The sequence below is a fragment of the Stenella coeruleoalba genome (assembly GCF_951394435.1).
Source record: "Stenella coeruleoalba genome assembly, chromosome: 7".
NCBI lineage: Eukaryota > Metazoa > Chordata > Mammalia > Artiodactyla > Delphinidae > Stenella > Stenella coeruleoalba.
Genome location: NC_137153.1, coordinates 87706253 through 87827441, shown reverse-complemented (window position 1 = coordinate 87827441; position 121189 = coordinate 87706253). Strand labels below are relative to the sequence as shown.

At 43.3% G+C, this 121189-nt stretch overlaps 2 protein-coding genes across 4 annotated transcripts; one reads left to right on the top strand and one right to left on the bottom strand.

Moving 5' to 3' along the window:
- The first annotated feature begins 1781 nt into the window (after positions 1-1781).
- Positions 1782-70985, top strand: FBXO10 (F-box protein 10). Of its 3 annotated transcripts, none has more exons than XM_079926202.1 (12): positions 1782-2249; positions 5317-5409; positions 43847-44016; positions 47084-47905; positions 52384-52533; positions 55031-55167; positions 59823-59893; positions 61560-61712; positions 62904-63173; positions 64910-65220; positions 66346-66527; positions 68716-70985. In XM_079926202.1, the coding sequence occupies exons 3-12, from the start codon at positions 43984-43986 to the stop codon at positions 68888-68890; spliced, it is 2304 nt and encodes a 767-aa protein (XP_079782328.1). In that variant the 5' UTR covers positions 1782-2249; positions 5317-5409; positions 43847-43983; the 3' UTR covers positions 68891-70985. The 3 variants fall into 3 exon arrangements, with proteins under 3 accessions (XP_079782328.1, XP_079782327.1, XP_079782326.1); XM_079926201.1 differs by having other exon boundaries at positions 43426-44016; positions 47084-47881; XM_079926200.1 differs by having other exon boundaries at positions 43426-44016.
- Positions 70986-86749: 15764 nt separating this feature from the next.
- Positions 86750-111641, bottom strand: POLR1E (RNA polymerase I subunit E). The gene is made up of 12 exons (XM_079926616.1): positions 111402-111641; positions 110726-110829; positions 109452-109528; positions 107664-107749; positions 103830-103888; positions 102905-103049; positions 100856-100963; positions 100129-100225; positions 98483-98625; positions 89374-89455; positions 88261-88392; positions 86750-87128 (listed from the first exon to the last, which is right to left on the bottom strand). Exons 1-12 carry the CDS (start codon positions 111475-111477, stop codon positions 86969-86971), a joined length of 1269 nt encoding a protein of 422 aa, XP_079782742.1. The 5' UTR covers positions 111478-111641; the 3' UTR covers positions 86750-86968.
- Positions 111642-121189: the final 9548 nt, after the last annotated feature.

The window sequence follows — 121189 nt, the reverse complement described above, 5'->3', positions numbered from 1 at the left end:
GCAGAAAGAAGAGGGGACTCAACTGTGGTTTACAAATGACGTTCTTATAGTTAAGTACTTATATTTAAAAACAAATTTTCTATGTGACAAGTGATGTTTGCACCACTAATGAGAAAGACAGACAGCATGCTCTTATAGAAAGCGGCTGTTGTACTCCCTTGAAAGGCTTAGCTGTTTTATACAAATGCCAAAACAATAATGTTGGCTGACACAAATCCGGAAACTCGGGCTTTTGATTGCTTTTTGACAGACATCTAGACTACCAGTTTCATACAATGGGACACTCTTCAAAGGATTAAACATGTTATAGCTTTGCCAGTCATACATAATGAGATAAATCATCATGCTCATTGTAGCGTGAACCTCCCCTGTTCTCATCTGATCTGACCTAAGTCAGAGTGGTCTACTATTTGTATCTAGCTACTGTGTGTACAGCTTTGTCTTTGCTTAAAATAAATTGTTGGCCTTAGGGTGTGTGTTTGTGTTTTTTTCCATTTATAAAAGAGAAGCTGCATAGTAACTTGGGCCTCACCTGAGTTTACTAATAATACTAAATTCATCATATGGTAATAATAGATGTAATATATTTTTATAGAATACATTCTGTAGAACTAAGGACTGAGATAGGTCAATGGGATCATATAGATCAGCTATTACAAACCTCAATCTGGTGCAATGATTTCTTTTTCACAGCAGTCTTAAGTTAAATTTCTGAGGCTTACATTCTCTTCTAAAATCCAGAGGTCTGTATCCAAATGCGTTTTAATCTCATTTGGATGGCACACAGGCATTTAAAATTTAACAAGTCAAACACTGAGTTCTTGATCTTCCACCATCCTCCCCAATATATTCCCCTTACAATAGTTCACTAAATAGCACTTTCATGGGCCCAGTCAGGAGGTTAAGCTATAACACTGGGGAATCCCCCTAATTTCCCACATCAAGCCAGGTTGACTACCTCAAAAAAGTATCTCAAATCTATTTCTCCATCTTCACTACCATCACTACCATTACTCCAGTCCAAGTCTTAACCAATCCACTTGCTTCCACTCTTTCTTCTGTCTATTCTCCACATAGTAGCTGGCATACTTTTTTTTTCCAATTTTTATTTTCAAAATATCATACTTTAAAAAGAAAAAAAAAGGTGTCAAATCACTTACACCCTCCATCCTTTCAATGCCTTCCTTTTATATAAAATTTTAAAATCCTTATTGTGACCTAAATGTTGCATGATCTGGTCCCTACCTGCCTTTAATTTCACTTACACTGTTCTCTGGCAACACAATAAGCTTCAGACAAACTGGACATCTTCCATTTACCCAAAGAGCAATCTTCTCTCCTCTGCCCCACCCCGCCCAAGAGCTTTCACACAGGCTTTCCCTGCCTCTCTTCCAGCTGGCTAACTCCTTACCTTTCTCTGAAAAGTCTTCCTTGACCACCCTCCCTTGCCCCCTAGTTTTAAATCTGGGTTCCTTCAATGCACTTACCACAAATTAAAATACATATTTATTTAAGTGCTATCTGATTAATGTCTACCTTCTCCAATCAAAAATTGAGGACAGAAACCATATCATCTTTGTTCACCTCTGTGCCCATAATAATAACAGCAGCAACAACACTTAGATAACATTTACTATGTGGCAGGTATTGTGCTATACATAAAATTATTTAATATATACTCCCAGAATATTGTTTGGACCATAGCCAGCGGTCAGTTTGTTGAATGTGTGAACCCAGCCCCTATGTGCACACCTACAAAGCTGCTCACTACCTCCTGGAACATCCCATTACACTGATAGATAACTGGTGATTGGAAGAATCTTCTTTATATCGACCCCAGCTGCCTCCCTGCAATTTCCACCCAGTGATTCTATTTCTGCCCCTGTGGGGCCACGCAGTACAAGCCTTAATTGCCCCTTCGCAAACTCGACTTCGCAGCATCTGAAGACTCATCCGCCGCCGCTGCGCAGACTCCGCAGAGTTCGTTTCCGCGGCGGTGGTCCGGAAGCCCAGCCCTGCCGCGCGACCGCCGCTCCCGGCATCCCCCGCCCTGCGCGTCACGTGACAGCGCCGCCTCTCAACGGCCCAGCAAATACCTGCCCAGCAAATACCGCCCCCGGGCGGGGCTCAAGGCGTGACCGGCAGCCCGTGACCGGCAGTCCGTGGCCGCGCGCCGCCGTCTTCGCTGCGGCCCCGGCGCCCGCGGCTGGCACGTTTGTGGGCGAGTGTCCCGGATAGCTCCCGGCAAGGTAAGGGGAGACAGCGCGCGGAGGCTGCGGGCAAAGTCGTTCTGCCCGCGTCCCCGGGATGCCCCGGCCCCGGAGCGGGGAGCGGCCCGGGGGAGGGGGCGCGGGCGGCCGGGGGCTGCCTCCCGGGGACCTAGGGCGCTTTGCGAGGCGCCCAGTCGAGGAGGTCCGGTTCGGTCCTGCCGGAGGCTGAGCACCTGGCCCCGGCGGGACCAGGAATGGTGCTCTCAGGCCGCCCTGGGCCCCGCGCTCCCGCTCTCTGCTGGCACCTGGAGGCTCAGCTGCGCCGGAGAACAGCTGTGCCTTGGTTTCTCCTCCTGTGAAACGACCGGGCCGGGAAGGTGGGTCTCTGCGGTTGCCTTCAGCCTTGAGGTTTCGCGAGTGTGTTAGTGAAAGTGGAAGAGGAAGAAGCAGACTGGAGATGGGAAGAACCCTCACCTAGGAACGCAGGAGCGAGTGTCTGAGGCCGGGCACCTTTTAAGTGTCTTCTGTATTTTGTGCAAGTCGCAGACCTCTCCCGAGACTCGGTTTCTCCATTTTTAAAGTAAAGGTGATAACCCCTGACCTCCCTTGCTCACAGGACTACAGTGAAGAACAGATGGAAAAGCCATTTGAAGAGCCAGAACTCAGGAGTCAGTTACACCTGGGTTCAGATCCTAGTTTTGCCACTTACTGTGCGTTCTCGAGCCAGATAGAACCCTCATCTGTTAAAAGAAAATAATAACCTTAACAGCTCATGAGATTGTTGTGAGGATTGAGTGTAATAGGACTTAGCACAGTGTCCGGCAGAGAAATGCTCAGTAATTAGTGCTGTTAGTACAAGTATTAATAAGCTAGAGAGACATTCACGTGAGGGATGTTTAGAATAATCACACATCCGTTTCTGTGTATTTAGTCCTAAAAAGAGTGCTGTTTTGATTTCCTAAGAAAGGGACCAAGTGGAACCCTTTCCCCTTTTTTCTGTCTGGGTCCCCTTTGCCTTCTCATTTACAATTGGCATGTGAACCCGTTGTTTCTACCAAATGAGTCAGGCAGGATGGGAACATTACTGGAGCAGACGGGTATCAGATTCCCACTGAGGGGAAAGAAAAGTGCCAGGCATGTGCTGCCACCAAAAAAAGCACAATACAGTGATTGACTGTCAGAGCTGGAAGATGCCTGAGAAACCATCTAATCCAGCTGTCTCCTTAGGCAAATGGAGAAACTGGACCCAGAATTGAGGACAGGACTTTGATTTTCTCAGGACCCAACAGAATGTTGGCACTGGGTGGTGGAAAGAACACACACTGTTTACCAGACGCTTTGCTTTCCGTGAGTTCTAGCCTGTTTCTTCATTTATTCAACAGGTATTTATGGAGCACTTCGTGCTTGTATACCTGCTAGGAGCTGGAGAGGAAATACGCACACACATTCCTCTGCTGGTTTTTGGTACAATTTGAAATAATAAGTTCCAGCTCCCAGTGAGCCTTCTTCATAGCAGCTGGCCCCAAGGGACAGAGAAGCACACAGAGAGGCCTGAATTGTTTCATGATCAGTCACAGCAGTCCCAGAGCCCTTGTTGAAGCCTGGTGAGATTTTAGAGACTGGAGAAAATGCTGCTTTGTCAGGGCTTTTAGTAAAGGATTTCCTCTGGCCTGCAGTGCTTGGATTTCTTTTTCTGATTTCAGGCCTCTTACTGTTTTTAGATTCCTGAAAAGAGCCACCCTCACCACAGTGCCTTCATTTTGGTTTCCATGGTTATCAGATGAATTGTATTTTTATGATAGCACAAGTAGCTGTTAAGTAATACATGGTCAAGAAGTCCCCGTTCCCTATGGGTTTGTTTTCTGGTGGTGGTTCTCTTTTTTTTTCAGTTACAGTGCAGTCATACTATTCTTTCCTACCTCCCCACCTGTTTCCTTTAACAATAGTGCATCAGTGGCAGGGCCAAGAGGAGTGGGAATAAGTAGAAACAGAGATAAAAACACGTATAGACCCTGGTTTAGGTATCTCAGAACCTTTGGAGGAATAATCCAAAGGCATTACCACATGCAAGGGGCAAATCAGTGGGACTCTGATAAAGATGTAGATTGCAAGCCAGCGAGAGCTTTCAGAGGTGGGAAGGATCCTGTCTTGGGCAACCAAGAAGACATCACATATTGAGAAGCTTTTCAGGGAAGATTTAAAAGAAACAAGTTCCTTTTACGTATGTCAGTCACATAGTAATAAATAGACAGTACAAGAAGCATTTTGTTCTTTCAGTTTGCCTTAATGAATGAACCTTCTCTTAAGTCACCTATCATGGGCTTTGTCTGAGATGTTTCCTTATTTCTCTCTTTACTCTTTCTGTTAGCTTAGTGATGTATTAGTTTCCTACTCATACGCATGATATTGTGTACATGAAGGTAGATAAGCAGAGACATTTGGTTAAGATTTTGTCTGTTTCATTTTGGATGTTTAACCTGTGTGCCTCATTTCACCAGTTGGGTTCTAAGCAGTCACATGTTTCTTTATTTTTCCAAATAACCTCCCAAGTCCCCTTAATACACTTTTTAGTGAGAATTCTGATGTCTCCCACTTCCAAGCCCCACGGGGGCTCAAACACTCCAAAGAAGTCAGTCTTTCACTCTCCAGAGGGGAGAGAACTGCAGAGTCTGAGCCGTCCACCCACATTGTTATTTCTGACACAGCTGTATCATATCACAGTTGAAGAGCTGCCCTGCACGGTCTAAGGATGTGTGGTCACTGCTGCTCAGTGCTTTTATTGGACCATGTTCCTGCCAGCTTGATGCCATGCTTGGCTTCCAAGTTTAGAGCTTTTTCAGTTTGTGCTGACGTGATTAGCCATTCTCCCAAAGCACCGCACTCTGGGCCACGTGTGGAGCTTGTCACCAGGCTGGGTTCCTCCAGTCTCCCCTGTTTGGGCGGCCCATAGGGCCCTTTCTTACTAGCAGCCTTGGTCAGGGTCACTCCAGATCACCCAATAGATATCCCTATTTTCAAACCTTTTATCAGGGTTTGGAGGCTGAATCCCTTCTCTGCCTGACCCTAACCCAAAGCTTTTTGGCACATTGCTTCTACTCCTCTCCAGGATTCTGCCTACTGAGGATACTCAGGAATGCTAACCTTTAACCAAGATATCTACTCCAGGACTTTGGACGCCTACTCATCTCACTTTTCATAGGTAAGAGGAATCCTCTGGTGACTCTTGGGAAAGCGTATATCTGTTCCTGAGAGACTCTGTCCACCTATAGTCCTAAGAGAAGTAGGCATTATTGAAAATTTACTTGACACGTATCCTGTTAGGGATTTGGGGGTGCCAGGTTTTAATTTAAAAATGAAGGATTTTCAGTTCCCTCAACTTGCCTAAGAACCAGAAAATAATCAGTATGTCTATTTCATTGTCTTTGTTTTAAACTTTTAAAAATATGAGATACAACAAGAATGCAAGTGAGTAAAGCCCATAAATGTATAGTTTAACAATTCTAAGGAAAATACACATGTAACCACCACCTATGTCAAGAAATAGAACATTGCCAGTACTCAGTACCCTTTCCAAATCATAAGCGCCTCCCCAGAAGAAACCACTATTTTGACTTTTATGATAATCATTTCTTTGCTTTTCTTTGTAGTTTTGTCACCTATGTTTGCCTTCCCAAACAATACAGTTCATTTTTACTAGTTTTTTAACTTCATACATATAGAATCATACTGTGTGCGTTTTGTGTTTGCTTCTTTTGCTCAACTTATTTGTGAGCTGAATCCATGTGTTGACCACACTTATTTTTATCGCTAACAGTGTTTTATGTTATGAATGTCACAATGTAGTTATTCATCCTATAGGTGACAGATACTTGGTATTCAGAAACTATAAGCAACACAAGAGCAGTGCAGCCAAGAACAACATCCTTAGACATTTTCTATTGTGTATGTGAATGAGTTTATATATGTTGAAGTGGAATTGCTTTGCTAGATAATGCCAAATAGTTTTCTAAGTGATTGTACCAATTTACTTTCCTACCAGCAATATATGAGAGTTCTAGTTGTTTCTTATCCTTGCAAATGACTCGGTATTGTTGGTTTAAATTTTTTAAACTATTCTCATGGGTGTATAATGATATCTCTGTGGTTTTAATTTTCTTTCCTTGGTTACTACTGATGAGCACTTTTTTGTTGGTTAATCAGATGGCCTGTTTTGTAAACTGCCTATTAAGTCTTTTCCCTGTTTTTCAGTTTTCTTATTGATTTATCGGAGTTCTTTATAAATTTTGGTTAGTGGTTCCTTGCCAGTTATATGTTTTAAAAGTATCTGTTACTCTGTGACTTTTTTTTTTTTTTCCGGTATGCGGGCCTCTCACTGTTGCGGCCTCTCGCGTTGTGGAGCACAGGCTCTGGACGCGCAGGCTCAGCGGCCATGGCTCACGGGCCCAGCCGCTCTGCGGCATGTGAGATCTTCCCAGACCGGGGCACAAACCCATGTCCCCTGCATTGTCAGGCGGACTCTGAACCACTGCGCCACCAGGGAAGCCCGCTGTGCGTCTCTTTTCATCCTCTTAAATGTTGATATCTTAGACCCTATTCTGTAGAAGCAGGACCTGAAGTGGGGATTCATGCTCAAATGGTATACTGAGAGAAGTGCTCAGGAAGAGAATAAGGGAAGCAGGATGGGAAGAGGAGAGGAAGAGAACTAGTTGAGGTGGCAGTTTTCTGGAGAAGGGACCTCTGTGTGTTGTTATCAGCTGACACTTCTATCTGGGGAATGGATGTGCTAGCCAGTAAAGAGGATCTGTGTGGGACACCGATGGTTTTCTCTATAGTCCATCTGATACATTGCCTTCTATGTTAAATTCACTCCATCCAGATACAACTTCTCCAGGATTCTGGTTGGTCACAATTTCTGGGGAAACTTACAAGAGGAAGGTTAGTGGGACAAACTACAATCCCTGCTGCTGCGGTTAGTCCAGAGATCAAACTAATGCCCATCTTCTTCCACCTCCACCATCCATATTAGTTTCCCCTCCTTTGTCCCTTGAATATTGGAGAGAACTCAGTGATGAAGCCACCTGGGTCTGGAAGTTTATTTTCTTATGTTATTTTTAACCATAGATTCAACCTTTTTAATGGTGCTAGGGCAATTTTTTCAATTTCTTCTTAAGTTAGTTTAGTAAGTAATATTTTTCTAGGAATTTGTCTCTTTTAAGGTTTAAAATTTATATAAAGTTTATAATATTTCCTTATTATTCTTTTAATGTCTGCAACATCTGTAGCAATATCCCCTTTTCATTCTGATTTCATTTTTATGCTTTCTCTCTTTTTTTCTTCTTGAGCTTCAGTAGAGGTTCCTTTCAAAGAACCAACTTCTGTCTTCATAGGTTTTTTTCTGTAGTAAGTTTGTTTTCTGTCTTCATAGGTTTTCTTCTGTAGTAAGTTTGTTTTCTATTTCTTTAAGTTCTGCTCTTTTAAAAAAAAAATTCACTCTCCTTGTATATATTTTGGTTTTTCTTCTAACTTTTTGAAATGGATGCTTAGTTCATTAATTTTTATACTTTTTATTTTTATTCTTTCCATTTAAGGTTAAACATTTTTCTACAAATACCGTTTAGCAAGAGCTCACACGTTTTGATATGTAGTATTTTAATCATTTATTTCTAAATATTTTCTAGTTCCCATTGTGATTTCCCCTTTGACTCATAGGTATCTTAGAAATGTGTTTCTTAATTTCCAAACATGAGTATTTTCTAGTTATCTTTTATTAATTGATTGTAGTCAGTGAGCTTATTCTGTATAATCTTAATCTTTTAAATTTGTTGATATTTCTGTTAGGGTTCTGTTTATGGTGAGTTTTTATAAGTGTTACATGTGTGCTTGAAAATAATATGAATTCTAAAGTTATTGGATTTTATGTAATGGTTCTATGTAATGCCACTAGATCAGGTTTATTAATTATATTCAAATCTTCATCCTTACTGATTTTTTGCCTATTCTAGCTATTATAGAGAGAAATGTGTTAAAGTACACAACTGTGATTATGAATTTGTCTATTTCCCCTTTTTAATTTTTTGCTTTATATGTTTGAGCCCAATTATCAAGTGCATACAAGTACAAAGTTGTTGTACTTCCTAGTGTGCTAACCTTTTATCATTATGAAGTTGCCCTTTTTATTTCTAGTAAAAGAATTTTTTTAGCCTTTTATCTGATATCAGTATAGCTACGCCATCTTTTTTGGTTAATCTATGCAGGGTATATCTTTTTCCATCCTTTTAGTTTCATCCTTTCTGTATATATGTGTTTTGGATATGTCTCTTATAAATAGCATATAATTGGGTTTTGGTTTTTTATAGCCTTTGTCTCTTAACTGGAACATTTAGTCCATATTCATTTAATATAACCACAGATGTATTTAGGTTTAAGTTTGTCTTCATATTTTATGCTTTCAGTGTGTTTGTCCTGCTAGAACTCCATTTCATTTTAGCTCTTTTTTCCCTTTTTTTTGAGGTGGGTGGGGCACTATTTTTAATCATTTGCTTTTTTCCTTCTAGTTTGGACATTATGCACTAGCTCTTCTTTAATGGTTACCCTTGAAATTTTAACTTAACCAAAGCTGATAAATTATGGAAGTGATAAATAGCACTACTCTTCTTTTGGACAGTACCAGGACATTAGACCATCTGAACTGTCTTTTCCCCTTGACGCTTAGTGGTAGACTTGTTGTAATACAACGTGTCAGCTTTGATTAGAGTCATTTAAGCACCCACAAATGGAACAAATGAGATGAGGGAGGAAAAAAGTGAGAGAGCAGAGAATTTCCTTGAGAAAACTATGTGTATATTTGTCAGGACTCTTGGTTGCAAGTGACCAGCTTAGGCACTCTTAACTTTAAAAAGAAAATCTATTGGCTTATAAAACTGCATAGCTGGAAATAGGGGCTCAAAAAATATTTTTAGGGTTCTCTCTCTGTCTCTCTCAGTCACTCAACCTTGCTTGTCTTAATTTGGCTTCGTTCCTCAGATGGACTCTTCTGAGTTGTCCCTATCTCTGGCAAGGGGGAGGGGATATTCTGATCACCTACTTTGGGTCAAGTATCCATCCTTGGTGGATGGAGGACTGAGGCACTCTGAATGACAGCCCCACCAGGACTAAATGAAGTGGGAGTGGGGTTCTTCTAAGAAACCAAAAGAGGGAAGGTGTGCCAGGCAGACAAAAGTTACAGCTACCAACCATCCCTACACTGAGTAATGGCTGAAGGAGAGTTACAAAGAAAGAAGAGGTTTAGAGAGGTTGCAGTTGGAATTAACTCAGTTAATCTGTACAAGAAGAAAAAGGGGAGGACATTACCTGTTCATGAGCCCACTGACAGGGAAGGAGGAGGCCGGTCAAACAACCACCTCCTTCACCCACCAGCCACTGGGCACTTCAGCATTGTTGGCTGAGGACATCTTGGTGGTCCACAGCAGCAGAGGTGTGGGGCTCTCTAGTATGTGGAGATGTTTTCAACATGTCAGCCGTGGTGCTTGCTATTCCCCCAGCCTTTTCTAAGAGAAATTTCTACATCCACAACTCCTGTTCATGGAGGGGCAGCCCGAGACATCCATGTTTCTACCATAAAATCTTGCTCTATCCCTGCCCCCTGGTCAGAACTTACGGAACCAGGGATGGACGTCAGACCCAAGAACAGCCAATTCATAGTCTCACCGGGGACCTCTGATGTGACCTAGTGGAAAGAAAGATGCATGTTCTCTTAGAAATTTGAACTGGGGACTACAGTTGGACATAGCTATAGAAATCGAAGCTGAAATGGTATATAGAAAGAAGCCATGAGGTAGAGTCAAGCCTTTGAGGAGTCTTGGCTAGTGATCTTAGGAGGAAGCAGAAGCAATGAGGTAGAGAAAATTTTGTGTAGCCTCCAGGCAAAAAGAGAATGGAGCAGACCCTTGGAGAGTGACTGAATCATGCGATGAGTGAAGACCCAGACTCCAGCTGCTGAGGGCCTTGGGGCTGCCATTGATCCAGACCTTTCTAGACTCTGGGAAGCCCAGACCTACTATGGTTCTATTCTTTTTTTTTTTTTAATTTATTTTATTTATTTATTTATTTTTGGCTTCGTTGGGTCTTCGATGCTGCGCTCGGGCTCTCTCCAGTTGCGTCGAGCGGGGGCTACCCTTCATGGCGGTGCGCAGGCTTCTCACTGCGTTGACCTCCCCCGTTGCGGAGCACGGGCTCCAGGCACGCGGGCCCCAGCAGTTGTGGCCTGCGGGCTCCAGAGTGCAGGCCTAGCAGCCGTGGCGCACGGGCCCAGCTGCTCCGCGGCATGTGGGATCCTCCCGGACCAGGGCCCGAACCCCTGTCCCCCGCATCGGCAGGCGGACTCCCAACCACTGCGCCACCAGGGAAGCCCTATTCTTGTATTTCCATAAAATCCTGTACCCTTAATACCACATATACTCTTATGATAAGCTCTCCCTTATTTGTACTTGTAGTCAGAAGACTCAGTAGAACAGACATTCAGAACTTAGGGGCAGTGCCTACATGGGTGGATTGCTATTGCTGCCAGTGCTCTTCCAGTACTACAGTTCTGAAAAGAAAACTCACACTCTTTGCCATCAGATGGTCGGCAGCTACAAACGTTGTTAGCTCAGTTACAATAAAGAATCCTGTACACCCAGCGCTTGGCCTGGTGGGACTATCTGGGGTAGTTGGTTCGGGTTGGTTGGGGCCGGCTTAAGGTCTGTATTCGTTCCTCATTGCTGCTGCACAGCTCCCTGCTGGGCGCAGGTCTGCTGCTGGGCACAGGTGCCTTGATTTTCCCAGAATCTGGCTTGAGGTCCTAAATCTTTGGGCCAGGCTTCCTAACAGAGTACTGCTGTGTCACATCCAACTCAGACACTGTGTGATACTCTACTGCGTAACAGTTGCAGGAGTAAACTCATCCTTATTTCATGATCTGTGAGTTTATGTGTAATGGTGAGGATAGAAGGTCCTTGACTATCATGTCACAAGTTAGGAACCCCAGAACCTCAGAAAGGAAACTAGGAAGCAGGAAACTAGGAGGCAGGCTATTGTAGTGGAAAGAGCAGGGGCTTTGGATTCAGTCCAGGCTGGGAACAGAAGCTGTGCTGCTTACTAACTAAATAAAAAACGGTTTATCCATTTATTCCTGGAATTGGGCATAAGAAGACTACCACCTCTCTGGTTGTTAGAAGTGCTTATTGAGATGACATACAAAAAACACCTGGTATTTAATAAGCTCTCAACACATCTTTCCCTGCCCCCTCAAGGTCACCCAGTGAATCAGAATCAGGACTAAAACCCAGGTTTTGGGTTTCCTGACCCAGGGCACTCTCCTAGGTGAGAATGAATGGGCAGTGCATTGAAGGAGGGAGAAAGGGTCCTTACAGCTCCCAGCCATAATCAGAAAGCACTATACGTGCATCAGAACACAGCATTCTGGTCTGTGTCATCAGATTTCAGAGCGGAAAATAAGAAAGTGTTTATCTCTCATGCTGAAGAGAACTGAGATTTGAAGAAATGATAGAAAGCCTGGATGAGATTTTTGTCATCTTCAAAATTTTAAGTTTTGTTTCATTTTCCAATAGTGTGTGTAGGTGTAGGTATATGTATGGGGCTCTTTCATGGTTCACCGTATTTTAATCTCTGTACTTTCAAACTAAAATCCACAAAACTTTAGGAAATGTACTTTGATTTGAAGAAAAATCTAAAATCCTTAACCCATTACAGTTCCTCAATGAATGCAGTTTGTATAATAGTTATTTGCACTGGTGTTTAGTATGTCTCATAATGTGGGAGGAAAATATATTTTTTTCCCTTGAAAATATTAAATAGAGTTCTGAACTGTCCTGGTTTTCCCCCCGCCCCTTTTTTATTAAAAGCAAAATTCCCACCACTTTGATACTGATGTGGCCTCCCCTAGGTAGGAAGTAAGTGCATTCTTTTTTATTATACAAAGGTGGGACTTGAATGCAGAGTTAAGTCCCTGCCTTCAAGATTACCCAGTGAGAGAGAGGCAGAGCCCCAACTAGAAGCCATTTGTGTCCCTTTTGTCTGACTCATCTCAGTATGGGGTAGGGCCATCTGCGCTGGGTCTCGAGGCAGCTTGTCACTGCCCCCCAGGTTAACAAAAACTGTGTGAACTGATCCAGCTGATCTCTCTCCCTGACCCCTTCAGGCTCTCAGAGCTTCGGCCAGACGGAGCTTCTCCTTACTGTGTCCTCAGCCCAGCTGGAAGTTTCCTGCTTGGAGGCTTGGCTGACACTGTTTCCTCTGCCCACAGTCCCCCTTCCTGCATTCTCTGGATGCACCAATTTTACCCATATCTCAGAGTCCAGCTCAGATGCCAGCTCTCCCATGAAGCTTGGCTTAATGGTTAAAAACCCAGACTTTGGGGTCAGGTCTGGCTTCAAAAGGGGGCTCTGCTACAGTCTAACAGAGTGATTTGGGGTAAGCCGTTTGTCACCTAAGTTCTCTCACTTAGTTTTTTTATCTGTAAAATGAAGACACATACTTTAAATCAGTGCTTCTTAAACATATGGTACATATGGATTCTCTGGTGAAATTGTTAAAGTGTCAGTTCTGATCCAGTAGGTATGGAATGATGCCCAGGAGTTGGCGTTTCTAACCAGTTCTTAGGTCCTGGAAACAACATTCTGAGTTGTAAGGCTTTGAAGAGATGTTGAGAGAATGAAAGGAAATAACGCATGAAAAGTGCTTAATGCTGTTCCCTTCAGACAGTCGTGCTAAGTAAACAGTAGCTCCTGATGTTTTTGTTGCCTTCTATTATAACTGGCTGATTCCACTAGCTAAGGGTCACATTTTTATTCACACACATTTTTATTTACAAACGGGCTTTCCCTCTTTTATGGCACTGAGCACTTTTCCCCTGTATTGTGGGGTGTTCTGCAGGGGTGGGGGTGGCGCGTTGGGAGTGATATCTTTGTCTCCTACCAGACTTGACGGTGGGGTCTTTATCTGATTACTGACTCCTCGCAGTGCCTACCACGCAGTCCTATACATAGCAAGTGTTGACTACATACTTGGGTTTTATTTACTTTTTTTTTTATTCCACAAGGATCTATCTCGCAGTATGGATTCTATAGCTGAGGCTATTCAATAGTCTCAGCTGTTCTAATATACCAGATAATGATGATGGTGATCATTCATTCATTGTTTATTGAGCACCTACTGTGGGTCAGGCATAGTTCTAGGCATAATACAAAGCAGTGATACAGAGTTCCTGCCCTCAAGGAGCTTATATTTTACTCAGGGGAGACAGACAATAAATAAAAGTATTATATAAAATGTAAGCTCCTTGAGGGCAGAGAATGTCTAGTTTGTCACGGTGAATTTCTTCACAGCAGGTGTTCACCTGGCTGCCCTACGTCTGCATGTGCTGTCTCACTTCTCACAGGGGTGGTCCCTGTGCTGTAAACTCGGTCCTTCCTCACGTCCCCTTCACCCACACCACACATCCACTCACACAAAAGCGTTAGTGAGCTGCAGAGATGTCACTAGAGGTTTTATTCCTGACCCTAACTTGCCGACCCATCATAATGCTCAGTGACCTAAATGGGCACAGCAGCCACCCTCTCAGAAGCAGTGGCAGCCTAGACAGCAGGACAAAGCACAGCAATGCTTTGGTTCCGGTGCCTCACGTTGACCAGAGTTCTGTACAGTTTTCTCAGGGTTCAATCCCAATCTCTCCTTTATCAAGTCCTTTTCTATTTCATGCCCTTTAGATGTTAGGGCGGCAAGGCCTTGGTCATCTTCACTCTCTCTAGTGATCTTACGCCATGGCTTTAAATGTCATTCAGGTCTCTCTTCAAATGTCACTTCCTCAAAGACCTTCCTTGCCAACCCTATCTAAAATAGCACATGTGGGGGGCTTCCCTGGTGGTCCAGTGGCTAAGACTCCGTGCTCCCAATGCAGGGGGCCTGGGTTCCATCCCTGGTTGGGTTGCTAGATCCCATATGCATGCCATAACTAAGAAGTCTGCATGCTGCAACTAAGAGTCCAGATGCCACAAGGAAGATCCTATGTGCTGCAACTAAGACTCGGTGCAGCCAAAATAAATAAATAAAATAAATATTAAAAAAATAAAATAGCATATGTGTGCATGCCCACATACACGCCTTAGCCTGCTTTATTTCTCTTCTTAGCACTTATGTTATTATTTTTTAAATGTATTGCCTGTCCCTGAGGGTCTTGTCTTATTTACTGCTTGTCAGAACTTGGAACAGTGCCTAGCACAGTAGTAGACAGTAGACGAATATTTGTTGAATAAATGATTTTTTTCCTTTGGAAATTCTCAAAATTCTCATGAGGGGTAGCAAGATAGCCATCATTAGCCTCTTTACAGATGAGGAAATAGGCTAACTTTAACCTCACTTGAGGTTAAAGGATTTGCCTCAAGTCACGGGGAAACAGTAGAGCCTGCTTGTCGAGAGCCAAGTTTCATGGGACTCACCTCCCAAGAGAGTGGCCTCTGCCTTCCCCACTGAGGCTGGGGACACCAAGTGGCCCAGAGGCATGCGGATCCCTCCACTGTGCGGTTAGGTAGAGGCCACACAGAAGCCCTGAGTTCTCACTCTTGGGAACACATTAAAAAAGGAACAGCTTGAGGTCTACCTCAGAACCTGCTCCCTCCCATCCAAACAAGTTCCCACTGTTGTTTCTTTACAGGCACAGGCCGTAGGGGGTATTTGTTACTTTTAATTCCATAGCTCAGAGGCCCCAGTGGCAAAAAGAAGGGCAAAACTTGAATACATTTTTTAAAATTGAAGTAGATTTACAATATTGTGTTAGTTTCAGGTATACAGAGTGATTTAGTTATATATATTTATTTTTTAGATTTTCCATTATGTTATTGCAAGATACTGAATATAGTTCTCTGTGTTATACAGTAAATTCCTGTTGCTTATCTACTTTATGTATAGTGTAATAGTTTGTGCCTGTTAACCCCATATGCCTAATTTACTCCCCCCTGCCCTTTGGTGACCATGAATTTGTTTTCTGTGTGAGTCTATTTCTATTTTGTGTGTAGATTCATTTGTACTATTTTTTTAGATTCCACATATAAGTGGTATCATATATTTGTCTTTGTCTGACTTACTTCACTAAGTATTGTATAATATTCTCTAGGTCCATCCGTGTTGCTGCAATTGGCTGAATAATATTCCATTGTGTATATATACTGCATCTTCTTAAACCATTCGTCTGTTGATGGGCACTTGGGTAGCTTCCTTATCTTGGCAATTGTAAATAGTGCTGCTTTGAACATTGGGGTGCATGTATCTTTTCGAATTAGAGTTTTCTCTGGATATATACCAAGGAGTGGGATTGCTGGATCATATGGTAGTTCTATTTTTAGTCTTTTAAGGAACCTCCATACTGTTCTCCATAGTGATTGTACCAATTTATATTCCCACCGACAGTGTAGGAGGGTTCCCTTTTCTCCACACCCTCTCCAGCACTTTTTATTTGTAGACTTTTTGATGATAGCCATTCTGACTGTGTGAGGTGATACATCATTGTGGTGGTTTTGATTGCATTTCTCTAATAATTAGCAATGTGTGGCATCTTTTCATGTGCCTGTTGGCACATGTCTTCTTTGGAGAAATGTCTATTTAGGTCTTTTGCCCTTTTTTTTTTTTTTTTTTTTTGTGATACGTGGGCCTCTCACTGTTATGGCCTCTCCCGTTGCGGAGCACAGGCTCCAGACACGCAGGCTCAGCAGCCATGGCTCACGGGCCTAGCCGCTCCACAGCATGTGGGATCTTCCCGGACCGGGGCATGAACCCATGTCCCCTGCATCGGCAGGTGGACTCCCAACCACTGCGCCACAAGGGAAGCCCTTGCCCATTTTTTGATTGGGTTATTTTTTTGATATTTAGTTGTACGAGCTGTTTATGTATTTTGGATATTAACCCCTTGTTGGTCGCATTGTTTGCAAATATTTCTCTGATTCTGTAGATTGTCATTTCATTTTGTTGATGGTTTTTTTTCGCTGTGCAAAAGCTAAATTTTGCTTTTGTTTCTTTTGCCTTGCGAGACCTAAGAAAACATTGCTATGATTTATGTCAGACAATGTTTTGCCTATGTTCTCTTCTGGGAGTTTTGTGGTGTCATGTCTTACCTATAGGCCTTTAAACCATTTTGAGTTTATTTTTGTATATGGTGTGAGAGAGTGTTCTAATTTCATTGAGTTTACGTATAGCTCTCCAGCTTTCCCAACACCACTTGTTGAAGAGACTATCTTTTCTCCATTGTATATTCTTGCCTTCTTTGTTGTAAATTAACTGACTGTAGGTGTGTGGGTTTATTTCTGGGTGGTGTAATTTCTGGGCTCTCTAGTCTGTTCCATTGGTCTATATGTTTTTGTGCCAGTACCACACTGTTTTGACTACTGTAGCTTTGTAGTATAGTCTGAAGTCTGGACGGGTTATACTTTCAGCTTTGTTCTTTTTTCTCAGGATTGCTTTGACAATTCTGGGTCTTTTGTGGTTCCATATAAATTTTAGGATTATTTGTTCTAGTTCTGTGAAAAATGTCATGGGTATTTTGATAGGGATTGCATTAAATCTGTAGATTGCTTTGGGTAGTATGGCCATTTTAACAATATTCATTCTTTCAATCCAAGAGCATTGGATATCTTTCCATTTCTTTGAATCATCTTCAGTTTCCTTTATCAGTGTTTTATAGGTTTCAGCATATAGGTCTTTCACCTCCTTGGTTAAATTTATTCCTAAGTTCTGTTTTTGGTTTTTTGGTTTTGTTTGTTTTTTTGACATGATTTTAGACGGGGTCACTTTTTAACTTTCTCTTTCTGATATTTCATTGTTAGTGTAAAGAAATACAATAGATTTCTGTATATTAATCTTATATCCTGCTACCTTGCTGAATTCATTTATTCTAATAGTTTTTGTGTGGAGACTTTGTGTAGAGAGAGTATCATGTCATCTGCAAATAGTGACAGTTTCACCTCTTCTTTTCTAATTTGGATACCTTTTATTTCTTTTTCTTGCCTGATTTCTGTGGCTAGGACTTCCAGTACTATGTTGAATAGAAGTGGTGAGAGTGGGTATTCTTGTCTTGTTCCTGAATTTAGCAGGAAGGCTTTCAGCTTTTCACTGTTGAGTATTACATTGGCTGTGGGTTTATCATAAATAGCTTTTATTATGTTGAGATATATTCCCTCTATACTCACTTTGGTGAGAGTTTTTATCATGAATGGATGTTGCATTTTGTCAGATGCTTTTTCTGTGTCTATTGAGATGATCATGTGGGAATACATTTTTTTAAAGTGTTAGCTGGTTATAGAAATCCCTGTTGCTCTGTGGATCCCCATGGATTAGTGTTGTAAAGATATGGTAAATAATGCCAAATGGAACAACAGAGAATAGGACGTTTTCATGAAAGGAAATCCTCTCTAAGTTCAGAGGGCTCTTGAGGGGAGAACTGTCAGCCCCAGTCTCGATCTAGCCTTGGGGTGTTGCCTAGAGTTGGGGACATGGGAAATTTTGGAGGAAGACAACTGCTGAAGGATGGAAAAATCCCCTGCTGGGAAATCCTTCTTCCTGCAAGAGGCCAGATCCACTACCCTTTGCTTCCCACTGTGGGGTGAGCTTCTCGGAATCCCAAGAAAACTGAAGCCCTAGTAGTTTCTGTGTCAGGGACATTTGCCCCAAATCCTCCAGAGACCCTCACATCATCCTGAGGGAAAGAAGCTATCATTTAATATTTGCAAAGTTGTGAGTTTCTTCCCTCAGTGTTCCACCCAACGTTACTCTCCTGGATGATCTCCTTAAAATGCAGCTCTAATCAGGCCACTCCCTCCTGAGGAACCTACAGTAGAGTACAAGCTTCTGAGTTTGTCATCTAATGCTTATATCAAATATGCAACATATATAAGAGAGCAGAACTCCAGTGACCCCAGCGGGATAGAACAGGGACCAACTGAGGAAGTAACTAGGATCTAGATTTCAGCTCAGTATTGGGAAATATGATATTGAATCACTGCAGACAAGCCATGGAATGGGTGGTCTCCAGGAGCTTCATAATAGCACTCTTTAGAGTTTCACATGCTCTTATCAGTCAGGAAGGGCTAGGTTATGCTGTAGTAATAAACAGTCCCCAAATTCTATTAACCCAACACACAGGATTATGTTTCATGCATGGTATCCATTTTGGGTTGGCAGGGGGACTCTGCTTTTCCTAATCACTCAAGGACCCAGGCTACCAGAGTAGCCATCATCTCAAATGTTGCCAGTTGCTGTGCTGGAAAGAAGAGAGCTCTGGATGATCTTGCACAGGCAGTGAAGTGCTCCAGTTAAGAAGTGACACACATCCCTTCTCAAAACTCATTAATTAGTACTGGTCACGTGACCCTACCCAACCAACCACAGGAGGGACTGAGAGTGCAATCCTGTCATGTGCCAAAAGGAGGGGAAACTGGAAATAGTTGGTAAAGAGAACTAATTATCAACACAATATGCATTAGATCTTTTAATCCACACAGCAATCCTTTGGGGTGGTATCAAGCTCCCCAATTTACATATGAAGAAACCAGGCCCAGGGAGGTTAAGTGACTTGCTCAGGCTTTCATACCACTTAATCCTAGGTCTTCTGACTTTGCAGGATACTGGGAGAGCCACTCACGGAAAGGGTTGAAGCTCCCAATAAAGGGTTGAGAGCCCTTTATTGGGAGTGCTGCATCAAAGTGGGGAAAGGGGGCGCTTTTCATTACAGTCACCAGGCATCTTGGTAAAGTTGCAGGTAATTGGTTCCATTCCAAAGATTCTTTTTTTTTCTTATATTTAATTTAATTTTTTTTTTTTATTGAAGTGTAGTTAAGTTACAGTGTTGTATGATTATTAGTTCGGGGTGTACAGCAAAGTGATTCAGGTATATATATATATACACACTTCTTCAGATATATGTACTTCAGATTCTTTTCCATTATAGGTTATTACAAGATACTGAGGATAGTTCCCAGTGCTATACAGTAGGTCCTTGTTGTTTACCTATTTTATATATAGTAATGTGTATATGTTAATCCCAAACTCCTAGTTTATCTCCGCATCCCCCCACTGTCCCCTTTGGTAACCAAAGGTTTGTTTTCTTTGAGTCTATTTCTGTTTTGTAACTAAGTTCATTTGTATCATTTTTTTAGATTCCACATATAAGTGATATCATATGATATTTATCTTTCTCTGACTTCACTTAATATGATAATCTCTAGGTTTTTTTTCTTTTTTTTTTGCGGTACGTGGGCCTCTCACTGTTGTGGCCTCTCCCGTTGCGGAGCACAGGCTCCGGACGCGCAGGCTCAGCGGCCATGGCTCACGGGCCCAGCCGCTCCGCGGCATGTGGGATCTTCCCGGACCGGGGCATGAACCCGTGTCCCCTGCATTGGCAGGCGGACTCTCAACCACTGCGCCACCAGGGAAGCCCTACCACATCTTCTTTATCCATTCATCTGTCAGTGGACATTTAGGTTACTTCCATGTCTTGGCTGTTGTAAATAGTGCTGCTGTCAACATAGGGGTGCATGTATCTTTTCACATTAGGGTTTTGTCCAGATATATGCCCAGGAATGGGATTGCAGGATCATATGGTGGTACTGTTTTTAGTTTTTGAAGGAACCCCCATGCTCTTCTCCATAGTGGCTGCACCAATTTACATTCCCACCCCAGAGATTCTGATTCTGGAGATCTGAAGTGGGGCTAGGAACAGGCCCTGGGTGATTCTGAGGGGGAATGGTCAAGAGCCATGTTTTAAGAACCTCTGGGGTGATTCTGAGGGGGAATGGTCAAGAGCCATGTTTTAAGAACCTCTGGGAAGTCCCACCAAGTCTGGTTTAAAGATTTTCTTTCCTCTTGAGCTCTGTAAGCTGCAATTATGCTTAATACTTTGTCTCTCAGGTTGTTATTAGCTGTGTCCATTTCCTGTCAACTTCTTTCTCATCCTAGAATCCCTCACACTCTGTAAGGGCTATGTTTGCAAAACAAAGGAACGAGAAATAAAAGGGATTTTTAATTCTCTAATTTTTTTAATTCACAGTGAAACTTTAAGCATTTCTATGTAAGAATTTCTGTGTAGATGCAGGAATTTTGTGGGGGGGGAGGGCCCTTGAAGCTGTGTTTATATAGTAAATTTATATAAGTTTGCAAGAACTAATTATTCACCAAAAAATTGGGGTAGAGGCATGATGGCATTTCACTTCTGTTTATTCATTTACTTAAAGTCATGCTTTGTGCTAGGTATTAGATGGTGTGTTTGGTTCTTGCTGTATTCTCTATAGCTCAATTTTGGTGGCCCAGTGTATTCCTTATTGATGGGCTACTGTGGCGACTCATCTGGGACAGGAGTTGGCAGTGCTGGGTACTGTGGGATGTCACATGGAGCATTCAGCGGGTTGACTGGGTTGAACGCTAATAGTGAAATAGGTTCAAGTCAGCAATGAGGTTGGATGCAGTAATCAGGCTTGGTGGTTGTAGTTTGAGTAACTGTGATTTGGGTCTCTACATCCTCCTGAGGATTGGAGTAGTGACCGTTAGCATTGGGTCCCAGAGAGGGCCCTCCTGGGCAGACTTGTATGACGCCATAGGGAAGCCTGTCACCTGGAAGGCTGTCGAGATTGGGTTTCGAGATTGCGTTTCTTTAGGATTCTCTGATTCACTCTTGAACACCTGTCAGAGTTGTCCCTTGTAGAAGGAAAGAACATTGTGGATAAGGCACGTTGGAAAGTACACATTAGATGGTGCCCCTGGAAGAACAGCATACAGTTATAATCAAAGATGCTAATAAATTGGAAAGTGAGAGGTAGGGATGAGGAGAGCAAGGAGTCTGAGAAGTAGGTCAGAGTTCTTAATAATGACTGAAAGATACTCCTTCCACATGCAGCAAGTGGTCCTTCCTGGTATGGGATCACCGTCTGGGTAGAAATGTTTGGGTGGTTGACAGTTTGTATTCTTTTCTATAGGAACTTGTTAAAATGGTGATAACAGTGTTCTTCTGGTGGTTTTAAATTGAAGTAGCAATATAATAAGGAAAAAAGAAGTGAAGCAAGGACAGAGAAGACTATTGTAAATGAGCTCCTCTTAATAGGGATATAAAAAATTTACAAAGATAAATGTGAACTGTGTGGGACACAGGGTAGTCAGAGGAGGCATCTGTTATGTGGAAGAAGGAGGCTAAATCTGAGGTTTCAGGAAGGGACTGTGTGAAGGGTCAGCGTTAGAAGAAATGTGACGTATGAAGTCACTGAACTCAGAGAATCATGTACAGGTCACCAAGACCTGATGGACAGGCAAAATAGCATTTTAAATTAAATTACCTCATAAGTGAGCCAAGAACCTAGTTGGAGGAGAGGCCCACCTGAAACTGAACTGCATTCAACCCACTCAGAGTCCTGGCATCAGAGCTCCTCCCTCCTGCAAATGACACTGTAATGAGAAGAGCAGCAGTCAAATTAGGAAAGGGGCAGAGCTGCAGAAGGTCTGGGAGATGTTTGGGAGGAATGTGGAGTGCAAACATAAGTTGTGAGGGAAAGAATGAGTTATGTGAGAGTTGAATATGAAAGAGTTAACTTAATCTTACTAGAGGTACTGCTGACCTGTTTTTTTCCCAGTGACTCTGGTCAAGTCACCTGTAGGTAATAATAAATCATGTACTTGTCTCCCTTGGTTTATTTATTGGCAGCATTTCCTGAAAGAACTTAGAGCCTCAGAAAAGGCAGAATCCCACTCTCATAATACCTGAGACATGTGGACCTGGTGTTGGAATAATCTGGGCACTCTGTTGCTTAGAGTGATTTTCTTTTCTGTTGCTCTGAATAATTGGAGTAGAGAAAGGGGGTCAACACCAGGTATTGGGTCTTCAGAGAGCAAGGTATCCAGTCCTTGCCAAAGAAACCCACATTCTGGTGGAGGAGACAGAAGTCTGCTGAAAAGGCTTAGAAACCATGACCAAACCTAGTAGAAATAAGCATCTCTAATACCCAAATTGTGGTCTTGAAATATTGCTTCCACTAAAAGAAACCAGAAGAATAAGCTCAACTGATTTTTGACAAAAGTAAAAAAGCAATGCAGTGGAGAAAGGATAGCGCTTTCAACAAATGGTGCTGGAACAGCTGGACGACCATAGGTCCAAAAAAAATGAACTTCAAACTAAATCTTATACCTAAATCAAAAATTAACTCAAAATGGATCATAGACTTAAACGTGAAGGGTAAAACTATAAAACTTTTAGGAAATAAAAAACAGGAGAAAATATTTAGGATCTAGAGCTAGAGCTAGGTAAAGGGTTCTTGGACTTGACACTAAAAGCCCAATTTATCAAAGGAAAAGTGTAAAATTGTACTGTGGTGCTGGCATAAGGATTGACAAATAGTTCAATGAAACAGAATAAATCACCCAGAAATAGATCCACGCTACTGTCATTTGATTTTTGACAAAGGCACCAAAGCTTTAAGCCAATAGGGAAAGGAGATTCGTTTTAACAAATGGTGCTGGAATAACTGGATATTCACATAAAAAAATTAACTTCAACCTCCACCTCATACCATAACAAAAATTAATTCATGATTGTATCATAGGTCAAAATACAAAAGTTAAAACCACAAAGCTTTTAGAAGAAAATACAGGAGAATATCTTCATTGTGTGGGGATTAACAAAGGTTTCTCAGGTAAAAGAAACCAGTAATCATTTTTTAAAAAAAAAGTATGTTCAGCTTCATCAAAATTAAAAACTTCTCATCAAAAGATACTATTAAGAAAGTGAAAAGACAAGCTACAGAGTAGAAGAAAATATTCACAGAACATTTATCTGGCAAAGGATGTATAAAGAAGTCCTATAATTCAATAATAAAAAAGACAACCCCATTTTTAAAAAAATAGACAAAAGATTTGAACACTTCAAAAGAGATATATGAAAGGCCAATAAGCACATGAAAGTGTTCAACATCATTGGTCATGAGGGAAATGCAAATTAAAACCAAAATGAGATACCGATTTCGAAAAAGATCCACGCACCCCTGTGTTCATAGCAGCATTATTCACAATAGCCAAGACATGGAAGCAACCTAAGTGTCCATCAGCAGATGAATGGATAAAGAAGATGTGGTATATATATATACAATGGAATATTTCTCAGCCAGAAAAGAGAATGAAATATTGTCATTTGCAGCAACATGGATGGACCTAGAGATTATCATACTGAGTGAAATAAGTCAGAGAAAGACAAATATTACATGATATCACTTATATGTGAAATCTAAAAATAATACAAATCAACTTATTGATAAAACAGAATCAGACTCACAGACATAGAAAACAAACTTACAGTTACCAAAGGGGAAAGGGGAAGGGGAGGGATAAATTTAGGAGCATGGGATTAGCAGATGCATGCCATTATATATAATATAGATAAACAACAAGGACCTACTGTATAGCACAGGGAACTATATTCAGTACTGTATCTTGTAATAACCTGTAATGGAAAAGAATCTGAATCTGTAACACTATATTGTAAATCAACTATAGTTCAATAAAAAAATGTTTTTAATGAGGTACCATTACATATCCACCAGAATGATACAAGACCGACAACAATAAATGTTAGTGAAGTTGTGGAGCAGTGGTGTTGCTTATACATTCGTGGTGAGAGTGTAAAATGTTCTTTGGAAAAAGAACCCAGCAATTTCCCTTCTAAGCATTTTTTTAAATATTTTTTTTACATCTTTATTGAAGTATAATTGCTTTACAATGGTGTGTTAGTTTCTGCTTTATAACAAAGTGAATCAATTATACATATACATATGTTCCCATATCTCTTCCCTCGTGCGTCTCCCTCCCTCCCACCCTCCCTATCCCGCCCCTCCAGGCGGTCACAAAGCACTGAGCTGATCTCCCTGTGCTATGTGGCTGCTTCCCACTAGCTATCTACCTTACGTTTGGTAGTGTATATATGTCCATGCCTCTCTCGCGCTTTGTCACAGCTTACCCTTCCCCCTCCCCATATCCTCAAGTCCATTCTCTAGTAGGTCTGTGTCTTTATTCCTGTCTTACCCCTAGGTTCTTCATGACATTTTTTTCCTTAAATTCCATATATATGTGTTAGCATACAGTATTTGTCTTTCTCTTTTCTGACTTACTTCACTCTGTGTGACAGACTCTAGGTCTATCCACCTCATTACAAATAGCTCAATTTCGTTTCTTTTTATGGCTGAGTAATATTCCATTGTATATATGTGCCACATCTTTATCCATTCATCTGATGATGGACACTTAGGTTGTTTCCATCTCTGGGCTATTGTAAATAGAGCTGCAATGAACATTTTAGTACATGGCTCTTTTTGAATTACGGTTTTCTCAGGGTATATGCCCAGTAGTGGGATTGCTGGGTCATATGGTAGTTCTATTTGTAGTTCTTTAAGGAACCTCCATTACTGTTCTCCATAGTGGCTGTATCAATTTACATTCCCACCAACAGTGTAAGAGGGTTCCCTTTTCTCCACACCCTCTCCAGCATTTATTGTTTGTAGATTTTTTTGATGACTGCTGTGAGATGATATCTCATTGTAGTTTTGATTTGCATTTCTCTAATGATTAATGATGTTGAGCATTCTTTCATGTGTTTGTTGGCAGTCTGTATATCTTCTCTGGAGAAATGTCTATTTAGGTCTTCTGCCCGTTTTTGGATTGGGTTGTTTGGTTTTTTGTTATTGAGCTGCATGAGCTGCTTATAAATTTTGGAGATTAATCCTTTGTCAGTTGCTTCACTTGCAAATATTTTCTCCCATTCTGAGGGTTGTCTTTTGGTCTTGTTTATGATTTCCTTTGCTGTGCAAAAGCTTTGAAGTTTCATTAGGTCCCATTTGTTTATTTTTATTTCCATTTCTGTAGGATGTGGGTCAAAAAGGATCTTGCTGTGATTTATGTCATGGAGTGATCTGCCTATGTTTTCCTCTAAGAGTTTTATAGTGTCTGGCCTTACATTTAGGTCTTTACTCCATTTTGAGCTTATTTTTGTGTATGGTGTTAGGGAGTGATCTAATCTCATACTTTTACATGTACCTGTCCAGTTTTCCTAGCACCACTTATTGAAGAGGCTGTCCTTTCTCCACTGTACATTCCTGCCTCCTTTATCAAAGATAAGGTGACCATATGTGCGTGGGTTTACCTCTGGGCTTTCTATCCTGTTCCATTGATCTATCTTTCTGTTTTTATGCCAGTACCATACTGTCTTGATTACTGTAGCTTTGTAGTGTAGTCTGAAGTCAGGGAGCCTGATTCCTCCAGCTCCGTTTTTTGTTCTCAAGATTGCTTTGGCTGTCCGGGGTCTTTTGTGTTCCCATACAAATTGTGAAACTTTTTGTTCTAGTTCTGTGAAAAATACCAGTGGTAGTTTGATAGGGATTGCATTGAATCTGTAGATTGCTTTGGGTAGTAGAGTCATTTTCACAGTGTTGATTCTTCCAGTCCAAGAACATGGTATATCTCTCCATCTATTTGTATCGTCTTTAATTTCTTTCATCAGTGTCTTATAATTTTCTGCATACATGTCTTTTGTCTCCTTAGGTGGGTTTATTCCTAGCTATTTTATTCTTTTTGTTGCAATGGTAAATGGGAGTGTTTTCTTCATTTCACTTTCAGATTTTTCATCATTAGTGTATAGGAATGCCAGAGATTTCTGTGCATTAATTTTGTATCCTGCTACTTTACCAAATTCATTGATTAGCTCTAGTAGTTTTCTGGTAGCATCTTTAGGATTCTCTATGTATAGTATCATGTCATCTGCGAACAGTGACAGCTTTACTTCTTCTTTTCCGATTTGGATTCCTTTTATTTCCTTTTCTTCTCTGATTGCTGTGGCTAAACTTCCAAAACTATGTTAAATAAAAGTGGTGAGAGTGGGCAACCTTGTCTTGTTCCTGATCTTAGTGGAAATGCTTTCAGTTTTTCACCATTGAGGATGATGTTGGCTGTGGGTTTGTCATATATGGCCTTTATTATGTTGAGGAAAGTTCCCTCTAGGCCTACTTTCTGCAGGGTTTTTATCATAAATAGGTGTTGAATTTTGTTGAAAGCTTTCTTCGCATCTATTGAGATGATCATATGGTTTTTCTCCTTCAATTTGTTAACATGGTGTATCACGTTGAATGATTTGCGTATATTGAAGAATCCTTGCATTCCTGGAATAAACCCCACTTGATCATGGTGTATGATCCTTTTATTGTGCTGTTGGATTCTGTTTGCTAGTATTTTGTTGAGGATTTTTGCATCTATGTTCATCAGTGATATTGGCCTGTAGTTTTCTTTCTTTGTGACATCCTTGTCTGGTTTTGGTATCAGGGTGATGGTGGCCTCGTAGAATGAGTTTGGGAGTGTTCCTCCCTCTGCTATATTTTGGAAGAGTTTGAGAAGGATAGGTGTTAGCTTTTCTCTAAATGTTTGATAGAATTCACCTGTGAAGCCATCTGGTCCTGGACTTCTGTTTGTTGGAAGACTTTTAGTCACAGTTTGAATTTCAGTGCTTGTGATTGGTCTGTTCATATTTTCTATTTCTTCCTGATTCAGTCTTGGCAGGTTGTGCATTTCTAAGAATTTGTCCATTTCTTCCACGTTGTCCATTTTATTGGCATAGAGTTGCTTGTAGTAATCTCTCATGATCTTTTGTATTTCTGCAGTGTCAGTTGTTACTTCTCCTTTTTCATTTCTAATTCTATTGATTTGAGTCTTCTCCCTTTTTTTCTTGATGAGTCTGGCTAATGGTTTATCAATTTTGTTTAGCTTCTCAAAGAGCCAGCTTTTAGTTTTATTGATCTTTGCTATCATTTCCTTCATTTCTTTTTCATTTATTTCTGAACTGATTTTTATGATTTCTTTCCTTCTGCTAACTTTGGGGATTTTTTGTTCTTCTTTCTCTTATTGCTTTAGGTGCAAGGTTATGTTGCTTATTCGAGATGTTTCCTGTTTCTTAAGGTGGGCTTGTATTGCTATAAACTTCCCTCTTAGAACTGCTTTTGCTGCATCCCATAGGTTTTGGGTCGTCGTGTCTCCATTGTCATTTGTTTCTAGGTATTTTTTGATTTCCTCTTTGATTTCTTCAGTGATCACTTCGTTATTAAGTAGTGTGTTGTTTAGCCTCCATGTGTTTGTATTCTTTACAGATCTTTTCCTGTAATTGATATCTAGTCTCATAGCATTGTGGTCAGAAAAGATACTTGATACAATTTCAATTTTCTTAAATTTCCCAAGGCTTGATTTGTGACCCAAGATATGGTCTATCCTGGAGAATGTTCCATTAGCACTGGAGAAAAATGTGTATTCTGTTGTTTTTGGATGGAATGTCCTATAAATATCAATTAAGTCCATCTTGTTTAATGTATCATTTAAAGCTTGTGTTTCCTTATTTATTTTCATTTTGGATGATCTGTCCATTGGGGAAAGTGGGGTGTTAAAGTCCCCTACTACGAATGTGTTACTGTCGATTTCCCCTTTTATGGCTGTTAGTATTTGCCTTATGTATTGAGGTGCTCCTATGTTGGGTGCATAAATATTTACAATTGTTATATCTTCTTCTTGGATCGATCCCTTGATCATTATGTAGTGTCCTTCTTTGTCTCTTCTAATAGTCTTTATTTTAAAGTCTATTTTGTCTGATACGAGAATTGCTACTCCAGCTTTCTTTTGGTTTCCATTTGCATGGAATATCTTTTTCCATCCCCTTACTTTCAGTCTGTATGTGTCTCTAGGTCTGAAGTGGGTCTCTTGTAGACAGCAAATCTATGGGTCTTGTTTTTGTATCCATTCAGCCAATCTGTGTCTTTTGGTGGGAGCATTTAGTCCATTTACATTTAAGGTAATTATCCATATGTATGTTCCTATTCCCATTTTCTTAATTGTTTTGGGTTCGTTATTGTAGATCTTTTCCTTCTCTTGTGTTTCTTGCCTAGAGAAGTTCCTTTAGCAGTTGTTGTAGAGCTGGTTTGGTGGTGCTGAACTCTCTCAGCTTTTGCTTGTCTGTAAAGGTTTTAGTTTCTCCATCAAATCTGAATGAGATCCTTGCTGGGTAGAGTAATCTTGGTTGTAGGTTTTTCTCCTTCATCACTTTAAATATGTCCTGCCAGTCCCTTCTGGCTTGCAGAGTTTCTGCTGAAAGATCAAGCTGTTAACCTTATGGGGATTCCCTTGTGTATTATTTGTTGTTTTTCCCTTGCTGCTTTTAATATGTTTTCTTTGTATTTAATTTTTGACAGTTTGATTAATATGTGTCTTGGCGTATTTCTCCTTGGATTTATCCTGTATGGGACTCTCTGTGCTTCCTGGACTTGATTAACTGTTTCCTTTCCCGTATTAGGGAAGTTTTCAACTATAATCTCTTCAAATATTTTCTCAGTCCCTTTCTTTTTCTCTTCTTCTTCTGAAACCCCTATAATTTGAATGTTGCATTTGATGTTGTCCCAGAGGTCTCTGAGACTGTCCTTAGCTCTTTTCATTCTTCTTTCTTTATTCTGCTCTGTGGTAGTTATTTCCACTATTTTATCTTCCAGGTCACATATCCATTCTTCTGCCTCAGTTAGTCTGCTATTGATCCCATCTAGAGTATTTTAATTTTATTTATTGTGTTGTTCATTGTTGTTTGTTTCATCTTTAGGTCTTCTAGGTCCTTGTTAAATGTTTCTTGCATTTTGTCTATTCTATTTCCAAGATTTTGGATCATTTTTACTGTCATTATTCTGAATTCTTTTTCAGGTAGACTGCCTATTTCCTCTTCATTTGTTAGTTCTGGTGGGCTTTTATCTTGCTCTTTCATCTGCGGTGTGTTTTTCTGTCTTCCCATTTTGCTTATCTTACTGTGTTTGGGGTCTCCTTTTTGCAGGCTGCAGGTTCGTAGTTCCCATTATTTTTGGTGTCTGTCCTGAGTTGCTAAGGTTGGTTCAGTGGGTTGTGTAGGCTTCCTGGTGGAGGGGACTAGTGCCTGTGTTCTGGTGGTTGAGGCTGGATCTTGTCTTTCTGGTGGGCAGGTCCACGTCTGGTGGTGTGTTTTGTGGTGTCTGTGGACTTATTATTATTTTAGGCAGCCTCTCTGCTAATGGGTGGGGTTGTGTTCCTGTCTTGCTAGTTGTTTGGCATAGGATGTCCAGCACTGTAGCTTGCTGGTCGTTGAGTGAAGCTGGGTGCTGGTGTTGAGATGGAGATCTCTGGGAGATTTTCACCATTTGATATTATGTGGAGCTGGGAGGTCTCTTGTGGACCAGTGTCCTGAAGTTGGCTCTCCCACCTCAGAGGCACAGCACTGACTCCTGGCTGCAGCATCAAGAGCCTTTCATCCACACAGCTCAGAATAAAAGGGAGAGAAAGAAGAAAGAAATGGAGGGAGGGAGGGAAGGAAGGAAGGAAGGAAGGGGACAATAGAAAATAAAGTAAGGTAAAATAAAATAAAGTTATTAAAATAAAAAATAATTATTAAGAAAAAATGTTTTAAAAAGTAGAAAATACAAACAAACAAAAAGGGATGGATAGGACCATAGGACAAATGGTGGAAGCAAAGCTATACAGACAAAATCTCACACAGAAACATACACACTCACAAAAAGAGGAAACGGGGAATAAATCATAAATCTTGCTCTCAAAGTCCACCTCCTTAATTTGGGATGATTGGTTGTCTCTTCATGTATTCCACAGATGAAGGGTACATCAAGTTGATTGTGGAGCTTTAATCTGCTGCTTCTGAGGCTGCTGGGAGAGCTTTCCCTTTCTCTTCCTTGTTCGCACAGCTCCCGGGGTTCAGCTTTGGATTTGGCCCCGCCTCTGAGTGTAGGTTACCAGAGGGCGTCTGTTCTTCGCTCAGACGAACGGGGTTAAAGGAGCCGTTGATTCGGGGGCTCTGGCTCACTCAGGCCGAGGGGAGGGAGGGGCACGGAGTGCGGGGCGAGCCTGCGGCGGCAGAGGCCGGCATGACATTGCACATGCCTGAGGCGCGCTGTGCATTCTCCCGGAGGAGCTGACCCTGGATCTCGGGACCCTGGCAGTGGCGGGCTGCACAGGCTCCCCGGAAGCGGGGTGTGGAGAGTGACCTGTGCTCGCACACAGGCTTCTTGGTGGCGGCAGCAGCAGGCTTAGCGTCTCATGCCCATCTCTGGGGTCCGCGCTTTTAGCCGCAGCTTGCGCCTGTCTCTGGAGCTCCTTTAAGCAGCGCTCTTAATCCCCTCTCCTTGCGCACCAGGAAACAGAGGTAAGAAAAGGTCTCTTGCCTCTTCGGCAGGTCCAGACTTTTCCCCGGACTCCCTCCCGGCTAGCCGTCGTGCACTAACCCCCTGCAGGCTGTGTTCACCCTACCAACCCCAGTCCTCTCCCAGTGCTCCGACCGAAGCCCGAGCCTCAGCTCGCAGCCCCGCCCGCCCCGGTGGGTGAGCAGACAAGCCTCTCGGGCTGGTGAGTGCGGGTCGGCCCTGATCCTCTGTGCGGGAATCTCCCCGCTTTGCCCTCCACACCCCTGTGGCTACGCTCTCCTCCGCGGCTCCGAAGCTTCCCCCTCCGCCACCCACAGTCTCTGCCCGTGAAGGGGCTTCCTAGTGTGTGGAAACCTTTCCTCCTTCACAGCTCCCTCCCACTGGTGCAGGTCCCATCCCTATTCTTTTGTCTCTGTTTATTATTTTTTCTTTTGCCCTACCCAGGTACGTGGGGGGGTTTCTTGCCTTTTGGGAGGTCTGAGGTCTGCTGCCAGCGTTCAGTAGGTGTTCTGTAGGAGCTGTTCCACGTGTAGATGTATTTCTGGTGTATCTGAGGGGAGGAAGGTGATCTCCGCGTCTTACTCTTCCGCCATCTTCCCAGAAGCCCCCTTCTAAGCATTTACTCAAAAAAAAATTAAAACATATGTCCACAAAGCACTTGTATAAGAATATTCACAGCAGCATTATTCATAATAGCACCAAACTGGAAACAGTTTTGCTTTCTACCAATAGGAGGATTGATTTTTTTTAAAACTGTGATATTTTAATATATAATGAACTACTACTCAACAATAAAAAGGGGTGAGCTACTGATACATGCAGCAAAATGGATGAGTCTCCAAAATGTTCTTCTGCGTGAAAGAAGCCTTACCCAAAAGAATACTTACTGCATGATTCCATTTATATGAAATTCTAGAACAGACAAAACTAATCTATGGTAGAAAAATCACAACAGTGGTTGCCTCTTGGGATTGGGGTTAGGGATTGACTAAGAAAAATCATGAGTGAACTTTCTGGGGTGACGGTAATATTCTGTATTGGTGGGGTTTGGATTAGATGTATGAATGCATTTGTCAAAATTCTGCAAATGTACACTGGTGCATCAACACTGTGGAATGCTACTCAGCATTCTAAAGGAACAAACTAGTGATACAGAGACTTGACTGCATCTCCAAGGAATAATGCTGAGAGAAAAAAGCCAGTCCCATCCTTACACACTGTAAAATTCCATTTACATGACATTTTTAAGTGACACAATTTTAGAATGAAGGACAGATTAATGGTTGTCAGGGATTAGGGATGGGAAGAAGAGTCAGGAGGGTGGTAGGTGTGATTATAAAAGGGTAGTATGGGGGGTCCTTGTGGTGTTGGAACTGTTAGTGTCTTGACTATTGATAGTGGATACAGGAACCTACACAGGTGATAAAAATTGTACAGAATGTAATATAGACACACAAAAACGAGTATAAGTAAAACAGGAAATCTGAATAAGGTGGTGGATTGTATCAGTGTCACTATGCTGGTTGTGTTATTATGCTGTAGTTGTGCAAACTGTTACCACTGCGGGTAACTGGGCAAAGAATACAAGAGATCTCTATTATTTCTTACAATTTCATACAGACCTACAATTATCTCAGTAAAAATTTCAATTTAAAATAAACACAAATTCTTTCTTAGAGAATCTGATACTATGTCTGGGCAAGAAATGTAAAAAGTGAGCTAGGAACATCTTGAAGTACCACATAGCAAGGAAACGATCAAAGATTACTGAGGTTGTGCCAGAAGCACTGAGGAACTAAATCGAGGCCAATGCTGGCTCAATTTGAGCTTCAGGAAGAATAGCAAATTCAAAGACTTGAAAGCCATACAATATGTTTAAATCCATGTGTTTATAATAATAGTTTAAACACATGCACACACAAACCCAAATTGGTTACCTTCAAAGTATAACGGGACAAATTCATCATCTTGAAACCTGGGAAATGAAAGAGTCAAGTTGGCCTTTCCTAAGTGGACTGTACCTCTGAGTAACCAAATGATGGATGAAGAGAAGACTCTCCTATTTGCTGAAAGTTATTTCAGCAAATAAATCAAAACAAGATGATCCAGTTGGAGTTTCACCGTTTTTTTACCTTCAGGGAAATGAATGGGTCTAGGCATTGGGTGTCAGTGGGCACTGACATCAAAAAAGTGACAGCCAGACTTGTGGACATCTCCTGATAAGAAGATACACCACCACTTGTAGACTTGCTAAAGGGATGGAACCTGAGTCTAGTCTAGCCCCTGATCCAGCTGCCAATATGCAGGAAATCAGCTGACAGGGCGAAAAAGTGAACTCTCCCACGAGAACATACATGGTCGGCAAAGTCCAGACTGAGAAACTTCGGTCAAATTGTTCAAGTTCTTCAACAGATATGTAGTAAAGAAAAGAAAAGGATGGAAGGGGAACCTGTAGGTGGAATGAGACTCAAACACTTATCAAGCTCAAAACCTAAGGACAAAACTAAAACTATACTAACGATGCATGCTTAGGTGATAAAACCACAAAGAAACCTAAGGAAGGGATTACTACAGAGTCAGGAGGAAAATGTTTACTCTGGGGGGGCGGGATTGGGATGGGCACATGGAGAGGCTTCTGGCTGGCAAAATTGTTTTTTGACCTAGGAGGTGATTAACAGGATGTTTGCCTTATAAATCAATTCGCTAACCTACACATTTGCTTTGTGTCCTCTGTCCTGTTTTACATTTTAAACAGGCTGTGTGATAGAGCTGTTCTCAGGTTGCCATTGGAAGCCAGCGAGGCACTTCATATCTAAGGAGAGAGGATGAGGAAAGGCCATCTGTAGAGATATTACTGGGATTGTGAGAGTAGGGTGGGAAGAATGTCAGGGATGAGACCAGAGAAATAAGCAAGCTCATGACCTGTCTTCTGTACTAGACTTTATCCTAGAAGCCATGGGGGGCCACTGAGGAATTTCACACTAAGCGACCAGACCAGATTCATATTTTAGAAAGATTCCTCTGGCAGCTGAATGTCAGATGGATTGGATGGAGGCAGGAGTGGTTCCAGGGAGACCGGTTAAGACTCTACTGTAGTAATCCAGACTAAAGATGGTGAAGCCAGAAATAACACAGTGACAGAGAGGGTAGAGAGCAAAGACTAATTTGAGAGTACTTAAGGAGGCAGAAACGTAAGGCTTGAGAGGCTATCCGGGAGAGAGAGGGAGGGAAGGAGACAGAAGAGAAATTAAGGAGGTTTCCCTAAATTCGAGACAAAGTTTACACACAATAAAATGCACAGAACGGAAGCATACAGTCCAGTGAGGTTTTTTTACATGTATGTACCTATATAACTTACATACCAGTGAAGCTGTAAAGCTTTTCCTTTACTCCCAAAGTTTCCTCTTGACCCCCGCAAGTCAATCCCTACCCCATTGGCAGGCACTGTTCTGATTTTTGTCACCATAGATGATTTTATCTGTTTTTGAACTTCACCTAAATGGAATCATACAATATGTAGTCTTTTGTGACTAATTTCTTTTGCCTAGCACATTCTTTTTGCAATTCATCCATGTTGTGTGTTATCAGCAGTTCATCCCTTTTTGTTGCTGAATAGTATTCCATTGTACGAATACACCATTATTTGTTTATCCACTCTTCTGTTGATGGACATTTGGGTTGTTTCTAGTTTTCTGTCTGTTTGTTTTACTATTAGGAATAAAGCGGCTGTAAACATTCTAAAATCAGTCCTTTTGTAGATGTACATTTTCACTTATCTTGGGTAAATATCTAGGAGTGGAATTTCTAGGTCACAGGATAGGTATGTGGTTTTTTTGATTTGTTTGTTTTTTTAATATTTATTTATTTATTTATTGGTTGTGTTGGGTCTTAGTTGCGGCACACAGGATCTTCCATTGTGGTGCATGGGCTTCTCTCTAGTTGTGGCTTGCAGGCTCCAGAGCGCATGGGCCCTGTAGTTGTGGTGCGCGGGGTTAGTTGCCCCACGGCATGTGGGATCTTAGTTCCCCGACCAAGGATCGAACCTGTGTCCCCTGCATTGCAAGAAGCATTCTTAACCACTGGACCACCAGGGAAGTCCCGGGATAGGTGTATGTTTTAACTGCAGAAGAAATCGCCAGTTTCCTGAAGTGCTTCTAGTATTTAATACTCCTACCAACAATGTATGAGAATTCTGGTTACTTCACATCCTTGATGCTTTCAGTGTTCTTAATTTTAGCCATTTTAGTGTGTGTGAAACACACATTTATCTCATCATGGTTTTAATACAAATTGAGTAATAATGAATACTAATGATGTTGAGTATCTCTTCATGAGTTTATCGGCTGTTCATTTTTCTTTTTGAAGTTTCTGTTCAAATCTTTGCCTATTTTTTATTGGGTTTTGTTATTACTGAGTTGTAGGATTTCTTAATATATCCTGGATTCAAGCACTTTGTCCTGTGTATGTTGTATTGCAAATATTTTTCCCTGTTCTATCATTCTTTTCCTAATGATGTCTTTTGATAAACAGAAAATTTTAATTTTGATAGACCAATTTACTAGGTTTTTTTTAACGATTAATGCCTTTTGTGTTCTCAGAAATCTTTGCCTACCCCAAGGTTGCAAATGTATTTTCCTATATTTTCTTCTAGGAGCATTATAGATTTAGTTTTTATGTGTATGTCTATAATCAATCTTGAGTTACTTTTTTTCATGTATGGTATAAGGTATGAGGCAAAAGTTCTTTTTTTTTCCATACGGATATCATTTTTCCAGCACCATTTGATGAAAAGACTTTTCTCCATCCACTGAATTGCATTGATGTTTTGTCAGAAATCAGTTGACCAGTATACATACAAATCTATTTCTGGACTCTCTAGTTTTCTTTTTTTTTTTAGTTTCATTTTTATTTTGTATTGGAGTATAGTTGATTTACAATGTTGTATTAGTTTCAGGTGTACAGCAAAGTGATTCAGTTATACATATGCATATGTCCATTCTTTGGCAGATTCTTTTCCCATATAGGTTATTACAGGATATTGAGTCAAGTTCCCAGTGCTGTTCAGCAGGTCCTTGCTGATTATCTATTTTGTATATAGTAATGTATACATACAGACTGTATATATGCATTTATCCCTCCCCACTGCCACCTTTCCCCTTTGATAACCATAAGTTTGTTTCTGAAGTCTGTGAGTCTTTCTGTTTTGTAAATAAGTTCATTTGTATCATTTTTTTAGATTCCACATATAAGTGATATATGATATTTGTCTTTCTCTGTCTGACTTACTTCATTTAGTATGATAATCTCAGGTCCATCCATGTTGCTGCAAATGGCATTATTTCATTCTTTTTTATGGCCGAGTAATGTTCCTTTGTATATATGTACCACATCTTCTTTATCTGTTCCTCTGTCGATGGACATTTAGGTTGCTTCCATGTCTTGGCTATTGTAAATAGTGCTGCAGTGAACATTGGGGTGCATGTATCTTTTTGAATTATGGTTTTCTCTAGATATATGCCCAGGAGTGGGCTTGCTGGATTATATGGTAGTTCTATTTTTAGTTTTTTAAGGAACCCCCATACTCTTCTTCATAGCGGTTGTACCAACTTACATTCCTACCAACAGTGTAAGAGGGTTTGCTTTTCTCCACACTCTTTCCAACATTTATCGTTTGTAGACTTTTCAGTGATGGTCAGTGATGGCCATTCTGACCAGTGTGAGGTGCTACCTCATTGTAGTTTTGATTTGTATTTCTCTAATAATTAGCAGTGTTGAACATCTTTTCATGTGCTTTTTGGCCATCTGTATGTCCTCTTTGGAGAAATGTCCATTAAGATCTTCTGCCCAGTTTTTGATTTGTTTGTTTGTTTTTGATATTGAGCTGCCTGAGCTGTTTGTGTATTTTGGAGATTAATCCCTTGTTGGTTGCATCATTTGCAAATATTTTCTCCCATTCTGTGGATTGTCTTTTCATTTTGTTTATGGTTTCCTTTGCTGTGCAAAGCTTTAAAGTTTAATTAGGTCCCATTTGTTTATTTTTATATTCATTACTCTAGAAGGTGGGTCCAAAAAGATATTGCTGCAATTTACATCAAAGAGTGTTCTGCCTATGTTTTCCTCTAAGAGTTTCGTAGTATCTAGTCTTACATTTAGGTCTTTAATCCATTTTGAGTTTGTTTTTCTGTATGGTGTTAGAGAATGTTCTAATTTCATTCTTTTACATGTAGCTGTCCAGTTTTCCCAGCACCATTTATTGAAGAGACTGTCTTTTCTCCATTGTCGTAGATTAATTGACCATAGGTGCATGAGTTTATTTCTGGGCTTTTTATACTGTTCCATTGATCTATATTTCTGTTTTTGTGCCAGTACTATATTGTCTTGATTACTGTAGCTTTGTAGTATAGTCTGAAGTCAGGGAACCTGATTCCTCCAGCTCCATTTTTCTTTCTTAGGATTGCTTTGGCTATTCGGGATCTTTTGTGTTTCCATACAAATTAAAAAATTTTTTGTTCTAGTTCTGTGAAAAATGCCATTGGTAATTTGATAGAGATTGCATTGAATCTGTAGATTGCCTTGGGTAGTAGAGTTGTTTTGACAATATTGATTCTTCCAAACCAAGAACATGGTATATCTTTCCAACTGTTTGTGTCATCTTTGAATTCTTTCATCAGCATCTTACAGTATTCAGAGTACAGGTCTTTTGCCTCCTTAGGTAGGTTTATTCCTAGGTATTTCATTCTTTTTGATGCAATGGTAAATAGGATTGTTTCCTTAATTTCTCTTTCTGATCTTTTGTTGTCAGTTTATAGAAATGCAAGAGATTTCTGTGCATTAGTTTTGTATCCTGCAACTTTACTGAATTTATTGATGAGCTCTAGTAGTTTTCTGGTAACATATTTAGGACTTTCTATGTATAGTATCATGTCATCTGCAAACAGTGACCATTTTACTTCTTCTTTTCCAATTTGGATTCCTTTTATTTCTTTTTCTTCTCTGATTGCCATGGCTAGGATTTCCAGAACTATCTTGAATGAAATTGGCAAGAGTGTACATCCGTACCTTGTTCCTGATCTTAGAGGAAATGCTTTCAGCTTTTCACTGTTGAGTACCATGTTAGCTGTGGGTTTGTCATAGATGGCCTTTGTCATGTTGAGGTAGGTTCCCTCTATACCCACTTTCTGGAGAGATTTTATCATAAATCAGTGTTGAATTTTATCGAAAGCTTTTTCTGCATCTATTGAGATGATCATATGGTTTTTATTCTTCAATTTGTTAATGTGGTGTATCACACTGATTGATTTGCAGATATTGAAAAATCCTTGCACCCCTGGGATAAATCCCACTTGATCATGGTGTATGATCCTTTTAATGTATTGTTGAATTTGGTTTGCTAGTATTTTGTTAAAGATTTTTGCATCTATGTTCATCAGTGATATTGGCCTGTAATTTTCTTTTTTTGTGCTATCTTTGTCTGGTTTTGGTACCTGAGTGATGGTGGCCTCATAGAATGAGTTTGGGAGTGTTCCTTCCTCTGCAGTTTTTTGGAATAGTTCCAGAAGGATAGCTGTTAACTCTTCTCTAAATGTTTAGTAGACTTCACCTGTGAAGCCATCTGGTCCTGGACTTTTGTTTGTTGGAAGTTTTTAAATCACAGTTTCAATATCAGTACTTGTGATTGGTCTGTTCATATTTTCTATTTCTTCCTGGTTCATTCTTGGAAGATTGTACCTTTCTAAGAATTTGTCCATTTCTTCCAGGTTGTCCATTTTATTGGCATATAGTTGCTTGTAGTAGTCTCTCATGATCCTTTGTATTTCTGTGGTGTCGGTTGTAACTTCTCCTTTTTCATTCTAATGTTGTTGATTTGAGCTCTCTACCTTTTTTTCTTGTTGGGTCTAGCTAAAGGTTTATTAGTTTTTCTTATCTTTTCAAAGAACCAGCTTGATCTTTTCTGTTGTTTTCTTCACCTCTATTTCATTTATTTCTGTTCTGATCTTTATGGTTTCTTTCCTTCTACTAACTTTGGGTTTTGTTTGTTATTCTTTCTCTAGTTACTTTAGGTGTAAGGTTAGGTTGTTTGAGATTTTTCTTGTTTCCTGAGGAAGATTGTATTGCTTTTACCTTCCCTAATTGAACAGCTTTTGCTGCGTCCCATAGGTTTTGGATTGTTGTGTTTTTGTTTTCATATGTCTCTAGGTATTTTTTTATTTCCTCTTTGGTATCATCAGTGATCCATTGGTCGTTTAGTAACATATTGTTTAGCCTCCACGTGTTTGCTTTTTTTTACTGTTTTTTTCTTGTAGTTGATTTCTTATCTCATAGCATTGTGATCAGAAAAGATGTTTGATATGATTTCAATTTTCTTAAATTTACTAAGGCTTGCTTTATGGCCCAGCGTGTGATCTATCCTGGAGAATGTTCTGTGTGCACTTAAGTAGAATGTGTATCCTGCTGCTTTTGGGTGGAATGTTCTGTAAATATCAGTTAAGTCCATGTGATCTAATGTGTCATTTAAGGCCTGTCTTTCCTTATTGATTTTCTTTCTGGATCATCTGTCCATTGATGTAAGTGGGGTGTTAAAGTCCCCTACTATTATTGTGTTACTGTCAGTTTCTCCTTTTATGGCTGTTAGCATTTGCCTTATATGTTGAGGCCCCCCTATGTTGGGTGCATATATATTTACAGTTATATCTTCTTGGATTGATCCCTTGATCATTATGTAACCTCCTTCTTTGTCTGTTATAACAGCCTTTATTTTAAAGTCTATTTTGTCTGACATGAGTATTGCTACTCCAGCTTTCTTTTGATTTCCATTTGCATGGAATACCATTTTCCATCCCCTCACTTTGTCTGTTTGTGTCCCTATATCTGAAGTGAGTCTCTTGTAGACAGCATATATACAGGTCTTGTTTTTGTATCCATTCAGCCAGTCTGTGTCTTTTGGTTAGAGCATTTAATCCATTTACATTTAAGGTAATCATCAATATGTATGTTCTTATTGCCATTTTGATAATTGTTTGGGATTTGTTTTTGTGGGTCTTTTTTCTTCCCTTCCTCTTTTGTTCTCTTCTCTTGTGATTTGATGACTGTCTTCAGTGTTGTGTTTGGATTGCTTTATTTTGTGTGTGTATATATTGTAGATTTTTGGTTTGCGGTTACCATGGTTTTGGTATAGCAGTCTATATATATGCATGATTGTTTTAGGTTGCTGATCTCTTAATTTCAAATGTGTTTCAAATATCCTGCATTTGTATTCTCCTCCTCTCACAATTACTGGTTTAAGTATCATATTTGTGTGTGAATGATTTCCTACCTTAACTGTATGTTTCCCTTTACTGGTGAGCTTTTCCATTCGTAATTTTCTTGTTTCTAGTTGTGGCCTTTTCTTTTCCATCTAGAGAAGTTCCTTTAGCATTTGTTGTAAAGCTGGTCTGGTGGTGCTGAATTCCCTTAGCTTTTGCTTGTCTGTAAAGCTTTTGATTTCTCCCTGGAATCTGAATGGGAGCCTTGCTGGGTAGAGTATTCTTGGTTGTAGGGTTTCCCCTTTCATCACTTTCAATATATCATGCCACTCCCTTCTGGCCTGCAGAGTTTTTGCTGAAAAATCAGCTGATAACCTTATGGGGATTCCCTTGTATGTTATTTGTTGCTTTTTCTCTTGTTGCTTTTAATATTTTCTCTTTGTCTTTAATTTTTGTCAATTGGAATAGTATGTATCTTGGCGTGTTCCTCCTTGGGTTTATCCCCTGTGGGATTCTCTGCGCATCCTGGACTTGAGTGTTTCCTTTCCCATGTTAAGGAAGTTTTCAACTATTATGTTTTCAAATATTTTCTCAGGCCCTTTCTCTCTCTCTTCTCCTTCAGGGATCCCTATAATGTGAATGTTGGTGCATTTAATGTTGTCCCAGAGGTCTCTCAGACTGTCCTCATTTCTTTTCATTCTTTTTTCTTTATTCTGTTCAGCAGTGATTTCCACCATCTGTCTTCCAGCTCACTTATTTGTTCTTCTGCCTCATTTATTCTGCTATTGATTCCCTCTACTGTATTTTTCATTTCAGTTCTTATATTGTTCATCTCTGTTCTTTAAATCTTCTAACTCTTTGTCAAACATTTCATGTATCTTCCCAATCTGTGCCTCCATTCTTTTTCCGAGATCTTGGATCACTTCTACTATCATTACTCTGAATTATTTTTCAGGCAGATTGCCTATCTCCACTTCACTTAGTTGTCCTTCTGGAGTTTTATCTTGTTCCTTTGTCTGGGTTATATTCCTCTGCCATCTTGTTCTGTCTAACTTTCTGTGTTTGTGGCCTCCATTCCTCAGGCTGCAGAATTGTAGCTCCTCTTGCTTCTGGTGTCTGCCCGCTGGTGGATGAGGGTCCAAGGGCTTGTGCTGGCTTCCTGGTGGGAGGGACTGGTGCCTGCCCACAGGTGGGAGGGACTGGTGCCTGCCCACAGGTGGGTGGAACTGGGTCTTAGGACTCTCTAGTTTTCTTATGCCAACATCACAATATCTTGTAGCTGACATGTTGAGGGAGTCTAGATTATGTTGTCCTTTTTTTTTTTTAGGACTGTTAAATTTCATTCTAGCAGGCATAAGTTACTGGAAGAACCCTTTGATCCTATGAAGCTTGACTTTATTCTTCCGATTTGAATTTATTCCCATGGCACATCCTTTCTGAGTCTCAGTATGAATGCTCCATATTCTGGGTGGAATTCCATGATCTCCCAGCTCTGCCTGATCTCTAGTATCACCACTTACCCCAGAGAAGGCAATTTCTACTAGGTCTTTGGAAGTCCCACCCTGTACGCGTGTGGTCCAGCTTTCAGCCAAGAAACTGCCCGCCAAACCCACCCCCACGCTGTGTCGCTCACGCCCTCTGGATACCCTGCCTGGCAGATTTCAGCCGCTTCAGCCCAGAACTCAAATCTGCCTGCTCAGTAGACTATCACTCTGCCTGGGCTCCATCTCCCTACCCCACAATGAGAAGGTGCCCCAAGATGACAGCTGGAGCAGTCATGCACTTTCCTCCTGTTTCCTTGCTCTCTAAGATCCCAGTCCTTTGTGGCTTGCTATTCAGTGCCTGAGAGCATGGATTCTGTTGCCTTGTTTGTGGCAGGCAGGAGAATCCAGTTCTAGGAATTCTGTCATGGCCTAAATTGGAAGGTGAGGTTCCATTTTGGATATGATGCTGAGTTTTTAGTGTCTGTGGAACCTTCAGGTAGAAACGTCTGGCCAGCAATTGGGTATTCATGTACGGAGCTTGAAAGAGACAGCAGGGGCTGGAAATTCAGATTCTGAGATCCTGAATTTACACTGGTAATTGAAATCAAGGGAACGAATGTGATCACTTAGCTAGAGAATGGTTAGAGAAGGGATAGAAAAACATTCTTCTCCTTAAAAGGCTGGGAAGGTGTAGCTAAAGAAGGGATGAGGAACAGGAGACACGGGTGTCACAGAAACCACCATGAGTAAAATTGCATTTGCCTGGGGCAGTTGCAGTATCAGGAGCCCAGCCTTTCTTTCCTCTCTACATCATGCTTACCAGTCCAGAGCCAGTTCTTCTCCAGTGCTACTGAGAACTTCATAAAGCCTCACTGGGTGATCATGATGGAAGAACCTGCATATCTGGGCTCTGATACTAATCTGTAGAGTTAAAGCCATACCTGTCTGGAGGAGGCTTAGAATTTCTATCAGATGTAATCACACATCTGTGTTTTTAGCCTTCTTGGGGCTAATGGCTGACAAGTTTGATCATCATTTTTATAAAATTGAGGGGAAAACTAAGGCCCTGGAGAGGTGGACAACTTGATTATTAAAGTCAGTGATGGAGTCGGCCCTGTTTCCAGTTTTAGTTTCTAGTTGTCTAGAGACCTTACAGGGTTCAGACTTGGAAGTTGCTCTAGGTCATCTAATTCAGCTGCCTTGTTTTTTAGGTGGGGAAACTGACACTGATAGAGCTTAAACTAGGTGTAAACAACAGAAATGCAGTGAAGCCAGCTTAGGCAAAAAGGAGAATTTGCTAGAAGAGTACAGAGGTAGCTGAAGGGATTCAAAAGGCAAGGATGGAGCTGAGCTTTGAGAGTAGACTGGAACTGTGACCTGCAGTGCTGGAGAAACACTGGGATGCCCCTTGTTTCTGCCCTTTTCTCTGCTTTTTTCTGTGCCTCTCATTCATCCTCCTCTCAATGCAGACCAGCTTCTTCTGCTTCCACCCTCCCCTGCCCCCAGAGAAAATGGTCACCAACAACTGTTCCTGAGTTTATAGCTTAGGAAACAAGCCACTCATTCCCCTCCATTCAGGAAAGAAGTCAATCTGATTCTAGAATTGCAACTCACATTCCCCTAAAGATCTCAGTGGCCCAGTGGAACCATCCAGAGTCCAGTCATTTGCAGCCAGGGGTCTGGGTAGTGTTATTCCACACACAGGGCTGCGGAAAGCCCTACCTCTATAAGCAAGTGGTGTAAACTGTTGGTGGGGGGAGGGATATTTTCCCCAAAAAAATCATGGGAGCAGATGGTTGGGCAGCTAGCCCAGTAGATGCTTGGGACACTAGGGTTACATGAGTAACCAGTGGCAGAGCCAGGACCAGAAACCTCAGCAGCAGTTTTCCTGAGGTTGCCTCCCATGAGGATTTGATCCGTGATGAGTAGAGAGAGCTCTAGGACAGTAACAGCCAAAGGTGGGTTCCCTCTGTATTAGTCCAAACTAAACCTAGTCTAAACTAGGTCATATCTTTATAGTGTCTTTAAGAGAAAAGAAAGTTTTCCCTGCTGATTGCAGGTAGAAAAATCCCAGGGAACGATTCTGACTCAGTGGGTGGAGTCCTGTGATTGGCTGGGCCTAGGTGCCTGTTCACCCCTGGGGTCAGAAGGCAGGGGATATTTTAAGAAGGGGGACTGTAAGCAGCGTAGACAAAAACTCTTTTGTTCTGTGTCTGTCTCCCAGGTGACGATGGAGGCTGGCAGCCTCCCCCTGGAGCTGTGGCGCATGATCTTAGCCTACTTGCCCCTTCCCGACTTGGGCCGTTGCAGCCTAGTGTGCAGGGCCTGGTATGAACTGATCCTCAGTCTTGATAGGACTCGCTGGCGGCAGCTGTATCTGGGCTACACTGAGTGCCGCCACCCCAACTGGCCCAACCAGCCTGATGTGGAACCTGAGTCTTGGAGGGAGGCCTTCAAGCAGCATTACCTTGCCTCCAAGATGTGGACCAAGAATGCTGCGATCTTGGAGACCTCTGTCTGCTTTTCTCTGTTTCGCCGGAGGAGGACACGTCGTACCCTGAGTGTCGGGCCAGGCCATGAGTTTCACAGCCTAGGCAGTGCCCTGGCCATGTCCAGCCTATTTGACCGAATCCTGCTGTTCCCAGGTCTGCACGAAGAGCAAGGTGAAATTATCCTGAAGGTGCCTGTGGAGATCGTAGGCCACGGGAAGTTGGGCGAAGTGGCCCTGCTAGCCAGCATTGACCAGCAGTGCTCAACCACACGCCTGTGCAACCTCGTCTTCATGCCAGCCTGGTTCTCACCCTTCATGTTTAAGGTGGGTGTCTACCTCAGATGGATAGCCTCTCCCGGCCTGACCCTGGGCCTTGCCCTCTTCTCAGTGGGTTTGTAACCCTTTTTTTGTTGGAATTAGAAAAAGAGAGAGAGTTCAGTCATTAGTCCTATAACACACTCCTGTGAGTTCTGCACCAGTTGAGAAAGAGGCACAGGGATCAGTAGAGATCAATATTCTGCTTTATTCCTGAAAAAGCTGTACTTAAAAAAATGAGCCTTGCACTGGAGGCCAAAATTGCTTTGTACTTCTTCCTTTCCAACCTGGACCAACTGGGACCACAGGTAGAGCAGCCAGGTTCCGGGAGCATGCCACATGCCACATGGTGACAGGAAGCAGAGAACAGACAGCGTTCCCAGAGAGATGGCCAAAGAGGGGGGCTCTGCAGGCCAGTGACCTTCAGCACATTAGCCCCACTCTGCAGAGGGTCAAGGAAGGTCAGGCTTTTGCCAAGGCTGACTGGAGAGAGGGTCAGGAAATATCAGGAGAACACATTCCTTCTAGGAACAGAGCAGTTGTTTCCAAAGAAAAGCATGTGTTGGGATGTTGGTAGCTTCTGGCAGAACAGTCTAGAGCTAATAGCTATAGACCGCCAGGAGCTGCATTACCTAGAAACTGATTGTGATACATGGATTTTGTACCTAGTCAACAAAAATTATATTGCCACTGTTCTACCAATAACAACCAAATTGTCTCTCACGTTCGTAATGATCATTATGCCACCAGTCACTTATGATGCACTTACTCTTTGCCAGCCACGTGCTTTACAGCCATGATTAAGATGGGCAGTGTCAGCTGGCTTTATTGATGAGCAGATGGAGCCTCAGCAAGGGTCTCAGACTTTGTAAGGGACAGAGGTAGGGTCCAAAGCCTGTAATGATAAGATAGGTGACTTTCCATCTGTGGCCTCATTTGATCCCCACAACAAACAGTTGTGGTAGACAGAGTAGGTGTGTCCCCATTTTGCAGATGAGGGACACTGAGGCTCAGAGATGCTGAGTAACTTTCTCAAGTGGATAATTAGTGAGGTTAGAACTCAAATCCAGGCCTTTGAGTCTAACCCCTTTTGAAATTACATTGTTCTGCATTCCCTGGAAGCTTAAAAGGCTGTTCGCTACTTAGAACATTTCAGAAGAACCGATGGAGTCCTTCTGTGCTCATCTGCAGATCTGGAAGAACGGTTCGTTTCCATACCTTCCACATTTCATAGTCATTTATTCTTCAGCCTCCACTTCCCCCTCACAAGTGCAGCTGCAGATCCTCAAGGGGTGGGTCCTGGCCGTAGACCTTGTAGCCCAGCCCACCATCTGGCTTTGTGCTTGGCATATATTAGTGCTCAGTCCATGCTTGTCTTTTAAGTAAAAGCAGGACAGGGGGCTAGGATGACCTTGCCTGAAAAATGCAAAGGCCAGGGTGACTTCACAGCCGTTTTTTATGACTTCTGAGGAGAACTCTAGCAATGACTCTGCGTCTCTAGAGAGCCAGGGTTTTTCTACAGAGAGGACCAAGTAAGAGAAAATAGACTTAAACTGCAGCAAGAAAAAGTTAGGTTAGCCATAGGGAAGAACTAGAGAGGTTAAGGGGAGTTAAGTTCTGGGACAAGCTCTCAAGGGAGGTCACTGCTAGAGAATGTAAAATTGTCCAGGGATTACTAAGTGGGATCATGAGACACTACTACCTCATTTTATGGTTCAAGTACATCTCATGGAGCTTGGTGTGGAATCCAGAAGCAGCTCTTTTTCAGGAATGCAGAGTGGCTGGTCTTCTCCGTCAGGCCTGGAAGGCTGAGGGTCTCAGGTGGGCTGTTCCGTAGGGCTGAGTAGTACCCCCACCCCAGAGAACTCTCTGCTCTCCACGTCCCTTGACCCCAGATGATAACAGCTGGCTTTTCTCACGTGCCAGCTTTGTGCATGGCTCTGTGCCTGGTGCTTTGTTAGTTCGTGAGCCCCGTGTTGCAGACAGAGAAACTGAGGCTTAGAGAAGTGATGTGTTTATCCAAGATAACACACCTGGAAGAGGCAGAGCTGGGAGCTGGGCCCTGCAGCTGGACCCCCAGAGCCCGCACTCTTAGCCACTGCTCAGGGCACTCACCCGGTCACGGCAGTACACCTTGTCCCCCTCTTTAGGGACGTGGCCTGCTGTCTCCTGCCGTAGTTCTGCACCAGCACCAGTTCCCACGCAGACTTTCCCAGCACCTGTGTCTGGGCCTCCCACTGCTGGTCCAGCCCCAGCAGAGCTCAGCCCCTCCTGGCCCACCCTGGCCTCTGTCAGCCCTCTGGCTTTGCCCAGCTCTGTCCTGACTCCGCACTCCAGACTGGCCTATGTGGTGAACCTCAGGGCTGCAGGCTCAGGTGGAGGCAGGCTCGCAGGGCCAAGGGAGGATTCGAATGAAGGGATAGTGCTTTGGAAGGAGAGACCCGGAGGAACACCACCTGGTGGGACACAGTCTCCGTGTAACCGAGACACCACGTGGGACCCTCACCCATCAGAGGGCTTGGTAAAGTTGGGCTCACATCCCAGCCAGTTCCTGTGTTTGTGAGAATCCAAAGCTCTCCCTCATCATTTCTCCCTTGAGCGACCGTCTCCTGGTTCATCTCCAGTATTGAGTCAATTCCATTTCACGTAGCATCCCTCTGAGCATTCAGCATCTTCCGCCTTCTCCATGTTACCTCCCACCCCCCACACCAAACTCTTTATTCTCATTAAGCGCTTCATGAGCACTGGTGGAATTTACTTGAGATTTGAGGGTTTGGGGAAGGGCCCTGCTCCAGAAAGTGAACTTTTCTGCCATTATCCGTTTCCACTCTTGTCTCCTGCCCTTTGGGATTGGAAGGAGGGGAGGGAAGGCAGCTCCGAATGATCCTCCTTCTGATGCACAGCAGCTCCTGGTTCCTCCTGGGGCTGGCAGGACCCTTGCCCTGTGGGGAAGGGAACATGACCAGCAGGACAGATGGCCTTTCCAGGTGCCATCCCCTTACGGAACAGTTAGAGCTCTGACTAGCAAAACAGATCTTACCCCTGTTACACCCACTTTCTCTCTTTCGTTCCCCAGACAACTTCAGGTCACGTCCAGTTTGACAACTGCAACTTTGAGAATGGACACATCCAGGTCCATGGCCCGGGCACCTGCCAAGTGAAGTTTTGCACCTTCAAAAACACCCATGTCTTTCTGCACAATGTGCCCCTGTGTGTCCTGGAAAACTGTGAATTTGTGGGCAGTGAAAACAACTCTGTGACTGTTGAGGGCCACCCATCCTCAGAGAACAACTGGGCCTACACGCATCTCTTAGGGCTTATCAGGTCCTCTCCCAGCGTGCTCCCAACAGAGGACTCTGACTCTTTAATGTCCTTGGACCTGGAAAGCAGGGACCAGGCCTGGAGCCCAAGAACCTGTGGCATTGTCATTGAGGGTAGCCAGAGCCCTACCAGCCCAGCAACTGGCTCCCCCAAGGCTGGCTCACAGGAGGCAGAGGTGGGCAGCGATGGGGAAAGGGTGGCCCGGACCCCAGACAGCAGCGACGGAGGCCTGAGTCCCAGCGGTGAGGATGAGGATGAGGACCAGCTCACGTACAGACTGTCCTACCAAGTGCAGGGACCGCGGCCGGTTCTAGGGGGCTCCTTTTTGGGCCCACCACTGCCGGGAGCATCCATCCAGCTGCCCAGCTGCCTGGTGCTGAACTCACTACACCAGGAGCTGCAGAAGGACAGGGAGGCCATGGCGCTGGCCAGCTCTGTGCAGGGCTGCCTCATCCGCAAGTGCCTGTTCCGGGACGGGAAGGGAGGCGTCTTCGTTTGCTCTTATGGCCGAGCCAAGATGGAAGGAAACATCTTCCGGAACCTGACTTATGCGGTGCGATGTATACATAATAGCAAGGTGCGATGTATACATAATAACAAGGTGCTGTCATAAGGCTTACTGTACAGACCCATGAGGCCTCGCTGGGTCACAAGGAACATGATTTTGGAGTGGTGAGAGGGCTTCAGGGGCTGTACGCAGGAGGGCTTGGATGGTGCTAGTATGCATTTTTTAAAAAAATCATCTTTTAATCTTACAACACACACTTGCCTCATGTCCGTCATCTGATTTGGATGAGGCAGAAACTATTCTTCCCATTTTACAGAAGAGGAAATAGGCCTAGGGAGGAAGGTGACTCACTCAGGATCACACAGCAGGTTAGAGGCCAAACAGAATGGGGACTAGAACCCAGGTCTTCCACCTCCTTTCTCTATGTTATGCTGCTTCTCAAATATGTCACCCAACTCCCAGTAGAAGGAACAAGGGCTCTTTAGCCTGGATGCAGGATAATTTTGGGAGACGTGATCGCTGCCTGTGATCCAAACTGTGTGGGTAGTTGAGAAGGCTTCCCAGACGAGGAGATGTCTAAGTTGAGTAGGATGAGGCGAGGAGAACCAAGGAAAATGGGCTGCGTGTGGTGAAAAGGAGGTGCACAGTGAGGGTTCAGGCAGCAGACATCCTGTGCTGGGGCCTGGATGTGAGGCCAAGTTCAGCAGTGTGGTGGGGACCGCTGGAAAATGAGCAGGGGAGGTAAGCAGAATCCACGTTGCCCAGGGCCTAGAAAGCCCCGTTGAGATGTATGGACTTCATACTAAGAATGGATCATCCTGCTCTGCATGCCATCAGCGCCTTGTACCTGCAACCCCCTCAGGCACCACAGGACAGTAACAGCTCAGGATGGGAGAGGCTTCTAAAAGGAAAGACATGGCCTTTTAGACGGAAGCATGACATAGCTCCTAGGTTTGAGTCTCACTTCTCCTCTAATTCACTGTGAACGTTACCTTCCTCTCATGTGAAATGGAAATACTGCCCCACTTCTTCGACTGGGGGTTTGTGAGGATCCAGTGCCATAATATTGGCAAAGCACTTAGAAAACTGAAGGGCACTGTACAGATGTCACATGTGAGTCTTGCAGGTCTCTGAAGGCTTCTAGAATGATTAATAGCAATTGCATCTTAATTGTATTTTACCCATTTCCAAAGAGGATTTCAGGTGGTGTTACCCTGGAAACACAATATAAAACTGTGCTATGAACAGAGAATAAAAGATAAAGGTCAAATAAAAGGGGTGGGTGACAGCTTTGCTCTCAGGGGGACCACAATGAAAGGATCTGGAGTGAGCCCTCAAGGAGGGCTTTCCTCCTTGCATGGTTAGTAAGAGTGTGGCTTCTGAGTCAAATTCAGGCTCTGCCCCTTATTAGCTATATGCCCTTTGGACTAATGATACTATCTACTCCAAGGTGTGGTGAGGATTGACTGAGGTCATATATATGCATATATATATATATAAAGTGCTTAGCAGTGTGTCTGGTGCATAGCAAGTACTCCATAAATGTGTTTGGTGTTTTTTAAGACTTAAAAAAAAATCTTTCCCGGAGGACTGGTGCCTGGCCAAGCTGTCTAGGAAGACTAGGAGTTGGCAGGGTGAAGCTGTGAGGCAAAGGAGGCATGCGGGAAGGCCCAGACATAGGACGCAGGACACTCAGGGAGTCGCAAGTAACCTCAACAGCCAGAGCGTGAGGTGAGGGCTAGTCAGCAAGAGTCAGTCAGCTCAGGGGCAGGTGTCTCGTCAGAGAGATGGGAATTGTCTTGAGGGCAGTGGGAACACACTGAAAGATTTGAAGCAGAGAATTGTGGTCAGATCCACATTTGGAAAGCTCCTTCTGTCAGCTTTGTGTGGAATGGAGTGGAGGGGAACAAGACTGGAGACACAGTCAGTGCGGGGCAGTGGATAATTAGGGTCCGTACATGGAGAGGAGGAACAGGGCAGTCTGGAGAGGTGGCGAGGAGAACCTCGGGAGGGGAGTGGTCGAGGTTATGTGGCCTAGATTTCTGGTGTGAGTGGCTGAGGCAAAGGCAGGAACTGAGAAGCCGAGAAGGCTAGGATGTGGAGAGAAAGATGCTGAGTGCAGTTGTGGGCACGTTGAGTTTGGAGCATCAGTGACATCAGGCAGAGGTGCCATCTGGTTACGGGGGGCTGGAGCTTTGAAGAGAGATGTGCCCTGACATGCAGACTTGGGAGCAGGTGGTAATTGGAGTCATGGACAAGGAGAGACAAAAAGTTAAACAGCTTTCGTTGTAGCCCTCTGGAACTGTTGTCCCCAGGGAACTTGTGGCAGGAATTGTGCAGCCAGCTGTTCCTAGTGAGTCTCCAAAAAGGAACCTGAAAAGCTGATTTTGGCTGGCTTTTGACTAAAACAACCCATGGTGTCTCATGAGTACGCAGCTTCTGGGAACACATATATCAAATGGCATTAATACAAGTGGGGAGCTGTGGGCGGGAGTGCTGGCTTACTGAGCTGGTCCCTGTGGCCAGGAGCAAGCCCTTGATCCAGTGGCCAGAGGGCAACCGCCCTACCTCTGCCCTCCAGAACATTCCCGAGAGGGTAGAGGCTGGCAGAGGGAATGAAGAAAAGTATCACTGACCATGATTTTTTTTTCTTGCTTCTTTGGGTATCTGGTAATTTTTAGTTGGAAGTGAGGTATCTTGTATAGACGGTGGAGACAGAGGTAAATGGTGTTTATGTGTGGGAATGGGCATGCCTCTTTTGTGACGCTTGGATTTTGTTGTTACAATTACCTTCAGTGAACCACAGGCTCCTGATTCCTCCTGCATTACTTTGGCTGGTTTGCCAGTGGACTTTTCTGTTTTAGTTCTTCCCTTTGCATCTGCTCCTCCGTGCTCTTGCCCCTCCCAGCAGCAGGCCACTGCCATGGCTCTGGCTGGCCAGCCTTGTGGCACAGTGGGTGATAGGGAGCCTCTCGTGTCTGCATTTATCCTTAGTCTTAGGAAAGTGCTGTGTCGGTGGATTTAGGACCTTGGCACTAGGCCCTTTTCAGTGGTCCTGCCTCACCCCTCAGCACTAGGGGGGCTCTAATGATCGAGGCCCAAGATATTTTCCTCCCACCTCCCTGAGGGGTAAAGGGTTTATTGATTTTCTGTTCCCTCCCTTGAGAGCCACATGGTTTGCTGCCCTTCCCCCAGCTGCTTAAGGCTTGTTCTTTGGGACAGGAGGGGCTTAGTGCTTTTCCCACAGTGGCTGTACTTTCCCCCAAGCGCCCACCAGGAGGTAGGCTGTCTCCTGTCTCTCGTCCTGCCCTCGGTCTTTCTCCATGAGCACCTGGCGAGGTCCATGGAGAAGTGAATAGATGCAGCTGCTCCCGGGGCTTCTGTGCTCTCACTAGTTAACAGCTGGCCTTTAACAGTTCATGGAAACGGTTAGCTGAACTCTTCTTACTGGCCAGTATGGCATCTGTGTCTTTTCAGACAAACAAGTACTCACATCTCGTGTCCTTGAAGGTGCCTATTTCCCTTAGATTCCAGGCTAGTTGGTTGTCCTGCAACCTCAGCTCGCTGATGGATTCAAAAAAGGTTACGTTTTTGTATCTTCTTGTTGTAAGTGTGGGAGCAATGCTCTTTCCAACTTTCCCCATTCTAAGCAGAAAGCTTCTCCTTGAAATTGTACTTCCATTATACTTTACCCCTCCCAGAGTTTTATCCTAATGTAGTACAGTGTTTATTGTTAGTACACAATTTACCTTAACGTAGTACATTTCATTGTTAATACATAGTTGTTTAAAACAATATGTATTCTAGATTTTTAGTATTGCTAAAAAGAGAATGTAAGTGGCAGTGCATCCCCTTAATAAGCTGTTTACTGAGTTATGGTACCTTGTTTTAAAGAGGCTTCTTTATCTTATACCAACACTTGCAATTGTCTCTTAGCTTGGAGTTCCATTGGTTTTTCCACCCCAGGATAATAATACAGCAAAAGAGATGCAAAGTGGGCAAGAATGGATATTTGTCTTAAAAGTGGAAAGCAAAAGGGAAGGTGGGAGAGGACAGCCTACGAGGTACTTTACCCTCAGGTGCTTCCTCAGGCAGGTGAAGTTCAGCAAAGGTGTGTGCGGAAGTGGTGGATCTGGCACTCGATTCCATTCAAAGTAGCTGTGCCCTTGGACCACTGGAAATCTTCATGTAACTGCACTGCATGTAGAGTTTGCAGATCACTAAATCCCACCTTCTCCAAGCGTCCTTTCCATGCCGTCATCCAGTTATTTATCCTGCTCAGAGGCTGTGAATGTGGAGCTCAGAGCCAGGCTTCCATCCAGGTTTTAGTAAAGAACTGGCGTGAGGTTGGTGCAGTGCCTGTAGGGCAAAGCCAGGAAGGACACGGAAATGGCTCAGTCCTTGTGAGCACACGGCGGAGAGTGGCTGGTCTGGCATCAGGTAGAACTGCACAGACCAGACGGGAAGGAAGACTCAGGTATTCCCCAAGCAGTTTTTTAAAATACCTTTGTGACAGGAAAATGAATGGCTCTCTCTCCTCTGCCTAGATCATCATGCTCAGGAACCACATTCACCACTGCAGAGCATCAGGCATCTTTCTTCGCTTGGAGGGCGGAGGCCTGATCGCCGGCAACAACATTTATGACAACGCGGAGGCCGGCGTAGACATCCGGAAAAAGTCCAACCCTCTCATTCTGGTACTTCCTCCATCTTCTTGCCCTTTCAGGGTGGCTCTTGGTACTCAGAAACCTTTTCTGAGGATGTTTAAGCAAATGTTGCCATCTTGAATTTCTGTTGCTTCCTGTTTGCAGGTAGTTCCTGCCCTTTTCTCTGTGTGTCCTTGTGACTCTGGGTCTCTTTCTCCATGTATTGAGAGTGACTTTGCATAAGTCACGTACGTCCCTGCAGTCTCCCCTAGCAAGGAGGAGGACTGGATAGACAGGGAAATTCACAGGGCCTTCCCTCCCTCAGCCCTGATATGCTCTTGTGGGCTTTGAGTTCGGTAAGAATAAAGATATGTCTGCCGTGAAAGACACTTGGATCAAAAGTAAAACACCAAATTAGTTCATTCTTTACTATTAAAAGGACACGTAGGATATTTATTCTGAAGATAACTTGTTTCGTGGCTATCGTGAGGCCATAGTGAGTTTGATCTTAGCCAGTGTGAAAACCACTTAAAATCCTAGAATGTGAGACCAGTGACATGAAAGACCTGCCCCATAGTTTTGCTCCAGCCTTCTCTGAGAGACAGGTTTCCCAGAAATTGAGAAACATAGTGGACTTTTTATGGGCTTGGAAAAATAATATCCATCCTATACATAGTGCTTATTATATGCCAGATACTGTTGTAAGCACTTGGTATATATTTATTTAATCATGGTTTAACTCTTACACAACCCTGTGAGATAGAATTATTATTATTCCCATTTCATAGGTGAAGACATGGAGGCACAAAGACGCTAGGGACCTTGCCCTAAATCACACATGTAGTGCTAGCGCTGGCCTTTGAATCCAGGCAGTCTGACTCAGGGTGGATGTTCTTAACCCAGTATATCTAGACTGCCCTTGCAAATGCAGAGAAAGGCAAGTTCTTAACTATATTTCAAGAGACGTGCCTGGCCAGTGTCCTCTGCCAGCCCCTTCCTCTCACTCTTTCTGCCATGCAACTGATATTTGATGCATGGCCTTGACAGGAAATTATTGCCACTGTTGCCAGAGAGATGAGAGGAGTTTGCCGTCCCAGGGATGGGGGGGCAGGACAGTTTAGCAGGTGGAGGGGGAAGGGAGTATTATCTGCCTTTGTGAAACAGTGCAGGATAGAAATACCATTGCTTACACCTCTCTCCCTGTGCTTTTCAACCCTGTGAGGGACTTCTGTAGGCAGCGGTTGCTCTGGTGAGTCTGCCAAATCCTTCAGGGGAAAATCTGAAAAGTGAGTAAGAATAGGAGAGCTTGCAGCATGAAACACTTTAAAGCAAACTAGAACTGTGTTTCCATTAAATAATTTTGGAAGAGAAACAGCTAGCTTTTTGGTTTAAATATAGGATTGTATTTAGGCTATAAATTAGCAATCAGAGTGAAACAATTTTATTATAATTTATTATAACCTAAAATTTTCATCACTGTTCAAAAGCAACTAACTGACTGGGAAACAGAAAAACTAGGTTTCAGATCCGGCCCTGCCACAAACATACTATATGACCCTGGGCCTGTTTCCCATTTGCACGGTATGAAAATCTCCAAGGGTCATTATAGCTCGTACACCTGGTGACCTCATGCCTCATGGGACACCTAAGCTCCCTGGGGCTGTACCTTCCACAGGTCCCCCCCAAATGAGAAGGGGAGACTAGAAGCCAGTGACCCACTCCTTCCCTGGGTGGCCCCTTGGGACTGCGCTTAGCCAAAGTTCCCATGTACTGGGGCACTGCCCCCTTCTGAGAGGTGGGCGCCCTGGGATGACATGGCCTAGCCAATGATCGTGTGTTTTGGGGACTCTTTAGAGGCTCAGAAATTTTCAGTAGTGTGCATTGCAGATGAAGGGCAGGAGCCCTCAGCAGTAAGTGCCAGCGTAACTACATCCCAAGAGTCTGGGTGGGGAAGACTCCTCTCTTGGGAGTCTCCCTCATAGGTGTCAACGTGTGCACCTGTGCAGAGAGGGCAGGGCCGCGTCCATTCACTTTGTTTTTTGTTGTTTCTTTTTTTAAAATTTTATTTATTTTTTTACTTTATGGCTACGTTGGGTCTTTGTTGCTGCGCACGGGCTTTCTCTAGTTGCGGCAAGCGGGGGCTACTCTTCATTGCAGTGTGCAGGCTTCTCACTGTGGTGGCCTCTCTTGTGGAGCACAGGCTCTAGGTGCAGAGACTTCAGTAGTTGTGGCACGCAGGCTCAGTAGTTGTGGCTCACGGGCTCTAGAGCACAGGCCCAGTAGTTGTGGTGCATGGGCTTAGTTACTCCACGGCATGTGGGATCTTCCCTGACCAGGGCTCGAACCCATGTCCCCTGCATTGGCAGGTAGATTCTTAACGACCATGCCACCAGGGAAGCCCATTCACTTTGTTTTGTGCTAGGGATCTTCCAGCAACGTAGTTTTCTCTGCTGGTTCATCCTGGCCCTGCGGTGGGGCAGCAATGAGCACTCTGCTTCTCAGTGGCGTGTCTGAGCTGCCTTCTGTGGTGTCTCGTGTTCACTTGCAGTGTAACCAGATCCACCACGGCCTTCGCTCTGGCATTGTTGTCCTTGGCAATGGGAAAGGCATCATCCGGAATAATCAAATCTTTTCAAACAAGGAGGCTGGCATTTACATCCTGTACCACGGAAATCCAGTCGTGAGGTATGTGCCACTGTACCCAGACCATCCTGTTCACCCATGGTCCCTCTTTCCTCTCTGATCTCTGTGTTTCCCTACTCTCTGTCTTTGCTTCATTTGAAACCATTTTTGTTTATGAAAACAACTGTACAGATGCAAGCAGGAAAGAGACAGACTTCACCCATAATCCCACCTCAGTCACACAACCTTTTGTGGTATTGCATCTGTGTTCTGTGCTTTTGTGTCTGTGTTTCCTTCCAGTTAACTAGGTGGACTTCTAATAATGATAACAAAGGTAAACAAGGGCAGACTCCGCTCCCTAGGAGCTTACTTTAGTCTGGAGGACATGTGTGCTCAGAAATAATGCTAAGATGGGAATGACATAGAGATTTCAACTCACCTGACAACTCTGGTCAGTTGATTTTGGCTACCTGGGATGCTATATTAAGATCTGGAGGCTACATCTGACCTCAGCATGAAAGCATGCTGTGATCAATCAGTGGTGTAAGCTGTAGGTGGGAGGGGCCGTGGATTTGCCTTCCCATCTGTCATATGGCGCAGACTGTGATAAATACTATCAAAGTGGTACCAAGAGAGGGGGAATCATTCTGACTAGGGGGCTGTGGGAGGCCTCATTTGGGAGGTGGCATTGGAGTTAGACTTTGAAATACAGGTAGAGCTTTTGGACTCTCATGGAGATGGGGAGTGGACATTCCTAGTAAAGGAAGCAGCTTGAGTAAAGCAGCAGAGCGCAGCAGATTCAGGGGTAGCACACGGCCCACTGGCGCTTGAGAAAAGGTCTGACACAAGTTGTGACGTTAGTATAAAACATCTTAAATTGGGACTGTCCCTGATAATCTTGGATCCTTTGGTCACTGCAGCTTGAACGTTAAGATTTGGAGTAGAAGACCCACACAGTTACGTCTGCAGTTTCCAAAAATCACTGGCATTAATGTTCAGCAAATGTATTCTGAGAGTTTTTCCCTGCATTATTCCATGTGTACTTTTCCATGCTGTTGCAGAACCTTTGTATTTATCACTTTGGACAGTTTCAGAACTGTTCCATTGTTTTGATATTCCCTCATTTTTGAACTAGTCCTATTACTGTTCCTCTGGATTTTTTTTTTTTTTTTTTGGCCACGCCGCATGGCTTGCGGGACCTATTACTGCTAGGCCTCTATTTTTTCGCTATTATAGACAGCTTACTAAAAACAATTAGTGATCACAGAGCTCTTTTTCCATCTTTTGCATTATTGCCTTAAGATAAGAGTATGGGTTTGCATGTATGCATGTCATTCATTTAACACACATTTGAGGGTTTATTCCATGTAAAGGGACGGCAGTATAAAAAGTGTGTACAAATAGTCTCTCCTCCATGGAGCATGCAGTCTCATTCTGGGGACGGGAGCCGTGAGGGAAGACTCACCAAAGCATATGCTTTATAGGTCTTCATGCAGGTGCAGAAGGAGCTTAGCCACAATTTCAGCTGAGCAAGTCAGGGCAGGGCACGTGGGGCACTGACATTTGAGTTGTGCTTGAAGGATGAGGTGGATTTTATGGCCATAGAAAAGGCATTCTGGGCCTGGGGCAGTGAAATTTGGGGTATGTCCAGGGAAAATGGTGTAAAAAATGTGGTGGTATGTCTGGGCATGTGATGCCCGGGGGGCTGAGTAGATGATCAGCCTACAAAGTGGGGTTGATGCTGGAGCACGGAGGACCTCGAATACCAAGTGTGGTGGGTAGAATAATGGCGCTCCAGATGTATCCATTTCCTAATGCTTGGAACCTGTGCATATGCTGTCTTACGAGGCAGGAGAGACTTTGCAGATGTGACTAAGTACGTTAAGATGGGGAGAATATCCTGGGTTATGCAGGTGGGCCCAGTGTCATCACAAGGGTCCTTAGAAGAGGGAAGCAGGAGAGTCAGAGTCAGAGAGAAGGAAATGCATCAACAGAAGCAGAGGTCAGAGTGATGAGGCCACAGGCCAGGAAATATGGGCAGCCTCTAGAAGCTGGTAAAGACAATAAATGGATTCTTCCCTAGAGCCTCCAGAAGGAATACAGGTCTGCTGGCACCTTGATTTAGCCCCATCAGATCCAGTTTGGACTTCTGGCCTCCTAAACTGGAAGATAATGAATTTGTGTTGTTCTAAGCCACTCAGTTTGTGGTAATTTGTTATATCAGCCATACACCCAGAACTTGCGGGTGCTGGTGAACTGTTGAAGGGTTTTGAGCAAGGAATATTACAACGAGATCAGTGTCTTGGGTTTTTAAAACAGTCGCTTTGAGAGAATAGGTTGTGCTTTTTTCCTTTATATTTCTCTGTGATGGCGGATAGGGATCTGTGGGAGGATACAGAATGAATTTCGAGATCCCTGAAGTGGCCTAGATAAGGCAAACCACAGCGTATTTTTTTGCCGGTGAGTTATATAACCTATGGTGTTTCTCTTTTTTTGCCTTGGCTGCAAGGAAGCACAGGACTCAGACTGGCTCATCTGTCGTTAATATCCCATCCTTGGTTCTTGGAACAGTGATCTGTCCCCTTTTCCTACTGTTTTCTGATACCTCTTTTATCTTTGTTCTGCCCACCCTGTGTACACACACATACATGTTTCTCCAAGTGGCCATGGATCCTTTCTGAAGGTGAGTGAGATTTGTATTAAAAGTAAACCACTCATGCATTTGCTGCTATGGCACAGCTCTCAGAAATATGGATGAGGCGTGCCTTGCCCAGGGACTACATCTGACCCTGAATTCTAGAAGCCCACAGTAACCATCAGCTGATTAAATTGTAATCACATCAAAGCAGATACTTCAGATCTGTCTGAATAAAAACATAAGGATGTTTTTAACCTTGTTCTGCTCCAAACACATAATGTAGATGCAGTTGGCATTTGACTTCCCCCGAAGGAAGTAAACCATTTGGACCCTGCCCTGGGAGATGGGAAGATTTATCAGCCAACTGCTAATCACTGGGGTTCTGTGAGGAGCCAGGCCCTATGTTGGGCTCTGAAGAGCCAGGTGAATATTTGGATCTAAATCCTTCCGCTGCATGCATGGTAGGAAGTAGGAGGGCACCTCCTAAGAGAGGGGGCCGGTGCCCCTCCAGTAGGGAAGGAGAACACAGCATTCCTGGTAGTAAAAGTAACAAACAGCAAATGTGTATGCTCCAGGAATAACCCAGTTCTGCTAGGGTCTGGGTGTGACTGGCTCTGTATTTACAGGCAAGAAACCAAGATAGAGAGACTGGAGAGAAATGCATGTCCTTTAACATGCTCGGGTGTCTGGTTCTAAGGAACATATTCACGAGGCCTTGCCATGGTAGTAGGGCTGTGTGTAGCCCAGCCCATGGCGTTTCACATATGTGTTGTCTGATGTTCTTAAAACCCTCTTTTTAAAATCTGGTTTTCTTCTTATAAGGCATGTCATTATTTTATGTTTTCATTCAGTGGATAGGTGACTGAGTTAACAGAAAATAAGCTAAAGAGTAGCTGCTGGATACAAACAGAAGACAGTAGGCTTGTTACAGGCAGAATCTGATTCAGGGACATAAATCACTCCCAGACAAGCTTAACACAGCCTCCTAGGAATTCTTGACACTACCAAGACTTTACCTGTGATCATGCACCATGATGACATTTGTTTAAAATAGTGTTTATACGAATAACAAGTATTGGCAAGAATGTGGAAAAAAGGGAACCCTTGTACACTGTTGGTGGAATGTAAATTGGGGCAGCCACTGTGGAAAACAGTATGGAGGTTTCTCCAAAAACTAAAGCTAGAACTACCATATGACTCAGCAATTCCATTCCTAGGTATATATCCGAAAACAAAAACACTAATTCAAAAAGATACATGCACTCCAGTGTTCATAGTAGCATCATTCACAATAGCCAAGACATGGAAGCAGCCTAAGTGTCCATCAACAGAGGAGTGGATAAAGAAGATGTGGCACATATATACAATGGAATATTACTTGGCCATAAAAAAGAATGAAATAATGCCATTTGCAGCAACATGGATGGACCTGAGATTATCATACTAAATGAAGTAAGTCAGACAGAGAAAGACAAATATCATATATCACTTATATGTGGAATCTAAAAAAATGCAACAAACTAGTGACTATAACAAAAAAGAGGCAGACTCACAGACGCAGAGAACAAGCTACTGGTTACCAGTGGGGAGCGGGGAGGGGCAATATAGAGGTGGGGGAGTAAGAGGTACAAACTATTAGGTATAAAATAAGCTACAAGGGTATGTTGTGTAACACAGGGAATATAGCCAATATTTTATAATATCTATAAATGGAGTATAACCTTTAAAAATCATGAATCACTATATTGTACACCTGCAACTTAGATAATATGGTACAGCAACTGTACGTCAATAAAAAATAAAATAATGGTGTTTATATGTGGATAACAGTCCAGAGAGGCTTCAGAGACATGGATATAATGATATGTGCTTCTGTGGCATAGTTGTAGGTTATTTGGCGTCAGTGGTAACTGAAGGTTGCTAACTGCCTGGCTTCTGGGGCTTGAGGAGGTGCTTCATGCCCCTGTGGACCTGAGCCATCTGGGAAGCCCACAAAAGAAGGCAGGCACCTTGGATGGACTTTGTCTTTGATACATGACATTGGTCTGGTCTCACCTTTTGTCTTCTCCTTCCATTCTAGCCGGAACCACATTTTCAAGGGCAGTGCAGCCGGCATAGCTGTGAATGAGAATGGCAGAGGCCTCATCACAGGTAGGGGTGGGACTGCCTAGAGCTGAAGCCCCCAGTGACTACAGCCAAGCCAAGGTCCCAGGCTTCCCACCCACCCAGTCCTTCACCTCGACACACTGGCCTCCTTGATAGTGGGTAGCACTTGGGGATGCCGGCTCCATGCACTGGCCATGTTTATCAGGCAGGGAGAGAGCGTCTGCTCTTTGCCAGGCCTGGTGCTTACAGGATCTGAATGGATGGCCGTTTCTGACATAACACTGTCAGAAACATTCATGCCACACAAACTGTCTGAATCCCTCCTCTTGGCTTTTATGGGCTTGTGCCTGCTCTGGCAGTCCATCCCCATTTCCCCTCTGCCTGGCCAATTCCTGCTCATTCTTTGAGTCTCAGCCTAAGTGTCACTTCCTGGGGGAAGTCTGCCCTGACCTCCCATTATACATCTACACTCACTCTACCCAGTAGGCCTGCTCTGCAGGACATTTTACTTAATTTCTTGTGATCTGTTTAATGTCAGTCTCTTTTGTTGTATCCTATAAGGCAAGGATCAAGTCTGTCTGGTACGTCAGTGTAGCCTCAGCACAGAGCGTGGCCATACCTAGGACATTAAGGAGATTCAGTAAATATTGGGCCAGTGAATCCCCCTGACTGGATCCAGCCTTCCTTCATTTATCGGACGTTTTTTGAGTACACGCTGTATGCGGGAGCTGGGGATACAGCAGTGAACAAAACATGATTTCTGCTGTCAAGAACTGACGTTTTAGGAGGGGAAAAAAACAAAAGCATTTTTTTCCCCAGGGAAAGTCATATCTGAGGGTGATAAGTGCTTTACAGATAATTAAAATAAGGTGATAGAGGAACTGTGTGGGTATTTAGTATTGTATGGTCAGGGCAGGCCTTTCTGAGAAGGTGACATGTAAGCCAGAAGCTGGATGATGGGAAGGAGCCCAGGAAAAGAATGAGGATTCCACACGGGGCTACCTGTGGGGATAGACTTTGCATGCCTGAGGAGCACAGAGGTTGCTCAGTTGACTGCAGTGTGGTGAGCAAGGGGCAAGGAGTATGAGATGGGGTCCCAGAGGCAGGCAGGGAGGGGCCAGCCACACAAGGTCTCATGAGCCATTGCAGTCCTGTTGCAGGAGGCTGAGAGTCTGCCCTGCCACCATGCTGGGGCAGCAGTGTCCCAGGACACCCCTTCTAACTTGTGGCTCTTCAGCCTGCTCACTCCCAGAGACATGGTGGAGGGGAGAGGAGAGGAGAGGAAGGCTGTGGTCAGTCCAGAGCTGAGGCTGAGAAGGACAGGCTAGCGCCTTCCCAGGCATGTGGGGGAATGGCTGGATTCTGCTTCAGCCCTCCCAAGGACAGCCCCCCAGGACAGAACAGTCCTGCCTGGCCTTGGTCCAGGGACTCTAAAGCCAGTCTGTTCTTAGTCATCAATCGTCCAGGCCGCTGGGTACAGTGGATGCTGGGGATGTAGGAGACCACAAGACAGACATGAACGTTGCCCTTGAGGAAAGCAGACAGTAGACAAGTCCCTAGAAAGTCAAACACCAGACAAGATTCGGGGTGCTGACTGCTGACGGGAAGGCCTAGGCGTCTTTGTCCAGACTTGCCTTTCTATCAGCTGTCCAAGTCCTCGTTGCCAGCACTGTAGGTGACTCTTGACCCTCTTTTCTGCCTCTTCCCATAGAAAATGTCATCCGAGAGAATCAGTGGGGAGGTGTGGACATCCGCCGAGGAGGGGTCCCCATCCTCAGGAGCAACCTCATCTGCTTTGGCTATTCCGATGGTGTTGTTGTCGGGGATGAAGGCAAAGGCCTGCTAGAAGGAAACACCATCTACGGTGAGGGCACATTCCTGGGCGAGGGGTTTGGGACCCAGCCCAGCCTGGAGACAGGCAGCCCAGGTTCCATCTCCAGCCTGTGGGTCCTGAGAAAGTTGCTGCCTTTCCCTGGGCCTCAGAGATCTCATCTTAAAGAATAGCATCCATCTCAGGTCACAGCCACATAGACCCTACACTTACCACATAGAAGGCACGAGGCTCTCATAAATCACCTTCTAATCCAGATTGACCCCATGGTCACTTGACCCCAAAGCGGAGAGCTTTATCCCCCACTTAAAACAGCAAAAGGCAGGAGTGGATCTTGCATAAGGCCAGGGCCATTTAATTTCTCACACGTGGATGTCTAATTTCTCTTATCCTTTCTTTTGATCCAGAGAACTAAAAATATAATGGGAGAAATAGGGTAATCGTAGAAGGAAAAGTGTTCTCACTCATTCTGTGATTTTGGGCAAAGCTTCCATCTTTCTGGACTGCATCTCTAATAATAATAATAATTATACTAACCTACATTCAGGCTCTGGACTCTTGCTAAGCCCTTTATATGCATTAGCACATTTAATCCTCATGACTACCTTCTGAGGTAGGTACAGTTATTAAACCCATTTTATTTTATTTTATAATTAATTTTTTGGCCACACTGTGTGGCTTACGTGATCTTAGTTCCCCAACCAGGAATTGAACCCATGCCCCCCTGCAATGGAAGTGTGGAGTCCTAACCACTGGACCTCCAGGGAATTCCTGTAACCCCATTTTAAAGGTGAGGAAGCTGAGGCACAGAGACGTTCAATAACCTGCTCAGTGTCACACAGCTAGGAAGTGGTAGGGCTGGAACTCAAACTGAGGCCACCTCCATCTCTGTGCAGGGAGGAGTTGGGCTGGATGAGCTCTGAGGGCCCCTTTGGCACTGTCACCATGGGCTTGTGTGCTTCTCATCTGGAAGTGGGGCCTTGACAGTTCCCAGAGCACTTCTATACCCCATGGAATGATTGCCGTTGTGAGATTGACCTGTTACTACCCCTCTTGTATGAAGAAGCCTGCAGCCAGGCCGTAAAGTGACTTGTCCGAGGCCATTTGCAAATCAGGGACTCTGTCTCCAGGCCAGCACCTTTCCTGCTTCCCCTCTCGGGGAGGCACTGGGTGCTGCCTCGCCTGTCACTCAGCCTCAGTGACCAGCTCCTTTCACTGTCCCAGCTAATAAGGGCTGTGGTGTGTGGATGATGTCGTCTAGCCTACCCCACATCACCAGCAACCACGTCAGCTACAATGGCGTGTATGGAGTGGCAGTGTTCAGCCAGAAGGATGGCTCCGGGGAGTCCCCTGGAGGCCATGTGGCCCAGGAGAACTTCGGCGAGGACGGGGACGCCACCCTCTGGGAGACGGAGCTGGAGAAGGATGACGACCTGTTGCGCCGGCCCATCGCCACAGCTCTGGTCGAGTCTAACACTGTTAATCACAACGGAGGTGAGTGCCCCTCCCTACAGCCCCTGCTCCAGGGCCTCCCGTGCTCTGCCTGCCCTAAGGCCCTTATAGCCTCATCAGCCACTTCCTTCAGCCACTTACCCGGTACCCCAGCCCCCTGGACTTCACTGCCCTTGACTTGAATCCATTCTTTTCTGTTCCCACCCACCCCACCCTGCCTTTCTCTTGCTGTTTCTCTTGCCTGAAATTCCCTTTCTCCCATCCACACGTCCCAAATAACTCGGACCTCAGAGCGCACTGCAAATTCGCCCTCGCCCTCTGTCCTTCTCTCCTTGACCTGTGCTCTCCCCCAGCCCCAGTGGCACTTGTTAGGGGGCCTGGGATTGTATTTGTTTCTGTGGCTGTTTCATCCACTCTGACAGGCTGTGAACTTGAGGCAAGGAACTGAATCCCACTCCTTTTGGTGCCCGCTCCTCTCAGTACCAATCCCACACCTGGCAGACACGTTTCCAATCAATTCTGAGACACAGTTTTCACATTTTAACATCTCTGATGAGATGCACCTTACAGTTGATGGCATATCATGGTTTAATTGGCAGTGGTTTTTCTTTCTTAGAGAACACAGAAAATAAGAGTATTTAAAATCCATGTTATCTTAAACGTGATTAAAAAAATGACAGTAGGTGTTTGATGTTTATTGAGTTGGAAAAAAAATTATCGTGAATTTCATCCAACTCCACAGCTCCCAAACCTGGCTGATTATCAATTACTCTGGGGGGGCTGATGGAGGAAAGCTTGTTAAAAAGAGTTCCCTGGGCCCTAGTAAGCTCATCCCCCTGGGAGTGGCAGAGGCAGGGAGATGGGTAGCCAATGGCCCCAGCCCACTTATCCGGAAAATGAGTTCTGTCCCCTCCCAGTTCAGGGTTTCCTCTACATGGCCATGCTGTCCAGTAGGACAAGCAAAGCCACATAAATCCACAAATACTTGATTTAATTTTGCTGTTCTCAGCCAAGCCAGGAGAAGCAACAGGCAGTTGGCACCAAAAGGTTCGGGGTTGCAAGCTCACAGCTCAGAATGCTCCCATGTGACCCCGCAGCCGGCATCCTCCCACAGCCTCCTCCTGGTGCTGCCGGTGCCTCTTACCACTGGGGAGAACTCCTGCTCACCCCGGGTCCACATGCCATGCTGCCTCTCCCCATGCGGCTCTAAGCCTGCTGATTTTGTGCTTTTTTCTACAAACACATAGTGTCGCTAAGAAATTTCTTATTTCTTAAGAAATAAGAAAATTTCCCAGAATAGTAGGGAGGCAGATTCTAGCTCCGAATGGAAAGCAAAACAAACAACAACTTTCTAGCAGGTGGATCTGTCTAGAGGTGGAATGGGCAGCCTTGAGCAGGTAGTGAGCCTCCTGTCACAGGTGGTGCAGATGGGGGTAGGATGAGGCTGCTGGAGGAGGCATGCCAGCACAGGACGAGAGCCTGGGCCAGATAACCAGCTGAGCCTAAGGAATCTCGTCACATCATATTTCCCTGGCCACTTCAATGAGGACTTGGTGCAGATGGAACAGAGTTTCCTTGCTGGTCCTGGGTTTCCTCCTGCTCTGTCATCCGGCTTGGAAGATGCAACCGCCAAAGGCTGGTTCTACATGTTGCTACCTCTCCTCCCCCTCCCCCTCTCCTGGGTGCACAGTTCTGGGAAGGCTTTTCCTAGTGGTATTGTCAGCAGTGACCCTGGGACCACCCTGTGTTTTCTCTGCTCCCAACCCCTCTACCCACAGCTTCAGGACTCTATGTCCAGAGTAGTGAGTTGCTGCATGTCATCACCAACGTGATCCATGCTAATGGGGACAGAGGCATCACTGTGGCCCAGAGCAGCCAGCTCACCCGTGTGGCCAACAACAGCATCTCCTGCAATCACCAGAGTGGGGTCAAGGTGGAGGCCCAGTGCAAAGTGGAGTTCCGAGGCAATGGTATCTATGACAACAGAGGCCATGGCATCATCACCAAGGGTGACAGCACTGTCATTGAAAACGACATCATTGGCAACCGGGGTAGCGGGCTGCAGCTGCTGCCCACGTCCGACACGAAGGTATGTATGTGTGTGTGTGTGAGATGTGTGTGCCTATGCAGGGCATGGCCCTAGGAGAGCCCTCGTGCCCTCTCTGCTGAGAAGCAGAACCTTAAACCCTCAGCACTCTGCAAGGGTGCTGCCAAAACCCAGCCTGGGAGATGCAGGGAGACTTCACGCAAGAGGGGACGCGGGAACTGGGCCCTGAAGGATGAACAGGGGGCACTGGCAGGAAGCTGGGGCAGGGGTGCCACCCGAGGTATCTTTGTGGTCTTCAGTTCAAGATCAGGGCTATTTTAGCTCTCTTCTCCTAACAGAATAATCTCGCACAGGACCCGGTATGCAGTATGTGCTTAATGGAGAGAAGTCTTGCCTCGGGGCCTTGGCACCCACTGTTCCCTGTATACCCGGAGTAGCCTTCTTTCCCCTTTTCCTACCTACCAAGTCCTACATCTTGGCTCTCCCTTTCTTCTGGAAGCCCTTTCTGACCCCCGAGGCTGTTTGAGGTGCCCTTTTTTTGTACTTCTAAGGTGCTTATGCCCACCCTTCACAGGGCACTTCCCACAGTGCTCTGTGTCTGTTCCTTCGCCTGTGTTTCTTCCCCACAGTACCTTGAGCCCCGAGCTCCGTTTTTACGCAAAGCACTGAGCTGGGTGCTAGGGTTTCAGTGTTGAGCCAGACAAACCCAATCCCTGCCCTTGTGAAGTTACAGTCGCAAAGCCTCTCTTCGGCTTTGTGACTTCATGAGTCAGTGACTTCAGCAAGGAGTAAGGAATCCCTTGGCTTTGCATCCGAGCACTGTGGGAGCAGAGGAGGGGAGGAGGGCTCGCTGTTACCTCAGTTGGGTCGCCAGTGGCTCACACCCCATCTGCTGGGTCTTTGCACATTGTTCCTTCTTCCTGGAACAACTCTCCTCTGCTCTGTACCTGATAAACTCCTACCGCTTACCCATCACCTCCTCCAGAAAGCCTTTCCTGGTTCTCTCTGGGCTGGTCTCGATAACCTTTCCCTGAGCTCGCATGGCTCAATGCTGACCTACCTAGCATGCTCTTACCCCTCAGTTTTATAACTGGTGATTCACTTACCTGGCTCCCCTACCAGTCTAGGAGTCCCTGAGGTGTGACAAGCTCTGGCTGCCTCTCCCAGGTAATAAAGAACCGGATCCATTCATTCCGGGCCTACGGCATTGCCGTGCAGGGCCGTGCCAAGGCTCTGCTGCAGGAGAACACCGTCTTCCAGGGCAAGACCAACAAGACCATCTTTCAGCAGATCTCAAACAACCAAGAATGCATCATGCAGAACAACAAGTTCTTGGTCTTCAAGAAAAAGTAAGTGCATGGGGTTGCCTAAACCAATCTTCTAGAACCACAGTGAGGTCACTGGGGAAGCCAGGCTCAGAGACTGCAGCTGCCCTTGCTCCCTAGTCCTGCTAGCTTTCGGCTGTGGTCAGGTAAAGGCCTGTGCTTGGGTTTTGTGTCAGGCCTGGGCTGAGGACCTGAGCCTGACTCCCTAGGAGGGAATAAGCTTTAAAACACTCAGGGGTATGTGGTTTCAAATCTCACCTCTGCCAGTTACTGGCTGTGTGACCTTGGGTAAGTTACTCAACATCTCTGAGCCTTAGTAAAATCCAGTTAATAATGTCTGCTTTGTAGCACCAGTTTAAATAGCATCATGTGACCTAGCAGCATATCTGAGGTATCACACAAGTGTTCATTGCTGTGGCTGCTGTTGCCCCTTGTTTCTGGTATTTCTGCCTCAGTGTACAGTTGCTTCACACTCACCTTCCCCAAACCCTTGTCCTTCCCTGTTCCTCATTTTGATGACACCACCATCCATTCTGTTCCAGCAGCAAAACCTCTGCCTCTCCTTCTCCCTGACACTGAAGTTCAGTCAGCTACCAGGTTCTCTTGATTCTGTTTCTAAAATGTTCTTGTACCTGGCACCTCCTCTTCCCAACTGCTGCCATCCTTGTTCGGGTCAGCACCCCTCATCCTGACCCATGGCCCCTGTTCCCATTACCGCTGTTTCAGTTGTTTATGGATGGACTCCGTTCTGGTTGGTTGATACTTTGCCATACTGGTTGCAAAAATAATAATTAGTAATTATTATTGATACCATTGTTGTTGGTATCAGTCCTGCACTGTTAATCCTTCTGTCTTGTTGCAGCAGCTTCCTGCCTGGTCCCCCTGCGCTTGGGCTACCCCCGACCTGCAGGCTGTCCTTTGCATCTTGCCAGAGTAATCTTTCTAAATCAGCTCTGGCCACGTCACATGCATGGTCAGAAACCCTGGATGGAGCCTCTTTTTCTATAGTAATGATCTCTACTCTGTTTTTTTATTATACACTTTCTCAGTAACAAATATTTTTTGAGGAAACCCCCTCAGTATGTATATTTATACAGTCATAACTTATAAAGTATGATATAGTAGAAATTCTAATATTGTCTTCCCAAATCCCAGCAGATCATATTGTAGACTCCCTGGGGTCCACTTCCTCCTCCAGCTTTGGAGACCCCAGGGTACAGGGTACAGCCCAGACCTGTAGGCCTGGCATTGTCTCCTGTGCACTGTCCGCTCCTAATTTCCTCTCTTTTCATCACTTCTTCTCAGGAGCTCACTCTGCTGCCAAATGCAAATGCTTGCAGATCTTTGAACATAGCCCCAGGCTTTTACTCACCCCACAGTAGCCAGCCTCTGACTCTACCCATACCTTTAATTACAGTCCCACTCGTAACATTATTATCATAAAAATACGTAAAAGCCAATGTTGTTGGCTTAAGCAATTTAGGATTTAATGTGTGTAAGAGGCGATCCCTTGTAACTCAGGACAGGTTCCTTGTAACTTAGGACAGAAAGCCCTAATCAAAACATCACTACAATTTGATTTTCCCCAACCCTTCGTAATCTCCACAAGAGCTCGAGGGACTGGAAATCCACCAACTTCTGTCCCCTATAGATCTGCACTTTCCAGAATGTCATGTAAAAGAAACAACACAGTGTGCAGTCTTTTGAGTCTGGCTTCTTAACACTTAGCCCAGTGTATCCCAGATTCACCTGTGGCATCTGTCATTCATTCTTTTTGTCGCTGAGTGGTGTTCTATTGTATGGACGTACCACACGGTTTATCTGTTCATCAGCTGAAGCATATTTAGGTGGTTTCTAATTTTTTGGTGACTGTGAATAAAGCTTGCATGACATTTACAGTCATACAGGTGGGGAAAAAAATGGGGCTGGGGGAATGAAAGAAAAACAAGCAAGCCACTGGTCTTATCTAGATCCTTGTTTAAAGATGGGGAAATAGAGGACAAGAGGGAACCTATCCAAGGTTACATGTAAATCTGAAGGTAGAGCTAGAACTAGAATTAGTTGTGCCCATGTTCCACCTCCTTTTGCTATCACGTAACTAGGGAGATGCAAGCTATACCCAGATTTAAACAAAGCCAAAGGTAAGTTTGTGCAGGGCATTCAGCAGATGCTGTAGACTCCCAAAGGGTTCACTCTCATTTTGCACCTCCAGGTCTGATACGTGGTGCCTGGCGAACCCACCAGCACGGCCTCACCTTGAAAACTCTCTCCGAGGCCCCTCTGCTGCCCACAGTGGGCAGAAGGTAACAGCCATGGCAACCAGGATCACAGCCCACGTGGAAGGTGGTTACCACAGCAAACGCAGCATCTTCTGCACCATCCTGTAAGAATGGAGAGCCACAGAGTGGGGCAGCTGGGGGCTGTCCTCAGACTCCGAGAAGGAAGCACATACACTGCTCTCAGGCTCTGGCCCTGCCCAGCCAAGCTGAGAGGTTGTGGCCTTTGGGATGGAAGAATTAGTGCTTGTGAAGGCTCCTGGTCTCCTTATCACCGCCCTGAAAAACAAGCTCCCAAGTCTTCTGGGGACTAAGAACAAGGTACCTTCAAAACGCTTTGGCTCCATAACCCTCAGCAGGAAAGAACTTGGATTTTTTGTTTGTTGATTGGTTGGATTTTTTGGCCGCGCCATGTGGCTTATGGGATCTTAGTTCCCCGACCAGGGATTGAACCCAGGCCCTCAGCAGTGAAAGTGCAGTGTCCTAACTGCTGGACCGCCAGGGAATTCCCTGGAATTATTTTTCAAGGAGAAAAGGGGAACCGAAGTTGGTGGGTTTCTAGTCCCTTGAGGTCTTATAGAGATTATGAAAAGTTGGGGAAATCGATAACGAAAACCTTGGTCAGGGTTTTCTGTTTGAGTTACAGGGAACTGCGTTTTATATACGCCAAACCCAGAATCTTCTCAGGGAAGAACGGATTTACTTCTAAGGGAGAGAAGTGATTCTAGAGAGATGGAAAGAGCCCCAGATTTTCCCCTTTCCTAGACCTCACTTTTGACCCTTCGGGGACACTGCCACACCCACCCTGCTGCCTGGGGAGGCTGGCGGAGTTGGGTTTGGTTTCCTTAAGGACACAGTTCTCTTGGACATGGACCTGTGAGGGAGGAAGGGGCTTGGGATAAGGAGCCCCTCTTGAAAGGCTGCCCCAGGAATGACAGGGACATGCTGAAAACAGGAAGGGGCGTGTGGAGAAGGCTTCCTTCAAGTGGCTTAGGTGTGCAGGTGCGTGCTGGGCTGGGTGGTGCAGAGATGCACCTGACTGCTCTACCTTCAGGTTGCTCCCAGATTCAGGACATTGGTTCAGCGCTTGCTGCACAGAGAGGATTCGAATCCCACAAGCACACCCAAACCAGCTGCCCCTCTTGGGCGCAAGACTGGCGGAGACCGAGGTGCCTAGGGCCCTCGTCTGTGTCCACATTCTCATGGATGACCACCTGCCTTTACTGACCCTACCAAGGTTTCCCACTCTGTGCCTTGGCTCACGCTTTCCCCTCTTCTGGGTGCACCCTCCTCGCCAGCTACACATGCCTAGGTCCCACCCATTCTTCCAGGCTCGACACTGCCACCCGGATGGCAGTGCTCTGCCCTCTCTGAGCCTCCTCTGCCCTTTCTCTGCCCCCACAGGGTATATTCTGCCTTGCTTAGGAGTTACCCGGGCCCATCCCTGTCCCACTGACCTGCCTGTAAGCTAGCTCCATTAGGGTCACCACCTGTGTCCCCAGTCCCCAGCCCAGGGGTAGGGTTAGCAGCCTGAGTGAGGAGAGGAAGGCTGGCTCCCAAAGGGCTGTGCTGAACCCAACTGTGAATGTGTTAAGGTTCCAGAGCCAGACAGGCTCAGACCCACTGCTCTAGGAAAGGGGCCCGACGCAGGCCTGGTTCAGCCTGAACAGTCCCCCACCCACCCGGCCCTTCATGTGGGGCCTCACCAGCCTGGTAGGGTCACTGTCGTGCACCTCACAGATGGCTTCCCAGGCTGGTTCTGCCAGGCCCCCGGTGCTGCTCTCCCGGGTGGAGTAGGTTGGGCTAGAGGGAGCCAGGAGCACTGGCTACCCCCTGAGGACTTCGGGCACAAGAGCGTGGGCCCCTCCCATCCCCAGCGCTGTCCTTTGCACTTACCTATGGCCCCAATGTGAGTCGCTGTACAAAATGCTGCCTTTTATTATTTTGTAATGAATGACTTTTCTGTGAACCAAGTGCTTATGAAAATCTCAGCAACCAAAATAAAGTTCTCTATTTTAAAGAAGGCACTTTTCGGGGTACTTTCCTTGGTCTGCGTATGTGCTAGGGTTCCTGAGTGCTGGATGTAGGCCTCTCACCACTCTGCCCCCGCGAGGCACCACTGCTTCCACTGAACGAGACATGAGACCAGGGCCATCTTGTCCATCCAGCTTGTTCCCACCTGATTCCAAGTTCCAAGGTCTGTGTCCTCATGTGTCAGTCAGGGACTGTAGTTGCAGTCCTGCCTGCCCCTTGGGCTTTGTGAAGAGTAACAGTGAGGTCCCTGGTGTGGATGACATGAGATCCATGACCACATTTTTCCCAGCTTCAGTCACTTAGCATCTTACAGTGTTTGCCATATCCACATGTCAGCTGAGGAGAAAGCTAGTACTTAATATTTTTCTTTAAATCCTCTTTTAATTAAAAAGACTTTATTTTTTAGAATTTTTTCTCTTAAGTCTTTTTATTAACAGGTATAGTTGATGTATAATGTATGTTTTAGGTGTACAACACAGTGATACACAATTTTTAAAGGTTATACTCCATTTATAAAATATTGGCTATATTCCCTGTGCTGTACAATATATCCTTGTAGCTTATTTATTTTATACATAGTAGTTTATACCTCTTAATCCCCTACCCTAGCCTTGCCCCTCCCCCCCTTCCCCCTCCCACTGGTAACCACTAATTTGTTCTCTATATATGAGAGCATGTTGTTCTTTGTTATATTCACTAGTTTATTTTTTAGATTCCACATGTGATATACAGCATTTGCCTTTCTCTGACTTACTTCACTAAGCACGATACCCTCCAAGTGCGTCTTTTTTTTTTTAACATCTTTATTGGAGTATAATTGCTTTACAATGGTGTGTTAGTTTCTGCTTTATAACAAAGTGAATCAGAATCCAAGTGCATCCTTGTTGCAAATGGCAAAATTTCATTATCTTTTATGGCTGAGTAGTATTCCATTGTGTGTATATATATAGACCACATCTTCTTTATCCATTCATCTGTTGATGGATACTTAGGTTGTTTCCACATCTTGGCTATGATGAATAATGCTGCTGCGAACACTGGGGTGCATGTATCTTTCAAATTAGTGTTTTCATTTTCTTCAGATATATACCCAGGAGTAGAATTGCTGGATCATATGGTAGTTCTATTTTTAGTCTTTTGAGTAAACACCATACTGTCTTCCATAGTGGCTTCCCCAGTATACATTCCCACCAACAGTGCACAAGGGTTCCCTTTTCTCCATGTTCTCACCAACATTTGTTATTTGTGGTGATGATAGCCATTCTGACAGGTGTGAGGTGATATTTCATTGTGGTTTTGATTTGCATTTCTCTGATGACTAGCGATGTTGAGCCATCTGTTCATGTGCCTGTTAACTATCTGTATCTTCTGTATCAGACATTTCCAAATAGACATTGGAAAAATGTCTATTTAGGTTTTCTGACCATTTTTTAATCAGATTGTTTATTTTTTTGATGTTGAGTTGTATGAGCTTTTTATACATTTTGGATATTAACCCCTTATTGGTCATATCACTTGCAAGTACTTTCTCCCATTCAGTAAGTTGTCTTGTTGTTGTTTTGTCTATGGTTTCCTTTGCTGTGCAAAAGCTTTTAAGTTTAATTGGGTCCCATTTGTTTATTTTTGCTTTTGTTTCCTTTGCCTTAGGAGACAGCTCCAAAAAATATTGCACGATTTATGTCAAAGTGTGTTCTGCCTGTGTTTTCTTCTAGGAGTTTCATGGTTTCAGGTCTTAACGTTTAGGTCTTTAATCCATTACAGTTTTTCTAAAACCATACACACAAAAAGGTTCTAATTTCATTCTTTTACATGCAGCTGTCCAGTTTTCCCAGCACCCCTTATTGAAGACTGTCTATAAGTTTTAGATTTATAGAAAAAGTGAGGAGATAGGTGGTAGAGAGTTCCCGTACTACCCTTCCTGCCAAGCTTCCCTGTTACTAACACCTTGCATTAGTATGGTACATTTGTCAAAATTAATGGGCCAGTAGACACATTATTATTAACTAAAGTCCACAGTTTATTCATATTTCCTTAGTCACTACCTAGTGTCCTTTTTCCATTCCAGGACCCTATCCAGGAACTTAACTAAAAAGACTTCACTACTATAAATGAAAAGCTAGTGGTTCTAATACACACTAAACTGTTAAAATGAAAATATTCACAGTATCACAAGCAACTAAACCTTTGTTGAAACCAAACATTTGGGGGAAATTTGTTACTGCAGTTTAGCCAAGTCAGCATAACCTCATATATCCTGATACACCCCCATGCCACTAAAATCATCTTATATCCCATCAGTAGTATATTAAGCACTGAGCTGGTGAGGCTATTGCCCCTTTTTTACAGAAGGAATTGAGTTCTTTGTTTTTTTAACTGAAGTATAGTTGAATTACAATGTTGTGTTAATTTCTGCTGTACAGCAAAGTGATTCAGTTATACATACATACACACATATATATATATATATATATACACACACCTTTTTTTTTTTTTTTTTTTTGCAGTACGCGGGCCTCTTACTGTTGTGGCCTCTCCCATTGTGGAGCACAGGCTCCGGACGCACAGGCTCAGCGGCCATGGCTCACGGGCCCAGCCGCTCCGCGGCATGTGGGATCTTCCCAGACTAGGGCACGAACCCGCGTCCCCTGCATCGGTAGGCGGACTCTCAACCACTGTGCCACCAGGGAAGCCCTACATTCTTTTTTATATTCTTTTCCATTATGGTTTATCATAGGATACTGCATATAGTTCTCTGTGCTGTATGGTAGGACGTTGTTGTTTATCCATTCCACATATAATAGCTTACACCTGCTAACCCCAGCCTCCCACTGTCCCTCCCCCAACCCCCTCCCCCTTGGCAACCCCAAGTCTGTTCTCTATGTCCATGAGTCTGTTTCTGTTTTGTAGATAGGTTCATTTTGTCATATTTTAGATTCTGCATTATAAGTGATATCATGTGGTATTTGTCTTTCTCTGACTTCACTGAGTATGGTAATCTCTAGGTCCATCCACGTTGCTGCAAATGGCCATTATTTCATTCTCTTATGACTGAGTAGTATTCCATTCTATATATGTACCGCATCTTCTTTATCCATTCATCTGTCACTGGACATTTAGATTGTTTCCATGTCTTGGCTGTTGTGAATAGTGCTGCTATGAACATAGGGCTGCATGTATCTTTTTGGATTAGAGTTTTGTCTGGATATACGCCCAGGAGTGGGACTGTTGGATCATGTGGTAATTCTGTTTTTAGTTTTCTGAGGAATGGAATACTGTTTTCCATAGTGGCTGTACCAACTTACATTTCCACCAATAGTGTAGTAGGGTTCCCTTTTCTCCACATCCTCTCCAGCATTTGTTTCTAGAGTTTTTAATGATGGCCATTCTGACCAGTGTGAGTGGGTACCTTGTTGCAGTTTTGATATGCATTTCTCTAGTAATTAGCAATGTTGAGCATCTTTTCACATGCCTATTGGCCATTTGTATTTCTTCTTTGGAGAAATGTTTCTTTAGGTCTTCTGCACGTTTTTCGATTGGGTTGTTTTTCTGTTGTTGAGTTGTATGAGCTGTTTGTATTTTGGAAATTAAGCCCTTGCCAGTTGCATCATTTGCAAATATTCTCTCCCATTCTGTAGGCTGTCTTTTCGTTTTGTTTATGGCTTCCTGTGCAAAAGCCTGTAAGTTTGATTAGGTCCCATTTGTCTATTTTTGTTTTTATTTCTGTTGCCTTGGGAGACCGACCTAAGAAAACAGTGGTACGATTTATGTCAGAGAATGTTTTGCCTATATTCTCTTCTAGGAATTTTATGGGGTCAAGTCTTATGTCTAAGTGTTTAAGCCATTTGTAGTTTATTTTTGTGTATGGTGAGTGTGTTCTAACTTCACTGATTTACACGCAGCTGTCCAACTTTCCCAACACTGCTGAAAAGACTTTTTCCCACTGTATATTCTTTCTTTCTTTATCTAAGATTAATTGACCATAGCGGTGTGAGTTAATCTCTGGGGTCTTTACTCTGTTCCATTGATCCATATGGCTGTTCCTGTGCCAATACTATGCTGTTTGGATTACTGTAGCTTTGTAGTATTGTCTGAACTCTGGGAGGGTTATGCCTCCTGCTTTGTTCTTTTTCATCATCATTGCTTTGGCAATTCTGGGTCTTTTATGATTCCATATAAGTTTTAGGATTATTTGTTCTAGTTCTGTGAAAAATGTCATGGGTAATATGATAGGGATCACATTAAATCTGTAGATTGCTTTGGGTAGTATGGCCATTTTAAAAATATTCATTCCTCCAAGAGCATTGGATATCCTTCCATTTCTTTGAATCATCTTCAGTTTACTTTATTGTTTTATAGTCCTCAGCATATAAGTCTTTCACCTCCTTAGTCAGGTTTATTCCTATAAGTATTTTATTTTGGGGGGTGAGATTTTGGAAGGTATAGTTTTTTATATTCCCTTTCTGATATTTCATAGTTACCGTAAAGAAATGCAACCGATTTCTGTATGTTAATCTTGTATCCTGCTACCTTGCTGAATTCATTTATTCTAATAGTTTTTGTGTGGAGTCTTTACGGTTCTTTGTATAGAGAGAGAATTGTGTCGTGTGCGAAGAGTGACAGTTTTACCTCTTCTCTTCCAGTCTGGATACCTTTTCTTTTTCTTGTCTGATTGCTGTGGCTAGGACTTCCAATATTATGTTGAAGAGAAGTGGTGAGAGTAGGCATCCTTGTTTTGTTCCAGATTTTAGTGGGAAGGCTTTCAGCTTTTCACTGTTGAGTATTATACTGGCTGTGGGTCTGTCATAAATAGGTTTTATTATGTTGAGATATATTCCCTCTATACCCACTTTGGTGAGAGTTTTTATCATGAATGGATATTGAATGTTGTCAAATGCTTTTTCTGCATCTATTGAGATGATTGTGGGTTTTTGTCTTTTGTTTATGTGGTGTATCACATTGACTGATTTGCATATGTTGAACCATTCTTGTGAACTTGGGATGACTCCCATGTGGTTATGGTACATGATCTTTTTAATGTGTTGTTGGATTCTGTTAGCTAATATTTTGTTGAGAATTTTTGCGTCTATATTCATCAATTCATCAAGGATATTGGCCTGTAATTTTCTTTTTTGGTGGTGTCTTTGTCAGGTTTTGGTATCAGGCTTCATAAAATGTCTTTGGGAGTGTTCCTTCCTCTTCAGTTTTTTTGGAAGAGTTTGAGAAGGATCAGTATAAGTTCTTTGCATGTTTGGTAGAATTCGCCTGTGAAGCCATCTGGTCCTGGACTTTTGTTTGTAGGGAGTTTTTAAATTACAGATTCTATTTCACCTCTAGTGATCAGTCTGTTCAAATTATCTATTTCTTCTTGGTTCATTTTTGGTGGGCTGTATGTTTCTAGAAACTTGTCCATTTCTTCTAGGTTGTAGCATTTGTTGGCATATAATTGTTCATAGTATTCCCTTACGGCTTTCTGTATTTCTGCAGTATTGGTTATTATCTTTCCTTTTTCATTTCTTATTCTGGTTCTCTCTTTTCTTCTTGATGAGCCTGGACAGGAGTTTGTCAATCTTGTTTACCCTTTCAAAAAACCAGCTCTTGGCTTTATTGATTTTTTTTTTTTTTGACTTACTATTGCTCTTTTATAATGCTTTGGAGGAAATGAGTTTTCCTAATACACTCTTTAGGAAACCTTTGGGAAGCACTCTTTTTTAGGTGTTTCCCATTCCATGCCAAAATATTTTCTATTTTTATGAAATATGCAGAATGTGCTGTCATAACTGTTGTCCTGTGGGACTCCACTTTTGTCTTTCCACTTTAGGCAAGTCCTTCTTTGTCCTTATGGATAATTTGGATTTCTGTAAATATTTAGACATTTAGACAGATGTTTTCACATGGTTATTGATTTTTTAATATAATTTTTGAGATTCTCTATTTCCTCTCTGATCTTTATTATTTCCTTCCTTCTGCTGACTTTCAGTTTTGTTTGTTCTTATTTCTAATTTCTTTTTAAGTGGTAGGTTAGGTTGTTTGAAACTTTCCTTGTTTTTTTTTGAGGAAGGCCTGTATCGCTATGAACTTCCCTCTAAGAACTGCTTTTGCTGCATCCCATAGATTTTGTATGGTTATGTTCTCATTGTCATTTGTCTCAAGGTATTCTTAAATTTCCTCTTAGATTTCATCATTGACCCATTGGTTTTTTTAGTAGTATGTTGTTTAGTCTCCATGTAATTGTTTCTGATTTTTCTGTGGTTGATTTCTAGTTTCATGCTCTTACGGTCACAAAGATGCTTGAGATAATTTCTATACTCTTAAATTTGTTGAGGCTAGTTTTGTGCCCTAATATGTGGTCAATCCTAGAGAATGTTCCATGTGCATTTGAAAAGAATGTGTATTCTATTTTTGGGGGGTGTAATGTACTGAAAATATCAATTAGTTCTGACTGTTGTATCATTTAGGATCTCTGTTGCCTTACTGATTTTCTGTCTAGAAAACCTGTCCATTGGTGTAAGTGTGGTGCTGAAGTCTCCTACTATTATTGTATGATTGTCAATTTCTGCCTTTATGTCTGTTAGTATTTTATGTATTTGGGTGCTTCTATATTAGGTGCATATATGTTGACGACTGTAAAATCCTCTTCTTGTATTGATCCTTTTATCATTACATAGTGTCCTTTATCTTTCTTTATGGCTTGTTTTAAAGTATATTTTGTCAGATATGAGTATTGCAACCCCCACTTTCTTTTCATTTCCATTTGCATGAAATATTTTTCTATCTCACTTTCAATCTGTGTGTGTCCTTTGCCCTAAAGTGGGTCTCCTCTAGGTAGCATATTGTAAGCTCTTGTTTTTTTAATCCAATCTGCCACTCTGTGTCTTCTGATTGGAGAAGTCCACTAATAAATAATTATTGATAGATACATATTTATTGCCATTTTAACCTTGGTTTCCTGTTGATTTTATATTTCCTCTTTGTCCCTTTCTGTTTTTCCTTTTGTGGTTTGATGTTCTTCTTCTGTATTATACTTATGTTCTCCTTGGTTTTTGTGAATCTGTCATATGTTTTTGATTTGTGGTTACCCTGTTTTTCAAGTATGTTAACCCCATCTTCTATCTCCTTGCCTTAGACTAGTAGTCATAGAGGCTCAAACACATTCTAGGAAATGAAAAAAAAATCTACATTTTCTGACTCTCCTCCACCACATTTTATGATTTTGCTGTCCTCTTTTACATCTTCATGTTCATCCTTTTGCTGTTCATTGTGGTTATCATCACGTTCACAGAAATTTGATTTTTTAAAAATCTGTGTACTGGCTTATTTATAGGTGATTTTCTCTCCAATTGTGATTTTCTCTTTCCTATATATTCTTCTTTTCTATTTAGAGAAGATTTCAATATTTTCTTTAGGATAGGTTTTAGTATTGCTGTATTCTCTTTGTTTTTGCTTGTCTCAGAAATTCTTTCTCTCTCCTATTCTAAATGATAATCTTGCTGGGTAAAGTATTCTAGGTTGCAGATTTTTCCCTTTCAGGACTTTGAATATATCTTCCCACTCCCTTCTGGCCTGAAACGTTTCCGTAGAGAAATGCTGATGGCCTTATGGGGCTTCCCTTGTAATTAACTCTTTTTCTCCTGCTGCCTTTAGAATCGTCTAATTTTTGCCGTTTTTATTATAAAATGTCTTGGTGTAGGTCTCTTTGGGTTTACTTTGTTTTGGACCCTCTGTGCTTCCTGTACCTGGATGTTTCCTTCTTTAGGTTTAGGAAGTTTTCAGCCATAATTTCTTCAAATACATTTCCAATCCCCTTTACTCTTTTTCCCCCTCCTGGATTCCCTATTATGCCTAGATTGGCATGCTTTGTATTATCCCATTAGGTCTCTTATATTGCTTTCATTTTTATTCATTTGGCCTCCTGTCTGCTGTCCTGATTGGGTGATTTCCATTATTCTGTCTTCCAGGTTGCGTGTTCGTTCTGCATTATTTATTCTGTTCATTGCCTTTAATTCAGTTTTTGTCTCAGTAAATGAGTTTTCTAATTTTTATTGGTTCCTCTGTATAGTTTCCAGTTCCTTTTTACAGTGCTCTGCATTTTTGTCGATAGCCTTAATTCCTTCAATGTTTTTATTATCTTTTTGAAATCAGTGTCTTTTTGAAATTGGTGTCTGTTAGACTAAAGAGGTCTGTTTCATTATTCTTTCAGGGGAATTCTCTTGGTCTTCTTTTAACTGGGAGTGGCTCCTCTGCTTCTTCATTTTACTTGTATTTCTCTTATTCTGTGACTTTAGGAGAAACAATTATCTACTGTGGTCTTAGGAGGCTCTTTATATGTGGGGGCATCCCTGTGTAGCTTGTGTGGGTTTAACACTTTTGGTTCAAGGGCTGTTCTTAGTATGGCTGACTATTGCCTCTTTCCTCAGCGCTTGCTGGCCATTACCCCCTTAACGGGGTGTGCAGATGTGGCGGCTGGTGCCCAGTTGTGGGACTCTCAGTGGCAGTGGCAGCTCATGCATGGCCCTGGAGCATGCCATGGGAGCAGAGGCAGCTCGCAACTCTGCTCCCCGGGAGGGCAGAGTCAGCAGCTCGAGACGGCTCCTGCAGTGAGTGTAAGAAGTGTTCCGCTGAGAGCTTGCACAGGGGAAAAGGCTGTAATGGCAGGTTCTGCCCCTCCCCTTGCACACTGCCCACACAATGGTGCCTGGCCTCTAAGGCGGCCCAGGCTTCCTCCTCATACAGCCTCAGGTAGGGTTGCACCAGACTCCGACCGCTTCAGGCTGTTTCTGCACAGCCCACCCCAGTCCTCTCCCCAGGTCTGATCGCCAAAGCCCGAGCTTCTTCATCCAGCCCCTGCCCGTACCAGTAGACACGCATCTCAGGCTGGGAAGTGCAAAGCAGTGGCACTGACCGTCTGTGCAGCTCTCTCTCCGTTCTAGCTGCTGCAGACTGGTTGTTGTGCTCTACTCCAAGGTTCTGAAGCTCCCTCTTATAACAGCTGATCTCTCTGCCAGCGAAAGAACTTCCAAGGGTGCAGGAACCTTTCTTCTTTTACAGCTCCCTCCCAGGGGCCCAGGTCCCATCCTGATTCCTTTCTCACTTTTTTCCTTTTTGTCCTACCCACTTATAGATTTTCTTGCTGTTTCAGAGGTATGAGGTCTTCTGCCAGCATTCAGTGGATATTCTGTGAGAACCTTTCCACATGTAGATGTATTTTTGATGTATTTGTGAAAGGAGGTGGTGAGCTTCACATCTTACTACTCCGCCATCTCGATTGCTCTCCCCAGAAGGAACTGAGTTCTGAGTGGTGATGCCTGTCAAGGCCAGTAGTTGAACGTTCCCTATCAAATGTTAAGAGCTTGTATACAGAAGACATATGAGTAAGGCTGTTATCTAGGGCTTCTGTAATAGGAACAGCTGGGACACACACACATATAGTGCCCATCTTCCGCCAAGTCATTTGGAGGCAGAAGTGGGAGGAACACAGAACACCTATCCTACCCTTGCTCTTCCGTGGTTGGGGAAGCATCTGGAAGGAGACTGCTCTGAGTAGCCTGCATTGGTTGACTGTGCAGGGTTTGCTCTCCCACACAGGCCAGACCCGCCCAAGAGAACCTACTCCATCTGATTGAGCCAAAAATCTGTCTCCCTGCCTAAATCCTACCCATACTTCAGGATCCTACTTCATCATTCCATGGAACACTTCCCTTAATCTCTTCAAATCTTAGTTATGTGCCCTTCCTCCATGCTCTCCTACCCACCTACCCACCTGTGTTATCCCCATGGTGGCACTGAAATCCTCTGCATTGAAAAAGTCTGTTGATGTGTCTGATTCCCCCCTCTCCCATGCCCTGTGAGGTCATGCACTGTTGATCCTCTATACCTAACACCCAGCAAACTCATTAAGTGTTGGACATATAGATGGATGGATAAGGAAACAAACCCAACCCCATTCCTAGTATTTCTATCTTCTGGAGCCCCCAAAGGACATCTTTTCCCTCTGTCTGTGGCAACTCTCCAGAGATTTACAGACAGCATCCTTATCCCCCTGGGATCCACCCTGCTCCTGCCCTCCGTTCACACATACCAGTTTGGAGACTGTCTCCTCACCATCTGGTCATTTTTCCAGATCCACTCCAGTGGCTCTGGGAGAGCCCAAAGAAGGCAGAGTTTAGGAGTCTCATCCTGTGCCTCAGGAGGTATGTCCCAGCTCTTACGTGCAGCAATTATGGATCAGAAGATAGGATTTTCTAATGGTGCTGTGCTTCCCTGGGGTCGCTTGATTCAGTCTGCAGTAGCTAAGTCCCCTCCGCAGGGTGACTTCCCACAGGTGAAAGTTTAACCCCTGTGCAGAGCTCACAGGTCTCAGCTGCCCCCCACCCAAGCAGCTTACACTGTGGCCTCCCTGGCCTTCCCTGCTGGCCAGTCAGGCCCAAATATTGATGCCTGCTGATAGAAGTGTACAAGCACAGCAAAGACCAATATGGGGGGAGGGGAGAAAAGTCAGGAATTTGGGATTAACAGATACACACTACTATATATAAAATAAACAACAAGGACCTACTGTATAGCACAGGGAACTACATTCAGTATCTTGTAATAACCTATAATAGAGAAGAATCTGAAAAAGAATATATATATATATACATACATATATATATATATATACACACATATATATATATATATATATAGTAACTGAATCACTGCTCTATACCTGAAACATTGTAAATCAACCATACCTCAATTTAAAAAAAAAAAAAAAAAGACCAATACAACTTCATCATCCAGACCTCCCAATCCTGTTGAGGCCACTGCCCCTTGTAGCCAGAGGAGACCCTGACTATAGGGAATGGTGGGCATGCTGTGGCCAGACCAGACAAGAGCCAGAGCTGGGTCTTGGAAAAGCACATGAGCCTACACTATCCTCAGCAACAGCCCTGGACCCACCTTCTTCCCTTTCCTTCCTTCCATCAGCACAGAGAAAGTCTCTTCTCCAAATGGTTCCTCATGGTGGACTCACATGGGGCCTGCTGGGCTTGTTCCAACCCTGAGTAGTCTCCTGATATGAACACCCTCATCCCACTAGTTCTTTCTCCCTTCCTGTCCAGAACTTTGCAGGGTGCAGTTATGGCCGTGGGGCTCTGGAACCCATTCTCCATGATTATCGTCCTTTTAAAATGCAGTCAAGCCTAGTATGGCCCTCTGGTGCAATCTGAGTGACTCACAAGACAACTGTCACCCCTGCTCAGAAACCAGTACTTGCCTGAGTGCAGCCGAAGGCCCTGTCTTAATTGTCAGGATGGTATTTCACCTCTTGGTTTGGGCCCATCATTTGCCACCTATCCAGGCTCCTTGGATAAAAGGCTGATTCCAGGGCTGGAGCAGGCGAAGTACAAGACGGCTAGAATATCTTGTGGCAGAAATTAAGGAAGCACCCTTAAAATGATGGGGATACAGGAGCTAGCTTGAAGGAACTCAGATTGACCAAACGTGGTACAATCTGAGTATCAAAATAAATGATAACAATGTTCATAGGATAAGAATCTATGAGTCCATACTGATAACTAAATGAACACAAAATTTTTAATGGAAAAGAAAGCTTCTCCACATAATAGAATACCATGATAACTGTATAAGAAATTATGGGAGTTAGTTAGAAAATCACTCACCATTTTGCAGCCATCCTGATAACTGATTCAGCAAAAATGATCAATCCAGGCTAAAACTTATGGGTAGTAGTCTGATGAGGAACAGGACATTTAGAGGCTCAAAGTATCTTTCCACAAGTTACTTAGTAAATACAAAAAGAAAAGTAGTAACTTCACAGTGGAGAGAACATAACCTTAACCAAGGAGTAAGTTATCAGCGAGAACAAGATAAACCAAGATAAACCATCTACTGTGATGCACTTGGGACACAGCACCATGCCTGTGAATTCCCTGCCAAAAACGTATATCCTGAATCCAATCACAAGGAAACACCAGACAAACTTAAATAGAGGGACACCCTACAGAATAACTGATTTACTCTTCAAAATATCAAGGTTACGAAAGGCAAAGACTGAGGAAGTGTTTTAGGTTAAGTAAGACCAAAGAGATGTGATCAGCAAAATCTGAATATGAGCTGTGGGCCAGATACTGGTATTATATCATTGCTCTAGTTCCTGCTTTTGATAAGTGTAATGTGCTTATGGAAGAGAAAGTCCTTATTCTTAGGATATATACTGAAGTACTTAAGATAAAAAGGGTAGGGTGCTTTTCTCAAATTGTCCCAAATGGTTCAAAAAGAGATATATAAATATATAAAGCAAATAATAAATAGGACAACGCATGAACAGTTGGAGCATCTGGGTAAAGGATATACAGAAGTTCTTTGTACTATTCTTGCAAATATTTTCTAAGTGTGACATTATATCAAAATAAAGAAGGCACTTAAAAGAAGGCACTTTAAAAATTTTTACCTAATTAGCTATTTCCAGGTTGGGTCCTCTGCAGGTATGTTAAATACACCTTCTTTGACTTCATCACTGTTAAATGTCCAGCAGGTCAGGGCCACAGAAACTTCCCTCCAGGGAACAGACTTCATTCTGTTAACACCCGTAAGTTATTCCACGAACTGCAAATCTTATTAAAGGTACAAGCATCTAGCCCACAGTCTCTTTTTCTTCAAAGAGGTCATCAAGCAACATTATGGCAAATAACTTGGTTGGATCAAGGAATCCTCTGTGAATGGATCAGTAAATAAATGGGGTTTTAGAGCTAGGAAAAACCTAGTACGATCCCATTATTCTACAAGTGTTTACTGCCTAATAGCTCTGCCAAGGAAAGAAGGTGCAGCTCATGCACTATGATTCATTCCACAGACACCGGCGCTTATATGCCAGGCACTGTGTTAGGCACCCTCTCACGAGACTTGTTGAAAAAGGCCCTCTTTTGAGCCTTCTGACCCCAAACCCCTTGACGAACAGAAACTTGCGTTTCAGTCAACCTCTGGGACTGCATCACCTACAATTAGTGAAGTATACCTGTTGTCACCCAGGACAAGTATACTGCTGACCTCTGAACAATGCAAAGGGTTAGGGGCACTGACCATGCAGTTGAAAAATCCACAGATAATTTATGTCAGCCCTCCATATCCGTACATCTGCAGGTTCAACTAACCACTTGCATGGTACTGTAGTGTTTACTATTGAAAAATATCCATGTATAAGTGGACCCGGGCAGTTCAAATTCATGTTGTTCAAGGACCAATTGTATATTTATCATCCTAGGCTTTTCCCCATCAATATCACTCCTCTTTGTGAGTGACTAAAGAAAGCTGCTTCCCCACTAGGACAGAGGCTCTTCAGAGGCCAGGTCACATGCTGTGATCTAATCACTGCTGGAAATTAAGCCTCAAGGTGTCAAAACCACCAGAATCTAAAAAGTACGCATGAAAACACATTTTAAGCCATAAGCACACTAGGAATTCTTTTCCCAGAGACAGATCAGGATATTATTTTTTTTCTGATGCAGAGTCACATACCTGATTTCACAACAGCTTAGGTAAAGAAAAACAAGAGGCACTTAGATTTCCTGCTCACATCTCTGCTGGACGGAGATCAAGTATGCTACAAGTGCCCGGTACCCAGGATCAGATACAAATGGGGACAAGCCAGACAAGAGCATGGAAAATGTGCACTTTAAGCCTGGCCTTGCCATAGAAGTGGTTCTGATAACCACATCCCAGTGCTCAAAGAAATATAAGGATCACCTGTCCCGAATGAGCCATCCAAGGCCCATTTTTACCATGTATTCCCTAACGGATGTCCCAGCTGCTGTGTAAACTTCCTCCTTTCTCATTTTCAGAGAGAGCTGGATTCTATCTTCCTTCCTCCACTGTCCCTGGCCCCCAGCACAAGCACCACACACCTGAGCTGCTCCCACTGCCTCAGAAGAACCTTGAAGAGCTGAGTCTGGTGGACTTCCCTGGTGGCACAGTGGTTAAGAATACACCTGCCGGGGCTTCCCTGGTGGCGCAGTGGTTGAGAATCCGCCTGCCAATGTAGGAGCCACGGGTTCGAGCCCTGGTCTGGGAAGATCCCACATGCCGCAGAGCAGCTGGCCCCGTGAGCCACAGTTACTGAGCCTGCGCGTCTGGAGCCTGTGCTCCGCAACGGGAGAGGCCACGATAGTGAGAGGCCCGCGCACCGCGATGAAGAGTGGCCCCCGCTCGCCACAACTAGAGAAAGCCCTCGCACAAAAACGAAGACCCAACACCACCATAGATAAATAAATTAATAAATAAAAATTTAAAAAAAAAAAAGAAATTATAAAAAAAAAAAAAAGAATACACCTGCCAATGCAGGGGACACTGGTTCAATCCCTGGTCTAGGAAAATCCCACATGCCACGGAGCAGCTAAGCCTGTGTGCCACAACTACTGAGCCTGTGCTCTAGAGCCTGCGAGCCACAACTACTGAGCCCACATGCTGCAACTACTGAAGCCCGCACGCTCTAGGGCCCGCATGCCACAATTACTGAGCCTGCGTGCTGCAACTACTGAAGCCTGCACACCTAGAGCCTGTGCTCCGCAACAAGAGAAGCCATCGCAATGAGAAGTCCATGCACTGCAACGAGTAGTAGGCCCCTCTCGCTGCAACTAGAGAAAGCCCGCACACAGCAATGAAGACCCAACGCAGCCAAAAAATAAAATTTAAAAGATAATAAAAGGGGCTTCCCTGGTGGCGCAGTGGTTGAGGGTCCGCCTGCCGATGCAGGGGATGTGGGTTCGTGCCCCAGTCTGGGAGGATCCCACATGCCGCAGAGCGGCTGGGCCCGTGAGCCATGGCCACTGGGCCTGCGCATCCGGAGCCTGTGCTCCGCAACAGGAGAGGCCACAACAGTGAGAGGCCCGCGTGCCGCAAAAAAAATAATAATAATAAAAATAAAAAATTAATAAAAAACACAGATGTTTAAAAAAATGTTTTTTAAGTAGTCACCTTCTCTTTAAAAAAAAAAAAGAGCTGAGTCTGAGCATTAGCCACATACCTAAGTCTCTCCATGTCATAGTCCCGTTCCTCACAGCACCCCTCTGGACACTGACTTCTCCATCTCCCCCCGGCAGATAAGGTTGGTGGCAGTCAGCATCCCTTCCCATCTGCTTCTGGTATGGCTTCCTGTAACTAGAAGCTGAAACCTATTTCAAAGACTCCCTTGCTGCAGGATTCTAGTTGCAAATTAAGTTCCTAAATATGAACTCAGAGAAAAAGGAAGCAAGATGGAGGTCAGCCTCTTAATCTTTTGGCTGTTTGTGCTAACAAGCAAGGAGGTAGAGCATGGGTACTGATAGCATGGGTGGCTGAACCAGAATTTCAGTGTCAAGTTGCCAGCTTCATGAGTTCAAGAAGCAGCTGAATTCAAGTGGCTTCTTCATGCCTGGCTGGCCACCCCAGCTGTGTTCTTGAACTCAGCAGTTCCAGTAGCAACCTCCTGACTCCCGCTCCTGCAACCCTTTAACAATTTTATAGTACTTTATATCCATGTATTAAACTCCTTTCTCCTTAAGAATATCTAGGACCATTTGTTTTCTGTACTCGACTCTGACTGATTCACTCCCGTCAAAAACGTGGCTTTCAGAGCTGACTCCTACCCTCTGTGTGGCTTGAGCCAGGCAGAGCAAGTGGGTTAATCATTTCCTCTGATTTGGCTCTGCTGTTTCAGCAGCCCGGAACTAAATTAGTCTGTTTTGGCAAGCCCATCACATTGGTGACCTGAAGCCTCCTCTTCCCCCCTCACTGGGCTTTGTCCTCACCACGTACTCCTCCACTGGGCCTTCCACAGCACTTCACATTTCTCTTTATTAACCTTTATCCGTCAGATGTGGTCCAAGGTTCAGCCTGTGAGATCTTTTGCCTCCGCCTAACCCAGGCCCACCCTCCCACATCCCACACACGAACCATCTGCCATTTACAACCACAGAGACACCAAAGGAGGGAGGTGGAGTCCAGTAGGGCCAACACTTTATGTTTCTGCTTAAGACCAGCACAACTGATAGGCTGACTTCTGGCTTCATACCTGTGCCAAAGCATGGCTGCTTTATCCCTCTTTCTTTACAAATAAAAATGCAAATGGATAGAAGGAGTGGCTATGATGTGGCCAAAATGCTCTGTCTGGAAAGCACACCTCTAGGTGATTTTCCTCCGCTTTGACTGACGGTCCAAGGCCTGGGCTGGGGGCAGTGGGATGGACAGGGTGCCCAGTTTGTGATCCTCCTCCCTGCCCACTGCCAGAGAAACCCTTCTTTTAGAGATCTTCAGCCTCATGGCTTTCGCTATCTCCATCATCCTAAGGAACAAACACAAACACATACAACAAATGGAGAGTCTCCTCAATGCAAATGCTCAGGGAGGCTTGGCAGGAGGGGGGCAGCACATTCGTGCTCCAGGCCATGAAGACAATTCCCAAGAGAGCCACAAGGGGCAAAGCTCCCAGCAGAGAGGCAGACAGGATCCCCTCGAGAGCCATCAGGTTCCCATTTTAATGTGCTGCCATTAGAAAATATCTATATAAATGACGGAAAACCAGGTTATCTAGATCCTACTGATAACTGTGTTTACTTCTTGTAGCAAGGATTAAGCACTTGCTAGAATTTTACAGACTTCAAGTATCTGTTTCTCTTGTATGTTCAAACTCACTACTCATGAGAATGCCATCTGTGGAGCCCTCAGAATAATCCCTCTCTGGACTGCTAGAAGAGTCCAGATAAGGGTGTTTTCCTAGGCTCTCCTGAAATACCATCAGGGTCCTCAGGTCAGACGCTCCTAAATCACTGACAATGGCCAATATACCCCACGGTTCAGCATCCTGGGAGGCTCTGCTCCCTACTCAGTCTGCATCCCTTCTAGCAGGGCTAGAAAGGGCCTTAAAGGTTGCCACCTCTGCCAACCCTCCCAGTCAGGTCAGAGAAGCCCAAGTGTGACATCCCTGCCAAACTGCAGCTCTGCCTTGCCTTGGACAACCCCTGGCAGTTCCTTCCATCTGACTGAGCAAAGTGCTTTAGCTAAGCTAAAATTGGGGTTCTCTTATATAACTTCCACCTGTAGGTTACCCCATCGGAACCATACAGAGTCCCTCTTCCCAGAGACAGCAGTTTGGAGACTGGAGGTTGCTCAGTTACACAGGGATGGAAGGCTCAGGTTTGAAGCCCAACTATTCCCCTTCTTGGCTGTGTGACCCTGGGAAAATCACTGACTTCTCTGAACCAAAGATTCCTCCACTGTTTCTTAGCGACATCACTGAGATATTATGACAGATTTGGTACAAGGCACACGGTAATATCTGGTTGCCCATCCATTCAATCAATTATTCATTCATCTGAAAACTGTCCCCAGGTCCCTCGACAGTGCCTCATGCTTTCCAGCAGTACCACAACTACATCAAGGCGCCCTAAGGGAGCTTTTTCTTCTTTTGTGCTCACCTTTTCTCACTGAGCTTCAAGTCCCTCTGTAACACCGTCAGGTCAATCTGGAAGTCGTTTATGTGCAAAGCCAGTATGATCACATAGGCGGTGATCTTTGCCTTCATAGAGTCTGAAATTAAGTTCCGCAAACTGCAAATCAGTGGCAATAAAAGAGAGGCAAAATTAAACTCTGAGATGATTTCTCCAAAAGCAAAGGAAAAACATCCAAGCCTGTTCCCTTATGCATTCAAAATGTCTTCTCGGGCTTCCCTGGTGGCACAGTGGTTCAGAGTCCGCCTGCCGATGTGGGGGACACGGGTTCGTGCCCCGGTCCAGGAGGATCCCACGTGCCGCGGAGCGGCTAGGCCCACGAGCCATGGCCGCTGAGCCTGCACGTCCGGAGTCTGTGCTCCGCAACGGGAGAGGCCACAACACTGAGAGGCCTGCGTACCGCAAAAAAATAAAAAGTCTTCTCATCCCAGGGAGAAGAAAGGAATTAGAGCAACATCCCTTGTCCTGTTGTGGTGCCCAAGCCTTCACGCACAGTGGAGCGGTGAGCCAATGCCAGTGTCCCTCCAAGGGGACAGAGAAGGCCGCACCTTCCCCAGGCACAGTCAGAGCCTCGCACTGGCGAGGACCCTCCCCATCTTCCCGGCCTGTTCAGCAGGGCTGCTGGGAACAGTCATCCCAAACTCAGCTGCCGATGATTCTTCCAAGCACACTCAGAGCAGGACACACACTGCAAGCAAGCGGCAGGAAGGAAGCCCAGGTGTGCTGCTTGAGGTGCTTTCCTCAAAGTCATCCCACTGGCCTGCCCTTTCCTGCAACACTGCCTCTCCATACAACATTAGGACATTAGGCAGGGGTCCTTGGAAGAAGCGTGTGACATGAAGTCTTTGTTACAGGACTTCCCAGAGCCTTTAACATGAGCTTCTCCCAAAGGGACAGAGTCTGTACTACAGTGTTGCCTAAACTCACTTGACCCCAGGAGCCCTCCAAATGGCAGTGCTCTCTTCAGCATAGTGTCTCCGTGAATACAGACTGCAATCCAAGCCCTCTCCCCACTCTCACCACCCTCCCTGTCCTGCTTTCTCCTTTACAGGCAGAAGCCGAGAAATCAAGCCCCCTGACCTGCCATTGTTGTAGATCAAGCAGGTAAAGTGCTTCAGCAGTTTGGTGTTAATGATGTGGGGAACTCCAGGTCCCAGGGCACCTACAAGACAAAATAGAGTCTGATCGTTTTCTTTCAAAACTCTCAGAACACACCTCACCTATGAGCTGGGAAAAGCGGACAACAGTTCGGCCACTGGAATAAACAGAGGCATGTGGGAAGAGAAAAAGGGGCTTGTGAAACAGAACAGCCACTTTCAAATGAACACGTGCTCAGGTATGCTTCAGCCTGCAGACCATACGTGCACAAGAGATGTTCATGACAGGGCAGTGACAGGGAAGAAAAGCAGACTCCAGTGAGGCCTAAAAATAGTTCAAAAGATGTTAGAAAGCAAAACAGATTGTGGAGAAAGCCCAGGGAGAGGGAAAGGAAGGGAGGTTGGAACGTGAAAATAAGAATTAAGCAAATAGTGAAAACCATGAGTACAGGCATAGCTCAGAGACATTGCAGGTTTGGTTCCAGACCACCACAATAAAGTGAGTCACGTGAACTTTTTGGTTTCCCAGTGCATATGTTATGTTTATAGTATACTGTAGTCTATTAAGTATGCAATAGTACCATGTCTTAAAAAAAGTGTCCAATAATTAATTAAAAATGAAAATTAAAAAACAATGTCCAGAGGAAACTTGCACAAGCCTCTTAGATAGCCTAATCCACCAGAGGGCAGACAGCAGAAGCAAGAAGAACTACAATCCTGCAGCCTGTGGAACAGAAACGACTTTCACAGAAAGACAGACAAGATGAAAAGGCAGAGGGCTATGTACCAGATGAAGGAAGAAGATAAAACCCCAGAAAAACAACTAAACGAAGTGGAGATAGGCAACCTTCTAGAAAAAGAATTCAGAATAATGATAGTGAAGATGATCCAGGACCTCGGAAAATGAATGGAGGCAAAGATCGAGAAGATGCAAGAAATGTTTAACAAAGACCTAGAAGAATTAAAGAACAAACTAACAGATGAACAATACAATAACTGAAATGAAAACTACACTAGAAGGAATCAATAGCAGAATAACTGAGGCAGAAGAACGAATAAGTGACCTGGAAGACAGAATGGTGCAATTCACTGCTGCAGAACAGAATAAAGAAAAAAGAATGAAAAGAAATGAAGACAGCCTAAGAGACCTCTGGGACAACATTAAACGCAACAACATTCACATTATAGGGGTTCCAGAAGGAGAAGAAAGAGAGGAAGGACACGAGAAAATATGTGAAGAGATTATAGTCGAAAACTTCCCTAGCATGGGAAAGGAAATAGCCACCCTAGTCCAGGAAGCACAGAGAGTCCCATACAGGATAAACCCAAGGAGAAACATGCCGAGACACATAGTAATCAAACTGGCAAAAATTAAAGACAAAGAAAAATTATTGAAAGTAACAAGGGAAAAATGACAAATAACATACAAGGGAACTCCTATAAGGTTAACAGCTGATTTCTCAGCAGAAACTCTACAAGCCAGAAGGGACTGGCATGACATATCTAAAGTGATGAAAGGGAAGAACCTACAACCAAGATTACTCTACCCAGCAAGGATCTCACTCAGATTTGATGGAGAAATTAAAACCTTTACAGACAAGCAAAAGCTGAGAGAGTTCAGCACCACCAAACCAGCTTTACAACAAATGCTAAAGGAACTTTTCTAGGCAAGAAACACAAGAGAAGGAAAAGACATACAATAACGAACCCAAAACAATTAAGAAAATGGGAATAGGAACATACATATCGATAACTGCCTTAAATGTAAATGGACTAAATGCTCCCACCAAAAGACACAGATTGGCTGAATGGATACAAAAAAAAAGACCCATATATATGCTGTCTACAAGAGACCCACTTCAGACCTAGAGACACATACAGACTGAAAGTAAGGGGATGGAAAAAGATATTCCATGCAAATGGAAACCAAAAGAAAGCTGGAGTAGCAATTCTCATATCAGACAAAATAGACTTTAAAATAAAGACTATTAGAAGAGACAAAGAAGGACACTACATAATGATCAAGGGATCGATCCAAGAAGAAGATATAACAATTGTAAATATTTATGCACCCAACATAGGAGCACCTCATTACATAAGGCAAATACTAACAGCCATAAAAGGGGAAATCAACAGTAACACATTCAGAGTAGGGGACTTTAACACCCCACTTTCACCAATGGACAGATCATCCAAAATGAAAATAAATAAGGAAACACAAGCTTTAAATGATACATTAAAAAAGATGGACTTAATTGATATTTATAGGACACTCCCTCCAAAAACAACAAAATACACATTTTTCTCAAGTGCTCATGGAACATTCTCCAGGATAGATCATATCTTGGGTCACAAATCAAGCCTTGGTAAATTTAAGAAAATTGAAATTGTATCAAGTATCTTTTCCGACCACAACACCATGAGACTAGATATCAATTACAGGAAAAGATCTGTAAAAAATACAAACACATGGAGGCTAAACAATACACTACTTAATAACGAAGTAATCACTGAAGAAATCAAAGAGGAAATCAAAAAATACCTAGAAACAAATGACAATGGAGACACGATGACCCAAAAGCTATGGGATGCAGCAAAAGCTATTCTAAGAGGGAAGTTTATAGCAATACAAGCCCACCTTAAGAAACAGGAAACATCTCGAATAAACAACCTAACCTTGCACCTAAAGCAATTAGAGAAAGAAGAACAAAAAATCCCCAAAGTTAGCAGAAGGAAAGAAATCATAAAAATCAGTTCAGAAATAAATGGAAAAAAAAAAAAAGAAAAAGAAAAAAAAAAGAAATAAATGAAAAAGAAACGAAGGAAACAATAGCAAAGATCAATAAAACTAAAAGCTGGTTCTTTGAGAAGATAAACAAAATAGATAAACCATTAGCCAGACTCATCAAGAAAAAAAGGGGAGAAGACTCAATACAATTAGAAATGAAAAAGGAGAAGTAACAACTGACACTGCAGAAATACAAAAGATCACAGGAGATTACTACAAGCAACTCTATGCCAATAAAATGGACAACGTGGAAGAAATGGACAAATTCTTAGAAATGCACAACCTGCCAAGACTGAATCAGGAAGAAATACAAAATATGAACACACCAATCACAAGCACTGAAATTCAAACTGTGATTAAAAATCTTCCAACAGGGCTTCCCTGGTGGCGCAGTGGTTGAGAGTCCGCCTGCCGATGCAGGGGACACGGGTTCGTGCCCCGTTCCGGGAAGATCCCACATGCTGCGGAGCGGCTGGGCCCATGAGCCATGGCCGCAGAGCCTGCACGTCCGGAGCCTGTGCTCCGCAACAGGAGAAGCCACAACAGTGAGAGACCTGCCTACCCCCAAAAAAAAACAAAAAAGAAAAGTCTTCCAACAAACAAAAGCCCAGGACCAGATGGCTTCATAGGTGAATTCTATCAAACATTTAGAGAAGACCTAATACCTATCCTTCTCAAACTCTTCCAAAATATAGCAGAGGGAGGAACACTCCCAAATTCATTCTACGAGGCCACCATCACCTTGATACCAAAACCAGACAAGGATGTCACAAAGAAAGAAAACTACAGGCCAATATCACTGATGAACATAGATGCAAAAATCCTCAACAAAATACTAGCAAACAGAATCCAACAGCACATTTAAAGGATCATACACCATGATCAAGTGGGGTTTATTCCAGGAATGCAAGGATTCTTCAATATATGCAAATCAATCAATGTGATAAACCATATTAACAAATTGAAGGAGAAAAACCATATGATCATCTCAATAGATGCAAAGAAAGCTTTTGACAAAATTCAACACCCATTTATGATAAAAACCCTCCAGAAAGTAGGCCTAGAGGGAACTTTCCTCAACATAATAAAGGCCATATATGACAAGCCCACAGCAAACATCTTCCTCAATGGTGAAAAACTGAAAGCATTTCCACTAAGATCAGGAACAAGACAAGGTTGCCCACTCTCACCACTCTTATTCAATATAGTTTTGGAAGTTTTAGCCACAGCAATCAGAGAAGAAAAGGAAATAAAAGGAATCCAAATCGGAAAAGAAGAAGTAAAGCTGTCACTGTTTGCAGATGACATGATACTATACATAGAGAATCCTAAAGATGCTACCAGAAAACTACTAGAGCTAATCAACGAATTTGGTAAAGTTGCAGGATACAAAATTAATGCACAGAAATCTCTTGCATTCCTATACACTAATGATGAAAAATCTGAAAGTGAAATCAAGAAAACACTCCCATTTACCATTGCAACAAAAAGAATGAAATAGCTAGGAATAAACCTACCTAAGGAGACAAAAGACATGTATGCAGAAAATTATAAGACACTGATGAAAGAAATTAAAGATGATACAAATAGATGGAGAGATATACCATGTTCTTGGATTGGAAGAATCAACATTGTAAAAATGACTCTACTACCCAAAGCAATCTACAGATTCAATGCAATCCCTATCAAACTACCACTGGCATTTTTCACAGAACTAGAACAAAAAATTTCACAATTTGTATGGAAACACAAAAGACCCCGAATAGCCAAAGCAATCTTGAGAACGAAAAACGGAGCTGGAAGAATCAGGCTCCCCGACTTCAGACTATACTACAAGGCTACAGTAATCAAGACAGTATGGTACTGGCACAAAAACAGAAATATAGATCAATGGAACAGGATAGAAAGCCCAGAGATAAACCCATGCAGATATGGTCACCTTATCTTTGGTAAAGGAGGCAGGAATGTACAGTGGAGAAAGGACAGCCTCTTCAATAAGTGGTGCTGGGAAAACTGAACAGGTACATGTAAAAGTATGAGATTAGATCACTCCCTAACACCATATATAAAAATAAGCTCAAAATGGATTAAAGACCTAAATGTAAGGCCAGACACTATCAAACTCTTAGAGGAAAACATAGGCAGAACACTCTATGACATAAATCACAGCAAGATCCTTTTTGACCCACCTCCTAGAGAAATGGAAATAAAAATAAACAAATGGTACCTAATGAAACTTCAAAGCTTTTGCACAGCAAAGGAAACCATAAACAAGACCAAAAGACAACCCTCAGAATGGGAGAAAATATTTGCAAATGAAGCAACTGACAAAGGATTAATTTCCAAAATTTACAAGCAGCTCATGCAGCTCAATAACAAAAAACAAACAACCCAATCCAAAAATGCACCGAAGACCTAAATAGACATTTCTCCAAAGAAGATATACAGACTGCCGACAAACACATGAAAGAATGCTCAACATCATTAATCATTAGAGAAATGCAAATCAAAACTACAATGAGATATCATCTCACACCAGTCAGAATGGCCATCATCAAAAAATCTAGAAACAATAAATGCTGGAGAGGGTGTGGAGAAAAGGGAACACTCCTGCACTGCTGGTGGGAATGTGAATTGGTACAGCCACTACGAAGAACAGTTATGGAGGTTCCTTAAAAAACTACAAATAGAACTACCATATGACCCAGCAATCCCACTACTGGGCATATACCCTGAGAAAACCATAATTCAAAAAGAGTCATGTACCAAAATGTTCACTGCAGCTCTATTTACGACAGCCCGGAGATGGAGACAACCTAAGTGCCCATCATCGGATGAATGGATAAAGAAGATGTGGCACATATATACAATGGAATATTACTCAGCCATAAAAAGAAACGAAATTGAGCTATTTGTAATAAGGTGGATGGACCTAGAGTCTGTCATACAGAGTGAAGTAAGTCAGAAAGAGAAAGACAAATACCATATGCTAACACATATATATGGAATTTAAGAAAAAAAAATGTCATGAAGAACCCAGGGGTAAGACAGGAATAAAGACACAGACCTACTGGAGAACAGACTTGAGGATATGGGGAGATGGAAGGGTGACCTGTGACAAAGTGAGAGAGAGGCATGGACATATAGACACTAACAAAGGTAAGGTAGATAGCTAGTGGGAAGCAGCCGCATAGCACAGGGATATCAGCTCGGTGCTCTGTGACCGCCTGGAGGGGCGGGATAGGGAGGGTGGGAAGGAGGGAGACGCAAGAGGGAAGAGATATGGGAACATATGTATATGTATAACTGATTCACTTTGTTATAAAGTAGAAACTAACACACCATTGTAAAGCAATTATATCCCAATAAAGATGTTAAAAAATAAATAAATAGGCACGCAACATAAGATTACCTCAATACATAAGGCAACTGCTAACAGCTATAAAAGAGGAAATCAACAGTAATACAATAATAGTGGGGGACTTTAACACCTCACTTACACGAGTGGACAGATCACCCAAAGAGAAAATTACTAAGGAAACACAAGCTTTAAACGAGACAGTAGACCAGATTTAATTGATATTTATAGGACATTCCATCCAAGAAACAGCAGATTACACTTTCTTCTTAAGTGCGCACGGAACATTCTCCAGGATAGATCACATCTTGGGTCACAAATCAAGCCTCAGTAAATTTAAGAAAATTGAAATCATATCAAGCATCTTTTCTGACCACAATGCTATGAGATTAGAAATCAATTTACAGGGGAAAAAATGTAAAAAACACAAACACATGGAGGCTAAACAATACGTTACTAAATAACCAACAGATCATGAAGAAATCAAAGAGGAAATCAAAAAATACCTAGAGACAAATGACAATGAAAACATGACAATCCAAAACCTATGGGATGCAGCAAAAGCAGTTCTAATAGGCAAGTTTATAGCTATTACAAGCCTACCTCAAGAAACAAGAAAAATCTCAAACAATCTAACCTTACATCTAAAGGAACTAGAGAAAGAAGAAAAAACAAAACCCAAAGTTAGCAGAAGGAAAGAAATCATAAAGATCAGAGCAGAAATAAATGAAATAGAAACAAAGAAAACAATAGCAAAGATCAATAAAACTAAAAGCTGGTTCTTTGAGAAGATAAACAAAATTGATAAAACCATTAGTCAAACTCATCAAGAAACAGAGGGAGAGGACTCAAATCAATAAAATTAGAAATGAAAAAGGAGAAGTTACAATAGACACTGCAGAAATACAAAGCATCCTAAGAGACTACTACAAGCAACTCTATGCCAGTAAAATGGACAACCTGGAAGAAGTGGACAAATTCTTAGAAAAGTATAACGTTCCAAGACTGAACCAGGAAGAAACAGAAAATATGAACAGACAAATCACAAGTAATGAAATTGAAACTGTGATTTAAAATCTTCCAGCAAACAAAAGTCCAGGACCAGATGGCTTCACAGGTGAATTCTATCAAACATTTAGAGAAGAGCTAACACCCATCCTTCTCAAACTCTTCCAAAAAATTGCAGAGGAAGGAACACTCCCAAACTCATTTTATGAGGCCACCATCACCCTGATAGCAAAACCAGACAAAGATACTACAAAAAAAGAAAATTACAGACCAACATCACTGATGAAGATAGATGCAAAAATCCTCAATAAAATACTAGCAAACAGAATCCAACAACACATTAAAAGGATCATACACCATGATCAAGTAGGATTTATCCCAGGGATGCAAGAATTCTTCAATATACGCAAATCAGTCAATATGATACACCATATTAACAAGTTGAAGAATAAAAACCATCTGATAAAAAAAAGTCCATATCTTAATTAAAAAATACTTTACTGCTAAAAAATGCTAACCATCATCTGAACCTTCAGCGAGTCACAGTAGTGACATCAAAGATCACTGACCACAGACCATCATAATAAATATAACAATGAAAAAGTTTAAAGTATTGTGAGAATTATCAAAACCTGACAAAGAGACACAAAAGTGAGCAGATGCTCTTGGAAAAATGGTGCCAACAGACCTGCTGAACACAGGGTTGCCACAAACCTTCAATTTGTAAAAAACACAATATCTACGAAGGACGATAAAGTGAAGCACAATAGAACGAGGTGTGTCTGTACAGACCCTTGGGTGCCCAATCACAGGAACATGACTGCATGCACCTTATGCCTAAAACCACAGGTGTCTCCCTCTGGGTTTCTGACTCTGGGTGGATGTGCGTGTGTGGCAGGCACCCATGCCCTGGCGATCAGTGGCATGGGTTACCAGCAGAAACTGACTTCTTTCCCAGTCAGAAATGGCTGACACAACAACGTGCCACAAGCCTTCACAAGCAAGGCCAATTTTTCTCCCCATATAACTCTTTGTCTAGCTGTCCCTTAAAACGTTCATTTGATTTGACTGGATATTCAACTTTGCCTAACACAGAAGTAGTGAACGTTAGCTCTGAGCAATCGTATAATCCAACCCGACCCTATTTTCCAAGGAAAGGGCTTGGGAAGTTCTCTCAGCATGTCAGCAGTACCAATCAGAATCCCACTGTTACACAGTTATAAATAAAGACATGGAAAGACATGTCCATTTCCTCTCTCACTAGAGCTAGTCTAAGAATTATAGACAAATAACAGACTGAAAATAATTAGAATAAAATGTCTATCATGATATGTGCACCTCAAAGTTCACAGCACTATTTACAACAGCCAGGACATGGAAGCAACATAAGTGTCCATCAACAGATGAATGGATAAAGAAGATGTGGTATACATATATACAATGGAATATTACTCAGCCATAAAATAGAATGAAATAATGCCATTTGTAGCAACATGGATGGACCTAGAGATTCCCATACTAAGTGAAGTCAGACAGAGGAAGACAAATACCATATGCTATCACTTATATGTGGAATCTAAAAACATGATACAAATGAACTTATTTACCAAACAGAAACAGACTCACAGACATAGAAAACAAACTTATGGTTACCAAAGGGGAAGGGGGGGGAGGGAGGGATAAATTAGGAGTTTGGGACTAACAGATACACACTACTATATATAAAATAAACAACAAGGACCTAGTGTCCTTGTTGTTGTTCCTTGCACAAGGAACTTTATTCAGTATCTTGTAATAACTTATAATGGAACAGAATCTGAAAAAGAACATATATATGTATAAATATATATGTAACTGAATCACTTTGCTGTACACCTGAAACTAACAACATAAATCAACTATACTTCAATTTTAAAAAAATGTCTAGCATGGACTTACGTTTCCGCTTAATCACTTTCTGTGCTCGAAATCTGATGAGAGTGTCCAGAAACCATATGCACCGGGCCTGGCGGTCTCGGCTCTCCTCACTTGATGGCAAAGACTTCAAAGACTTCAACGCTTCTATGACAAAGGAGCAGTGACTAAAACAAGGGAGGGAAAAGGAGAAATGTGTTAAGACCGGCTCTGTCAGGAGCCATTCACTCCTTCACAATGAAAACAGCAGGCCCCCCTCACACCTGGTACACAGTCAACAGCTGAGGAACAGCCATCCAACCAGCCCCTTATAATAGGAGGAGCATGATTTAGTGCAGGGACAGTAAAGGTCTAGATAACAAATATTATACATTTTGTGGGCAACATGGTCACTGCCACTGTAATGCAAAGGCAGCCATTGATAACATATAAATAAATGACTGAAGCTACGTTACAATAAAACTTTATTCACAGGCAGTGGGCCAGACTCGGCACTCGGGCCATAGTGGGCCCAATCCTGATGTGGCGGTCTGGAGCACAGCCTCTCAACTATCTGGGTTTGAATCCCCATTCTGCCATGCAGTGGCTTGGACAAGCTTCTGAACATCTCTGCCTTGGTTTCTTCACCTGTAAATTAAGGCCAATGATAGTACCCTTGTCCTACGGGTTTTTGTGGATTAAATGAGACAAGGAAAGCAGTGCTTGGCACATGTAGGAGCTCCATCAATGTTGGCTATTATTTTTACATACTGTTGTTCTACCACTGTCAGGATCATGAACTCGCAGCGATAAAAGGCTCTTCAAGATCATCTTGTATCAGCCTCATTTTACTTATAGGAAAACTGAGGCTCAGACAGGGGAAGATCACACAGTCCATGAGGCAGATGGGGACTCGGTTCTCCAGACTCCCAGCCCAGAACTCATTCCTGCACCTGCCCCTGAGCCACAATCACATTAACGCAACGAAGAACCAGTAAAGAGCACTTCTTTGGAGAGAGGGAAAAACATGTATTTTCCAAGACTGGATTTCACTGAGCAGTAAAATTTCCAAACGAAAATTGGGGGAATTAACCTAGGGTTGACAACTTTTTATTTTCTCAAGATAAAATTATTAAAAGAAAAAACTCAAAAGCAAAAAAAACCTCATCATCATTAAAAAAAAAAGTGTTTTAAAAGCCAAAAAGTGGGGGAGGGGGGGAGGGAGGAGAGGAAATCATCTCTGATTTAAAATATACTATATTTAAAATACATAATTTAACTTTCACTCAGCACATCACCACAGATAAACCATCACTTCAGCTGGCACCTACTCCCAGGCCAGCACTTGGGCCCCACCAGTGACAATCGGCAACAACATAACATTGGCTGGGGGTGGGGGTGGGACCGATACAGGTCAGCTCCAGTTCCCAGCCCTAGACTACAAGGCCTCACCACCCTCTGCCCAGTCACAGGTTCCACGTACTCAGAGGCCAATTCTCTCCCTTGAAAGCCACCCAAAGCCTTGGGACAACAGGCCTGGGAGCTCAACCATTTGAGAAAACACTAGCTCGCTCATGTTCAAATGCTGAACAGACGTATATTCTCACTAACACCCAAGGTCTGCTTCATGTCTGACTACTGTTGTATCCCAACATCACTCCCGAGACACTCCATCTGCCCAATTCGGGTACCTGTTCTCTTCAATCATCTTCAGTATTTCTTCTGAGGTGACATTCCTGAAAGCTTCAGAAGGGCTCTGAAGAGCGTCATACTCCGCAGGGGAAAGAACTAGTTATAGGTCAAGAACAACGTGACCAAAATGGAAACATCCAACTAGCTAGATCATCTTATATCGGCCACATTTTACAGATGGGAAAATCTGAGGCTTAGAGAGGGGAAGATCACACAGTATGTCCGGGCAGAGCTTCAGGACTCAGTTCTCCAGACTCCCAGCCCAGAGCTCATTGCCTGCCTGGGCTTTCTGCCTTCTCTTATCACAAAGCCACTGCAGGCACTTTCCATCTGACTAGAACCACAAGTACGGAAACTCTACATTCCAACCCTTCTTTATACAATCAGTCTGCCCTAGACTTTGGGCACTGGCCAACTTAAAAGTCGTATTTTGACTCTTCACGGAAGGTGACCCCCACAGGGCCGAACCGTGGGCATTCTGCATTTTGCTGAGGGATGGGTTTGAATTACAAGGCCTGAGAGGCCTCTGCTGCAGCAGGTGCCTCAGCTAGTGAGGGAGCCTCGCTGACTTCCCAGCAATAGCGCTGGGGCAACTGCAAGAGTCTGGGGCGAGCTTCTATGAGTATCACAGGACCACTGACACCCTCAGAGAGCCTGGCCATGCCACTCCTGTGCGCATATCCCAACCTGGGAAATGAGGTGGCATTTCTCCCACAAGAAGGATACGGTCTTCAAATTTATACACGTCTTCAGGCTTGGCTGCATCAGCGTGGCAGGGAGGGAGGTAGAGGGAGTCATCCTGCAAGTCATCGTGGATGGCGTCACTGACCAGGGCTTTTCAATGAAGGAAGAGTCAGTGTCAGTGTCACCCTGCTCGGCTTCAAGTTCCCCAACACTCTGCAACCCGTGCACTCAAGATCATCGTCGCCCAGAACCCCCTCATCTGAACTTCACATATTGTCAGTGAAAAAGAAAAATCAAATTATAAAGCTAACTATCACAAAGGAATAACCATGTAAAAATTAAGTATGCACACAGACAAGAACAGAGAGGAAAACAGGAAAATTGTAACAGTTGGTCTTGAAGAATGATGGGAAAATGGGTGAATTATTTTTTTTTAAATGTCCTTTAGTAGCTGAGAGTAAACTGAACAAAAAAAATTGAAAAATTTACTTAGACATTAAAGTATATCTTTGACTAAATGGAGACATGTTTCTATGTTTCTGGATGGGAAAACATAATATTATAAAGATGCTGATTCTCCCCATATTAATCCCAATTGGATTTTGAGAGAACTTGACAAAATAATTCTTAAGATCACCTGGGGAAAAAAAACATGCTACAGGACTTCCCTGGTGGTGCAGTGGTTAAGAATTCGCCTGCCACTGCAGGGGACACGGGTTCGAGTCGTGGTCTAGGAAGTTCCCACATGCCGTGGAGCAACTAAGCCCGTGCGCCACAACTACTGAGCCTGCGCACCCTAGAGCCCATGCTCCGCAACGAGAAGCCACTCACCGCAACGAAGATTAGCCCCTGATCACCACAACTAGAGAAAGCCCGCATGAAGCAACAAAGACCCAATGCAGCCATAAATAAATAAATAAATAAACAAACAAATAAATAAGCATGCTACAATAACCAGTACATTTGTGAAAAATAAGGATGGAGGATAAATTTGCCCTATCAGACAACAAACTGGAAGGTGAGGCTACTACAATCAAAAGGACCTGATGCTGCTACAAGAATAGCCAGTCAGAATGATGAGCGAGAACACAATTAAGAATGTGGTAAAATGATACAGATGATTTTTAAAATCATTTTTTACAAAAGGAAAGGATGGAGTTGGGGACAACTGGCTAATCATTTGGAAAATATAAAATTAGGTTTGTACCATAGACCAAAAAAAAAAAATAATCATTAAATTTTAAATGTAAAAAGTTAAACTGTGGAAGTACTGAAAGATAACACAGGAAAATACATAATCATCGGGTATGAAAAGATTTTCTAAAACTTACTAAAATTCCATTTTAATAGAAAAACTGCTCTCATATATATATATAACTTTCTCTTATGTTCTTATAATGCATTTGAACAATAAACACATTACACATTTTAAATAATACAATTTGGGCTTCCCTGGTGGCACAGTGGTTGAGAGTCCGCCTGCCGATGCAGGGGACACGGGTTCGTGCCCCGGTCCGGGAAGATCCCACATGCCGCGGAGCAGCTGGGCCCGTGAGCCACGGCCGCTGAGCCTGCGCGTCCGGAGCCTGTGCTCCGCAACGGGAGAGGCCACAGCGGTGAGAGGTCCGCATACCACAAAAAAAAAAAAAAAAAAAAAATACAATTTAATACTCAAGCTGCTGAAGAATTTAGGAAAAGAAAAAGATCCAGTGACCTCAAAGTGTCTCTAGAGGCTCGTTCATCATCATCACATCAGCCTTTTTGACGAAAACCTCCCTGTAACTCAGAGACTTGAGGCCGTCTCCCTCCTCTGTGCCCTGCAGGCTGTAGCCCTGGCACCAAGGACACAGAGGGCACATAACCGTTCCCATGTCTGTCTCCTCTACTCGACTGTGAGCTCACTGAGAGCAGGCCATGTCAGATGTTTCTTATGATTTCCAGAGTCTGTTCCTAAGACGGCCCTCAGGGAGAAGCAGGAAGGAATCCAGCCCTAACTTCCATCATTTCTATCTGTGGGGCGGGTGAAAGATCTCAAGAGAAGGGAAAGCTGTTTCTACCAGCAGCCTCTTACCCCAAGTTCCAGCTGCTTACCAGTCACACCCTTTGTATCAATTATACTCTCTGCAGCTTTAGCCACTGCACTATTCAAAGATTCACTGCCAACTTTGTTCATTCTCCTGGAGTTCAGAGCCCGCTTCTGTTTGGTGGTACCAAAGGCTTCAATGCAAGAATCCATCTGTGCAAAAGACAAATTTGGTCACTGGGAACGGGCTGAGCACTGCTACTCCTAGCTGTGTCACTACGGGTAAACAGCCTCTCTGAGCCATTAATACCACTTCCGTAAATTGGGCTGACTCATACCTAACTACCTCATAGGCTTGTTTTAAGAACCAAAAGATATTAAGAGATTTGAAGTACTCTCTTTATAAACTGTAATGAGCTATTTATAAATCAACAGTGTTTTCACCTGTAAAAAAACTACAATTAGGGTTGGTAAATCTGGGGCACACAGCTTACCGGTTTTCTAATCCTACACGGAAAACAGACATTACTAATAGATCGCTCACTCTCCCTCTGAGCCTGAAGACAGCTTCACTCCCTTCCAGGCAGCACTGGAGATTCAATCAGTTTGCCATCCTGGGGTGAGATGAGCTTTGTAGGAAGCGTCTACATTGAAAATCCTAAAGTTTACTTTGTCTTGATGTGAAGTTTCCAGGCTTCCAATATTTTCTGAAACTTGGATTAAATCCTGAAAATAAGTGTTATGCTACAGCCCAGAGAACCAGTTCCAGACACTGGCACAGAGCTGTGTATAGCTGCCCCAGAGAGGAGGTCTGCAGTCTGTGACGCCAAGGAGGCCTGTGCAGGTAGGAATTGTCCAGAGAACCACAGACTGAATGAGCTGAGAGCAGCTAGGGAGACCCCTGTGTTCAACCAGCTCATTTTACTGATGGAGAAACCCAAGGCCTGGAAGGAACTCACTTTAGGTCTCACATCTTAGTTCTGTCATACTTACCTTTTCTCTAAAAGATTTGGTGTGACTCTCTAGTGTCGATTCACTCTGAACTGATTCATCTACAAAACACAAAACAAAAACAAAGAAAAACAAGCAAACTGTAAGGCCTACAGACCATAATAGTGTTTAATATTTGTTTAACAGTTAATCTAAGAAAAACAGATTTCTTTAGTACAGGACTTTCCAGAGCTTAACATGTGTATACTGTGAACAATTAATATGAAGCTTCAGTATACAGTTAGAGGATTTGGAGAATAAATTAGAGTCAAGTGAAGGAGTCATCGGATCCAAGCCCTTCATTTCACAAATAAGGAAACATGAGGCCTCCAGGTGAAATGACTTGCCCCAGGCAATGCAGAGATGGGATTAGAAAAAAAGTCCTCTGCTCCTCCCAGTATACAGTTCTGCCCTCCTTGTAAAAGACCTAAGGAGGAGGGATCAAGAGGGGGACCTGGAGCTCACCTCCCCCGACAAATACATCAAAAATACATCTACATGTGGAACAATTCTGACGGAAAACTAACTGGAAACCGGCAGAAGAATTCCTATACAACCAAAGCGCACTGATGTGTATAAAATGGATGACTAATAAGAACCTGCCGTATAAAAAAATAAGTTAAATTAAAAAAAAAAAAAGAAAGATTTCCACGTAACCAGGTAGTAGGGTTGGGACCACCCCCCGCCCCGCCCTGAGAGGGATCTGAAAGGAAGAGAAGGTCTGCATGGGCTCACTCCATACCACAGCTTGGTGCAGGATCTGGGCCAACCAGCCCCTGGAAGAAGACTGGGTCTAGCAGCTGGGGAGCAGCCCCTGCCCCTGACAGGGAGGTGACAGCCATGGGGCAGAAAGGAAGGACCACCTCACACCCTCCTTGGGCTTTAGACCCCCAACACCAACCACACCCCATATCAAGGTAATAGCGGCCACCACACCCTGAGGACATTCCATTGTGTATGTATGTAAAATTGTTCATTAATTTCTTAAAACACATTTTTGTTTTTATAGGTAAAAAAGTTGTAAATATTGGTTTATTCTAGCCATTATACATATATACACAATGGAATACTACCCAGCCATAAAAAAAAGAATGAAATTTTGCCATTTGAAACAAAATGGATGGACCTGGAGGGCACTACGCATAGTGAAGTCAGACAGACAAATACTGTATGCTATCATTTATATGTGGAATCTAGAAAATAAAACAAACTAGTGAATATTACAAAAAAGAGCAGATTCACAGAAAGAGCAAACTAGTGGTTACCAGTGAGGAGAAAGAGAAAGGAGGAGGGGCAATATAAAGGTAGCAGAGTAAGAGGTACAAATTATTATGGATAAAATAAGCTACAAGGATATACTGTATAACACAGGGAATACAGCCAATATTTTATAATAACTGTAAATGGAAAATAACCTTTAAAAACTGTATAAAAATAATTTAATTAGAAAACTTTTTTTTTAAATACCAATGAATGTATATACAAAACAGAAACAGACTCACAGGGCTTCCCTGGTGGCTCAGTGGTTAAGAATCTGCCTGCCAGTGCAGGGGACACAGGTTTGAGCCCTGATCCGGGAAGATCCCACATGCCACGGAGCAACTAAGCCCATGTGCCACAACTACTGAGCCTGTGCTCTAGAGCCTGTGAGCCACAACTACTGAGCCCGTGTGCCACAACTACTGAAGCCTGCACGCCTAGAGCCCATGCTCCGCAACAAGAGTAGCCCCCGCTCACCGCAACTAGAGAAAGTTCACGTGCAGCAACAAAGACCCAATGCAGCCAAAAATAAATTTAAATAAATTAAAAAAAAAAAAAACAGACTCACAGACATAGAAAACAAACTTATGGTTACTAAGGGTGTGGGGGAGGTACAAATAAGGAGTATGGAAGTAACAGATACAAACTACTATACATAAAATAGATAAGCAACAAGGATGTACTGTATAGTACAGGGAATTGTACCCAATAGCTTGTAATAAGCTATAATGGAATATAATCTGCCGAAAAAAAATATATATATATATCATATGCCATACACCTGAAACAAAATACTGTAAATCAACTATACTTCAATTTTTTTAAAAAGTTAAAAAAAAATTTTTTTCAAGACCTAAAAGCAAGGCATAAACATGAGGTATGTATTATTTACATGAAGCTCTGTAATCTCCCACAGAGTATTCATGTAAGGGGCAATATAATCTAGTGGACAGAAGCACAAGCTCTGGAGTGAAGGTGCCACATTTAAATCCCAGGTCTCTCATATATGCCAGCAGTAGGATCCTGCCATTTAGCCTCTGGGCCAGGTTCATCATTGATTAAACAAAAGGAATACAATACCTACCCCACAGGGTTGTTATGTGAAGTAAATGACGTAGTGCATTGTAAGTGCTTAGAACAGTGCCCAGAGCATAGTAAGAACCCAATAAATGCTGTGCGTATTTCTGATATATGCTGGTTAGAATTAACCAATATTTACAAATTTTTTACTTGTAAAAACAAAAACGTGTTTAATCAACAAATTAATGAACAATTTTCTTTGCCTCCTCAGAAGACAGAAGAGCATTTGGAGGATAACTTATATGCAGTTATATTTGTTTGCAAAGCAGGGAATTCTTAACCTAGAGACTATGGACCCCTAGGAAATTCACAGCTAGGCTTTGGGATACAAGAGCCCTTTAAAATTATATGCAAAATCTCATATTTTTTGTAAATTACGTATGTTTCTAGGAGGTAGGTCCAGGTCCTTATGAGATTCTCAAAAGGGCTGAGACCACTGCTTTGAGAGAGTGAAGTTATTAGAACTAATGCCTCTGAAGGTATCGAGCAGATTCACAATGATCCTAATCTAACTCCCTCCCCTACCATGGTTCTCAGTATTTAAGATTTAGGAACAGGAGCCCCTTGAGTTTGACCCTCTTATCTATCATTTTGGAAGACCCCACTCTAGCCCTGAACATTCTAAAATGCCAGAGTGGAGAAGTACTGTAACTTCTCCCAGTGGATTAGAGAGACAATGGATCTCTTCCCAAATTAGAAAGTGTAGAGACTTTGCATCGACCTGGAAGTTACTGTCCAACCTATAAGCAACTTCTATCATCTACCAGAGATTCTAAAACCCTACTCCAGGGCTTCCCTGGTGGCGCAGTGGTTAAGAATCCGCCTGCCAAAGTAGGGGACACGGGTTCGAGCCCTGGTCCAGGAAGATTCCACATGCTGCAAAGCAACATGTGCCACATGTACCACAAGCCCGTGTGCCACAACTACTGAACCCACATGCCACAACTACTGAAGCCCGTGCTCCGCAACCAGAAGCCACCGCAATGAGAAGCCTGCACACCTCAACAAAGAGTAGCCCCCACTCGCCACAACTAGAGAAAGCCTGCACGCAGCAACGAAGACCGAACACAGCCAAAAATAAATAAATTAAATTAAAAAAAAATTTTTTAAACCTCTACCCCAACTAGAACAATTAAAAATTAAGAAAGGCCCTCGATGGAAAAAGAGTATCATGTATGCCCTCCAATACTCTGCTCAGATCAGTGCTCAACTTGCTTTAACTAAGATTAGTTTCCTGATCTTAAGTCTGTAAACACTGTAGGGACAGGATCTGTGTCTGTTTTGCTATATTCACAGCCCCTAACTTGTGCCTGGAGCATAGTAGGTCATCAATAAATATTTGCTGAGTAAAAGCACTTTTAAAACTTTTTCAAATGGGAAAAAAAACCTTGAAAAACTAGCTACAAAATGTATTTTACAAATCAAAAAGTCAAACCGACTCATCCAGGAAACCTAAAATATTCAGCATTTCTTTGAGCCTTCATGACTAAGACCTACCGGAAAACAGTGGCTGCATATTGAACAATTCAGCATCATATACTTCCATTTGGCCAGAGGTCTTGTTCAAAATTCCCACAAAGTGCCTGAATAAAAAAGGAATAATACCAGTGACAATGGATTATTCAAAAGATATTGTTTATACAACCTCCTTTTTTCCACTTAGAAGTTCTCAACCTTCTTTCTGCCGCAATACACCTGAGGAAGACATCACTTGCTCATGAGTAACAATAATCCCCTACCGCAGCAATTCTCTGCATGGGGAGGGAAAGGAGGAAAGGGTTCATGAAGAGGCTCTGGGGGCAGTGGGGGAAGCCACCAGGTGATTCTTGTAGCTGATCACATTTGGGCTCACTGCTGTAGTGGGAAACCCTCCTGGAATATAAGAATTTAGAATTAAACACTAGAATTTACTGCACATATAAATCCTATGGAGGCAAAGACAAGTAAAACCTTGGTAATTATGAGACCAGTTTAAACTAGAAAATCTTTGTAAAGGGATGAAAAAAGTTAAGTTTCAAGCATATACACTCTAATCTGACTTCTATCAGGGTGGTTCAGGGGGGGACCCTAAAAGGGGCTTGTTTGTGATTCACTAATGGCTACCTTCACAAGGACACTGCATTATGCCAACCCCTGACACTTAAGACTGTTCAGGCTAGACAATCTTCACTGTACCGAGGAGTAGACTGGGGGTCAGTAAAGGGCAGAGTTGCCCCAAGTCAGTAATCTTTCCAGAGCTAGGCAGAAATTCTGGAGTCTCAGACACTACCAAATCCTTTTCTTGTAGTTAGTCCCAAGGCAGACTTCTGGTAAACTCTGGCCTATTGATCACACATTCCAAATTAGTAGAGACAGCTGCCTTTCGGGAACAAGATAGTTATAAGCAAAGAATATTGCAAGTTAATGATGTGGTCAGAAATAATGAAGGTGGTCAAAAGGTACAAACTTCCAGTTATAAAATAAGTCCTAGAGATGTAATGTACAGCATGGTGACTATAGAAAATAATGCTGTAGCGTATATTTGAAAGTTAAAAGAGTAAGTCTTAAAAGTTCTCATCACAAGAAAAAAATTTTGTAACTATGTGTGGATGTTAACTAGACACTGTAGTGGCCATCTTACAATATATACATACATTGAATCATTATGTTATACACGTGAAACTAATATAATGTTATATGTCAATTATATCTCAATTAAAAAAAATTGGGGGGACTTCCCTAGTGGCGCAGTGGTTAAGAATCTGCCTGCCAATGTGGGACACGGGTTCGATCCCTGGTCCAGGAAGATCCCACATGATGCGGAGCAACTAAGCCCCTATGCCACAACTACTGAGCCTGCGCTCTAGAGCCTGCGAGCCACAACTACTGAGCCTGTGTGCCATAACTACTGAAGCCTGCATGCCTAGAGCCCGTGCTCTGCAACAAGAGAAGCCACCGCAATGAGAAGTCCTCACACCACAATGAAGAGCAGTCCCCGCTCACCGCAACTAGAGAAAGCTCGTGTGCAGCAACAAAGACCCAACGCAGCCAAAAATAAATTAATTTACAAAAAAAATTTTTTTAAGACTACAAATAAACGAGGTTTTCAGGAAATTAAACAAATGTAAGTCACTTTTCAATTTCAGGAATGTCTACATGCTGGTGTGAGGGCCCCGGGGTCTGGGAACACAGGAACTTGGTAAATCTCTCTAGATTTCCCCCACTGCCCCTAAAATAAAGACAGCGAAGAGCAGTGCCAGGGCCACCCCCCCCCCACTTCCCACAATCCCTTTCCCCTGTCCCTACCTGCAGAGAGTGTTGCATTTCAGGGCTCCAGTCCCAAAATTGTTTCCCACATAGTAAAGTCTGTCTGTTTCAGCTGCCTAAAATGTAGAGCGGGGGGAAGCTCCATTACAACCAATGTTGAAAGATAGTAAATATCTTGACTCCCTTTTCCACGTTTGTAGAAGCTTTAGAATCCAAACCACAGGTGGATCAGAATGAGAGAGCCTCTTTGAGATGATCCAGCTCCCTATCTCTAAGTGAACCTGGGGTATCCCTGGGGGAAAGGCAAGAGGACTTTTGAAAAGTCCCAGGTAGTGCTTGCTTCTAGCTGGTCTGAGAAGTTCTTGGGGGAGCTGTACCACAGAACTTGGAAGATGGGCCCAGGGCTCTCAGCACTTAGAGGCATGCAACAAAATGATTCTGCAGGCAACCCCAAAGTCCAAGCCCTTCTTGAACCTCTTTGCTCTCCTCTATCATGACTGCTCCTTATATGCTCTCAGGATCATGGAAATGGTTAATTCACTCCTCAATCACAGCCAGGCTTTCCTGCTTCCCCTTGTTTGTCCTGGCTATCCTCTTCACCTGGAGTACTAACTTCAGCTGTTAAATCCTCCTCCATCCTTCAGGGTTCAGCTCCCATGCACCCTCCCCCAGGAAGACATTCTTGCAAGCAGAGACTTCACTGACTGAACCCACTCTGCCCTGCTCTGTACTCTCTCTCCCAGGGACTCTGAGCTTTATCTATTTCTGTATGAGTGTCCCTCACATCCAGTTCTCACCTCTCTAGAGCAGTGGTTCTCAACCCAGGGAATTACTCTGGGGATATCCAGGCATGTCTGACATTCTGTTTGCCACAACTGGGAGGTGCTCCTGGTAGCTAATGGGTAGAGGCCCGGAAAGCTGCTAAATACCCAGTGCTGCACAGGAGAGCCTCCACATCAAAGAATTATCTGGGTCAAAATGTCAATAGTGCTGAGACTGGGAAACGCTGCTCTGGAGTACAAGCTCCCTCAGAGTGGGGCCAGCTCTCACTTAGCTCTTTCCCTAGCAGCTTTCAGCCCAGGGCCACAGTGGGGCTCAATAAATGCTTGTTGAATGAACAAATGAATAAAAGGCCAGCGCTTCACCACAAGTGTGAAACTCAGTGGAACCTGTCCCCACCTGGGGCTCAAAGTTCTTCAAAGGCTCACTTGCTATCCCCCCTTTTCTCCACTCACTCCCTCCTACCTCCACCCACACCCAGGAGGCCTCCTGAGGCCTGAAGAGTGGGGGCGACTGGCCACGGCAGCACTTACCAGGATCCGCTGACTTCTCTTCCTGGGGTTTGTGGAATCATTGCTCTTGTACAAGGTAAAGCGCATGTTGCCTGGATTCTGTAGCTTCCCATTGGAGAACTGGACTGTAAGATTGCAGCCCAAGAATGAGATGAGAGCACAAGAGTATGGTGGGGAGGAAATGGATTGTCAACGGGAGGGAGTGACTGGAGGAATGGGTATGGCAAGGAGCCCCAGGTCCTGACCCAAAGGGGGACAGAAGGAGGTCCTTCCTGGTCCAGGTGGGAAGAGGGGCTGGGGAAGGGCTCTGACAGGAGGGAATAACTAGGGGAATGGGGCTGACTGAGGAGACCTAGGCCAAATCTAGAAAGACAGAGGGAATCCCTGGCCAGCAGAGAGAAGGAAATAGAGCAGGTGTGAGACCTGGTGGGTGAGGAGATGACGGGCTCCTGGGTACATACAGTCCTGGAGAGGGGGTAACTGGGATTTCCTCATCCAGGTGGGAGGTGGTACCAGAAAGATGGTGCAATGACAGAGGAGCCCTGGCCGAACCCCAAGTAGTGGGGGAGACTATAAGGGATCTTAGCTCAGCTGGGAACGGGCACCCGACGGATGTGGGAAGTGGAGGGCTGTAGCGGTACCGAGACGGAAGGGGAGGAAGTTATGGGGAACTCTGCTCCAGCTTCGCAGTCTTTACCCAGTAGAGCTCTCTGGCTCTCGTCGGGCTCTCCACAGTACAGCCACCTCGCACTCGGCAACACCTCCGCCGCCATCTCGCCTCTCCAGACGCCAAGCCCAGGAGCTAAAACAACCGTGACCAGTAGCCCGTTTAAGCACACGCGGAGGAAACGCTCCGGGCCGGAAGAGGCAGGGCCTCGCCGGGCACCGCCCTGCACGTTCAGCGACGTGCCAGCAGGCACCGCCCCGCTCTTTCCCTGAGCTCTGAGAAGCGCCATCCCCGCCCACTCTTCGCCCCGCCCCTCCGCGCGGAGAGGCGTGGTCTCCATCCTCACCCTGTCCCGCTCCCTCCTCCGCCGGCCTCTCCAAGGCGCAGCACCTGATTGGCCCAGCACTCGGCCTGCGCATTTCAGGCTGTGTACCTCTAGGGTGAGCAGCGCACGCAAGTCTTGCCTAAATGTTGTGTGGGGTTTCTTCCTCAGCCCTGTCTAGGTAGGGTTATGGTCTGTCTCTACTACGGTGTAAATATGTCTTACTAAGATCTGAAAGTCCGAGTTCAAATTTAGAATTCTCTGATAGGCAATCCTTGAGCTCCAGCTAAATGTGGCGACTCGCGGAGAACAGCAATTCTCCAGGACCTCCTTCCACACACCTGGACATCAGTCCTTAAGCCCCAAAACTTGGTCCACAATCCTGTAAACAGCGCCATGATCAGTTCTCGGGTCTAGACGTGCATTCTGTGGCTCAATCAACCCACCGAGGATGGACCAGAGGGAGAGGCCCAGCAGGCTCAAGGATTCTGGGGTGAACTAGAAGGGAAACCTAATCTGATGGGCATATCCCTTCATCCCTGTGGATTCAACCCTCCCTACTGCATGGGGAGTTATTAGAACAAAAGGAGGGTCAAAGCAGGGCCTTTGAGCCTGGACCCAAGCCAGGGCCCCTTTTGCCCAGTCAAAGGCAAATGCTGTTGAAGGGAAAGAACCGTGTTGACTAATCTCTGTTCTCCAAATTGCCTTCTTTCGAGACTCATCCTCTCCCCCCACACATACCTCCAACACAATCCGAATAACCTTAACACCTGAGCTCCCCTTTGCCTGAGCACATCACTCTTTTCTAATTACTCAATCTCAAACTTACAAAAACATTGCAAGTACAGTGCAAAGAACTTTTTTTGCCCTGAACTTTTTTGAATGAGTTACCAACCTGATGCCCCATCACCCCTGAAGATCATGTATAATATTTCCTACAGACAGGAACATCCCTCAATAGCTACAATACAGCCATCAAAATCAGGAAATCAACATTGCTGCATTACTACCATGTAATCATCATGCCCCATTTAAGTTCACCGACTGTCCCAGTAATGTTTTTATAGCAAAAGATCTTGTCCAGAATCACATGTTGCATTTAGCTGTCATAGCTCTATAGTCTCCTTCAACCCAGAACAGTTCTTCACTGACTTTGAATTTTAAATTTTAAAGTTTATAGGCCAGTTATTTTGTAGAATGTCCCTCAATCTGGGTTTATCTAATGTTTTCAAGTGATTAGTCTCAGTTTATGCATCTTTGGCAGGAATATTACAGATATGACGCTGTTCTCATTGTATCATGTCAGGTGGTAGACAATTTCGATTTGTCCCATTACTGGCTATAGTAACTTTGATCACTTTATTAAAGTGGTATTAACCAGGCTTCTCCACTGTAAAGTTTATTCTTTTCCCTTTGTAATTAATAAGTATTTTGTGGGCAGGTAAATATAGACTTAGAAAGTATCCTGTTCGTCACGCTTCCTACTTATTTAAATCAGTATGGACTTGTGGATTCCTATTTTACTCAATAGAATAGAATCTGCTACTATCATCATTTAGTTTTAAGTTCAAAATTTCCCATATTGGGCCAGTGGGAACCCCATAAGCTGGTTTCTGTGTGCTTTTAACATTTTCATATCATTTTTTTGAACATCTTTGCTTTCTGGCACAAGATATTTCAGTTGACCCTGTACTTTCCCTGCCTCAGCCCTGAAATCACCCATTTCTCCAAGTTCTGGTTTCTTTTGGTAGGGAATGGTATTTAGAGACCAAGATCTACGTGTTAGGTATGGTCTGCTTTTGGGATGTCACTCCTCCCAGGCCTGAATTAACCGAATTAGGGAATATATGTAGACACAATTTTACAACTAAAAGTGATTTATTTCTAAATCTGTATATATTGGAAACCATAAGTTCAACTCTAATTCCAGTCCATCACCATAAGGTTCATTCTGGTTTTCTTCCCCCCCATATTTATAACTTCTTTCTCTGACAGTGGGAAACCTGGTTCCAATTAGCCTTAATATATTTACTTATTTGATCAGTTCCCCTGTAAGTAACACACCTCTCATCACCATCACCCGACATGAAGGCTCTTCTTATCCCATTCAGCCTCCCACCTTGAACCAAGCCCAAGCCCCTACATGGATGCTGTATTAGTTAGGGTTCTCCAGAGAAACAGAATGAGAGAGAGAAAGAGAGAGAGAGAGAGAGAGAGAGAGATACAGAGAGAGATACAGAGAGAGACTGATTGATTATTATGAGGAATTGGCTCACAGGATTATGCAGGCCGAAAGTTTCTACAGTCTGCCATCTGTAAACTGGCAGGAAAGCTGGTGGTGTACTCTGAAGGCCTGAGAACCAGGGATGCTGACAGTGTAACTCCAAGACCTGAGGGCCAGAGAAGATGAGATGTCCCAGCTCACAGATGAGGAAAGAAAAACATGGGCAAATTCCTTTTCCCTCCACCTTTTGTTCTATTAAGGCCCTCAACAGATTGGATGATGCCCACCCACTTTGGGGAGGGCAATCTACTGAGTCCACTGATTAAAATGCTAATCTTATCTGGAAACACCCTCACAGACACACCCAGAAATAATATTTAATCTGGGCACCCTGGAAGCCCATCAAGTTGACACATAAAGTTAACCATCCCAGATGCCCTCCTTACTCTGATCAGGCTCTGACAACCCTCACAAGGTTGCCCCCTGCCCAGATGCCTGTCTCACCTAGCTTAGGCTCAGACACTGTATCAGGCCACCCTTTCCACATGCATAAACTTCTCATCCTGCTTGGACTCCAGTACTCTTGCTCTAGGCCACTGCAGGCTCCCCTTCCCCTCTGAGTGGAAGACTACCCACCAAATGGCTTTCAGATTGAACTGCTTAGGAAGGGAAAAGGAAGAAGGAAAAAAAAAATCTTAATTGTCTAACTATTTGCCTGTCTCCCCCATTGGAGACAGACTCATTTGGAGTTAAACAATAAACAGATTTGTTTGTTTTGTTCACTGCCATATCTTCAGCTCCTGGAGCAGTGCCTGGCACATAGTAGACCCTCAATAAATGTTGAATGAATGAGTGACAAGGCAAGGAATGAGTCTGAATCATCACAAATCCTAGGAGCCTAGCATAGGGACTGGAGCTCAAAGACACTAAAGTTGCTTAAATTTAACTAGCATTGAGTTTACAAATAGCAGATTCTCCGTAAACATTGGTTGGTTGAATGAAAACATGAACAGTTAAATCAAAGTTAACAAGTGACAGGTGACTTCCTTGGTGGTCCAGTGGGTAAGAGTCTGCACTCCCAGTGCGGGGGGGGGGGTGGGGGGCCGTGGGCCAGGTTCGATCCCTGGTGGCTGAACTAGATCCCGCATGCATGCTGCAACTAAGACCCAGCGCAGACTAAAAAAATAATTAAAAAAAATATTTTTTAGGGCTTCCCTGGTGGCGCAGTGGTGGAGAGTCCGCCTGCCGATGCAGGGGACGCGGGTTCGTGCCCCGATCCGGGAAGATCCCACATGCCGCGGAGCGGCTGGACCCGTGAGCCATGGCCGCTGAGCCTGCGCGTCTGGAGCCTGTGCTCCGCAACGGGAGAGGCCACACAGTGAGAGGCCCGCGTACCGCAAAAAAAAAAAAAAAAAAAAAAAAAATTTAAAAAAGCTAACGAGTGACAAAGAAGACAGAAGTGGATACAAAGAATCAATTATAGTTCTTGAGAGCAGTGTCCTGGCCCCTCCTGATATAGGGACATATTTTATGTCCCTTGCTACTCGAAGTGTATGATCTTTGGGCCAAGAGCATCAACATCACCTGGGAACTCGTTAGCACTGCAGAATATCCTGCCCTATCAAATCTTCTGAATCAGAATCTGCATTTTAACAAGATCCCTAGATAACTAATGCGCCCTTCAAGTTTGTGGAGCACTGCTGTACAAGAACGTTTCCCTTTTAAGGCACATCTTTACCAGTCAAAGTCTGTGAAAGCCCTCAGAATTTGCCACTTTACAGCTGAGTGGAAGAGTGAAGACTATGACACATGGGTTGAGAGCAAAGGCTCCCAGAATTACCACAGGCAAGAATTCAAAGTGACAGACTGTCAGGAGAAGGAAAGTATCTGTCAGGAGAAGGAAAGTATTAATGGCAAGGTGATTGGGAAGGGGACTGTAGTATACCCCTATATTGCTTAACTATTTAACAATGATTCTAAATACACAGATACCATATACATATACATACATGCATACATAACTGTGATGGGGCAAGGTGGAGGGAGCCCTACTCAGGCAGTGACCAAAATGCCAAAAGCTATAGTGACCTCTTCTAAATTACAGTTAGGGATAATCACAGGCAGGATTTACCACAAAATGTTTGTTTGTAAATTTGGAGACTTCTGGAATTCTCTCTTGGCATTATTTTTCAGAGGAGGAAAATGATTTTTTGAAAGTAAGGAACTGGAGGGTTCGGGTGGGGTCAGGCAGAGCCCTCCTTTCCTGGGGTAATACCTCCATCTGCTGGCGTCTCCGGATATCACTAGCAAAGACGTGAAGGCAGGTCAGGTCATTTGCTGTAACTCACATAGAGCTTTCAAAACTGTATCTTCTGCTTCTCTGCCTCTCTTTTTTATTCCTTTGTCTCTTTTTCTGTGTTTGTCTCCCTCTCCTGTTCTTCCCTCTCTTCCCTTTCCTCTTCCTTTATATTCCTGATGCAGACGCTGCTTGCATACCTATAGACATGGATGACTTATTCCTTATAAAGCAGACTCTTCACCTTGGACAGATTTTTCCTTACACAAAGCTGCATCTGCCTTTTGTAGCTTCCCCTGTAGTTCTAGTTCTGCTCTCTAGGACCACACAGAGCATGACCAACTCCTCTGCCCTGAATCCTTCAAAAGCCTGAATACTCTGATCATGCTTTCCACTTATCTGCTCCTCTCCTTCTCAGCAACTCCCCCCAGCCCCTTGGCTAATTCCCACACCAAAGTTTCTAGGTCTCTCCTCATCCTGGTTACCACTGCTGGACACACACCAATATCTCTGTATCGTTCTCGCACTGTGGGACCCCACACAGATCAATACATTAGCTCTGGACTGGGTAACACAGAGCAGAAAGGATCCATCACCTCCCTTGTGCTACTTGCCATGCCTCTCCTGATGAAACCAATAAGTGCTTTTATTCTAAACATCTATACTGTTTGGTTAACTTATTTAGGGTTAACAATAAACAAAAATTCTTGACTTTGCTTCTGCTAAGTCACATCATCCCTGCAATTTTTTAAAAACAAAGATTCAGACCTTAAATGAAGGCCTGTTAAATTTAATTGTGTTAGATTCAGCCTGTTCAGATTTTTTTTTTTTTTTTTTTTTTTGCGGTACGCGGGCCTCTCACTGTTGTGGCCTCTCCCGTTGCGGAGCACAGGCTCCGGACGCACAGGCTCAGCGGCCATGGCTTACGGACCCAGCCGCTCCGCGGCATGTGGGATCTTCCCAGACCGGGGCAGGCGGACTCTCAACCACTGCGCCACCAGGGAAGCCCCTGTTCAGATATTTTAATTTTCCCCAATAACATTTATGAATTTTAAAAAATTATCAAACCAATACATATTTGATGTCCAATATTGAGGAAAACATAGAAAAATATAAAGAATGCAATTATACTGACCCACGGTCCCTTCCCCACCTGAAGGCAAACATTGTTAACATGGTTTTATTATTTTCTACATTTTTCTGCGCATATGTATATTTATATAACTGGTATAATATTGTATTCAATTTTGTATCCTTTTAGAAATTTAACATTATCTTGTAAGCATTTTCTCAAATCTCACATGATAGTACATTGAATGTTGTCACAGAGTTTATGTATCCAATCCTCTAGTAGAACACTTAACCTGTTTCCAATTTTTTCACTGTTATGTGGAATATTTCAGTGAATTTTTAAAGCATAAAACTGCTTTTTTGGATGGATTCCTTTGGATAGAGTCCTAAGACTTGCATTAATGAATCAAAGAGCATGAACATTTAAAAAAAGATTCTTAACACATCCTGCCAAATTTTTCTCCAGAATATTTTCAGATCTTTTACAAATCCTGATTCTAACGCTATCCAAGGCACTTTGGAAGATATAAGAATGAAAATACACTATCCTTGCCCTCAGGAATTAACTTCCTAGGAGGAACACAAAAATGGAAAAAAGCACGCTCGCTCGAGGGTAGATACTGTTAAGTCTCTACAACTTCTCTTTTCAGTTCTGTCAGTTTTATTGCCTTTATTTGTTTTGAACCTTTGTTATTAGGATGGTGGTCATTCAGGCTTGTCCTCTCTTCTTGATGGATTAACACTTTTATCATTAGAATTTTCCTCTATCTCTTATAATAGACCTTGTCCTGAAGTCCACTTTAGCTGATATTAGTAATACTTCACTGTATGAATATAACCACATTTTACTTATCCACTCATCCATTGATAGACATGTGGGCCGCTGTCATGTTTTAGATATTATGAACAATGCTGCTATGAACATGGGTGTAGAAATATCTCTGAGACGCCACTTTCAAGGATTTTTGGTACATATCCAGATGTAGACTTGCTGGATCATATGGTAATTCCATTTTTAATTTTTTGAGGAACCGCCTTACTTTTTTTCCATAGCAGCTGTACAATATTAAGCCTTACTTTTTTCCATAGCAGTTGTACAATGTTATATTAATGTAATATTAATATTATACATATATTATATTAATGTAATAATGTTAAATTACTACCAACCGTGCACAAGGGTTCCAATTTCTCCACATTCTTGCCAACACTTGTTATTTTTAATTTTTTTGATCGTAGCCATCCTAATGGGTATGAGGTGGTGTTTCGTAGTTTTGATTTGCATTTCCCTAATGATCAGAGATGTTGAGCATCTTTTCATGTGCTTATTGACCATTTGTATATCTTCATTGGAGGGATATACATTCAACTTCTTTGCCCATTTTTGAGTTATGTCTTTTGGTTGTTTTGGTTGTTAAGTTTTACTTCTCTATATATTTTGGATATTAATCCTTTATCAGATATATGATTTGCAAATATTTTCTCCCATTCTATGGGCTGCCTTTTTACTCAGTTGATTTTGATGCACAATACTTTAAATTTTTCATGAAAGTCCAGTTTGACTATTTTTCTTTTGCTATCTCTGCCTTTGGTGACATAGCCAGGAAATTATTGCCAAATCCAATGTCATGAAGCTTTTATCCTATGTTTTCTTCTAAGAGTTTTATAGTTTTGGGTCTCACATTCAGGTCTTTGATCCATTTTGAGTTAATGTTTGTATGTGGTGTTAAGTAAGGGTCCAATTTCATTATTTTACTTGTGGATATTCAGTTTTCCCAGCACCACTTGTTGAATAGACTGAACTTTCCCCATTAAATGGTCTTGGCATCCTTTTCAAAATTCATTTGACCATATGTATATGCAACGGTTTATTTCTGGGCTCCTTGTTTCATTCCATTAGTCTATACATTAGTCTTTATGATAGTACCACAGTTTTGATTACTGTGGCTTTCTAGTAAGTTTTGACATCAGGAAATGTGAGTCGTCCAGCTTTGTTCTTCTTTTTCAAGATAGTTTTGTCTATTTGGGATCCCTTGAGATTTCATATGAATTTTAGGATGGGTTTTTCTATTTTGGCAAAACATCGTTGAGAGTTTTTATAGAGATTGCATTCAATCTATAGATTGCTTTGGGTAGCATTGACATCCTAATAATATTAAGTCTTCCAATCTATGAACATCGAATGTGTTTCCATTAATTCTTCTTTCAGTAACATTTTGTAATTTTCTTTGTACCAGTCTTTACTTTTGGTTAATTCCTAAGTATTTTATTCTTTTAGATGCTATTGTAAATGTCATTTTCATAATTTCCTTTTGAGATTGTTCATTGTTAATGTATAAAAATGCAACTAATTTTTGTATGTTGACTTTATAACTTGTACTTTGCTGAATTTATTAGCTCTAACAGTTGTGTGTGTGTAATCTTTAGGATTCTCTACATATAAGAATATATCATGTGCAGAGATAATATTACGTCTTCCTTTCCAAGTTGGATGTCTTTTGTTTCTTTTTCTGCCTAATTGCTCTATCTAGACATTCTAGCATTATGTTGAATAGAAGTTGTGAAAGTAAGCATCTGTGTCTTTTTCCTGATCTTAGAGGAAAGGCTTAAAGTCTTTCACCAATGTGTATGTTTGCTGTGTGTTATCATATATGGTTTTTATTATGCTGAAGTAGTTTCCTTCTATTCCTAGTTTGTTGAGTGTTTTTAAAAGGGTGTTGAATTCCGTTGAATGCTTTGTGTGCATCATTTGAGATGATCATGTGATGTATTACACTGATCAATTTTCACATATTGAACTATCCTTGCATTCCAGGAGTAAATCCGACTTGGCCATGGTGTATAACCCTTTTGATATGCTGCTAAATTTAGTTTGCTAATATTTTATTGTGAGTTTTTGCATTAATGTTCATAAGGGATATGGATCTGTAGTTTTCTTGTAGTGTCATTGTCTGGCTTTCATTTTTCCTGGCTATTCTTGCAATATTATCCTCTCTTATGAATTTAGAATCAGTGTCTAGTTTCCAAAAGTATCTTTTTTTGTTGTTATTGTTGCTTTGATTTTGTATTAGCTATAGGGTGATCTTTATTTGTCATTTCCCCTCAAATTAGGGAAAGATTATGCTTAAGAGAAGTGAGATGGTTCTATTCATTCTGGGTTTTGACTATTAGGTTTGTATGTTAGTTTCTTTTTTTTTTTTACCATCTTTATTGGAGTATAATTGCTTTACAATGGTGTTAGTTTCTGCTGTATAACAAAGTGAATCAGCTATACATATACATATATCCCCATATCTCCTCCCTCTTGCGTTTCCCTGCCACCCTCCCTATCCCACCCCTCTAGGTGGTCACAAAGTACCGAGCTGATCTCCCCGCGCCATGCGGCTGCTTCCCACTATCTGTTTTACATTTAGTAGTATATATAAGTCCATGCCACTCTCTCACTTCATCCCAGCTTACCCTTCCCCATCCCCGTGTCCTCAAATCCATTCTCTACATCTGTGTCTTTATTCCTGTCCTGCCCCTAGGCTCTTCAGAACCTTTTTTTCTTTTAGATTCCATATATATGTGTTAAGCATACGGTATTTGTTTTTCTCTTTCTGACTTACTTCACTCTGAATGACAGTCTCTAGGTCCATCCACCTCACTACAAATAACTCAATTTTTTTCTTTTTGTGGCTGAGTAATATTCCATTGTATATATGTACCACATCTTCTTTATCCATTCATCTGTTGATGGATACTTAGGTTGCTTCCATGTCCTGGCTATTGCAAACAGAGCTTCAATGAACATTGTGACACATGACTCTTTTTGAATTATGGTTTTCTCAGGGTATATGCCCAGTAGTGGGATTGCTGGGTTGTATGGTAGTTCTATTTTTAGTTTTTTAAGGAAACTCCATACT

What these genes read in the sequence shown, in the direction of transcription:
- FBXO10 (XM_079926200.1), top strand. Translation starts at nt 43,432, where the DNA reads ATGGAGGCTGGCAGCCTCCCCCTGGAGCTGTGGCGCATGATCTTAGCC. An exon ending in GATGTATACATAATAGCAAG is followed by an intron (nt 47,906 to 52,383) that starts GTGCGATGTATA and finishes TCCTCTGCCTAG; the next exon opens with ATCATCATGCTCAGGAACCA. An exon ending in TTCTTGGTCTTCAAGAAAAA is followed by an intron (nt 66,528 to 68,715) that starts GTAAGTGCATGG and finishes TTGCACCTCCAG; the next exon opens with GTCTGATACGTGGTGCCTGG.
- POLR1E (XM_079926616.1), bottom strand. Translation starts at nt 111,477, where the DNA reads ATGGCGGCGGAGGTGTTGCCGAGTGCGAGGTGGCTGTACTGTGGAGAG. An exon ending in TGATACAAAGGGTGTGACTG is followed by an intron (nt 100,964 to 102,904) that starts GTAAGCAGCTGG and finishes TTCATTGAAAAG; the next exon opens with CCCTGGTCAGTGACGCCATC. An exon ending in TTGAAGCTCAGTGAGAAAAG is followed by an intron (nt 87,129 to 88,260) that starts GTGAGCACAAAA and finishes TTTGTTCCTTAG; the next exon opens with GATGATGGAGATAGCGAAAG.